The sequence below is a fragment of the Camelus ferus genome, chromosome 24, assembly GCF_009834535.1.
Source record: "Camelus ferus isolate YT-003-E chromosome 24, BCGSAC_Cfer_1.0, whole genome shotgun sequence".
In the NCBI taxonomy this organism is placed as follows: domain Eukaryota; kingdom Metazoa; phylum Chordata; class Mammalia; order Artiodactyla; family Camelidae; genus Camelus; species Camelus ferus.
Window position 1 is genome coordinate 23,624,223 of NC_045719.1, and position 128,309 is coordinate 23,752,531.

Genomic DNA, 128,309 nt, shown 5'->3' on the forward strand with positions numbered 1-128,309 from the left:
CACACAGGTGTTCATCTGGGATCCTTCTGGCTACACAAGGACTGTGTCAGGTAGATGGGCAGGAAGAATGATGAGAACATTGCTTCAAGGCTTATTGCCAGGCCGCTAAGTCCTGAGTCAGCTAAGCAGAAGAGGAGAAATGAGGCTTCAACTCTTGGAGGTGTGTGGACAACTTGGGGGAGGCTGACTTGGGTCCTTGGACAGAAGGGAGCAGTTTCAGGTGGGGTTGGGAGCTAGGAAGGTGGGGAGTGAGTTGGGCCCCTTCAGACAGGGGAGAGCAGGGCTATGAGGGCAGGTGAGGAAGGTGCTAGGAGTCAACTCTAGGAGCAGAGGTCTGAGGACTGCCAGCCTGAACCCCAGCTCGCAGCCTGGCCTCAGGCCTCCGCTGTCTGTTCCCACGCCGTCTCCTAGACCCCTTGCATTCAAGAGCCCTCTGTGCTGCAGGGTGGAGCCCTCTTCCTCAAGGGCCGGGTCATGCACTCCAGTCCAGCTCAGTGGTCCTGCACCCTGGGAAGCTCCCTCTACCTCCACAGCAAGTTGTTCCTACCTTCGCTAAACACCAGGGGTAATGTTTCTTTACTGTGAGAAAGCTGTTACTCCTCTGCACTGTAGTCACCTGGCAAAATGCCCAACTTCCTGTTATGGGCTGAATTGTGTCCCCCCAAATTCATATTCTGAAGTCCTAACCCCCAGTACTTCAGAATGTGACTTTATTTGGAGTAGATAAACTGAGTTAAAATGAGGTCGCTTGGGTGGGCCCTAATCCATTATGACTGGTGTCCTTATAAAAGGGGGAAATTTGGACACAGAAATGCACAGAGGGAAAATGATGTGAGGACACAGGGAGAAGATGACCTATAAGCCAAGCAGAGAGGCCTCATGGGGAATCATCCCTGCCTGCACCCTAATCTCAGACTTCTGTGCTCCATCTGGAACTATGAGATGGTAAATTCCTGTTGTTTAAGCCACATTGCCTGTGGTATTTGTTGTAGCGGCTGGAGCTGACTGATACACTTCCTCTGAAAACGTGTGCACTCCCATGGCAGGGGTGGAGTCTGCAAATGAACACATCCTTCTCCCCAGCTGGACTCCTTCAGTGTCCTCACTCCTGTCTTCCTCCTGGGACAGTCTCTCTGCCAGGTCCTGCTTCTTTGTCCAGGGAGCCAGACAACAGACCTCAAGGGAAGGGGTGAGTGCTGAAGGTCAGGAGGGGCAGCAGGGCCCAAAGACAGGAGCAGGATGAGTCTTTCATTTGTTTTTATTTGACTTTTCAGGCTTGGTTTGGGAGTGGCAGCTGTTGGACTGGAAAGCCAAGAAGGAACCTCTGAAAGCTGATGGGGCTGGGGGAGGGGAGGGGTGGAAAATTCCAGCAAGGAGACTGGGGTCTGAGACAGAGGGAAGGAGCAGAGGGGCTTGGCAGGTCACCACAGGGCCTGACGTGGGGCCTGGAGCAGAAACAGCAGCAGGGGCCAAGGCTGTGGGGGCACAAAGCCTGTGCCAGGCCCCGGCGAGCCAGCAGCTTGCAGAGGCTGGTGTGGAAACTGGGTCTGAGGAGGCGCAGACATGGCATCAGGGAGCGGTGTGAGCCTCTGGATCTCATCCATCCAGTCAATGAAGTAGGAGACATTGGTGAAGATGCTGCGGTAGATGGGATGTCGGCAGTCCAAGCCCCAGCTGGCCAGCCCCACCAGAACCCAGGCATCGGTGAGGTCGCAGACAAGGGGTCCCCCGGAATCACCCTAGGAAAGAGAGGGGAGTCAGTGTGGGTGGCTGGGCCAGCGCTGAGAAGACCAGGGAGCAAGGCTGGGCTCATGAGTGTCTAGCATCCAGACTCACTCAGGTGGACCTCTTTGAAAGTCGAAACACCAGTGTCCCCCTGCAGCTACAGTCATGCAGGCAGGCGCTGGCATCACACTTCAGGAAGCTCTGACTGACCCCCAGGATGGCTGTGGATTGAAATCTACAACACATGGACACTTGTGCCCAGGGAGGCCCCGGTGGTCCAGGACAAGGCACTGTCCAGGCCAAGAAGGGACAGCTGCCCCAACAGGGCCCAGGAGGACTGGTCTGTGAGTGGAGCCTGGTCAGGCCAAGCTGCTTCAGACCTCAGTTCTTGCAAAACCCTGAGCTGCAGCAGCACATCCCCACCTGGGTCCTCCCCCTTTTTCATTCATTTAGGCCTTTGGTTTTCTCTCAACCCCTTGGTTGAGCATCCTCAGAAAATGTTCATACCCAGGCCTGGCAGAGGAAGCCTGCATTGCTCAGGGAGCGGGAGGGGGTCCCCAGAAAGCTGCTGGGAATCACTGGAGTCCTGAAATACTGTCAGGGCAGGACCATCTGGTTGAAAATCCTCTCACTTCGTCAGCCAAAGGGAGGGTCTCATCCTTGGGCATGGGGGGAGTGGAGCGGGGCCACAGCCATGACTGCCACTCTTCTGCTCACCTGTCCACACGCACATCAAGCATCCAGGGCAGCCTCCGCCCTCGGGCACAGGGGTGAAATGACACTGCTCCTCCCCCATGGTGCTTTGTCAATAAGCCAGCTAGCCTGCCATGGTCAGATGTGATGTGTGGAAACAAGCCATGAAAAGAATAGGACAGGAAGGGTGGAGGCACAAAGACTTCCTGAGCTGAGACTCTAAACAGGAAACAACCTAACCTTCTGATGCAGGAGCAGAGGGAGCAGTAAGTGCAGGCGAGGGGAAGAGGGATGAGCCAGATGCAAGGCGCGGGGAGCGGGCTGTGGGGCTGGGAGGGTGAATGAGCTCTAGTCTGACTGCTCATTTTGATGTTCTAGGTGAAATAAGCAGCAAGACCTCTAGCTGAGAGGGAGGGTGGGGGAAGCGGTGGCTTGAAGGAGAGAGAGGGGTACATGGTGTGGCCAGCCAAAAATAACCCTCAGAGATGCCCATCCTCATCCCTGGAACCTGTGGTTATGTCACCTTATGTGGCAAAAGGGACTCTGCAGATGTGGTGGAGTTGGGGATCTTGAAGTAGGAAGCTCATCTTGGATTACCTGGGTGGGCCTAAGGTAGTCACAAGGGTCCTCATGGGTAAGGAGGGAGGTGGGAGGCCAGAGTCACATGAGGAGATGTGATGATTGAAGTAGAGTTTGGAGCGATGTGCTTTGAGGATGGAGGAAGGGGCCATGAGCCAAGGAATGCAGGCAGCCCCTAAAAAGCCAGAAGAAGAAAGGACACATTCTCCCCTAGAGCCTCCAGAAGGAACGTGCCTGGCCAGCACCTATGTTTTAGACCTTTGACCATCAGAAACCTAAGAATAAATTTCTGTAATTTTAGCCACCCAGTTTGAGGTGGTTTGTCTCAGCAGCCCTAAGAGGCTCATACATGGGGCTCCTTGGAGATAGGGAATGTGCCATCATCCTCTCAGCTCCTCCCCTCTGTGGTCCCTGCCTGGAGATCCCTCAGCCCTCCCCACAGTGTTCCCACTCCTAGTTGCTCAAGGCCAGGGGAAGGACTGGTCCTTGTCCACTCCAGGCCTCAAGGGATTCACGCAGATGAGCCATGTGGTTGCCAATATCATGATGGATTCTGGACCAATCTAGAGGAGATGAGAAGGGCTCCATTGGCCCCTGGCCCCTGGGGAGCTCTCAGAAGGCAGAGGGAACCCCAACACTAATATTTCCTATGCGAAGTGAGCTGTGGTTTGCACTGCTGTAGATACACAGCCAACTGTGTGTGTGTGTGTTTGTGGTTGCATGGACACACTTGCACGTGTGTGTTGAGTGGGGCCAGGAAGTGAAATCCACCTTGAGTGAGAGGAAGGTCTAAGAAAGGCCCAGAACATGTACAATTAAGATAGAGGGGGGCAGACCAGGCCAGGAGAACGAAAGCCAGCACTTGTCAAGCACCTACTGAGTGCCAGGCACAGTACTCAAATTGTTATAGGAACCTTATTAAGTGGAGGCTGTTAGTGACCCCATTTCATGGGTGACGAAACTGAGGTGAGGCCACAATTCCAGTAAACAACAGATTAATGCCTGGAACCAGGTCTGTCCTGACCCACAGTCTGAGTGCTGAGTGCCCCTGTGGCCCTTCTCTCCTCAGACCTGTTTCTGGGGGCCCTGTGCAGGGGGAGGGACACTTTGGGGGAAAGAAGAGAGCCCCGGGTTGGAGGGTGGGGGCCAGAGCAGGTGACGTGGCAGATGAATCTAGAAGGAATCTCTCAGATGGGCTTGGGTGATTGAAAGGCTGAGGGAGGCAGGAGGGGGTCATCTGCTGGGACTCCTAGGTGTCCAGCTCAGTGGTGTCCTCAAGCTAGGGGGCGGGGGGACTAGAGGTCAAGGGCCACTGCGTATGTCCAGAGGCAAGCAAAGGGCTCCAGCCCTGCAATCCATGGGCATGACCTCTGCAGGGGAAGGCAGGTGGAGGACAAGGCTGGAAGTGGGGTCCAGGGTGACAGCCAGATGGGGACTTGGGAGGATGTGGGCTGAGCCCTTTGTTTCACCTCTGGGTGCGGCTGACTCTGTGAGAAGGATGGGCCAGGCCAGACAGTCAGAAAGTCCACACCATTGGTTAGGGCCTGGGACCCAGGAAACCTGGATCCACCTCCTACCAAGGGGGCAGGTGGCCAAGCTTCTCCCTCAGGCTCAGCAGCTCACTGGGCCGTCATGGAACCTGCCATCAGTGAGGCCCTCCCACAGGCCAGGCACACCTCATCCCTCCCATGCGGGTCTCCTGGGGCACCACAGCATATCACCCCAAACTGAGTGACTCTGCAAACAACAGAAACATGTCCTCTCATGGTTCTGGAAGCCAGAAGTCTGACACTGAGCGTCTCTGTGTCTCTCTCTCTCTTCCTATAAGAACACAAGTCATTGGGTTCAGGTCCCACTGCAAATTCAGAGTGGTGTCATCTCAAGATTCTTATCTAGTCACATCTGCAAAGCCTCTATTTCCAATTAAGGTCATATTCTGAGATTCCAAGTGGATGCAAATTTAGGGGACACTATCCACCCACTGCACCAGCCTTTCCACAACCCCGTGAAGGAGGTCTCAGAGTCCCACACTGCGAATGAGGACACAGGCTCTGAAGGTGAAAAGACCACCGGAGGTCACAGGGCAGGGACACGTGGCAGGGCAGCATCTCTAACTCCAGAGCCCAACACTCTCCCCTCCAACCCACGGTGCCATCTGTGCGAAAGATGTGATGTCAGCGTGGGAGGCTGGGCCCTGAGGGGAGGCAGTGGGCTTGCAGTCAGGTTGTACTGCCTTATTTTAGGGCACCACTTTCCCTCTCTGGGCCTGTCTGCCCGCTTACAACACGGGGCACAACAAAGAGCAGAAAGATATCTTCACACTCCAACAGCGGACTCATGTCTGGAATATAGAAAAATACACCAAGAGCCCCTCAAGGAAAAGACAGACAACCCAAGAGGAAGATGAGAGGGGAGAGAACTGGAAGGGCAGATTTACAGAAGAAGAGATCCAATGACAATAAACATACGAAAATATATTTAATGAAAATGAAGATTAAAACCATGATAAGATATCAAAATGAGAAAAGATGGAAAGTGCCAAGTGTCGGTGAGGACACAGAGCCTGACCCGCTGCTGGAACGGGGGCGTGTGGCGGGCACTTTGGAGGCGTCTGGTAGCATCTGCCAGAGCTGAACACACACATACCTTTCAATCCAACAGTTCTCCTCATGGGCTTGTATGAAATGGAATATGAAACATTTGGAAGCAAAATGAAATGGACAGCTTGAAAACTGCTAGAATACCCATCAGAAGCAGAACTGACCACAGAATTCAGTGCCTCCAGCAGAGTCCTGGAAGGCGACAAGAATGAACAAACTAAATACAGGCAGCAGCAGGGATGCAGCTCACACACAGAATGTGAAGCCACGAAAGACTGACAACTGGAAATAAATTCTACTTACAGAAAACCCATAATCTAATCTGAGGTGTTGCAAGTGAAGGTGGCGGTTTCCCCTGAGTGCTGGTGGTGGGAAAGGGACACGAGTGGGGCCCTGGGGTGTTGGTCACATGTTGTGTCACTATGTGAAGATTCGTCCACCCCACACCTATGACAACACTATGAATATACTTTTTTGTATGTATGTTACACCTCAATTAAAACTGGAACATATGCCTCAAAAACAGACGCTGTCTGAGGTCCTGCCAGTAATGCTCTCAGGGACAATGTGCTTAGGAAGGGGCAGCCAGGGGGGGAAGCTGTCAAGGGCTGGAGCCCGGGAAGACACGGAGAGGGAGGAACCAGGACGTCCCGGGGGGTCTCCACAAGGAGAGCAGAGGCAACACCACTCCCCCCTCAGGGAAACTGAGGCCCTGAGAACACACAAGGGAGGAACAGAAATGGCCTCACTCACGCGGCAGATGGCTTTTTCTGTCGAGAAGTCCCCAGCACACAGCATCTCCTCGTGCTCAGAGTAGTTCCTGCTTTGGCCAACTCTTTGTTCATATAACATATTGCAGAACTTGTTCTCAGCGAGGCCCCCCTTTCCCTCCTGGAGACGGAAGGGCTCGAGCAGAGGCCCTGTGAGGACAAGGAGGAGTTGAGTGAAGTGCGCTGCAGCTCAGCTCCGGGCCGCTCCACGCTCCCCGCTCCTCCGCCCTGCTCGCCACTGCGCCCCGAGCCCGGGGTTGTCTCGGCACAGCTGGGCCTGCGGCACTGTTCCAGTCCTACCTTTGCCTAGAAGCCCCCTCCTGTTTCCTGAACTCTTCCAAACTCATCCTATTCCCTCTACCTCTCTCATGGCAACAGACCACACCTCTTCTATTTCGCAAATCCCACTGGCACATACCCTACACGGGTGCCCAGCAACCATCCACCAGCCTGCCTGCCCTTTCACAAACCATCCCATCCATTCTCCGTTTGTCTATCACTAACCTTTCCTTCCACCCACCAATCCTCCCTCCATCTACCTAGCTCTCCTTTTGTCCCATTCACCCACTCACCCTTCCATCCATTTGCCCATCCACCCATCTTTTGACCCATCTCTCCATTCTCCCTCCACCTACTGATGTGTCCACTCACTCCATCTGTCTGCCCACCATCCTCTCACCTACGCACCCCCATCTTCCCTTCCTCTCACTCATCCTCCTCCCTCCCCCTCCCCAATCCATCCTCCCATCTACTCACTCACTTATTCATTTGTCCTTGTGTTTAGTGTCTTTTAGACACTAGTGATACAGGGGAACATACTCAGTTGGGGGATACAGGGAAGTGAAGTGAATAGTAGAATGATTTTAGATCTAGTAAGTGGTGTAAAGGCAACAGGGAGCTGTGGTGTTAGAGGTTGTCTATTTTAGCTCATGTGATCCACTAAAACTCCTCAGAGGAGGAGCCGAGTTGTTCATGTAAAGGAATGAGTCCCGCCAAGATGGGCAAGTCGTGCCCAGGAGAGCAGGGAGAGCAAGCGGGGCCGGGAGCCCAGCCACAGTGACGCCCCGATGGGGACGTGGCTGCGGCACATTCACAGCAGGAAGGAGGCCTGCGGCTGGGCAGGCACGAGCGCACGGGACGCAGCAGGAGATAAGCACAGAGGGATGGAGGCCGTTATGCAGAGCCGAGGTAGGGCGTCTGGACTTTTTCGAAGCATAAGTGAGAAGGCACTGAGGGTAGTGAGCAGGGGACTGACACGACCCCTGCTCTGAAGCATTCAGCTGGTGGGGACTAAAGCAGAGTGCACAGGGTGGAGCTGGAGACCGGTCTGGAGGTGCAGGCAAGAATGACGGTCTCTAGGACCTGGGGGCAGCAGCAGAGCACCTGCCAGGGCCAGGCCCTGGGCACAGGTTGGGACATTAAACCAGCAAGACAGGGTCCCTGCCCTCAAGGGGAAGCAGTCTCTGTGTGTGTATTTGTGGGTGTGAGCGTGGTGTGTTGTGTTGGTGTATTTCTCTGTGTGTGTGCACGCGCATGTGTATGGTGTGGGAATACTGGGGATCTGGTTATCCTATGACAGGGAGAGTTACTGACACACTAGCAGCTGCATCCTACCCAGTGAAGATAGGGTCCATCCAAAATGCCTGCAGCACCTCTGCTGAGAAACACCGTACCAAATAATTACAAATATATGTGCTTTTTCCACTTAATTTTGCACTGTAAGCATTTCCCAAACCATGAACATTCCTTTCTTTAATAAAGACTCTTGCTTATAAGTCTTTGCCTACACTTCTCCTTTTTCAATCCTAAAAAACACAACCTTTTTCCTGCATTATTCAGTTCACTGAATAAGCCTACAATGTAGATAGTTGACCTGTGTTGGAAGAACAGCACAGCGAGCTTCAGAGAGGTCAAACACTCTCAGGTCATAATTATTCTAACTTTATCCTGCAGGCTCAGAGGTCAGAGGTCCGAGTTCATAAATGTGTTTTCTCTCCAGTTTCCCCAAGTGCCTCCTATGGCAATGGGAAATAGGAGTGTTTGTCAGTGGCTTGGAATGGTCCAGGCCCCAACCATGACTTCTGAGTTGAATCAAGTCATCTGACATCCATGGTTGATTAAAATCTTGGAGTCAAGCCTTAGAAAGACTCCAAGAACCCAATTCTTGAGTCCAAAAGTCAGATTCCCAGACTTGCGGAGATCTGGACTCAGGGAGCACTAAAGCTTTAGGATCACACAATTTCAGAACTAGAACTAGACTAGTCCGGTCCTCTGGAAACGAGGCACAGCAAGCCAAGTTCCAGCGGCCACTTTGCCTGGGGACCCTTCTGTCCTCCTCCCCTCCCTGCCCCTCCTCCCCACCCTCATCTGCCCCCTGGCCTCTCCCATGCCCCCTTACGTTCCTCACTGAGCATGCCCCAGCCCATTATCCAGCAGGACAAGTTACTGGGCAGCTGCATGCCAGGAGCTGGGAGGCAGGCGGGGATGATGTAGGAGGTGAAGTTCACAGGAAAGAGCAGCTGCAACATAGCTATGTCATTCCCAAAAGGGTGAAATTTATCAAAGTCTGGGTACACGATAATCTGGCTCACGGGTATCTTCTGGGTGTGCCTGGTGTGCTGGTACAGCTGGGTGTTTCCTAACAAAACCCGGTAGTTCTCCAGGACGTGAGATTTTCTGGAGGAGGAAGGGCGCATGGTCACCATCATGTCTGAATGTGAGCCAGCTCTCTTTCCCTGCATCCTCATCTAACTGCCCACCCCTCTACCCACCAGTATGCCACGTGGCTTTTGTCTCCCCATTTCTAATGGTCAGGAGCCCTTCTTTCTTGAGGCTAATTGATACTCTACTTACAACGTCAGCATATGGCTTCTCCATCACACCCAGGAATTGGAGGCGCATTGAATCCTAGTGCTGGGTGGCGGGGTGGGGGGGGCCATCAAATGAAGGCCTTGTGATTGTGCACAGGAGGAGTCCTGGCTCAGTCCCAGCTCTAACTTCACCCTTCCCAAGGCTCCCTACAGCCCACCTTCTGGCCCCACACTTTTCCCAACCCTCTTTTCTTTAAACATCTTCCTGCCCAAGGGCTGCTTGTCCACTTAGTTATAAGCGCTCACAAAACATTGTTAAATGAGCAAATGAGCACAGGGAATGGAAACTTGCCTTGTTCCCTGAGTACAGGTGTTAAAACTTCCCTGACCTTGCATGCATGGCTCATCCACCCGGACACCCTCCCCCTGCCCCTCTCCTGCAAGCCCCTCCCTCTCCACACCCAATGGAGCACAGAGCTTCTCCTGACCTGCCCCCCCACCATGTGATCTGCTTTTCTCACCCATCTTGGTCTTTCTCTTCTGACAAGACAGAGACACAGTGAGGTGGGGTCTTACCACCCCAATGCCACAGAAGGTCCTGCATACAGTGTGGCACAGAGTAGGTGCCGACAGGACTCTGGGTTCTCAAAGATCCAGCTCCTGGCCCTGGGCTGTGATGCCCCTGCTCCCTGCAGACCCCTCCTCATGCGTTCAGAAGCTAGGCACTGGGCCAGGCCCAGGAGGTGCAGTGAGTTAGACTCCTCCACAGTCATGTCATTCTCCTAGGGAGCCCCATCTCCCACCTAAGCAGCCTGGCAGCAGGGGTCCACCTACTCACACCAGTGACCACAGCTCCTCCTGGGAACTCAGTTTTGCACAAGTAAGCAGAATGGCCCAGAACAGTTCCAGTTTCTGCCTAGAGTCTGACACCCAGGAATGTGGGGACACTGAGAAGAAGCTGTGGTCTGAGGTTGGTCTACACCACATGGCAGCCAGGACCAACACTTCCACTCTCCTGGGGCACATCTGTGTTAGGGGACAGGCACAAGGGCTGAGGACAGAGCATGAGGAGGGTCAGACAGGTGAGCGAGGAAGACAGTCCAGGTGGAGGGTACGCAGGTCAAAGGCAAGGATGATGTGGGTTTGAAGGCCACAGGCCACCCCAGAGAAAAGCCCAGAGGACTGTTTTGGGATGCCCATCACCCCTTTTCTCCTCTTCCCCTGCACCCCTCTCCCCAGCACCCAAGGAAGGAGGACTCACTTGAGAAAGCAGTGGGCAGCAGAAACCAGCCAGTGGGAGTTGATGAGGGTGGCTCCACAGACATGTGAGCCCTGGTACAGCAGGCTGGCTTGCCACGGCCACTGGCCCGCCGCCGTGTTCTGGCTGCCGTAGACCTTCCCTATCACCTTGGGTTTCCCACACACAGTGGAGACGTCCCTGCCTTCTATGACAGAGACACTGGTAATGCCCCAGGTGTCACTACCAGGGAAGCCCCGTCCACTTCAGAGATGGAAAAACCAAGGCCAAGTGTCCAGAGGCCTACCAAAATGACAGGGTGCCAAGAACTGGACAGCAGAGCACAACCGAGCAAGCCCCGTGGGGATGAGAGCTCAGTGGTCTGGTGGGTGGGAGGGGGACCAAGGGCAGCCACAGCAGGTGACAGCAGCATCTCCAGGGTGACAGGACATCCCTGAGTGAGCCTGCCAAGGGCTGGGCCATCACAGCCATTACCTCCCTCACTTAGCACTCCTCAGTGCCTGCTCTGCAGACCCAAGAACTGCAGGCCTCAGAAGCTGCCAATATTACTTGCCCAAGATCATGGTTGCTAAGGGCTTGTGTCCCCTCCACATCATCCCAGTATCTCAGGGAAATAGGTTCACAGGCAGAGCTCTGTAGTGCTGTGTGACCTGAGGAAAGTCACTCCCCCTCTCTGACTCAGGATCCTCCATTTCTAAAGAGGGAGTGGGCTAATGAAGACAGCCCTGGCTCTAGGACCCACACTTGGGAGGGCAGGGGTGTGCCCTGGCCCCCTGAGAGTGGGCCTCCCGGCCTAGGGCCTGTGCTCCCAGGGCCTCAGGGAGGGAAATGAGACTCCTGGGCCCCAGACTAAGGGCCACTTATTCAGCAGTTCCGGTGCTTCCCTCCAGCCAGCCTCCCAGCCTCAGGGCCAGACCCTGCTACCTGCCCAGTCCACAGCCCCACAAAGGTCCTGGGGTGGTTCCCACCCAGAGGCCCCACAGTGGGGGCCTGTGACCCACCTGTGTTGAGGTGGTCTCTGGGCTGCCTGGCTGGAGGGAAGGGCGAGAAAAGATGAGGCCCCCAGGCCCTGGTCACAGCCGCGCCCCCCTGAGGCCCTCCTGTGTAAACAGCCCCAGACCCACACTGAGGCCCCAACGCACCTGCGGCTCCTGGAGCCAGCTGCTGCACATCAGGGGTCAGAGGGCCGCCCTCCACTGGACCCCCAGCGCCTGGGGCCCGGCCAGGTGCCACCGAGGCCCTGGCAGAGGACCCCCGCAGCTCCGGGGTGGCCGCTGGTGGCAGCAGCAGCAGCCAGAGGAAGGCCACAGGCTGGCCTCAACCTTCAGGGAGCCATGCCCCCGTGCCCATTGTCAAGGTTGCTGACCCCCACCAGGCCCCCGCCTGACCCTGGCCTGACCCTGGCCTGACCCATCCCTGAGCCTTGGCCCTGACCCTGCCCGGGCCCATCCCCGATCCCACTCTGCCCTTACTAACTTTAAACAGCTCTACTGAGGTAAGATTTATATACCATGAAGTTCACTTATTACAAAGGACAATTCACTGATTTTTCAGTACATTTTTATTTCTTTATTTTTATTTAAATACACTTTTTATTTTAGAATAGTTTTAGATACATGAAAAAGTTGCAAAGAGTTCCCACATCCCTCTCACCCAGTTTCCCCTAATATTAAGATCTTATATTACTACGGCCCATTGGTGAGCCAATAGTGACACATTAATATTAACCGAAGTCCATTCTTTCTTTTTCATTTTTTAAGGTTTGCAGTGTACATTGATGGAGCAATCAACAGCTTCACAGATAAACAAAACTAAAATATTTCAGCACCACCAAACCAGCTTTACAACAAATGTTAAAGGACCTTCTGTAGTCATCAAGCCATAAAAAAAGAGAACAAAAAGAAGAAAGAGTGAAAAACAAGACCTACAAAAGATAGCTTTGGCTGTTTGGGATCTTTTGTGGCTCCTTATGTATTTTGGAATTGTTTGTTCTAGTTCTGTGAGGAATGTCGTCAGTATTTTGATGGGGGTTGCGTTGGATCTGTGGGTTGCTTTGGGTAGTGTGGCCATTATGATAGTGCTGATTCTTCCAATCCAAGAGCACAAGAAATCTTTCCATTTCTTTGGGTCATTTTGGTTTTCAGAGTATAGGTAACCTCCTTGGTTATGTTTATTTCTAGGTATTTTGTTGTTTTCGATGTAATGGAAATGTTTATGCCAGTTTTAAAATTCTGGTTTTTGAAGTGAAAAAAAAAAAAGTGAAAGAAGGGCTGCAAATGGCAAAATATCCTTCTTTCTTACAGGTGAGTTGTATTCCATTACATATATGTATGATGCATCTTCATTATCTGTTCAACTATTGATATGCACTTAGGATGTGTCCATATCTTGGCAATTATAAATAATGTTGCTATTAATAACAGGGCGTATGTATCTTTTTGAATTAATTCTTATTTTGTGGTTGGCTTTATTCCTTTGATAACTATGTAAGCTTAAAAAGTGAAAGCTCTAAACTTTCTTAGAAACAATGTACAGTACATATATGTAAATTTAAAAATATATGTGCAGTAAAAAAAAAAAAGAAATGAGCTATCAAGCCATGAAAGACATGGAGGAAACTTTAAAGATGTATTACTGAATGAAAGAAGCCAGTCTGAAAAGGCTACAAACTGTACAATTCTGACCAAATGATGTTCTGGAAAAGCCACAGCTACAGAAACAATAAAAAGATCGTGGTTTCCAGGGGTTTGAGGAGGAAGGAATGAATAGATGGAACACAAGGGATTTTTAGGACAATGAAATTATTCTGTATGACACTATAGTGGTGGCTAAATGTCATTATGCATTTGTCAAAGCCCATAGAATGTACAACATCAAGAGTGAACCCTAGTGTAAACTATGGCCTTTGGTTGATAATAATGTGCCTATGTTGGTTCATCAATTTTACCAAATATGCCACACTGATGAGAGATGCTGAGGGTAGGGGAGTATATATATATATACATGTGGGAGGGGAGGTCTATGTGCGAACTCTGTATTTTCCGCTCAATTCTCCTGTGAACCTAAAACTGCTCTAAAATAATTAATATATTAATAAAAATTTTAAAAAGCTTAAGGGGTACAGCATAATGGGTTGACTTACATACATCATGAAATGATCATCACGATAAATTTAATGAACATCCATCAACATCCATCAATTAGATACAAAATTAAAGAATTTTTTCCTTGTGATGATAACTCGTAGGATTCACTCTGACAACTTTCATATGTAACATACAGTAGTATTAATGATATTTATCACATTGTACGTTACATCTATTAATACTTACTTATCTTATAACTGGGAGTGTGTACCTTTGACTGCCATCATCCAGTTCCCTGTCCCCCCAGCCCCCGCCTCTGGTAACCACAAATCTAATCCCTTTTTCTATGTATTTTTTTTGAAGTATAATTGACCTAACAATGCTACGTTAGTTCCTGTTACACAGCAGAGTGATCTGGTATTTCTGTACATTTCAAAATGGTAACTGCAATTATCATGTGTCACCACACAAATATATCACATAGTGATTGACTATACTCTGCACACTGTACATTTCATACTCGTTTGTTTTGCAACTGGAAGTTTGTACCTCTTAATTCTTCCTCACCTGTTCCTTTCCTCCTCCCAAAACTCTCGCTTCTGGCAACCATGTGTTTGTTCTCTGTATCTTTAACTCTGTTTCTGTTTTGTTATGTTTGTTCATTTGTTTTATTTTTTAGATTCCGCAAATATGTGTAATCACACAGTATGTCTTTTCTGTCTTATTTCACTTAGCATAATATCCTCTAGGTCTAGTCATGGTGTCGCAAACTACAAGATTTTATTCTTTACCAGATACGTGATTTGCAGTATTTTCTCCAAGTCTGTGGCTTGCCTTTTCATTCTTTTAACAGGGGATTTTGAAGAGCAAGAGTTTTTAATTTTGATCTAAGTCTAATTTACCATTTTTTTCTTGTATACATCATACTTTTGATGTTATAGTAAGAGGTTATGAAGATTTTCTCCTATGTTTCCTTTGAGAAATGTTAAAAGTTGTTTTTTACATTTGGATCTATGATCAAGTTTTAGTTCATTTTTGTCTCTGATGTAAGTTTCTATTTCTTTGGGGTGTTGTGTGTGTGTGTGTGTGTGTGTGTGTCTGTGTGTGTGTTGTTGTTGCTTTTCTTGTGGGTGTCCATTTACTCCAGTACCTTTTCTTGATTAAAAAAACAAAACAAAAACAAGGTTAGTCTTCTTCCCATTGAGCTGTCTTGGGACCGTCGTGAAAAACAAATTCATAATAAAAAGTAAGGTTCTATTTCTGGATTTTTAATTCTTTGCCATTGAACTGTGTTCCTATCCTTTTCCAAGAAGCCCAACGTCTAGGTTAATACATGTTACAGTAAAATTTGAAATCAGGTAGTGAAAGTTCTCCAGCTTTATTCTTTTGCCAAACTGTTTAGACTATTATGCATCCTTTGCATTTCCATATGAATTTTAGGATCGGTGGTCAGTTTCTACCCAAAAGAAGTCAGCTAGTTTTATAGGGACTGCACTGAACTTTTAGATCAGTTTGAGGGAAGTTGCCTTCTTGATAATATGAAATCTCCTCATCCATGAAAATCTATTTCTCCATTTATTTAGATCTCTAATTTCTCTTAGCAATATTTTGTAGTTTTTGGTATATAGATCTTGCACATCTTTATTCAGTTTATTTCTAAGTATTTTATTCTTTTCTAAGCTATTGTGAATGAAATTATTTTGTTAATTTCCCTTTCATTTTTTATACCTAGTATATAGAAATGCAATTGATTTTCATAAGAAATACTGCTTCTTATTACCTTCCTAAACTTGTTTATTAGTTCTAGTCTGTTTTGCTATCTGCCTCACACAGGCTTTTATTCATATTTGTATACCCATGTCCAGTTTTCTATCAATATGTACTGAATAAAGGAGACACTTTGCAAGAGTTAAGGTCTGAGCAAATTCTGGATTTTGCTGAATTTCAAACAGAAGGGATTGCCTTTGCAGACTTTTAACCAATAGAGTAAAAATTCTTTCAGAGCTGGAAAAATGTCCCCCAACCCACTAGAAATACAACTTCTGAGGCTACAAGGAGCCGCCTACGGATATATTAAAACGAAAATACGTAGATGATGTTCATCATGGTCTTCACACGTAATCACAAGAAAACTAGCAACAGATTAAGAGGCCAACATCGAAAGTATGACTTTAAAACTATCGTACACCCAAAAATGAACTCATCGACCTTTAACAACCATTAATGTATAAGAATGTTTATGATATAGTGTTAACTGGAAAAGAAATTCAACAGTTCAAAAATATAGATAAAACTTTGGAAAGATAGTCCTAAAAGTATTGAAAGTGATTGTTGGTGTGTATTTCCTAATTCTTTTCTGTTTGTATTTTTTATTGTTCTAAAATGAACTTGGGTATTATCATATTGAGACTTAATGTTAAAGTTATTTCAACAAAAAACTTGTGTGGAAGGATAATCAGTACTATCTAGGTTAGTTGCTGACATATAGACACTCAGCAAATACTTAAGAATATTCATTCAGCATTGACATTGTTAAGTAGAAAGAATATAACACTTATGTAATATTCAGAATATTTCTTCACTTTGTAATGATAGGTAAATAAATTGGGTTCTGGTTTGGAAACCCTAAAAATATATTGAATATATAAATGGATGAATCTTAAGTCTGATAACAGTTTAGGGAAAACAGTAAGTAGCAAGAAAAACAATAAAATAAAATTGCCTCCAAAATGGCAACTCTCTTTTTTAACATACATATTAATACTGTGAATGAGTCTGTCTTATGAGTGTGTGAAAGCTGCATGAGAATCTTGTAGGGAAAATTATAGAGGAAAGACACTTAGAGGAAAGGAGGAGGAGGAAACAGAATGTCTGAATCCACTAATCCAACAGCAGGGACAGAGAAACAGATTTTGAGCAAGATCTAGAGGAGAGACAAGCTACAGAAAAGACAGGCTGCCTGGAAACTGAGCTGTGGGGACATTAGCTGGGTTAGGCAGGGAGCAGTGCTTAAACGATGGCCAAATGACAAAGGCCTGTTCTTCAAATACTAACAGGCTAAAATGAGCAGCTAGTTCTGCAATTGACGGCATAATGTAGGGTTAATGTACTGGTAAGGGAGTAAGTTGGAGACTCAGGCAAGCCTCGTGCAGGCTCAAGAACTTATTAGTCGTGTGAATGCAGGCAAGTTATCTAACTTCTTTGAAATCGGTTTTCTCATCTTTCTGTTATAATCTCAATTTTATATTTGTGTAATGTTCTTATAATGATGTCATAAGAATTAAATGAGATAGTGCATGTAGGGTGTTTAATACAGTGCCTGACATATAGTGAGCTCTGCATTCATGTGTTAGGTATTCTAATCTGGAAGAACATGAACCTAAGGGTCAGAGCCTCATTGGAGAAAGGGCAAACTAATGGCTTTTTAATAAGGAGGAGGACAAGGGGAGCAGAGTCAAGAACACACTAGAAGGAATTACCACTTTAACCATGTTCCCAGATACACAATACTACAATGTAAAACCGTGTTAGTGTTATCGCTCAAATATGCCAATACATACCGTTTATACCTAAAATTCCCTCTGTTGGATTTGGCGTGCTAGAACAGGACATGCTATGCTGAATAGAGTGGAGAAAAGAGATGCTGCCAGAGGACAAAATATGCCAAAGAGACAGGACTCTCTCAACATTTGGGCCTTGAATGGGGGAAAGGGTTGGGAAGGGATAAATTGGGAGTTCGAGATTTGCATTTGCAGATACTAATATATATAAATTAGATAAACAACAAGTTTATACTGTATAGGCACAGGAAAGTATATTCACTATCTTGCAGTCACTTATGGTGACAAAGAATATGAAAACACATATATGTATGTTCATTATGACTGAAACATTGTGCTGTACACCAGAAATTGACAAAACATTGTAAACTGACTACGCTTCAGTTTAAAAAAATTTATATATATCCACAAAAAATGAAAAGACATTTCACTGAAGAAGTTATACAGAAGGCAAATTAGCACATCAAAAGATGTTCAAAAGCATTAGCCCTTAGAGAAATACAGGTCAAAACTATGAGGAGATATCACTTCATACCTAGCAGAATGGCCAAAATAACAAATAATGACAACACCAAATGCTGGTGAAGATACAGAGAAAACAAATCACCCATACATTGCTGGTGGAAATGTGGTACAGAGGAGTTTGTAGATCAAAAGCCCTGAGAATGGCTGCATTAGGAATGAACTATTTTCCTTGAAAAACAAAAGCATGTGCATAGTAGTTGTATTTCTCTGAAACTATTGCTCCAAAGTATATGGCTGCAATCATTTGTATTAATAGCAACTTTTAACCAAAATAGCTTTTATTTCACAAAAAAACTAGAGGGTAATTGTGAATTTTATGATATACACTGACATTTTAGCAGATAGGCAAAGCTTATGAATATATGTAATACAACTTTCTATAGCTGTCCACATCCTTTATAAGGCTTCTCAAAATTGCAAAAATAAGCACATTCATTAACACACCAAAGAAATAGCCTCTTTTTAGCATTTAAAATATAAAACAAAAGCATATAAACTGAAAAGTATGCTTAATAACCAATGTTTCATTGTCAGTATCTTAGGAATGATTCAGGCATCTGATGAATACCTGAGAATTAATTTAAGTCTAAGGTTTTAAGTTACCTAAATATAGTCTTCAAGCTAACAAGCTATAAAATGTAACTACTCTTGGAATTCAGAATAATAATTCAATTTGGTTGAACACAAATTTACACTTTTTATAATCGTAAACATTAAATGGAGTTAATACTAGCTTATTTGATCAATAAGCCAGAATACACTTAGGAAGAACATTCCCAACTAGAGTGAGATACAGGCTTGCATTATTCTTAACACTGGGAAGTCAGGGCCACTAATTCCAAGAACAGTTACCTAGGTCTACCTTTTGAACAGGAGCCAGGATGGGAGTGGTGGATGCAAAACATAGACTGGCATCTCCAGCACATGTCTACGGTCTATTTACACAACAGAAAATAGAACTTTTTTATAGTAAAATCTATAAATGTTTCCATTCAAGCACCACAATCCTTTTACTTTTCAATCACACTTTAAATTTCATCAAAGGTGCCAATTCTAAGCTCAGTGGCACTGGAAATACATTCAGCTAAACTGTATTTGAAGTATGTTTTTCTGAGAGCTGGAGGTTAATTTCACCCATTTGAAAATTAGATTCTTACTTTTTAAGGTATGCAGTTATTTTTCTATAATAACTCATCATGAAAGAAGATAGGAACTTAGTATCTTATTAATTTAAAAAAAATTCTTTTCAGTTTTTGGCTTCTCTCCGAATAGACATTCGGTGCCAAGTGTTGAACTTAACTCTGTCTAGATTAAATGCCCCAGAGGGCATGTAATGGGGGATAACCTGTGACTCTGTTACCAGTCAGGAGACCTACTGAGTTGGATTTTTAAAATAGCACAACTTTTGTGTGTGTCCTAGGAAGATGGGCCACCTCAGGTCTAGCTAGTGGAAGGAAGTTGAGATTTTCTAAGTCTCATATTCAGACATAAAAAAGAAGGACAGAAATCAAAGGAGGCTTCCAATTACTTACTATTTTGTAAGAAAATCACGAATTAAAACACAGAGACCTGGAAATAAGAACTTTGTAAGACTTTGTAATCTTTGCAGGTCACTCCTGCTTGTCATTTTTGTTGCTCCTTAAAATCTTTTTTTAATTATTATTTTCGCAGGGTGGGGGTAGGTAATTAGGTTTATTTATTCTTTTTTTGTCTGCCTAGTCTTGTTTTTTTTACTTTTTAAAATTGATTTATAGTCATTTTACAATGTGTCACATTCCAGTGTAGAGCACAATTTTTCAGTTATACATGAACATACATATGTTCATTGTTGCATTTTTTTTACTGTGAGCTACCACAAGATCTTGTATATATTTCCCTGTGCTATACAGTATAATCTTGTTTATCTATTCTACATATGCCTGCCAGTATCTACAAATATCAAACTCCCAGTCTGTCCCTTCCCACCCCACTGCCCCGTGGCAATCACAAGTTTGTATTCTATGTCTATGAGTCTGTTTCTACACATGTCAGTCCTGCAAACCTGGGGCAGCACAGGCTGCCCCCAAGCCAGGCCACTGGGGAGATGGGACTACACACAAGGGCTTGCACAGGACAGCCCCACTCCTGCCACTGCTGCCCCTGCCCCCTGACCACACCACGCCAGCTTCCTGGGAGCAGACTGACCTAAAGACGTGGGTGCGGTGAACCTGGGGCGGCAGAGGCCACCCCCAGGTCAGGCCATGGGGGAGATGGGAGTAAATGACTGGCTCCCAAGGGGCAGCCCCCCTCCTCCCACCACTGCTACTTCTACCTTCCTTCCCAAGCCTCCTGACCACACTGAGCCCACGGTCTTCCCAAAGTGGGTAGAGATGGAACATATCTCAACATAATACAAGCTATTTATGACAAACCTACAGCCAGCATGATACTCTTCAGTGAAAAGCTGAAAGCCTTTCCACTAAAATCTGGAACAAGACAAGAATGGCCTCTCTCACCACTTCTACTCAACATAGTAAGCAGTGGAAGTCCTAGCCATAGCATTAGACAACAGAAGGAAAGAAAAGTGATCTAAATTGGAAGTGAAGAGGTAAAATTGTCATTATATGCAGATGACATGAAACCATATATAGAAAACCCTAAAGTCCTCCGCATAAAAACAACTAGAGCTAATCAGACAATTCAGCCAGGTAGCAGAAGACAGTATCAACATAGGAATCAGTGGCATTTCTTTACATGAAAGTAATAATCCCTTTTAAAACCACATCCAAAAAATAAAAGACTAGGAATAAATCTGCCCCAGGAAGTGAAAGACTTCTATGTGGAGACCTACAAAACCATGACTAAGGAAATGAAATAGGACTTAAAGAAATGGAAAGACATCCCATGTTCTTGCACTGGAAGAATTAATAATGTCAAAATGGCCACGCTGCCCAAAGCCATCTACAGATTTAATGCGATCCCTATCATAGTATCTAGGACATTTTTTCACAGAACTACAACAAACCATCCTAAAACTTACATGGAATCACAGAAGACCCGAAATTACCAAAGAATTATGGAAGAAAAAAAACAAAGCTGGAGGAATAACCCTCCCAGGCTTCAGACAATCCTACAGAGTTACAGTCAAAACAGCATGGTATTGGTACAAAAACAGACCTACGGGATCAATGGAACAGGATAGAAAGTCCAGCAATAAACCCACACACATATGGTCAATTAACCCATGATGAAGGAGGCAAGAACACACAGTGGAGGAAAGACAGTCTCTTCAATAAGTGCTGCTGGGAAAGCTGGACAGCTACCTGTAACAGACTGAAATGAGAACATTCTCCAATAGCATGTACAAAAATAAACTCAAAATGGATTAAAGTCCTCAATGTAAGACCAGATACTGTGAAACTCCTAGGGGAAAACACAGGCCCAACACTCACAGACATACATTAATGCAATGTATTTTTGAACCAGCTCCTGGACTATTGGAAATAAAAGCAAAAATAAACAAGTGGGATCGAGTTAAACTCAAAGGCTTTTGCACAACTAAGGATACCATCCACGAAATGAACAGACAACCTACAGAATGGGAGAAAACCTTTGCAAATGATGTGACTGACAGGAGACTAATTTCCAAAACACACAAACAGCACATACAGCTTAATAGCAAAGACACAAGCAACCCAATCCAAAAATGGGCAGAAGACCTAAACAAACCACTCTCCACAGAAGATATTCAAATGGCCCATAGGGCACATGAAAAAAATGCTGAGCATCACTCATTGTCAGAGAAATGCAGATCAAACCTACAATGCAGTATCACCTTACACCAGCCAGAATGGCTATCTTCGAAAAGTCTACAAATGATAGATGCTGGAGGGGGTGTGGAGAAAAGGAAACCCTTCAACAGTGTGGGTGGGAGTGTAGACTGGTGCAGCCACTATGGAGGACAGTATGGAGGCTCCTTAAAACAATGAAATTAGACCTACCATGTGATCCAGAAATCCCACTCTTGGGAACGTATCCGGAGAAAAATAAAATTCAAAGACACATGCACCCCAGTGTTCACAGCAGCACTCTTTACGACAGCCAAGACATGGAAACAACCCAGATGTCCATCAACAGATGCCTAGATAAAGAAGATGTGGTACATCTATACAATGGAACAGTACTCAGCCATAAAAGAAGAATAAAATCATGCCACTTGCAGCAATATGGATGGACCTGAAGATTGTCATTCTAAGTGAAGTGGGCCAGAAAGAGAAAGAAAAATGCCATATGATATCATTTATATGAGGAATCAAAACTAATAACAACAATAATAATAAGGCCACAAGTGGACTAACTTTCATTTTGACTTCTTCAATATGTGTAAGCACATCTGACTGTCCTTTATGATCGTTAATACCGCATTCTGTTGATTCTTCTTTTGTAGTTGGCTTTAGCCCTTTGATAACTACGTAAGTTGAAAAACCTAATCTCTTCTTAGAAATGGTAAGTAGTACATATTATGTAAACTAAAAAAAATGAGCACTATACTGCATATCTACATGCAATATAACGTGTATGTGTGGTCAAACTGTAATAATTCTACCTAATAAAACTGGAAACGTTGGCGTGGTGGTGAGGGAACAGATATACAGATCAAGGGAACAGAATAGAGTCCAGAGGAAAACCCACAAACTTCTGGTCAGTTAATCTTCGACAAAGGAGGCAGGAACAACATACAGTGGAGGAAAGACAGTCTCTTCAGCAAATGATGCAGGGGAAACTGGACAGCTGCATGGAAATCAATGAAGTCACGATACTCCCTCACACCATGCACAAAAATAAATTCAAAATCGCTTAAGGACTTAAACATAAGACAAGACACTACACGCCTCTTAGAAGAACACACAGGCAAAACATCTGATACACACGTCAGCAACGCTCTCCTTGGGCAGTGTACCCCAGCAAACAGACATGAAGGCTCAATACACAAACTAATGGGACCAAACTGAATTTATCAGCTCTCTGCACAGCAAAGGAAACCATAAGCAACACAAAAGGACAACCTACAAGATGGGAGAAAATATTTGCAAAAGATGAGACTGACAATGGGTTAATTTCCTGAATATATAAACAGCTCATACAACTGAATAACCAAAAATCAACCCAATCCAAAAATGGTCAGAACTAAACATGCCATTGTCCAGTGAGGACATACAAATGATCAAAAGACATATGAAAAAAATCCTCAGTATCACTAATTATCAGAGAAATGCAAATCCAAATTACAATGAAGTATATCACCTCACACCAGTCAGAAAGGCCTTCATTGAAAAGTCCACAAAGGAGAAATGCTGGAGAGGTTGCGGAGAAAAGGGAACTCTCCTACCCTGCTGGTGGGAATGCAGTTTGGTGCAGCCATTGTGGGAAACAGTAGGGACAGTCCTCAAAAGACTAAAAATAGACTTGCCAAAAGCTTTTGATCTCTGTGGCAGGGCTACCAGCTCCCAAAGGCCCAGGCCCACCCTTTATTGTGCCCAAGGTCAACTGTGAATCAGAAGGTCCGGGGTGGCCTCCACTGGCCAGGCTGGTCCACCTACACAGGAAGGCCACGACCTGAGGGCCAGTGGGAGGTGGTCCCTGGCTGTCCAGCTGCCTCCCACCTCCGGTAGTTGCACCCGCTTTCCCAAACCCGGGAATAAGCGGCAGCAAAGACTACTAATGAGGGGGCTGGGGCACCACAAACCAGGGTGGGGGACTGGACCCACCTCAGGGTCCTAACAGGATGTGCGGCCTGGGCCTCACCCACACACCCCTCCCTGTGCGCCTCCCCAGCTGCACAGCCCAGGCCTCACCCGCCGGCTCCCTGACCTGCGCGCCCCCACCAGCGCCTCCTTACCTGACTAGTGAAGGCAGCAGAGGTGACAGAAAGTGGCAGCCCAGACCCCAGGCCGCGTTCCTCCTTGGGTAGCTGGTCCAGGAGAACCAGGCTCTCACCCAGCTTCCACTGCTCTGGGCGGGCTCAGAAGTCCAGGTTTCCATACCTGCCCCTGCCTCTGCTAGACCACAGAGGGGAAGCTCAGGCCTGGGGTTCCTGCAGTGTGGGAAAAGGAGAGTGGGGCTGGGTGAGGCCGGGCGGGGATGGGTGGTGGGGAGGGCCTACCCTGCGGCCCGCCCCTCCATGTCCCCAGCCCCAAAGCCCCCACCCTGCCACCGACTGGGTCCTGATACTCAACCAGTACCACCACGGGCCCTGGACCAGGCCACATTCCCCAGCTGCACCCCCTGCAGTGCAGTCCCCCACCCAGTCACTACCTCCCCACCTCTGGCCAGGCCTGCTACCCGACCTGGACCCCCAAGACAAAGCTCCTTCTCCTTATACTGAGGTCCCCGCCCTCACACTCCCCACAAACCAAGCTGACCCCTCATGCTCCACCTGGGGTCCCCCCCACCATCTCAAGATGGTCCCCCTCACCCTTCACTCTGGGATTACTGCCCACCCCTCAGCAGGGTCCCCCCACTCCCAGCAGCCCTTCATCCCTCAGCCTTTCCCCCCTCACCCCGAGTGCACCCCTAACCCGAGCTGACCCCCTCACCCTTCACCCCTCGTGGGCGGGGCAGTCCAGGCTCCAATCACCATGGTGACAGCCACCAGACAAGGATCCTGAGCATGTGCAGGCACACAGTCAGCTGTCCCAGGCTCAGGGCGCAGGCAGGCAGGGCTGGAGGCAGCTGCAATTCCTCAGCTTGCAAAGCACCTTTCCCTGTCAGCCTGCTCCTGGGAGGCAGGCAGGGGTCTATCTAGGGGACTCGGCAGTGGCAACAGCAGGATTGGGGCTGCCACATGCTAGAGCAGGTATTTGCTCCCATTTCTTGCTGTCACTGCTGCAGTCCCCAAACACTGAATGCACAGTGTCCGCCTCTCAGGAGCAGCATGACCTGAGGACAAGCCTCCAGGGAACCTGGGGCAGCAGAGGCCACCACCGGGCCAGGCCCCTGGGAAGATGGGAGCAAACCCACAGGGAGGCACAGGGCAGCCCCCTTCTCCCACCACTGAAGCTGCCACCTCTGCAGTCTTCCTTGCTCCCTGACCAAACTTCACAGGCCTCCAGAGAACAGGCTGACCTACACATGTGAGTCCTGCAAACCTGGGGCAGCAGAGGCCAGGCCACAGGGGAGATGACACTAAATCCAAGGGCTTGCAGGGGGAAGCCACCCTCCTGCTGCCCCTGTCCCCTGACCACACCATACCAGCCTCCTAGGAGGCAACTGACCTAAAGACGAGGGTCCAGCGAACCTGGGGCAGCAGAGGCCGCTCCCAGCCCCAGCCACAGGGGAGATGGGAGCAAATGAATGGCTCCTGAGGGGCAGCCCCTCTCCTCCCTCTGCCGCCGTTACATCTGTTACCGTTATCCCAGCCCCCTGAACGCACTGAGCCATGGTCTTACTAAAGTGGGTACACAGGAAACATATCTCAACATAATAAAAGCTATTTATAATAAACCCACAGCCAGCATACTACTCTACCAAGAAAAGCTGAAAACCTTTCTACTAAAATCTGGAACAAGACAAAGATGCCCACTCTCACCACTTCTATTCAATATAGTATTGGAAGTCCTAGCCAGAGCAATTAGACAACAGAAAGAAATAAAAGGGATCTAAATTGGAAGAGAAGAGGTAAAACTGTCATATATGTGGATGACATGATACTATCTATAGAAAACCCTAAATGCTCCAAACGAAAATGACTAGAGCTAATAAAACAATTCAGCAAGGTAGCAGGACTCAACCTCAACATATAGAAACCAGTGACATTCCTTACACAAAAGGAATAATTCCTTTTAAAACTACATCCAAAAAAATAAAATACTTAGGAATAAACCTGACCCAGGAAGTGAAAGACATATGCAGAGACCTACAAAACACTAAGGAAATTAAAGAAGACCTAAAGAAATGGAAAGATATCCCATGTTCTTGCATTGGAAGAATTAATACGGTTAAAATGGCCATACTACCCAAAGCAATCTACAGATTTAATGCGATCCCTATCAAATTACCCAGGACATTTTTCACAAAATTAGAACAAATCATCCTAAAATTTATATGGAATCACAAAAGACCCAGAATTACCAAAGCATTACTGAAGAAAAAGAATGAAGCTGGAGGAATAACCCTCCCAGACTTCAGACAACACTACAGAGCTACAATCAAAACAGCATGGTATTGGTACAAAAACAGACATACAGGATCAGTGGAACAGAATAGAGAGCCCAGAAGTAAACCCACAAGCTTTTGGTCAATTAATATTTGATGAAGGAGGCAAGAATATACAATGGAGTAAAGACAGTCTCTTCAGCAAATGGAATAGGGAAAACTGGACAGCAGCATGTAAATCAATGAAGTTAGAATACCCCCTCACACCATACACAAAAATAAATTCAAAATGGCTTAAAGACTTAAACATGTAGACAAGATACTATAAACCTCTTAGAAGAAAACAAAGGCAAAACATTATCAGACAGACATCTCAGCAAGGTTCTCCTAGGGCAGTCTACCCAAGCAATAGAAATAAAAGCACAAATAAAGAAACAAATGGGACCTAACTGAGCTTATTTACAAGCTTTTGCAAAAACAAAGGAAACCATAAGCAAAATAAAATGACAAATTACAGAACGGGAGAAAATATTTGTAAATGATTCAACTGACAGAGGCTTAATTTCCAGATTATATAATCAACTCATAAAGCTTAATAACAAAAAACAAAGAACCCAATCCAAAAACAGGCAGAAGACCTAAACAAGCATTTCTCCAATGAAGGCATACAAATGACCAATAGACACATGAAAAAATGCTCAATATCACTAATTATCAGAGAAACGCAAATCAAAACTACAATGAGGTATCTCCTCACACCAGTCAGAATGGCCATCACTCAAAAGTTCATGAAGATAAATGCTGGAGAGGGTGTGGAGAAAAGGGAACCCTCTTATACTGCTGATGGGAATGTAGTTTGGAGTAGCCATTACAGGAAACAGTATGGAAATTCCTCAAAAAACTAAAAATTGACTTACCCTATGATTCAGCAATTCCATTTCTGCTATATATCCGGAGGGAACTCAAATACAAAAAGATACCTGCACCACTATATACAATAGCCAAGACATGGAAGCGACCTTACTGAATTTTCAGCAACAGATGACTGGATAAAGATGTGGTATATTTATACAATGGAATACTACTCTGCCATAAAAAAGGATAAAATAATGCCATTTGCAGCAACATGGCTTGACCTAGAGATCATCATTCTAAGTGAAGTGAGCCAGAAACAGAAAGAAAAATACCATATGATATCAGTTGTATGTGCAATCTAAAAAAAAGACACTATGAACTCACCTACAAAATAGGAGCAGACTTGTAGACTTAGTAAACATTCTTATGGTTACCAGGGAAAGGGGCTGGGAAAGGATAAATGTGGAAGTTTGAGATTTACAAATGTTAGTCACAGAAACCTACGTTCAGTATCTGGTAATAACCTCTAATGGAAAAGCCGCTACAGCCACTAACAGAGGAAGCAAGAGAAGAGAGGAGAGTGAGCTATCCTGAGCTATAGCCCAGTCCTCCTAAAGTCCTGGCCAGCTGCTGACGCTGCACCCTGACCACACGGCACCCTCCTCCCAGGAGCAGACTGACATGAAGACATGCGTCCTGCCAACCTGGGGCAGCACAGGCCGCCCCCAGGACAGGCCCCAGGGGAGATGGGAGCAAGTCCACCTGCCCCCCCCGGGGGCAGTCCCCCTCCCTGGCCGCCCCCTAACCGCACCGCGCCTGCTTCCTGGGAGCCCACTGTCCTGGAAACCAGTGTCCTGCGAACCTGGGGCAGCGACGAGGAGAGGGGCACTACCCCTGGTGAGCTGGGCGATTTGCCCCCATCTCCCCTGCAGCATGGCCTGGGGGCGGCCTCTGCTGCCCCAGGCACATCCCCAGGTCAGCCTGCTCCCTGGAGGGGGGCGCGGTGTGGTCGGAGGCAGCGGCAGCGGTGGCGGGTTAGGGGTCTGCCCCTGCCAGTTTGTGGATTTGCTTCAAACTCCCCAGCCACCAGCCCTGGGCTCAGCCTCTGCGGCCCCAGGTCCGCAGGGACTCAGGTTATAGATCAGCCTGCTCCTGGAAGGCAGGCGCCATGCTGTCAGAGGGCTACTGAAGCGATGGCGGGATTGGGGCACTTCTACAGCAGGGCAGTTATTGAGATTTAATTTTTGCTTTGTTTCCATTGTTTTGCTTTGTTTCCTTCCTCGTGGGGATGGATCGGGGAAGGAACTTCTCTGGGATACAGGCAGTAGGGCCTCCCAGTGCCCAGGAAAGAGCAGGACCTGAGAAATAAATGAGCGCAGGGGGCAAATACAGATCGTGCAAGATGGAAATCTTATCACTACCTTCAAGGGCATACATGGACCTGGACAACAGACACACCAGATACATGAGGGGGAAGTGCAGACTGACAGCCAGAGGGACATGTTCTACTCTGTGTATAACCACTGGGTGTTTCACATCATCCATAGAGGTGGTTAGAGGAGTAATAATGAGGATCAACTAGGAAGATTCAATTTCCCTCCAACCTGGCTGCTGAAGGGGCTCTTTAGAAAGAAACAAGTAACTGAAAGGCAACAATAAGGAAACATTCATACCCATCAGAATAGCCAAAACGTTAAGCTCGTTAATAACCTAGAATGTGAAACCAAGAAGGCGCTCGTACACTGCTGGGACTAAAAGTTGTAAAAGGACTTGGTAACAACTAAAATAAAATGAAGACAGGCATACTTGAGGCTCCATCTTTTTCATTTACAGAAATAGACCCCAAAAAATGGTTGTATCTCTGCACAAGGAAACACATGAAAGTACTCATTGCACCATGGTTTGCAATAAGAAAAATTACAAGGAATTTTCATCAAAAGGCAAGAAACAAATTATACTAATATAATGGAATATTATATAACAATGAAAATGAATTCACTGAATCAACCTGTACCAGCAAAAGCAAAAAAGATAGAAAAGAAGGAAGGAAGGAAAGAGGGAAGGGAGGGAAGAGGGTGGCCAGGAATTCATCAGTGGCTGCAGGCAGAGATGCACCTCCTCACCACCTCTCCATGAGGAAGGGAGGAAAGGATTCAATCCCTGGTGTGCACACGGGCAGAGCAGAACCACCTAGCAGAAGAGCAACACCTGCCAGTAACACACCTGCCCTCCCAGAGCCAGGCTGCCTCTGCTCTGAGAAATGAGGTCACAGAAAAGCACCAATTGGGAGTCAGGAGAGGTTCTAGGTGCAATTTTCAAATGGGTCTAAGAAACCATCCCTTTGTAACAACTATCTGAGCTTCTATTCAGAAACAAGAGTTGACAAGGGATAACAGATCAATTCTGAAATAAAATAAAAAACTTGATGGCATTCTCCCATATTATCTACTAAATAAGCAACTTCCATTTTCTGTGGATGCCAGTGATAAACAGAAAGATGAGATGCAGTAAAGGGTTCAAAGAATAATCTGTAAATCTATTTCAAAAGCCTAAGGATATTAAGAAGCAGGGTAACATTAAGCCTGGCCTCTGTACTCACTCTTCCTCACAGATGCTCTCGTATTAAGTCCATAATTCAGTATGAATACACTTTAATATTATTTTCACCTAATTTGGAAAACTAAAATTCAGGATTATATGAAAAAGTTCATAAAAACTTAGATTTAGGTGATTTTTATGTTATTCGAGGCACATGGGAAATTTAGGTATCTTTCTAAAATGTAATGATTTAGGGTAAATACAGTGCCAGTGGTACTCGGCAAGCACAAAGATGTTTTTCCCTTTGTTTTTATTGAGATATAATTCATATGCCATACAATTAATGTTTTTAAAGTATGCAATTCAGTGATTTTTAGTAGATTCACAAAGTTGTACAACCACCAACCCGATTTAATGTCAAAATATTTTTATCACCCCCCCAAAATCTCTGTACACATAAGCAGACACTCCCTTTTCTCCCTGCCCTGTCTCCAGCCCCTGACACCCACCAACCTATCTTCTTTTGTCTATGGACCTGCCTACTCTGAACCCTTCAAATAAATGGAATCAGACAGTATGTGGCCTTTGGGGTACGGCTTCTTTCATTTGGCATAATGGCTTCAAGTTTCATGTAGGTTGGAGCATGTATCAGTACTTCATTCCTTTTTACGGTCCAGTAATATTCCACTATAGAGCTGTACCACATGTGTTTAGCCATTCGTCCATTGATGGATAGTTGGGTTGGCTTTTGGCCATTATGGAATAACACTGGGTCATAAGGTAATTCTACGTTTAACCTTTTGAAGAACTTCAGCAAATGCATCATTTTCCATTCCTATCAGCACTGCATGAGAGTTCCAACTTCACCACATCCTCACCAACATTTGCTGTCTGTTGAGTGATAGCCATCTTAGTGGGCATGAAGTGGTATCTCACTGTGGTCTTGACTGCATCTCCCTAAGTAATGATATTGAGCATCTCTTCAGCACGAAGGCTTTTAGAATAATAGTTTTTCCATGTGGCTGATATTGATCTAACAAGTGCTGTAACAATAATGAATTAGTTTAACTCTTGCATCCTATTTTTCTTGCATAATTCAACCTAACAGACTTACATACAGTAATGAATATTTATATTTTATGAATAAGGAAACTGTTAGGAGATAATTAAAAAGTAAATCCTTAAGAAGTACACACACTAATACAAGATTTATGAAATTTTATATTTATATGCTTATAATACACATATATTTTGTCCTTCTTTAGCGGAAATGGTTGGTCAAAGGAACATTAGAATAGGAATAAAGTTGGGGAAAAGCAGTTCAATATCTTCCAGCAAAGCATAGATGGTGGTAAGTAGCTAGCCCAGCTGTTCAAATGGCATTTATTATTTCTCTAGAAAAATATGATTCTAAGTAGTCACTAAACGTTTCATTACTTGTTACAGACTTTACATTGCTTTAAACTTACTTCTGTGACCTCTCCATGTGCCAAACCAAAATAAAACATTACCTTCAACTATATTCAGAAACATTCAGTATTACTTTAAGTACTAGAAGGTATACTTTCTCATATGACAAAATACATTTACTGCCCACACTTAGGGCATGAAAGACCCCCGTACAATAAAAGTTAGGATGCAGACTCATGTTTAAAACATGGAAAATTTGATCCAAATGTTCCGATTTTTTTAAAACCTAAAATGAAAAGTCAAAAGCTTCTTTTGGCAACAGTTAACTCATTCAAGCTATGATCCATCTTTAACTCATTCAGGATATGCTCACTGAGTCACTTAAGTCCATAATTCAGTATGAATATACTTTAATATTATTTTCACCTATGATACTGTAATTTTTTCCACTGAAAGTACCAAACCCATTCAGTGAGTTCAGTTAACATGCTGTGTGTATGTTTTAGGTGTTCTGGTCTAACCACTAACTCCCTCCAATATACTCTGTACTTCCAGCCTCAGGACATTTGCTCCTGTGAGACTCCATGCCTGGAATTTTCTTTTCTCTAGTCTTCTTTTTTCTACACCACTGACATTGAACTGCTTCCAATACAAGTTCCGAAATTTCTATAAAGCTGCCCCTGACTACTTCCTCTACTGAATGGTTACACCAAATATCAGTGGGGACAATTAAATTCATAGGTAGGTAAAAGGAGCTGGATTTTGAAGAATCAAGGATGACTCCCAGTTTGACTACGTCGGTCACATCTCCTTCCCCATAGACATTTATGAAGGTAGGAGTGAAGTTAAAGAGAACCACCTCCAAATGAGAAAGCACCAAGGTGGCTGCAATCCTTTCTAGAATTGTCAAGTCAGTCTGTTTTTATTTATTCATTCATTTATTCAATATTTATTCCACCTCCTCCTGAGTGGACCCTGACATAGGTGCTAAGGATAAAAACAGGAAAGTGATCCATAAACGTAATAAATACCTAACATTAATCAAGCACTTACTATATAACAGTTGCCCCACATCTGCACTGTTACAGGCATCCTTCAGAGACATTGAGGGTTCAGTTCCAGACTACCACAATAATGTGAGTCACATGAATTTTTTTGGTTTCCTGGTGCATGTTAAAGTTATGTTCACACTGTGCTGTATATACCCTATTAAGTGTGCAATAGCATTATGTCTAAAAAAAGTATATACCTTAATTTATAAATATTTTACTGCTAAAAAAAGTTAGCCACCACTGGAGCCTTCAGCAAGTCATAATCTTTTTGCTGGTGGAGGGTCTTGCCTCGATGTTGGTAACTGCTAACTGAGCAGAACAGTGGTAGCTGAAGGCTGGGTGGCTGTGGCAATTTCTTAAAACAAGACAACAATGAAGTCTGCTGCCATCGATTGACTTTTTTGCACAGATGATTTCTCTGCAGCATGCAATACTGTTTGTCAGCATTTTATCCACAGTAGAACTTCTTTCAAAATTGGAGTCAATCCAACATAATATTGTATGTCTGCTATATTTCAATTAAAAAATGGAATCAATCCTTTCAAACCCTACCACTGCTTCATCAACTAAGCTGATGTAATATTCTAAGTCCTTTGTTTCATTTCAACAATCTTCAGAGCATCTTTATTAGGAGTGGATTCCATCTCAAGCAACCACCTCCTTTTCTTGCCCTTAGGAAGCTACTTCTCATCCATTCACGAGACTGCAGCAATTCTGTCACACATTCAGGCTCCACTTCTAATTCTAGTTCTCTTACTGTTTCCACCACATCTGCAGTTGCTTCCTCCACTGAAGGCTTGAACCCCTCAAAGTCATCCATGAGGGTTGGAATCAACTTCTTCCAAACCCCTGTTAATGTCAATACTTTGAACTCTTCCCATGAATCACAGACATTCTTAATTGCATCTAGAATGTGAATCCCTTCCAGAACATTTTCAATCGATTTTACCCAGATCCATCAAAGGAATCATTATCTACAGCAGCTATAGCTTTACGAAATGTATTTCTTAAAAAATAAGACTTGAAAGTTGAAATTGGTCCTTGATCCACAGGCTGCAGAACAGATGTGTTAGCAGACATGAAAACTTTAATCTCGTCATTCATCTCACCTCCATCAGAGCTCCTGGGTGACCAGATGCATTGTCAGTGAGCAATCATACTGTGAAAGGCATCTTTTTCTCTAAGAAATAGGTCTCAAATGTTCAATGAACCACGTTGTAAACAGCTGTGCTGTCATTCAGGCTTTGTAGTTCCATTTGTGGAGCACAGGCAGAGTAGACTTAGCATAACTCTTAAGGGCTCTAGGATTTTCCTAGTGGTAAATGAGCACTGGCTTCAACTTAAAGTCACCAGTTGCATTAGCCCCTAACAAGAGTCACCATGTACTCTGAGGTTTTGAAGCCAGGCACTGACTTCTCCTCTCTAGCTATGGAAGTCCTAGAAGGTTACCATCTTCCAACAGAAGGCTGTTAGGCCTATACTGAAAATCTGTGGTTTAGCACAGCCACCTTCATGAATTATCTTATCTCAACCTTCTGGACAACTTGCTGCACTTTCTTTATCAGTACTTGCTCTTTAACTTTGCACTTCTGTGTTATGGCGTCTTTCCTTAAGCTTCATGAACCAACCTCTGCTAGCTTCGAACTTTTCTTCTGCAGCTCCGTCACCTCTCTCAGCCTTCACAGAGTTGAAGAGAGCTAGGGTTTTGCTTTGGATTAGGCTTTGGCTTAATGGAATATTGTGGCTAGTTTGATTTTCTGTCCTGACCACTAAAACTTTCTCTGTATCAGCAATAAGGTTGTTTGGCTTTCTTATCATTTGTGTGTTCACTGGAGGAGCACTTTTCATTTCCTTCAAGAACTTTTCCTTTGCATTCCCAGCTTGGCTCACTGACACAAGAGTCCTAGCTTTTAGCCTGTCTCAGCTTTCAATATGCCTTCCTCACTAAGCTTAATTATTTCTAGCTTTTGATTTAAAGTGAAAGACATAAGTCTTCCTTTCATCGAACACTCAGAAGCCATTTTAGTGTTATTAATTGGCCTATTTTTTTTTATTGAAGTATAGTTGATTTACAATGGTGTGTTAATTTCTGGTGTATAGCATAGTGATTCAGTGATACAAATACATACTCTTTTTCATATTCTTTTTCATTATAGGCCATTACAAGGTATTGAATACAGTTCCCTGTGCTATATAGTAGGGCCTTGTTGTTTATCTATTTTATATATAGTAGTTTGTATCTATGAATCCCAAGCTCCTAATTTATCCCTCCTCACCTCCTCCTCCCACCCCCGATAAGTTTATTTTCTATGTCTGTAAGTGTGTCTCTGTTTTGTAAATAAGTTCATTGTGTGGCTATTTTTTTTCAGATTCCACATATAAGGGGTATCATATGGTATTTTTCTTTCTCTTTCTGGGCTTACTTCACTTAGTATGACGATCTCTAGGTCCACCCAAGTTGCTACAAATGGCATTATTTTATTCTTTTTCATTGCCAAGTAGTATTCCATTGTGTGTGTGTGTGTGCACACACCACAACTTCTTTATCCAGTCATCTGTTGATGGACATTTAGGTTGTTTCCATATCTTGGCTACCATAAGTATTGCTGCTATGAACACTGGAGTGCATTATCTTTTCAAATTAGAGTTTCCTTTAGATATATGCCCAGGAGTGGGACTGCTAGATCATATGGTAAGTCTATTTTCAGTTTTTTAAGGAATCTCCTTAATGTTTTCCATAATAGCTGCACCAAACTACATTCCCACCAGCAGTGTAGGAGGGTTTCCTTTTCTCCACCCCTTCTTTGGCATTTATCATTTATGGACTTTTGAATGATGGCCATTCTGACTGGTGTGAGGTGAAACCTCATTGCAGTTTTGATTTGCATTTCTCTGATAATTAGTGATGTTGTGCCTATTGGCTATCTGTATGTCTGCACTGGAGAAATGTTTAAGTCTTCTCCCTATTTTTTGCCTGGGTTGTCTGCTTTTTTGTTATTGAGTTGTATGAGCTGTTTGTATATTTTGGAAATTAAGTAACTGGCCTAATTTCAATATTGTTGTGTTTCAGGGAATAGGGAGGCCTGAGGAGAGGGAGAGAGATGAGAAGACGGCCAGTTGGTGGAGCAGTCAGAGCACACACATACCATTCATTGATTAAGCTTGCTATCTTATATGGGCATGGTTTGTGATGCCCCAATTTAAAGAGTAACATCAAAGATCACTAATCACAGATTACCATAATGAACATAATAATGAAAAAGTCTGAAACACTATGAGAATTACTGAAATGTGACACAGAGACATGAAGTGAGCAAATGTTGTTGGAAAAAATGGTGCTTACAGACTTGCTCAATGAAAAGTTACCACCAACCTTCAATTTGTAAAAAATGCAGTATCTGTGAAGTGCAATAAAATGAGGTCTGCCTCTACTTTTAATCTTCACAAAAGGCCCTACTATTTTAACCACTGCATAGAGAAAACAGCCTCAGAAGTGAAATGGCTTGTTCAAACTCACAAAACCTACCAGGACTCGACCCAAGATCAAAAGACAAATCTGTCCAACTCCAAGTCTCCCAATCTCAGGCAGCTCAATCAGTGAGCAGGGTATTAAGGGACCAAATACATATTACACAGATGTAATCATTATGTATTTTTATAGCACATAAAATTAATGCCTATAAGTTCCATGACATTATACATTCAATAGGCTAGTCTGGGTATTTTATTCTAAATTATAATGTAATTTCTTTTTCAAAATATGCTATGAATGGCAGTAATCAATTTAGCAGAGTTTTTAAAACACAATCTATTTTATAGGTTACTAACTTCTTAATGCCAACCAAGAGATCTGTTTTGAAGAAAAGATTGAAGTAAATCACTCTAAGTAATATTAAAAGAAGGCTATAGATAGGATCTTATAAATAAAGTAGGACCGCACATAAAGCAGTGAAACAGTATTACCCCCTCTCCCAACAAAAAAGACCTGTCCCCACCCATATTCTAAAAAATGAAAATGGTTAAGGTCTCAATGTCTTCACAGACGGTATCTTCAAAACCAGTTTGTAACCACAAGATAAAGATAATTTACCCAAAGTGTAAATAAGGCCTATAATAAATAAACTCTCAGAATCAGCTCAAAATTAACCTGTGACAAGGGTTAAAATATTCACAACTTGATTATTTTACTTTTGTTTTGTTTTTTCCTTTCTCCTTCTTTTTCCTTTTTTTCCCCCTTGGGGGAAGAAGTAATTAGGTTTATTTATTTACCTAATTTTTAAGTGGAGGTACTAGGAATTGAACCCAGGACCTTGTGCATGCCAGGCAGGCACTCTACCACTGAGCTATCTCCTCCCTTTGATTATTTTAATACAGGATAACATGTAGGGTAGAATGAACCATCATCATGCTGCATGTTTCATTAAACTGCATAAAAAGTGGCTATAATAATATGAACTAAAGCTGCAATATTGAATGATTGTCTAGCATTTTCCTTTCTGAGCTGAGAAAAACCAAGCCTTAGTCAATAAGGATGGCGATAAATCCACTGCAGGAAGAGGTTTTTTACCTTCAAGTAAATCAAGACAATGCAGTTATAACTTTCCTAGGCTCCAGTTTACAGTAGCCAAGAAATGTAGTCGATCCTGGTTTCTTTTAGAAAGACTTCACACTTGGGCCTCTGGTTAACAATTATGGGTTTTCTCTATTTTGAATGGGTCTGAAATTAAACACGATGGCTTTGCCACAATTTTACAAAGTTTTATGAAATGTTAAACAGCAGCTGTGTGACTCTGGATTCGTCACACCAAAATGTAAACCAACATCACCAGTGCAAAGGGGCTAAGTTTACAACTTTAACACCATAATCCAAGGACACAGTTTGACTTCACAAGGTCTATAAATAAGCACCTTTTAAAGTTGAATGACAGCAATAAGGAACTACCACTTAGTAAAAATGACAGGGGTTTTTGTTGTCTTTTAAAAACCAAGACTCCCTGGCAATTTGGGGGGAAGGAAAAGCAATAAATTTTATGTAGACTACACTTGGCATCTACTGTTCCACATATTCAAAGCAGAATTCAAATGATCATATATGATAAATAATGCATGTTTCCTGTTAACCCAAATATTAAGAATATAAAACCAACATTTTCTACATGTACTAATAGAAGCTAAAAATTTTCACATCAATAGGTGAATATCTGGTAGTAATTTACTTACTCATATATATATATATATGTTTTATACACAGTGTAGTATACACCTTTATATGTATTTAAAAGCACACTTTGCCCATAAGAAAGCATAATGCGAATTGTATTACTAATTTATTTTTTCTGAATATTATTGACAAAGGAATAAAGACATACCACATGACCCCATTGATTAAATTTTTTTTTAATTCTAATGGCACACATGAAACTTACTAATATTCTGCACATCAACACCAGGCATGGTTTCTGAACTTATTCCTCAAGCCTGAAATTCAGTACGCATGTTAAACAAACAAGAAACTGTATTTGCTGAATGTAATTTCCCCCAACTGCATACAACAGGTTTTTCTTATTCTATTTGGTAAAAACGACAGACTTTCCGTGTTTTCATCAATTCTGTAGCCAAAATGTTCTATTATCTGTTCTTCATAGATGCAATGTAAGTGGAGAACTGTGAATTCATTTAATAAAACATTTCACTGCGTTGTACTGTTTCTTTTCAAAATCAGTTCTAAAAAAGTACTGGGAGCTGGGCGTATCGGTAAGCACTCTGCAATTATAGGTCCCATAGTAACTGCAAAGGAAGACTCAACAGTGACAAAGGTCATCAGGGCAAAGTCTGAACAACTCTATTCCTGGAAGAATCCTCTCCCAGGATGCCATTTTCCTGAAGGCAGAAGGGATATCCTAGATCTTCCCATGCCCATTTTATCAAAGTGGAGGAACATGCCTCTGGGTGTCCATAGGCCCTTCAGAGGTTAGCAGGCATCTAAGCACAAACAGGACTTGGATTCAGGGAGCTGCATCGTAACCATGGAGACCCACCTATAGGACAGCAACACGGAGCCTGCCAAAGACAGGATGTGAGAGAGAAGCTACCATTGAAATGAAAGAACAAATCCCCAGGAAAACAGACTTATCACATCACCATTATATAACAGGAAGAAACCCTATGCATCATGTGGCTTGTGCTAAAATGCTTAGTGATCTCATTCTTACCATAACAAATTATCTGCCAGAAAAGCCCTTCAAGGTCAAACCCTGGCAACAATTAAAAAATAATGAAAAGCATTCATCCCTAAGGCAGAGTTAGAATGTTTTAGTTTGAAGCAACATGCTGTATATTTTATTAGCTATAACTTGTTTAATTATTCATTGCAACTCTTCTATTCCCTGCAGAAACCTCAGGTTGCTCAGATTTCTATCTGAAACTCTTTTTTTATTTTCCTTATTCAAGGGCAAATGCCTTAAGAGACCAAAATGTCTATCCACTATTTTCAACTGGACAGAGAGATATATTTGTTTAGAATAAAATACTAAATTAAAGCCAGCAAGAGACAGATGGAAAAAGAGGGGGGAGGGAAGGGTGAGGAAAAAAGAGAGACAGACAAGACACATGATTTCATCATCGCAAATCATGCAAACCTCTGGACTAGAATTTCTACCAGGATGCTCCTTCTGTACCTGGGCCACGCATGGCCCTCGAGTTCTGCCTGCCTTCTCCATGCACCTGTGCTGCTCTCTGTGTCCAGGACCCTGTGCAGTCTTAAAGGCTGGCTGGAGCATCACCAGCCACCTTCCAAAAGCCTCCACATGGTTTCCCATCAGTGATGCCACCAGTCTCTCCTTGAGTTGCTTCCTGGCACGTTTTGCCCCTAAATACAGGGCTGTTGTCACTGGGTTAATAACCGTGCTCTCTGCTGGAGGAGCAGACAGGTATGGAGGAAGTGGGGGCATCCTGCACTGGGATGCCAATGTGATTGGTGTCTGCATGCCTCAAACCAGCCTGAGGAATGTCTGCAGAGAAGGTCCCCTCACTCATGTGAAATTGAGGACCCCCCTCCCTCTTTCTCCTTGGCTCTGAACATGACACTTTAACATCGAAATTCACGGGGCCACTTCCTTTGTGTGGGCACAGATCTGAGCCACAGGTGAGTCTCAAAGGGGTCGGATTCCAGAACAATGAACGGCATACCTTAGCTCTCCTTTCTATACACGTGAAAGCCTTCATGAGTAACCTGACGGTAATTTCCCATAACCGTGACCACCGACATTCCATACACGTGGTCAGCCTCACGTGTGGTGATGCCAACAAGAGCGAGATTCGGAGTCCAACTGGGGAAATTGGAGGCAACAGACTCAGATCATCAAAACATCTTTTCCCCTGGAGGGATCACAGTGATTCATTCCACAACCTCATTTTAGAATCCAAGGGAGAAAACCCTTATGGCCAGAAGAATGAAGTAGCTTGCTGAGCATTACAGAGTCAGATCAAGGGCTGGACCCCAGGCCCCCCTAACACCGGGTCTGTAGCACCTCTGTTACACTACAAATTGCTGGAATTTGAGAACTCCCTGTGATCAACTGCAAAAGAAGGACTACAGAATCTTAACTTCTTTCTACTCTGCTATTCTTTAGAGCTTGTCTTGTTCCTAAATCAATGACAAAAAATGTCTTTCTCTCACATGTGCCATTTTCCTGGGCTTCGTCTTGGCCTCTCTGCACACAGGTGTGGGGGGTCCATCTACCCACCTGGTCTAGTCTATCTTCATTTTTCCTGAGTGACACAACCCCTGTTATGTGCAGGGCAGCACTCCCCAGCTGAGAAACTACATACCCCAACCCCTGGTTCAGTTGCAGATGACAGAGACCTAACTCTGGCCCAGGAGATATAAGCAGAAGTTGCCAGTGGGAGCTCCCAGGAAAGCTCTTTAAAAGTGAGCAGACTTAACTGGCTGGTGCCTTTATCTCCTTGCCTATTACCTTCTCTGTTCCTAGGAAGATCCTGGAGATGTAGCAGCCACTTTGTCATCATGAGGCAACAAGCATGAAGACGAAAGCTGGACAACCAAAGGGAAGGCTAAACAGAAAATCATAAAGATCCTCAGAGCCGATGACATTGTCAGGCTACCTGCCTGCCTTGGGGTTACCTTTCTAGAGACAAAAAAAAACAGATCTTGGTTTTTTGTTTGTTTGTTTGTTTTCAAATTGAAGTATAGTTGATTTGCAATGTTGTGTCAGTTTTAGGTGTAGATCAAAGTCATTCAGTTGTACATATACATATATATCCACAAATCATTTTTCAAATTCTTTTCCATTATAGGTTATTACAAGATATTGAATATAGTTCCCTGTGCTATACAGTAGAACCTTGTCATTTATTTTATATATAGTAGTGTGTATCTGCTTAACCCAAACTTCACATTTACCCCTCTCTACCTTTCCCCTTTGGTAACCATAGTTTATTTTCTGTCTGTGAGTCTATTTCTGGCTTGTAAAAAAAAGTTCATTTGTATCATTTTTTTTAAGATTCCACATATAAATGATATCATATGATATTTGTCTTTCTCTGTCTGACTTACTTCACTTACTATGATAATCTCTAGGTCCATCCATGTTGCTCCAAATAGCATTATTTCATTCTTTTATGGCTGAGTAATATTCCATTGTGTATATATACACATCTTTATCCACTCATCTGTTTGATTAAGCCACTGTGGCTCGAGTTTTCTGTTACATACAGCTAAAATTATAGCTTATTTATATATCAGGTGTCAACAGATGTCATCATGAACAAGGAAAAAAAATTACAATTCTATATTTTCAATTGTACATTTCAAAAAAAATTTTTTATGGTAGCATGTTTAGACCAACCACTGACTGAATGCTAACTTACTGGAATTAACATACAGCAACACTGCTCTGAGGGGGAGAACCAGTTGGGACAACTCTTGGAAGAGATACCAGTGTGTCCCACTGTGAAAAATACAACCATCTATATACTTTAAGTGCTAAAACTGGTTGTATCTTGAGAAAACTTGAGGTAGAGTGGGCCCATAACTTGTGGTAATCTCTTAAGAATTTAACAGTGACAGCAACATCCCCTATAGGAACTGGGGACACTATTTTCTCAAAAGGATATATTTTTATTCTATATAGCTGATTTCTCAATGTCTAAATTCTGAAATTTAAAGCAAGCAGGATTTTACAGGTGGTGCAAAGAACATTCAGGCATCTAGTTACCCACATCCCATCAAACACTTTGTAGCCAGAAATACAGTCAGAATCTGAATGCACCACTAAAAATCCTTCCACCTACACTGCGTTTCTGATAAGTCCTTTTCTCTGTCCAGATTCCTTCCTGAGACTACCCAAGAGTTCCCAGCTCCTAGTATCTCTGCCTCAGCCAGACACATTCATTTTTATTCTGGTCTCATTTGCAAATTCTAGTAAGCTGAAATGAGAAAACGGCTTCAGAAAATAACTTATCTGCTACAGTAGTTTTCTTTACTTTTTCTCAGAGTATTAGGCAAGTAACTAAAAGTCCAATATGTTAGGATGAAACAGTAAACTACTGTAAAACTGCATCAGCCTTAGACAGTCACTCTTCTAAATTTCAAATTACACAAATTTTACTCTTCAAAATGTCTATTTGTAGCACATCACAACATCTCATAAAAACATATCAACCATCAGCACCAATCTCAACATATAAAGCAAGACAGAAAATGACAAAATGCCTAGCTATCAAGAGGAGAACATTAAACAATCATTTATTTGGAACTAAACAAGTGTATTTCTTAAAAATGCATGTCATTTAGTCTCTATTCTGCCCAAACACTTACTGTAGTCAATGGAAGAACTAGCAGGGATGGCTGACAACTGAGAGGCACTCTTCAGTCATGGGGCTGGTAGGACACTCAGCTGAGAAAGTGGAGTTTCTCTGGTTCTCTTGAAGCTAGGACATCCTCAGGCAGGGGACTTGGGTGGCATAGATCCAGCAGGTTGGAAAGGGACATGTGAACTCATACGCACTGTCTCGGCAGGTACCCTACAGCACGCTGGCTTACACGAGAAAGCCTTGCTTGGCTAAGATTGTAACTAAGCTATGCTACATGTCAATACTTTAAAGACATGTTACACCTCAACTGATTCAATGTTCAGTTTCAAGGTCTATCTTTCACTGAAGATTTCCATTTTCACCTACCAAAGCAGCACACGTGGTTCTTCCTAAGACTCAAGGAGAGCCTCCCCCAGCCATACCCCCTGGACTTGGAGGCAATCCAACTTGCAATTAACAGCAGCAAGGGGCCAGGCTGGGTCCTGCAGAAAGAGCGAAACCCCACGTGACAAAGAGCTCACTGCAGAGCCCGGTCCAGCTGTATATGAAAAGAAAGATGGCAGGTGCTTTGCCAGGAGTCTACGGTGCACAGCTACAGTGGTTCAGCTGCGGGATTCAAAAGATGGGCGTTCCCACTGGAAATGCACTAGTTTAAGGATATTAATTTGGTAAATTTACCTGTCTCTTCTCTTTACAGTATATTTTCAAAATATACTGTTTTGTAGTTTCAGAAGTCTTTTTGTCCTTTGCTTTTCTCTTTCCTCATTTATCTCTTAGTTTTATTTTGGTGAAATATGGGGCTTTCCTCTCTTCACAATTACAGGAAAAATCTCTCATTTAGAGAGGTTGCCAGTTTAAATTTTGATAAGATAATCTTTGTTGATAAGAATTTACAAACTAAACCGTACCAAAAAGCACATTCTTTGGATCAAAAGAGATGTATTTGGCATCATCTATGCACTGTATAGTGCTTACATGGAGATAATCAAGTCTTACAAGTATATTATTTTCTTTAAATATTCAGAACACATGGTATTGTTCACCAACTATAACAGAGCTTTAAGAACAGAAATACTTAAAGGATAAAGAATGTTGCTGAGGCTAAAAGTCTACATTTACAGACTATTTTTCATATTAAAATGAACTAAGAAATTTAAATGCTAAATATTATTGAAAAAAATTGCATCTGTGCATGCTACGTCATCAGGGAAATGCAAATTAAAAGAATGCAATGCACTACACACCTATTAGAAAGGCCAAAATCCAGAACACTGACAACACCAAATCCTCGCAAGGATGTGAAGCAACAGGAACTCTCATTATTGGTGGGAATGCCAAATGATACAGCCACTCTAGAAGACAGTGTGGCATTTTCTTAAAAAACTAAATTACTCTTAGCATATGATCCAGTAATCATGTTCTTTTGTATTTACACAAATGAACTTACTTAAAGCCACAGAAAAACCTATATAAGAATGTTTACAGCAACTTTATTCGTAATTGCCAAAACTCGGAGGCAACCAAGATGCCCTTCAGCAGGTGAAAGGATAAACTGTGGTCCATCCAGATAACAGAATACCATCCAGAGCTAAAAAGAAATGAGCTACCAAGCCATGAAAAGACATGGAGGAACCTTAAATGCACATTACTAAGTGAAAGAAGCCAATATGAAAAGGCAACATACCGTATGACTCCAACTACATGACATTCTGGGAAAGGCAAAACCATGGAGACAGTGAGAAGTTGCCAAGGGCTGGTAGGGGAGGGAGAAGGATGAATAGGTGGAACAAAGAGGATTTTTAGGGCAGTGAAAATACCCTGTATGACACTGTGATGAGTGGTAGGTGCCTGGCATTATACATGTGTCCAAATTCAGAGAACACACAACAGTAAGAGTGGACTCTAATGTAAACTATGGATTTTGGGTGATAATGTGTCAATGTAAGCTCACCCTTGGTAACAAATCTACCACTCCGGTGAACGATGCTGCTAATGGGGGAGGCTATGTATGTACAGAGAAGGGGGCATACAGGAATCTCTGCACATTCCTCTTAATTTTGCTGTGAACCTCAAAGTGCTCTTCACAAAAGCCTTTTAAAATGTTCATCTATAACACTATGCCTCGATTATTTTTAGTCATTACCTTTCACTTATGCAAAATCACCAACATGTGATGCAATAATAGTTCATATTGTTTGTGACTATATAGGAATGTGGTTAAAGATAAAATGTGTGGTAGGAAGGGACACACCAGTAGAGTGGTGACATCTGGGAAAGGAGGAAGGAAATGTGATTACGAATCCTATAATTATACATTCCTTTTTTAAAAAAAAGGAATTTGTAGTAAATATGCAAAACGTTGACAATTAAACTGGAGAGACAATTTTGTTAGCTTGCTTGATTATTTTCTAGTCTCTTTGGTACAGGAAGAAAAAGTCTTGGGGTAAAATGAAACATGACCAAATGAGATGTGAGGTTAGGTAAGAAGTGTCAGACTAAAGTAAGAATTTACATATTCAGGAAGAGAGGCAAGGAGGGGATTTGGAAGGGTCAAAGAGCAGGGCCAGACTCACCCGAAAAGAGGACAAGGTAGGATAGTCTAGGTAGACAGTACACTACAGGGACTGTGTCCTTGGAAAACACAACAAGGTCCCATTCAAGTAGACGCTGTTTACTGGGTGACTTGTGGACCCAGAATTGAGTACTGTATATATCAGCTTACTATGAACCAAATAGGAAGATGCTTGATTTGCTGCATAAAATGAACCTTAAATACAGAGGAAACCACTGAAATAATGGTAGGAACGACAATACTGAACTGAGATTCTGACAGCACAAAAAAATTGTTATAAAATACAGCTTACCTATAAAAGTAAAAAACCATGCCTGCTTGTAATATGACTTTTAAGAGTGAAGTCAGGAATTTATTTTATCTGGTACACACAGTAATTTGGTATAAAGCTTTATGAAACAGCTAAAATAATGCTACCGCCAGAATCCAATTGTTGCTAAAACGCATTCAGTTAAAATGGAAAATACAGGGAAATAAAACACTGTAATTGTCTCTCAACCCACATTGTATATTATGTAGCTAAATTATATACTATTATATTTTCTACATTTTAATAAGCTTTCCCAGAGAGGAATTGATAACATAAGGAAATGATTCTCAGCTTTTATTTCTGAAGACCTAAATAATATCCCACACGTATTTATAAACCAAACAGGGCCTTGGCCTCTCATTAGATCCCAAACCTTATAAACTCTGCTTCACAAAACCACAACATGTAATAATACATGAAAGAGCTAACACAAATGGTTTTCGGTTCTACTTCTTACTTGGATTCACAGTTGGGGACTTACCTATTCAAAGTGAGCTATTATGATACATAAGAAAAAAAATCAAGGTTTTCTTAATTTTTGAAAATCTTTTAATAGTGTGCTGTATAATTCGTACAAATATTGTCTTTGGCCTTGATAATATTTTATTTAAACTTGTCCATCCACTAGTTAGTGCAAGTGGAGACCTCCCCAAAAAGAGGAATTTCATGGCCCTGACCCAAATGCAGCAGGATGTTGACAAACTATGTAAGTAATATGTCCAGTACTTAAATAAAAGGTCAAATGTCTCCTTTAACCTATGTAAGAATTTTCAAAATAATAAATCACCATAATTAATAAAGTGGTAGAAAACCTTTGGGGAAGTTTAAGAAATTTACATATCTCCAGACAGTGAATAATTTTCTAAATACAAAGTTAATAATAAAATACCAGATGCTCGGTTTAAACAGAGAAATTTGCAGCAGTTTTCCAAGGCCTGAAAAGAATCTGATTAGCCAAATATACTGAATGCACACAGCTTCAAAGATCTTGATGGGACAAATAAGATGCATTTACTAAATATTAACAGTAAAACTTCAATCAAAAGAGAGATTTTGGTAGAAATTTTAAAGAAACTGCTTTATAACTCTTTTCAGGTCATAGTCAGATTTTCCAAGAATACCGAAAAGTATGAAATAGGAAAGAAAATAACATACTTACCCCCTTCTAACGTTCAGACGTCACTGAATTCATTCCAGAAACTAACGTGTTTCTGAAATGTTTGCTATCAGCAAGATCTGTGTTTTCCCAGTTGACTTCGAGAGAAGCTAGCAGGACCTCTCTCTCAGGGGGTTTATGATGCACTGTAACTTCCTTCTTCCCCTGTGCTCACTGAGGGCAGGCCTGTCTGGCCAGTGTCCCCAGGATGCAGCCCAGCACCTGCTTATGGCTCTGTGGGTGTGTGCCACACAGACGCAGAAGACCGGGCTATTATTCAGCCATAATAATTCATATTATTCAGCCATAATAATTCAGCCACTTTCCCAAACCCGCACATGAGCTGCAGCAGAGGAAGACGCAGGATTCAGTGATTACTAATCTGGGGGAAGGTGGCACCCCAACCAGGGCAGCGGCCCGGGACCCGCCTCAGGGTCCGAACGGGATGTGTGGCCCGGACCTCACCCACGCACCCCTCCCTGTGCGCCTCCCCAACGGCACAGCCCAGGCCTCACCCGCCGGCTCCTTGACCCGCGCGCGCCCACCAGCGCCCCCTTACCTGCTCGGCGATGGCAGCAGAAGCGACAGCAAGCGGTCGCCGAGGCCCCAGGCCGCGTTCCTCCTCCGGGAGCCGGTCCAGGAGCACCCGGCTCCCGCCCAGCGTCCGCACGCTCCGGGCGCGCTCCCGCGTCCTACGACGAAGGAGGCAAGAATATACAATGAAGAAGAGACAGTCTCTTCAGCAAATGGTGCTGGGAAAACTGGACAGCTGCCTGTAAATCAATGAAGTTAGAATACTCCCTCACACCCTACACAGAAATAAACTGAAAATGGCTTAAAGACAAACATGCAGACAAGACACTATACACGGCTTAGAAGAAAACAGGCAAAACATTACCCAACATACATCTCAGCAATGTTCTCCTAGGGCAGTCTACCGCAGCAATAGAAATAAAAGCACAAATAAACAAATGGGACCTAACTGAACTTACAAGCTTTTGCACAGTAAAGGAAACCATAAGCAAAACAAAACGCAACCTGCGGAACGGGAAAAAATATCTGTAAATGTTTGACTGACAAAGGCTTAATTTCCCAAATATATAAACAGCTCTTAAAATTTAATAACAAAAAACAAACAACCCAATCCAAAAATGTCAGAAGACATAAACAAGAATTTCTCCAATGAAGACTACAAATGGCCAATAGGCACTTGAAAAAAATGCTCAGTATCACTAATTATCAAAAGAAATGGAAATCAAAACTACAAAACACCAGTCAGAATGGCCATCACTCAAAAGTTCATGAATGATAAAAGCTGGAGAGGATGTGGAGAAAAGGGAACCCTCTTACCCCACTGGTGGGAATGTAGTTTGGTGTAGCCATTATGGAAAACAGTATGGAAATTCCTGAAAAAACTGAAAATAGACTTACCCTATGATCCAGCAATCCCACTTTTGGACATATATCCAGAAGAAACTCTAATTCAAAGAGGTACATGCACCCCAATGTTCATAGCAGCACTATTTACAATAGCCAGGACATGGAAGCAACCAGCCATTGACATATCAATGGGTAAAGAAAACGTGGTATATATACACAATGGAATATTACTCAGGCATGAAAAGGAATGAAATAATGCCATTTATAGCAACATAGATGGACCTACAGATTATCATACAAAGTGAATTAAATCAAAGACAAATATCATATGACATCACTTATATGTGGAATCTAAAAGAATAATACAAATGAACTCATTTACAATACAGAAAGAGACTCACAGATGTAGAAAACAAACACAGTTATCAGGGGGAAGACAGAGGGAGGGATAAACTGGCAGTTACACATAGGTGGTGTTACTAGACACAAGACAGTAATCTTAGGCACAGTGTTCTATCAGAGAAATATTCTTATACTCAGAGGGTCATGGATGTGGTAAATATTCAATAGACTTGTAAAACGCTGTTTTCTTAGGCTTCTTTAAGCTTGTCTATAACCTCTGTTCTAAGACAAAATGGAGAATCCCTTTCACTATGCATGTAAAGTCTTGCTTCCATGTCAGAGATACATAAATACACATGGCTGTTGCTACCTGTTATGTGAAAGAAACTTTAAACTTTAGTCAGAGTGTTCTTGAACTCTGGAAAGGAAGCTATACTCAGTAAGTGAGGCATGCAGTCAACTGATGAAAAGACCTGTAGAAGTAGTGTTTGCTGTGGAACTTAGACATTTGGCTGCACCTTGTATTCTAACAGTCCGTAGATGAGAAAGCCTGCCCAGATGCATGTAAACCCTTGTTCCCATGTGGATGGATAGATAGATAGATAGATAGATAGATAGATAGATAGATAGATAGACAGATAGATAGATAATCACACTTCTTAAAAGATCTATAAAAGTAATTTTAGACACAGTTTTTTTTCAGTGACAGAAAGTTACACACAGTAAGTGAGGCTAGGATTAAGTAGTGTAACAGACCTGTAGAGTTAGGTTTTCTCAGCCTACTTGGAAGCTGAGTCATATCAAAACTTTTTAACAGTGAATGGATATAAAGGCCTTTCATAGTATATATAAAAATTCCTGTTGAAATGTTGATTATATATAGATGTTGTCTTGAGCCCCAAGATAGAAATGGCAGACAGTGTTTTTTCACAGCTATATTGTACAGAAATAGTCATGCACCTGTGAATTAAGAAATCTCTGGACACTCCTTTCCAAGGCTTCTGTAAGCTTTGCTATACATAGTGTTCTAAGAAGCAGAGAATGAGAGTGTCCTTCTCTCTGCATGAAAAGTCTGGTTTCCACACTAGGTATATATAAAGAGAGATACAGATGTATAGCTTTTGTAACTAACCATATGAAAGAACATTTAGGCACAAGGTTCTTTCAGGGAGAAGCTGTACCCAGTAAGTGATGCATGTAGTTTTAACAGTGACTGGAGAGGAAAGTCTTCCTGTGTGAATGTAAAACAACAAGATAGACAGAAAACTTAGACACAACGTTCTTTTGGAGAAACACTGTTACACACAGTGAGTCATCCCCACGGTGAATCATTTAACATATTTATAGAATCTGATTTTACAGACGTCTCCAAGCTTTGCTATATACAGTGTTCTTACAGACAATAGATGTGAGCCCCATCACTCTGCATGTGAAGTCTGTCTTTCATGCTACATATACATGCATACCTGCTGTAACAAACTATATGAAAGAAATTTTAGGCGCAGTGTTCTTTTAGTGAATGAATCAAATAACCAGTGAGTGATACACACAGTCAAGTGAGTGAAGGACTGGTGGCCGTAGGTCTTCTCTTGCTACATAGAGGCTTTGCTACACCCAGGTTGTTAAGCAGCCTTGGATGACAAAGCCCTTCATCTGCATGTAAAAAATTGTACCTGGATTAGATACATAGCCTTAGTGGGACTTTATGAAGGAAGTTTAGACGTGGTGTTCTTTCAGCAGAACAAGTTACAGTGAGTGATGCTGGTAGTGATGTGTTTAACAGACTTGTCAAACTACTGCTTCCTGGGTTTCTTGGAAGCTGAGCCAGAGCCAGGTTTTAACCGTGAAGATATGTAAGAGCCTCTCAGGAAAGTCTTGCTTGAATGTACCTTATACACACATGCTGTCACTAGCTACACAGTAAAAATACAGGCACAGTGTCCTTTCAGAGAGATGCTGTTGTATCCAGAGTGTCTCGCATGCAGTGAGTATTTAAACAGATTTATAGAAGCTGTTTTCCTGGGTTTCTTCACACTGCTATTCTGTGTTCTAACAAAAAATAGGTGAGAGCACCTTCCAAACTGCATCTAAAATCTTACTCCCATATTAGATATAAATAGCTGTCTTTAATGTCTACATGAAACAGATCTTAGGCAGAGTTTTCTTTCAGTGGAAGGAAGTCTGCCCAGTGAGTAAGGCACTTAGTCAGGTGAATAAAGGGCCTGTAGCAGTATTTCTTTCCTTGCTACAAATGAGCTTCCCTCTGCCCAGGGCTCTAACAACCCTGACATGAGAAAGCCTTTCCATCTGCATGTAAAGCCTTGCTATCATATTCAGTATAAGTATAGAGTTGCTAATAGTCCAGGAAAGTAGGTTTAGACAGTCTTCTTTCGGTGAAAAAAAGGACAAAAATGTGCAGGCTGACAGCGAGTGGTTTAACAGGCCTGTGGGATCACTGATGCCCACGCTACCTGGGTGCTGGCTCGTGCCTAGAACTCAGCCACTGGGTGGACAGCAGGGACATTCTGAGTCCGTGTAAACTCCCATTCCCATGTTCCTTATCCTTAGAGGTCCTTACCTGCTGGCTTGCAGAAGTCCTAGGCACAGTGTCCTTCCAGAGAACTACTGTTAAATCCAGAGTCATGAGGTAGCGAATCTTTTAACAGATTTAAATGCTGTTTTCTCAGGTTTCTTTAAGCTTCCCCATAGCCAGTGTCCTAAAAGGAAGTAGAGGAGGGAACCTTTCAGCCTGTATGCTGATGCGTGTAGTTTTTCATATTTATACACTGATGTGTGCAAACTAACAAGCTTGTGTATATCTAATATGGGAATGAGCTTTTACACATACATGAGGAAGTTTTTCACTTGGGGGCTGGCTGAGCACAGTGAAGACATTTCTCTGTAGCAGGAAGAGCTCTGCTGCTCGAGGTCCTCTGTTCAGTTGAGCGTGTACATCACTCACTGGGTATAAGCTCCATTCACTGGAAGAGCACAGAGCCTACCATTTCCTTCATAGCACTGCTAACAACAGCCGTCTGTCTCTAACACGGAATCAGGACCTTACGTGCAGAGCAAAAGCATTCATCTCTTGCCTGTAATAAAATGGTTTATACCACAGTGGAAGAAGTATCAGCAATAAGCTTCTATGAATCTGTTAAATGATTTACTACATGAATGACTCTCTGTGTATAAAAATGTTTCTCAGAAAGAAAAGTGTGCCAATGATTTCTATTCTATGCCTAGTAACAGCATCTCTCTATATGTAATACGAGGATAAAACATTTATGCACTTGGAAAGCTTTCACATACCTTCTCTCTTAAAACCAAGATGTGAATCATCTTTAAGGTAGCCCGGGAAACACTCGTTCTGTGGGTCTGATGCAGCGTTCACTGCCAGCTTCACTCACTGTGGGTACTTCCTGCCCCTGAAAACTCACAAAGTCAATACTCTCTTGCAAAGAGCAGTAACAAGAGCTATACGTAACTAATAATGCAACAAGCTGTTACATGCCGGTGAAAGGGATTTCTTGTCCATGAGCTGTTAGAACACTGGGTGCAGGGAAGCGTCTAAGTAGCAAGAAAAGCACTACTTGCAGGTTCTTTATTCAATTGACTATGCGCATCACCCTCTGGGAATAACTTGTGCTCACTGGAAGAAATCTCTCCTAAAATGTCTTTCACACAGCTAGTAAAAACAACTATATACATGTACTATGGAAGCAAGATTCCCATACAGGCTGAAAGGCTGCCTCCTCTACTTGCTCTTAGGACACTGGCTATAGGTAAGTAAAGAAACCTGAGAAAACAGCATTTAAATCTGTTAAAAGATTTGCTACCTCATGACTCTGGATTTAACAGCAGTTCTCTGGAAGGACACTGTGCCTAAGATTTCTGCAAGCCAGCAGGTAAGAGCCTCCATTTAGACACTGAGTCATACTGAGAGTCCTAACGGTGCATGGATGCTGAAGTCTTTCTGACTGCATGTCATACGGTTTCCATATTCTTTATGTATGCAAGTTCTTATTAGCTACGTGGAGGGCATCTTAAACTCAGGGTTCTTTCACAGAAATGTTATGCCCAGAGAGTCATACATATAGTGAATCTTTTAACAGGTTTATAGAAACTGTTTTCTCAAGTTTCTTCAAGCTTCACTATACCCAGGAAACATGTGAGATCCTTTCACTCTATGTAAATTTTGCTTCCACATTAGAGTTTCTGAGCTCTTGCTCCTAGCTATATGAAAGGAACTTCAGACGCGCGTTCTTTCAGTGAACTGACATTATGCCCGATGAGAGGTGCATGATGCTAACTGCCTAAGGATCTGGATCAGCATTGCCTCTCCTGCTCCTCAAAAGCTTCCCTGTACCCCATGTCTGAGAGCCCACAGGTGAGAAAGTCTTCCCCTAGTGGAAATTCTTGCTCCCATATTAGGTACATACGGACTTGGTTAAAACTAAACTAAAGACATTTTAGACATAGTGCTCTTTCAGGAGAAAAAAGTCACCTACGGTGTGAGGCTCGTGGTGAACTGTTGAACAGACCTGCCAAAGTGCTGTTCCTCAGGCCACTTGGATGCTGAGTCACGCCGAGATGTTTAACACTGAATGGATGAGAAAGACTTTCCAAGTCCTCTCCCCATGTCCCCAACATACAGATGTTCTTACTGACTACGCGGTAGGAATCTGAAGCTCAGAGTTCTTTCACAGAAAAGTTGATAGATTCAGAGTCATGCATGTAGTAAAAACTTTAACTATTTTCTTAGGTTTCTTCAAGCTTTGTTATACCCAGTGTTCTGACAGGAAATACAAAGGACATTTTTTCACTTTGCATGCAAAGTCCTCCGTGTTAGAAGCTGTTGTCACTACCTATAGGAGAGAAATTGTAGACATAATGTTCTTACAATGAAAAAAGTCATGCTCAGTGAGGGATGTATGTAGTCCAATGAATACGGGACCTGTAATCTTTCTCTAACAGAAGCCTAGTTACAGCCTGTGTTCTAAAGGCCATGGGTGAGAAAGCCTTTTTTCTGCATGTAAAAATTTGTTCCTATATCACACACATATAGACTTATTAGTACACTATGGAAGAAAGTTTAGACAATTCAGTCAGTCACAAAAAGTTAGGCTGTGAATGAAGCTAGCAGTGCATAGATTAACAGCCCTGGACGGTTCACTTTCTCTGGCTGCTTGGGTGCTAGTCATACCTGATGTTTTTTCAGTGAATGGGTGGGAAAGCCTTTTCCAGGGCATGTAAAATCCTGTTCTAGATTTTCAATATTTCGATGTTCTTGCTGGCTACATAATAGAAATCTTAAGCTCAGTTTTTTTCACAGAAATATTGTTATTTCCAGAGTTTAAAGCATGTAATACATAATTTAACAGATGGAAAGAAGCTGTTTTCTCAGAATTCTGAAAGGCTCACCATGCCCAGTGCCCTGACGGGGAACAGATGAGACCAACTTCCGCACTGCATCGAAGCCTTGCTTTCATGGTGGGCAGAGCGCTGTTGTCACTAGCTGGGATGCAGGACATCTTAGGCACAGTGCCTTTCAGGGGAAGAGCTGTACCCAGTGAGTGATGCACACGGCTAACTGAACGGAAGACCTGGGGCAGCAGGGCTCTTGCTCATGAGAAGTTTTGTTATAACGAGTGATTTCACAGCCAATAAATGACAAAGCCAATCCCTCCTCATTTAAAAGAATGTCCCCACATTAGATATATGGAGACTTGAATAGCACTAGGAAAGAATGTTTAGACACTGTTCTTTCCTTGAAAAAAATTACATGCAGTGAGTGAAGCTAGTGGTGACTAGTGCAAGAGACATCTAGAACTGCTGATTCTCAGGCTACTTGGATGCTGGATCACAGCCAGTGTTTTAAGAGTGAATGTTTAGCAAAGGCTTTCCTAGTGCTGTAATAGAGAACAAATCTGACTCTATATTGGATCTGTTCCTTTAATTTTAACCACTGTGCCTGCCCTGCTTTCCAGGCTTAGTCTTGCCAGCTCTCTACCTTTTGTGAAACAATGTTGCCTTTAGCCTGACATCTACAGGAGAGCCTATTCTAGGGGCTCTGACCTTTAAGGATGGTAGCTCTTCTGCATTTACATAGAGATAGCAAGTTGCAAACCAGAGAATAACCTTTGTTTTGTTGGAGGTTTACAAGGATAGCATGACCTAACCCACATGGGTGGCTGAAAGAACAAAGAATGGCTGCAGCAAGAAGTTTGCAACAACCAACCACACCCCCTCCCCTGTTTTGTTCTGTTTTGTTCTGTTTTGTTCTGTTTTGTTTTTTGTATAAAATGAGCCTGCATTCTGACTGGAGCAGGATGGCTATCCAAGACAGTAGTCTGCCATCCTCTGGGTCTGCCGGTCTTTGCAAATAAAGTTGCTATTCCTTGCCCCAACACCTTGGCTGTCGTGTGGCAAGCAGAACAAGTTCCGATTGGGTAACGGTCCCCTGTTTGTTGCAGCATCAACAAAGCTGATGACAGTGGAGTCCCTTCTACCCTGATAGGGGCAGCAGTTAATTCTGATGGGAATAGACACATTTTACAGATATAAGTTTGCCCACAGGACCTCAGCCAGCATCTCTAAACAATGTTGAAACCACCAATACAGGGTCGCACATGGTATCACCTCAGACCAAGGGACCCACTTTATGTCAAAAAGAGCAGGAGTGGGCAACATGGCCAGGGGACCCACCGGGTCCGATCACATGATCTGGCACCAAGCAGCTGTCAGGCCCACACCTCCATGAATGATCCAGTGTTGGCCCAGGACAAGCTGCCCTCCCCCAGGAAGCTGTGTGTATTCACGTCAGTCACATGTACGTAGCGCTCCATCACCGACAGAACTCAGGGCAGAGGAGCAGAAAGGTGAAAGGAGGCCCTACCCTGACCGAGCGACCCACGTGAGGCCCTGGTGCTTCCTGTCCCTGCAGCCTTGGCTTCCCACCCTGGTTCACAAAGGTGAGAACACTTTTACCAGGGCACATGGTGCTCCAGCTGCTGCCTGAGCCCTCTGGGAACTGCAGGTCAGCACCTGGACAGGGATGACTCACCACGAGGGCCGGGAGGAGGGAGACTCGGTGTCAACAGGGAGGGCAGGGAAGGGTGCGGTCTCAGGTTCTGCTTGGCCTTCTCTTGCTGCTCTCTGGCCCTGTGTTGGCTGCGTGGAAATGTACAGCAGGCAAGACCCAAGAAGGGGATGCTGACCTCTCTGGGATGAAGGTCAGGGTTATACATCCAGGCAAGACACTGAGACCAGCGGAGGTGCCAAATGAGGTTTAGGGGACCCTACAAAGGACAGAACAGGAGGGGATGATGAGTCCATATATGGATAAACCCTTCTAAGTTTATCCTAAGACATGAGGACCCCCCCGGGGCACTGGAGTTGTTGCTCCCAGTGCACACCTGGGAAGCAGATCTGAACGGTGCCTCCCAGACCACCCTCCAGGATCCCGGAGCACATCCCTCAGCTACAGGCAGCACAGGTACCAGGCAGCAGCTCTCAGAGGCCAGTCAGAAGGATCACCTCCTCTGAGGATGGCGGCTCCGCCCAGGGTCCTGCTCCCTTCTGGAGCAGCCCCACCCCCAGTGACGGATGGATGTAGGGGGTTGAGGCTCGGCCTTCCTGCCCCAACTTAGGACAATTCCAGAGGGCCCTTCCAGCCTGAGAGCTTCATCCCTTCCCACACTGCTGCAGATCAGATGTTGATCCTGGGACCCACTGCAATACACGGGAGGCAAGATGGCCCGAGGTTCCCAATAGCCGCTCCCAGCTCAGTTCCACCAGAGATGACTAGTTTCTACAGCCCTGTCACCTAATTATATTCAGAAAAGGAGAGGGGGGATCTAAACTTGACATAGCTTGGCTTTTTCACTCCTCATTTCATGGCAGGAGGTTATAGAGCCAAAGGTTTGTAAGAACCATCCTCCCAGTGTCCCAGCTCCTTCCAGAGTGTATTAGAGACCAGAGCCTGAGGTCAGATGAACGTGACAACATTGATGGGGAACACACAGCTGCTGCCTTGAAGCCCCCTTTTGTGAGAGAAGAAACGACAGTGTGAATTCGCTCTAGCTCTGAGAATGAGATGTCAAAACTGGTCCTGCTGTGGAAAATTCATTCAGAAACTAGTCAGCTTTCTTGTTTCTGGGTTGGGGGGAGGTAATTAGGTTTGTTCATTTATTTTTAATGGTGGGACTGGGGATTGAACCCAGCACACCATGCATGCTAAGCACATGCTCTGCCACTGAGCTATACCCGCCCCCCCTTGGAAACTAGTCAGAAATACAAAGGGCCAAGAAAAGCCAAGACAATGTTTGCAGAAGAAAAATAAGAAACAGAGCTTTTTCTACTAGATAGCAACATCTGTTTAAAGGTGCAGTAGTAATTAAGGCAGCGCGGTTCCGATGTAAGAAGAAAGAAACAGACCAACGAATGGAAGAACTGTAAAGTGGACTCATACATACGTGGAGACGATTTACAGCAGGGGTGGTGCTTCGGAGAAGTGGGGAAAGGATGATCCTGTGAATAAAGGATGCCAGGACCACTGAATACAGATCACTTAAAAAAGAAATGGAAACAAATGTGACGCTACCTCATACAAAAAATCAACTGCTGAGAGGGGGCCAAGGAAGCAGCTGTGTTTATGAAGAAGACAACATCGAGGATCTGACTGTGACGGTGGACACACAGACCTATGTAGGTGAGAAAATTGTGTAGACCCTAATTCACACACACACACACACACACACACACACACACACACACAAATGAGTGCAAATGAAACTAGGGAAGAAAGCCCATAGCAATGTCCTGGTTGTGATGGTTTACTACAGTTCCTCAAAATGTCACCATTATGTGAAACTGGGAGAAGTGAACAAAGAATCCTAGATTTTTATTATTATATTTTTTATTTATTACTTTATTTGGGGGGAGGCAATTACATTTTTATTTATTGATTTTTAATGGTGGTACTGAGGATTGAACCCAGGACCTCGTGCTTGCTAGGCACACATTCTTCCACGGAGTTATCCCCTCCCCCTCTGGACTATTTCTTAAAACTGCATGGGAAGCTGCAATTAACTCAATAGAATCTTCTATTAAATTCCAGGTACAGGCAGACCTTGGAAATACTGCAAGTTCAGTTCCAGACCATGCAATAAAGCAAATATTGCAATAAAGCAAGTCACACAAAGTTTTGGCTTCCCAGTGCATGTAAAAGTGACCCCTATACTTCACTGTAGTCTATAGATGTGCAAGAGAGTTGTCTAAAAAAACAACATTCACACCTTAATTTAACAGTATTTTCTGGTGGAAGGAGGGTAGAGCTCAGTGGTAGAGCTCGTACTTAGCATGCACGGATCCTGGGTTCCATCCCATGTCCCTCCACAAATAAACAAACAAACAAACAAACCTAATTCCCACCCCCAAAAAACTGCCAAAATAAATAAATAAAAATATTTTCTTGCTAAAAAATGCTGACCATCACCTGACAAGGCAGGATTACCACAAACCTGTAATTTGTAAACTAACACAGTATCTTTGAAGTGCAATAAAGGAAAGCACAATAAAACACCGTATGCCTGTAAATTATATATTAAATGCAAAGGGCAAAACTACATGCGTGTGCCCCAGGAGACTGTTATAGACTGAGCTGTATCCTTCCCCAAAGTTCCTTTGTAGAAGCCCCACCCCCAGTGGGGCTGTACCTGGAGAGGGGGCCAAATTAAGGTTAAGTGAAGTCCTCAGGGTGGAGCCCTAATCTGATAGGACTGGTGTCCTTCTAGGATGAAACACCAGAAACTCTCCCTCCCCAACCCCTCCACCCCTCCTCCTCAGCTCATTAAGGCCATTTGGACCCAGGGAGAAGGCAGCCATCTGCAGACCAAGGACAGAGGTCACTCCAGAAACCACCCACAGTGGTATCCTGGAACTTGAACTTCTAATCTCCAGAATCCTGAGAAAATAAATGTGGTATTCTGTTATTGTATCCTGAGCTGACAAATACAGAAACCTACACAAGACTGTTCAGTGTCATATTCATTACACTAGCCTAAACCTGGAGAAAACCCAAAAGCCCATCAATATCAGGAAGGATAAATGATTTGTGATATAAATGTATATATACGAACATAAATACAGTGAAAGACTACACAACAAGGAACACAAGACTGTAAACCAACTATACTTCAATTAAAAATAAAAAATAAAGGAAAAACGCCTACACAACAAGGAGACGAATGAAACACAACTACAGGCAACAAAATGGATCAATCTCATAAACCGTGCTGAATAAATAGTGCTGGACACAACATCATCCAATATGTATTTTTCTACTTTTTCAGAAATAAAGTAAAACTTACATATAACGTGCAGGAGCAAATGCTTAGATGATAAAACTACAAACAAAGACAAGGAAGTGATTACTATAAAAGATATTAGCATTTCTCTAACTGGTTTTAATGAAACTGTTACAATGTATTCGGTATTCACTACAATGATAAAGGGGCACATGGCATGGGACCCTGGACTCCAATCTCAGCTGCCTGTGTGACCGTGAGCAAGTTGCTTCGTTTTTCCATGTTTGAATTTCAAGGCCATAATCAGAGGATCTATTTCATGGGGCCGTTTTGAATATTGATAATATCACATATCTAAAGCTGAACAGGACCTGGTACTTAAGCTCTCAGATGATAGCAAATATTTTTTTAAATGTTCTAGCCACTTTTAGCATTTAAGAGAATCTATCAGATTTGTGATTTAGTTAAATTTTACAAGTTTAATTCAATATATACATTCATTTAAAAATTGGAGCAAATTACACTTGTAAAAGTGTTAAGCTTGGGATTATTAGGTATGAGAGTAGTATACAAGCATTTAATGTTTCTTCCTTAGAGAAATGTTGATTAATAGTCATAGATTAAGCAATCAGAGGTCAAGAAAAGTGTAAATAAGAGTATTCTTTGCAGTTTGGTACAGCCATTACGGAAAACAGTATGGCAATACCTAAAAAAGCTAAAAATATACTTACCATATGATAAAGCAATTCCACTCCTGGGCATTTTACCCAGAGGGAACCATAATTTGAAAAGACACATGAACCCCAATGTTCATAGTAGCACTATTTACAATAGCCAAATGTAAGCAATCTAAATGTCCATCAACAGATGACTGGATAAAGAAGTTGTGGTATATATATAATGGAATACTACTCAGCCATAAAAAATAAAATGCCATTTGCAGCAACATGGATGGACCTGGAGATCATCATTCTAAGTGAAGTCAGAAAGAGAAAGAAAAATGCCATATGATATCACTTATGTATTTAGTCTTAAAAAAAAAAAGACAAATGAAGTTATTTACAAAACAGAAACAGACTCACAGACATGGAAAACAAGCTTATGGTTACTGAGGGGAAAGGGGGTAGGAAGGGATAAATTGGGAGTTTGAGATTTACAGATACTGCTACTATATATAAAGTACATAAGCAAAGGTCCTACTATATAGCACAGGGAACTATATTTAATGTCTTGTAGTAAACTATAATAAAAAGAATATGAAAAAGAATATATGTTATGTATATGTATGACTGAAACATTATGCCGTACATCAGAAATTGACACAACATTGTAAACTGATTATACTTCAATTAAAAAAAAGAGAGAGTGAGTATTTTTTCTCTTCAGACAGAAGGAATCTCTCCAAAAGGCTCCCAGAGCCCCGCCCTGTGGGCCTCCTGTTACATATGTTCCACCTTCCAGAAGCTGGCCCCTCCTCCAGGGCCCTGGGTTTGCCTCCCTCTTGCTCTCACAGGGCTTGAGGGCCACTATCATCCCCATCTGCCTCTAGGTTGTGAGCCTCTCCCTCCCCCAGCATCACACCCAGACACCATCCCATCCTATTCTACAGGGGGAAATAAACTGGTCGTTGACTCAGTGCCCTCTCCATCACCAGCTATTTCTCTGTTCTCCACCTCTACAAAGATTACCCAGGTGTAACTATCCAGGAGCATCAACTTCACTTGCCAAACACAACCACTAGACATATTCCACACACGTTTCCATTTAAATTCTTCAATTCCCTCCAAACTGGCTTTGAAGAGCTCACAGCTGCAGCTGAATTGTTCCTGAAAAGCTAGCAGAGAGCGGGGGTACACCAACCAAGGAATAGTTGTTTCCCTTCACCTGCCTGGACTGCTGGGCTGCACTCCCCAAAACAGGCATCTCCCTCCCTGATGCTCCCCCTTCTTCCTGGTGGGGACCCAGGCAGGAAAGGCCAGCTGGATTCCAGAGCCAGGGTACTGGGGACTCCTCAGATTCCATCACCCCCTCCCAACACTGTGAGGAGATGAAACCAGTTTTTGAAATTGTTTTTTTTTTTTCCTTTCTCCATCATAACCTGGAAAGAACACTGACCAAGATGAAACCAATGAGTTGTTCTCTCTCTTGCCTTGAGACCACTGGCATTCTCTATGGAGTGTGTGTCTCTCTAAGTAAGCTTGCTTTCACTTAAACAAAACAAAAAAGACAAAATCAATAAAGATCATTTACTATAAAACCACTGAAACTTTCCTTAAAAGCTCAAGCTTGCAATAAATTGAAGGTAACAGAATTAAGGATGGTGGTCCCCACACCCATCGTCATCGCGTCTTTCATGGCGCCTTAGCCTCCTGGACTCCATCTAGCAGAAATGCCGTCCCTGTGGTGAGGTCCGCCACCAGCAGACATCTGGATAAGGGACTCAGCACCGGCCCCAGCCTTAAACCGAACGCCCGAGGCCCGCAAAGAATTTAGCACCCGTCTGCTCCGGGCTCTGGCTAAAATAAAAAGAAAGCAGCAAGTTGGGTGCAGGCCTTGAGGAGATGACCCTAGAGTGATGGTTTTCAAACTCTGGTGTGTATCAGAATTACCTGGAGGGCGTGTTAAAACACAGATTACTCGGTGCCACCCCTAGTTTCCGATTCCATGGGTCAGGATGGGAGCCAGAGTTTGCAGTTCTAACAAGCTCCCGGGTGATGCGGATTCCGCTGGTCTAGGTACTAAGCTTGGAAACCCGCTGTCCTGGTTATCTAAGTGGTAGGGCAGGTCCGCAAGAGACTCTGCGGAAGACATCCCCTAAAGACGCTGCTCCGAGGACCCTCGCCCCAGAGTGCACAGATGTGTTAGATTTTCACCTTTGGGTCTAGCCACAGACTCCTTCCCAAACTTATCATTCTCCCTGCTGGGGAGCCTGGACCCACACCCAGGGGTTTTTAAGAATTGGTGGCTGTTTTCGAAACTGTCCCAGGCCCCCAGACTAAAGAACTGGAATGAGCCTCAAAGATGCGGGGAACGAAATTCTCCTTCCCGGGCTCCTGGGTGGAGGAATCATTCTCTGCTGGGGCCCCTGAAACCCCTACCTCGGTTGTCGCGGATCCGAAGCTGGAAAGACATCGCCACGATGAGGAGCATTGTAAAACACTGGTAGAAGGGCGGTCCAATAATGAAGATCAGGACTCCGCATCCTGGGACCGCGCTCACCACGAGGAAGACCCTGAACCACTGGTGGAGCGCCGTCATCAGTTCACCTTCCAGGCCTGCGGAGGGGAGGGGAGGGGTGCTGAACCTCGAGGCCCAGGGTCAGGAAGGGAAGGGGCCTTTGGGGCCGGAGTCCGCCCAGACTGGCCCACGGAGGGTCCAGGATTCTGGGAAACTTCAGGGGCACGACAGAGCCCCACCCGTGAGGAGTGATGTGGGCGGAACCAGACCGGATGCGACCTGCGGGCATCCAAGGGCGCGGGCTCCCGGCTCACTCACCGAACAGCACGGGCAGCATCCACAGCTCCACGTAGAGGATCTCTGGGTTGTGACTTGCCTGTCGTCTCGAATCTATCTCAGACTTAGGGCGCGAGGAAGCCCCAGGCACCGGAGCAGTGCCGGGAGCAGCATCTGCCAGTCGCGGGGTGGAGGGAGGGATGGAGCTGGGGAAGGCGGCCTCCTACTGCCTGGCCCCACCCCTTCCACGTGCCCAGACCTGCATCCCCGGGGCCGCCGCGTCCCAGCGCCTCTCCGAACCAGCGATCCCCGAGCAGGAACGCTGTCAGTCACCAACTCTGTGGGCTAAGGGGCCTGGAACACCCCCCAGGCCTGCTAGGCTGGAGTTTGCCAGGGTCTCTGGCTGGCTGCACAGATGGGGCTCCTTGGGTGCCAAGCGGAGGGAATCCGGGAATGGGAGCAGGGGATGAAGTGGGGCGGCGGAAGAACAGAACCCACGCGGGCTTGGAAGACTCCACCGTCCTCCATGTCTTCTAGAAGGCCCCTCTCTCCAGGCTGAGGTCTCCCCCAGCCCTAGGAACCACACCTGCCCACCTCGGGGGACCATGCAGCCGCTCACGGAGCGGGAGGTGGGACCCTCAGCCCCAGCTGAGTGCCTGCCCCCACCATTCAAGACCTCTTTCCAGAAAACGCACGCTCCAACACCTGAAACAACTTGTTTGGAGAGAGGAAAACTTGCATGATGTGATGAAAATGGTCCTTGACCTCTGATATTCCTCCCAAAAACCTATAATCCCACTCTAATCTTGGCGAAAACCTTACACGATTTCCACAAGGGGCATCCTGTGCGCCTCAAATCTGTTAAGGTCATCAAAACCTATAGAAGCCTGGGAAAATGTCACAACCAAGAGGAGCCTAAGGAGGTGGCAATGATGACAGGCAATGTGAGGGTCCTGGAACAGAAAAGGGATAGATGGTAACAATTAAGGAAATGGGAATAAGTAGGGGACTGCTTCATAGTAATGTGTCACTGTTGGTTGTTGACTTTACAGATTATCAACAGTGTATGTAATACACTCTATAAAGGACGCAATGACAGCGGAAACTGCTAAGATACAATATGGAACTCTCCTATCTGCTCAATTTTTCTATTAATCTAACACTACTGTAAAAAGTTAAGATCTAGTAGTAAAATTAAATACAGTCGACCCTTTAACAACACGGGTTTGAACTGCACAGGCCCCCTTGGGCGTGGATTTTTTCAGTAGTAAGTACACTTGGGAGTTGGCTGACTCCACCTGCCTGGTGGCAGGCAGGGAGGAACCCGGTATACGGGGGGGGGAGCTGTGAGTTATCAGTGGATTTTCCACTGTTCGGCGTGTCGGTTCTAATCCTGGTGGTGTTCAAGGGTCAACGGTGATTAGGAAATATTTACAAATGAAATGATACATCTAGACTTTGCCTCTGAACAATGTAAATGTAGGAAATAAAATACAAACTAGATTACTGGTTATTTTGAAGCTGAACAATAGATAGATTGGGTTCCTTACACTGTTTCTCTACCTCCTTTTGATCTGTTTTTTGTAACAGAAAGTTTAATAGAAAGGAATGAGTTAAATCTATATGCCCAGATATGGGAAAGGAAAAAAAAGAAGTCTGAGAGTATGTTATGAAAATTAGTTAGAAAAGGGAGTATCATTTGTCATCTTATCCTTCCATACTGTTTATATTTGTATGTGTGTGTTTAAAATACAACATTAACTAGATAACTTGGCACACTTCCTACAAAGGAAGAAAGTCTATTCGAACTACAATGACATTTTTAGTTAATCCTCCAATCTCAAGATATCTTTTTTAATTCCTTAAACAGAGTAATAGGCTTCTGTGTAATAGGCAGACCATAAATCCCGTGAGTTTCCCGCCTTCTGTTTTAGCAGTGTGGTTGGCTTACCTAGTACGTGCGGGGAACAGTGTGGAATGCACATTGACCGCATTAAAAAAAAAAATCACCTCTTGTTTCAGGAAAAGCTTTGTTTTAAATAAAATACATCCTTTTTAGATGCAATGGGAAAGTAAATCTCCTCCCTGCCAGTCTCCTAAACTGTGATCCATGAAGGTGATAATGAAATCTGGGGAAATACTTATTTTTATTTAAAAAATTTTTTAAAACAGGTACTGGAGATTGAACCCAGAACCTCATGCAAGCTAAGCACGTGCTCTACCACAGAGCTGTACCCTCTCCCCTCTGGGGAGATATTTTAATAAATGAAAAAGTCCAACAACGAGGGACATTTACAGAGAATAAAGCTGCCCAGGATGATGAACGTGCCAGGGAGTTCAGGGTGTTTTTTGTTGTTGGTCATTGATGTCATTCTTTTTGCTTTGATTTTGTCACAAATCATAAAAGAATACCGTGGTGACTGCTGCCTTCTGTGGAGCCAGGGGTTTAAGTAGCTTTTGTACCAGGAAGCCCTTGAACTAGCTGGAGCCCACGGGTTGAGACCCACTGGCCATTCCCCAGGTGACAATTCCTTCCCATATGTGAGAAAAAGAGTTTGATAAATAACAATCTGAAGAGCAGGACATCAAGTCTGGAGCCATGCACTCCCTTCCAAAACAGGATTTACTCAACTTGCATCCCACAGGGCAGAGGAGGGGGGATGAGGAAATGAAGTGTCCTTCAAAATCCTTCACTTGCTCTGGGGGGAGGGTACAGCTCAGCGGTAGAGCACGTGCTTAGCATGTATGAGGCCCTGGGTTCCATCCCCAGTACTTCCATTAAAAAAAAAAATAAGTACACTTAATTACCTTCCCCTAAAGAATTTTTAAAAAGATTTAATTTGCTCTATTCATGATCCTGTTGACCACTTTGTAATGTTTTGTTTTGTTTTGTTTTACTTTTTTTTTTTTTTTTTGGTGGGGGGAGATAATTAGGTTTATTTATTCATTCATTCATTTATTATTTTTTTCAATGGCGTTACTGGGGATTGAAGCCAGGACCTCATGCATGCTAAGCATGTGCTCTACCACTTGAGTTATACCCTCCCCAGCTCCACTTTGTCATGTTTTTATTAACACATTAAAAAAAAGCACCATTATCAATGCCCTGAAGTAGAGATAAACTTTTCTTATAAATGTAACCCCTGTCTCAGGAATGAGAAAGAGAAGCAGTTTCCTTACCCCCCCACCCCCGACCTGCAGGATCTGTAACCAGGCTATGTCTGTGGGCTTGGCCATCAACCAGCCTCTCTTCTCAATCTACTGCTACAAAGAAGAGACAGGGCTGGACAATGGTCTCTCAGACAATTCAAGTCAATAAAGGGGCAGGGTATAGCTCAGTGGTAGAGTGCCTGCTTAGCATGCACGAGGTCCTGGGCTCAGTCCCCAGCACTGCCATTAAAAATAAATAAATAATCCCACTCCTGGGCATATATCCAGAGACAACTATAATTTGAAAAGACACATGCACCCCAGTGTTTGCAGCAGCACTGTTTACAACAGCCAAGACATGCAAACAACTTAAATATCTATTGACAGATGAATGGATAAAGATGTGGTATACATACATAATGGAATACTACTCAGCCATAAAAAAGTAAATAAAATAATGCCCTTTACAGCAACATGGTGGACCTGGAGATCATCATTCTAAGTGAAGTAAATCAGAAAGAAAAAGAAAAATCCCATATGATATCACTTTATATGTGGAATCAAAAAAAAAAGACACAAATGAACTTATTTAGAAAACAGAAAGACTCACAGACATAGGGAACAAACTTATGGTTACCAGGGGGGAAAGGGGACGGCAGTCACCATCAGTGCCGGCATGAAGGTTTCTGCAGAGTCAGCAGGTGGGGCAGGCGGAGGGCAGGCTTGCGGAGTCTACATCTTGTGTCTTCTGCAACCTGTGATCTGTCTTCTGATTCTCTGCTTTGTTACCAATTCATAATCATTCAAACAGGTCTGACATGTTTTAAAATATAAACATCAGAGTTGGTCATTCTAGAAAACGAGCCAGTGTAGACAAATCCTGTTTCCAATATCCTGAGAAAACTAGTGTTGATGCACACTTCTTCCCAGTGTGCTTAATTTTAAAGTAAGAATTTAAATTATGGGGGAGGAGGCTATAGCTTAGTGGTAGAGCGCATGCTAAGCATAAACGAGGCCCTGGAATCAGATCCCCAGTACTTCTGTTAAATAAATAAATAACCAACCTAATTACCTACCCCTGGACCCCCCACCCCCAATTTAAATTATGAAAAATTTCACACATTCAAAACAGTTGTATAACAAAGACTCATGTACCACCCCCTCCCACTTAAAAATGTTAGCATTTTCCATAGTTGCCTCACTTCTCTCTTCTTTAAAATAGATACCACTAAAGCATCTTTCCTTTCCCTCCCCACAGGGAGTCATTGTCCTGAAGTTGGTGTGTGTCTCCCATATATGTTCTGCTACTTTCTCCAGTGAATTTCCAGAAATATTCTTTGACAATTGTTTTAGAATAAATGGCATCTGATTTGCAGTTTTGTTCGTATAATTAGTTATGATGTGTTTGCTTTTTTTTTTTTTAGACCCTGTAAATGGAGAGTGTCAGTCATTTACATAAAGGGGATAATATTAATGCGCTGAATTCCCTCATTACATCATCTAGGCTCCAACAGTTATCTGAGAGGAGATAGTTTAACTAACTTTACTGGAGATTTTTATTTCTTCAATTTAATGTTAAAAATCAACATAATAATGCATACAAGTTGTAAAAAAAGTCTTGGGGTTATAAAGTAAGTCTCAGTCTCTTAACTAATTTTTTTTTCAACTGTTATGTATTGTGAATATCTTTTAGTTTAAATTGCTTTTCACCTTCTTTAAGGTGTCTTGTTTGTTTTGGGGGAGGGAGATAGTTAGATTTATTTATTTATCTTTTTTTGATTTAGAGAGATACATACTGCACAGAAAGCAGGCTGTTTCAGAAGGCGAGAGAAAAGCCATGAGATGTGGGGGTTGGGTGCTCAGGTTAAGGTAAGAGTAAATGTGCACTCCATAGACAGAGTGCAGAGTGCATGTGGTCTGGGAAGACGAGGGAGCGAGGGAGGGAGCGAGGCATGGTGTTGCCAGTTTTTATGGGTTCGGTAGCTTCACATGCCAACAAGTGGGGTATTTATCTTTTAATGGAGGCACTGGGGATTGAAGCCAGGACCTTGTGCATGCTGAGCACGCACTGTGCCACTGAGCTACACCCTCCCCCAAGGTGTCTTTTGATGAATAAAGTTCTTAATCTTAATATAGTCAGGTTCATCAGCCTTCATGGTAAGTGCACTCCTTGTCCTGCTTAAGAAATCCTTCCCCGCCCTGAGGGCTAGAGACATTCACTCTCCTTTCCACTAAGAATGCTGGCATTTCTATCTTAATGTTTAAATCCTTGAATCATCTGGGGTTAATTTTTTTAAATTAGGCATAATGTAGGGATATAATTTCATCTTTTTATAAATTGATAGTTTTGTGCTTGAGCCATTCTCTTAAAGCTACATCTCCAAATTGAGGCCTCTTCAAATCATCTCCCTGACATTTCTGAGACTCCTACATGGAGCATGAGTTAGCCACAAGGCTGGTTTGCGGCTGCTCAATCCCGCATGCTCAGTGCCCCGCCCACCCCACCCTGTTCTCCTTCTCAGGAGGACAAGCTCCCACCTTCCCATCCCCTCCTCTCCCCTCCTCCGAGCGCTGGTGGGCCCAGCCTGCTCCAAGTTTACAGGGGTTTCCACTGCTTTGACTCATTTTCTCTGGCACCAGAACCCCTTGGCCTTGGGAATACTTGGGGAGAGGATGCTGTCGACTCTTCCCCTAGAAACAAGTGTAATCTGTCAATGCAAGGGGAAAATGTGATAGTTTTTACAGTATTTGATAAAATGTCATTAAAAGAAAACTTTGTGTTCCTACACTCAGTGACTTGACTGAAATTAATCCTATGGTTGATGGAGATACTTTCAAGGCCACTGTGCAGCACCGCAGGGGTTTGCATTCTACTCTGTTAATATTTTCCTGTAACAAAGGATAATAATGCTTGGGTTAGAAATTTATTTACAGTAACTTAACCCAACCTCATTAGTGTCATGGGACTATGAGAGCCTGATTGATTTAACATCTGATTCCCAGGTGAAGCAAAATTTCACTGAACTTTCATGAAATGATTTTTGGAGCAGCCTGAATCAGGAGTAGACAAGCATTGCAAGGCATGCAGGTTGTGTACTGCTTCGTTTACTACCATGCACCTGTGTGAAGCAGGATTTTCCTATTATGCTGAAAAAAAAAACTAGATGTGGATCTGACTTAGCAATACCACACCTAACATTAAGCAGGTATGTGATAAAAAGACACAGAAGCACTGTTCTCATTAAAATAGGAGGGTTCTGCGTGCCTCTTGATAACCAAATATAAGATGCAAATTTAAAATGACTTACTTCAAAAAAAGGAAGCTAATGCATTTATTTTTCATGAGTGAAAGCATATGATGTGGTATATTACTTTGCAGGTTTTGGTATCTGAGGCTGACTCACCAACGCAGTGGGTAATTCAGTAAAGCAGGAACATGGGGAAGCAATCATTTATTTCAAAGAACATTAAGGTAGAAACATCACATGACTGGGCTTCAAGATGCTTACCTTCACTTGTCACACCAGGAATCCTTCATGTGTCCACTTCCATCATTAGCCAAGATCCAGGAGGTTCATGATGCACCCCAGTGTGTGTGTCACCTCTCAGCCATTTAACTTGCCTAATCGTCATGTTTTCTATTCAAAAAATAAATAAATTTCAGTACATAAAAATGAAGAGGAGCATTAACAAATGATAATATATCCAACCTGACCAAAGAAACAAAAAGTACAAATGGAACAAACACAGTGTGTACCTCTTCCCAACTGCCAGCTTGTGTCACCTGGTGGCCCCACATGGAGCATCTCCTACAAGGCACTCTACTGGGAGGGTGTGTGTGTGTGTACGCACGTGTGTCAGCGTGGGGTGGCACGTTGACAAGAGAGGTCCAGCATTCAGAAAGCACACAGCTTACCCAGGCAGGGGCCAAGCTTCAGACCTTCCCGGCTGAGCCTCTGCCCAGGTTGCTCCGCAGCTCACACTGGCTAGGGGAGGCTGGGTCACACGTGTCCCTCCATCCCCAGCCCAGCTGGAAGCCAGAAAGAGGCCCAGGTCAGCCCATGGACCATTTTCAGCCCTGCCCCACCCTGGCCTGTCCAAATGCCACAGGGCCACGTCACGCATCTGGCTGGCAAGCGTTCCTTGAGCCAGAGCAACTGTCCCCTCTTCTCCGCGTTTGCCCCCTGCCTGGCGCCCCTCTATAGCTGCCCTCCTGCTCCCCCGTCCTCTCAGCGCCATCTCGCCTCCTCCTCCCCGTAGTGTCCCAGCGTTTTCCTGCCTTTGGTGAGATGGGGCCATTTCTCTCAAGGGTCGTTTTAAATGTTCAGGTTTTTAAATTTTTATTTTATTGAAGTATAGTCAGTTTACAATGTGTCAATTTCTGGTGTACAGCACAATGCTTCAGTCATACATGAACATATGTGTATTCATTTTCATGTCCTTTCTCACCATGAGCTACTACAAGATACTATGGTTCCCTGTGCTGTGTAGTATAAACTTGTTGCTCTATATTTACCAGTCACTATCTGCAAATCTCGAACTCCCAGTGCATCCCTTCCCACCCCGTTCCCCTCTGGTAACCATAAGTTTGTTTTCTATTTTTAATTTCTTTTAGATTCCACATGAGTGTTGTCATATGTTTTTCTTTCTTTCTGGCTTACTTAGAATGACGTTTTTCAGGGCCATCCATGTTGCTGCAAATGGCATATTATTTTTTATGGCTGAGTAGTATTCCATTGTATACATATGACATGGCTTCTGTATCCAGTCATCTGTTGGTGGACATTTAAGCTGTTTCCATGTCTTGGCTATTGTAAATAGTGCTATGAACATTGGGGTGCAGGTGTCTTTCTGTACTAAGGTTCCCTTTGGATATATGCCCAGGAGTGGGATTATTGTATCATATAGTAAGTATATTTTTAGTTTTTTGAGGAATCTCCATACCATTTTCCATAATTGCTGTACCAAACTACATTCCCACCAACAGTGTACAAGGGTTCACTGTTTTCCACACCCTCTCCAGCATTTACCATTTGAATATTCATGTTTTAATTTTTTTATTGCAGCAGCGACACGTAAGATAATGAAGTGGCATCCTGGTGGCTGGGGGATGAGCCTGTGGGTGTGTCCCCGTGCATGTGTGTATGTTCCTGTATGTGTGTACATGTCCCTGTGTGTGCATGTGTGCCCTCCATGTGCCTGCATGGGGGTGGGGAGTGGGGCTGGAGCCTGTGTGTGTGACTGAGTGACATCTCAGGCACGTGGGCCTGGAGGGGTGTGCGAGGCTGTGATGCTGGGCTGAGAGGCTGTGACCTGACCAAGGCCACACAGCCCGTGGGGGCTCAGGGCCCCACCCTTGCTTCCAGGCCTGTCACCAATCAGCTGGGGTGTTCCCTGCCGTGACACAGGGCTTGGAGTCCTGACCCTAAGGGCCCCACAACTTCCCTCAGGAGAAGGGGATCTCTGGGGCAGGGGGAGAGGCTGGGCTTGGCATGGGGAGGGGGGAGCAGGGAATCCAAGGGGGTGAGCATGGCTCTGGAGTTTGGGGGTGACCAGCAGCAGCGAGGTGAGGGGAGTAGGAAGGGCCTCCTCACCAGGACTGGGTCTGTCACCCCTGGCCAGGGAAGCTGCTCTTCTGCACAAGGGCCAATTTAGAAAAACGTGGAAAACCAAGTCTTAGGCTCTATGGTAGGTAAGTCCCATTCCAGACGGAAATAGCAAGATGTGACCCCGTAACAAGTGGTGAGCGCACATGAGCCATCGCCCTGCCCAGAAAGGAATTCCCCCGAGAGCCAGAGATCACCCCACAACCACCCAGGGGCCTGGGAGGCCTGGAGCGATGGCCCTGCTGGGGTCCCACTTCCCAGGAAGATGGGGAGAAGGGCCCCTGGTCATACAGTCGAGGCCCAAGGAGGGGAAGAGACCTGCCCAGGTCACCCAGCCCCAGAGGGCACTCGGGTGGGACCCAAGCCTTCGGGCTTGTCACAGGCCCCCTTCTTAGGACAGGGGCACTTGCCTGCCTGGGAAAGAAGCATCGGGAAAGTGAATAACCCTGCAGACAGGGCCAAGTCGGCTGGCTGGCTGAGCCTCTGTTTCCCTTCTGTGGAACGGGAATGGGAAGGTGCCTGCTCACAGGGTCTCTGTGAAGCTAGAGATGGTGCCACTGTGGTGCTGGGGAGAGCCCTCCTGGTCCTCCTTACCTGGGAAATGGCCGGAGGGCCCTAGGCGTGGCTCTCAGCCCCGTCCTGAGAACCAGTGGTGCCTGTCTAGCTGAGCGGGCTGCTGGTCCCTGCGGCCCTAACAGTGGCAGATGCAGGGCTTGGTGAAGGATGGGCCAACTCCCCTTCCCAGTCACCCTGGCCCATCGTCCCCCACCACGCACCCTGGGCTGGCTCCCTCTTTCCTTCCTGCCTCCTCTTCTCTCTGCTTCCCCCTACTTGGTGTCCCTCTCTTGTCACCTCCTGTCCCTCTTTAGGACTTGACCCCCACTTTTCTCTCTCTCACTCACACACAGTCTCTCCCTGCGTGTGTCTTTCTCTGACTCTCCCCTAGGCCGTCAGGCCCTGAGCTCAGGTCTAGCCCTGTCCAGGGCCACAGGGCCACATCTCTCCCAGCCCTCCCACCCTCACAGTGATGTTCCAGCCCCAGCCCTGCTCACAGTGGAGGATCCCGGTTACAGAGCTGCTCCTGCTGGCATTTACTGCTGCATCGCTGTTCCCCCCACTTCCCGGGCAGCACAGCAGTCTCACCTTGACCTGTTTGTGGCCCAGCCTGGACCCCAGAGCTGCTGCAGGGCTGGCTGCCTCCCCCACCTGGAAGGAGGGAGGGCCCCGTGGGCTCCAGGGACAGCTAGCGCAGAGTGGAGTGGACTCTTTTTATACCCAACACCTCCCTGGCAGTGGTGGCGCCCCACCCACTGACCCTGCCCCACCCACCTCAGAGTCAGGAGGCTGTGGGAGGATGAAGGGCGCTCATGGGGCCCACTGAGAGCACTGCCGCCCTCAGCCCCCCTCAGGGTCTGCCTGGAGCTGGGGCTGCCGGGCAGCTGACACGGGGCGGGGGCATGGGCCTGGTCAGTGCAGGGCCTCTCGCTGGACGCCCATGGCCCCCTCCTGCACCTCATCCGTTCCTCACCATGAGACACGGCCACTTCATTCTGGTCATCTAGCTCACGACCGGACACCCCTGTGACTGACAGGCCCCACATGCCCAGTGAGTGTTTACAGACTGAAGCAGCACAGCCATCACTAGATCTAGACACAGGCTGTACCCACCACCCAGGAGGAGCCCCGGGGCCCCTGCGGTCACTGCTGCCCTGAAGGGGTAACCTTGCGTCTGCCCTGTCATCTTAGTTCCTGCTGGTTTGTGAGTTGTGTGCCTGTGAATCACTGCGTGCCCTCAAGAGAGTGTGACCACTGGTCCTCCAGGAAGCAGACACTGACACAGAGAGAACTGTGACAATTTCATTAGGGGTGACAATAGGAGAGAACAGCGGAGGGGGCAGGATGGAGCAGGGAAACATTCGGGCCGTAATGCACCTCCGACATCTCTACGCACATCATTGTCACAGCTCAGGGGCCCCTTCAGTTGCCAAACTGACTGTGCTGTAAGGCAAAAAGAGTTATTTATTTTAGTAGGATCTTATTTTTTCTTGATTTTGTCTTCTCTAATGTATGTATGGCCTCTGACGGACACTGTAATCTGTGTGTGCATCTCTGTGTCTATACAGAATGAAAATAATTGTTTTCACATCTCAGACACAGATCTCAAAATGTGCACATTCTCATTGTTGTATTTCCTTCTTTAACTAGTAGGACCTAAGATTTAATAGAAGAAAGGGGCCTTTCGCCTTATCTTTAAAGCAGAGAATGGTAAGCTCTGGGCCTGAGCTCTTATATCTTCAGTTTAATTTAATGGACTTCCTGAGGTCTCTTTTGATGATTCTGTGTGCAGACACTTTCTTTTAAACCTATGAGAATGCTGAGTGAGAAGTATGTCCCAGTCATTTTGCAAAACAATGTGTGTGCTTGACCCAACCCTCCTCACAATGATGTCAGGGACCAGCATTACCCCCCGGCTCACAGACAACAATGCTGAGACCCTGTGGGGGCCCCACTGAGTCTTGGTGTTAGGGGATGAACTGCAAGAACTCAAAGAATCAGAAGTTGGATCTTGTGACATAAATGTGGAGATGCCAAGCTGACAGTGGGCATGGTGACAGGAGGGAGCAGGGGTGTGGGGACAGGGGTCCTACAGGGGGTCTCCTGATCACCCCTGACTTCCCCCAAAGAACCTGCCTCATGCTGAAGGGCAAGGCACCTGCTCAGCTGATCTAAATCCTGCCTGCACTTTTCAAATCACTGGGGCAAAAGAAAACTTCAGCCACACAAAATACCCTGAAAAAAACAAGCTAAATTTCAGTTTCTCTGATACCCAGAGATTTCATCCAGACCCAGAACTTTCAGAAACTCAAGAGAACAATCATCTTTACATGAGGTTGTGAACTGAGGGCTTTCTAGAGGGACTGGGTTCTGAAGGGGATACGTGCATGGCTGCACTGAGTCCCCTGCACACACACGTGGCTCTGAGTGGACCTCACGCTGCATTCACACGGCCCGCCTGAACTGCCCACTGCCCGCCCTGCCGGGAGTGACCTTCCAGATCCATCTGAGTGAACCCAACAAACGCCCACTGGGCAGTCCCTCAATTTCTTTCTTCCCCTCCACACCCTCCTATTCACTCCTGTGTGGCTCACGTGTCCCTCTTCTGCACTCTGAGGCCCTGCACGGGCACATCTGCTATGGTGACAAGCTGTCTGTTGTGAATGTCTCTCTCCCTCACTCGCTCCCTCACCCCTCGAGGCAACCCCGTGAGCCCCTGAAGTTAGGGCTGTGCTTCACCCCTCACAGAGCACATCACATGGTCCATGCAAGAGGCACATCTGCCAAACTGGGACTTCAAATTCACTTGATATTCTGTCAAAAGTCTCTTCTGTTCTACACAAGAGACACCTGCTTCCCAGGTCAGGACGGGGAAATGACACAGTCCATCAGATGTGTGTGCTGGGAAGCTAGACATATGTCACAATGTCCCAAGTCAGATTTCCTCAGGCATCGCAAGGCCCTGGAGTGCCATCTCCCCTTCTGCAAAGACTCGACAAGGGAGCAGAAGCACATGCTCTCATCTTACCGACTGCTGTAACTGGTGGTGGTGGGGGTGGTGGTGGCTGAGACCAAATTGGCCACAACAGAGGTGGGGGTGGCGGTGACGAGTACCCTCTGAGTAATGATGCTGGGTGTCCCATCGGGCAAGACACACCAAATGATCCTGCCCAAGAACCGGGACATCGGGACTCCACAGTGACCTGCAGAACAGGAGAGGGAGCTGTGTTGGATGATAGACAAAAGGAACAACACCTACAGAACCTGAAACTCAATGCAGCAGCTGTCAGCACCGGGCACCCTCCCGTCCATCGGGTGCCCAGACAGCAGCACAGGGCCACACACTCGACCTTGGGGATAAAACACTGTTGCCACACGACACCGCCGGTGTCTGTAAGTGGAGGAAGGCGAGAGTCCTGCCTGAGATGATGCACAGAGGTTCCAACAAATTGATAAAGTAGGACCTCCCAAACAGGAAGCCTCTCTGTGCAGGACAACCCACCCTGACACCTTCCCCAGCTCCACAGAAGCATGGTCTGCATGAACCAGAAACAGAGAAAGAAAGGAAATGAAGGCCTGGTTTCCCACACATAGAATCAGAGCCGCACCTGGGTACTTGCTCTGTCTGCAGGACCCTGCCAGACCCTCTCTACTCCCTGCTCACAAAGGGCCCTCCTCTGCCATGCAGGAGCTGCCCCTGGGCGCAATGAGCTCTGAGGAGCTGGGCATCCCGCAGTCCTGTGGGGGAGCTGGCAAAGTGCTTCTGAGGGGACAAGGCTGTCCTCAGAAGGGAGTCAGTCTCCGCTACAATCATCCTTATTCTCAGGGATGTCTGGATTTTAAGTTCGCTAGGAAAAGCACACTACGTTTGCCCTATGGGAAAGGGAAGGGGGAAGTCTCAATCCTGCAAATAACACCAACGGGATTTTAGCTCATGTGGAAAATCCCACGGTGTGTGATGAGACAGAGAAGCAGCTCTGACAGCTTCCAGGGCAGAACCGACCCAGCGCGGGATGGAGAACATGATGCCAGGACTGTGGTGCAAATTGGTCCTGCGGGGAAGTAGGCATTTTCACTGTGGGCTCTTTCCCTTCCAGCCTCTATTCCCTACTACAAATGCACCATCTCAGAGAATCAGGCTTTTCTGCCCAAGAATACAACTGGAGGCAGCGGGGAAGGCACCTTTACCTCCCCAGAAGAGACAATGATGGGCTGTGATATTTACCACACTCAGGAAGACTCAAAGTTGCACAAACCACACGGTGTAAGGCTGGAGGGGTGGCTTTACTCAGTTTTCAGTTACAAGTAATTCAATGGGCATTCTACAGAGGAGAATCCCCCAGCCTGAATCAGGAAACCATTCAAGAATGACAACATGAACCGGTCTCAGTGACCCAGGAGCAATCACAAGAGAAGGAGGTAAAAAGGAGTTAGCCGAGCCAGGAGAAGTCAGTATGGAGCAAGGGCTCACCATTCTTATGCTATTTTAAGAAACACACAGTCAAAGCCTGAGGTACTCAGCCCTCATGCACTCCCTCGCTGATGCCTTTTGCAAGCAACACTCAAGGTGACTGGCTGAGAGGAAAAGCCAATGGACCCTGGGCAAGAGATTGAATTTGAAAACAAAAAGACATGCCAGACCCGTAACAGAACACACAGTATGCAGACGAGGCCAGAAGAGGCTGCTGCAAAAACAAAAAGAATACATATCCCAGAAAGAATTCCACCGAGCACGATCTCCCAAATTATCAGGGCCTGTGTGGTCGCCTAGACGGGCGGGAGCTACCAGGGAACACCGCAGCTGCACGAGGTTCTGCATCGGAAAAAAAACCACACAAAATATGGAGGATTAGGCTTTTCAGAGTTAACAATACTCCAGCAAAAAAACTTTGAGCCTTCTTTCCACGTATGACAATTGCTCTCATTACACCGAGTGGGAGACAGGTCTCAGGACCCTTGACTGGAGAGACCACAGGCCACGGGATCGGGTGTTTCTTCCATAACCGATCATCGGCTGTGGAAGGTCAGGGCTCCCCTCGCTGCAGACAGCGACAGGGGCGGGCTTCTCCTCCAGGGAGCCCGGAACGTGGTCTCTGTTGGAGGCCCGTGTGCAGAACCGACACGTCTGCCCTCCGTCAGAGGACCCTCTTTCCCTCTACAAGAGACACCTCCCTCCCCAGGGCAGGACGGGGAAGACGCGGCCCATCAAGTGCGTCTGCTAAGGGACCAGAGGGACACGGCCGTGAGCCCAGTCAGGGCCGCCCGTGCACCGGGAAGCCCCGGAGAGCGACCTGCCCCTCTTCTGCAGTGACTCAAGGAAGAAACAGAGGACTATGCTTTCCTCTTACCGGGCGGGACAGCTGGCGGGGGACTGGTCAGGCTGCACAGGGCACGAAGGGGGACCAGGTGCAGGTGCCCAGCTGGGCGACGACGGGCCGCACCCGGGGCAGGCCACGCGGGCTGGTCCTCGGAAAGGTTGGGGCCCTCCGGCCCACGGGGTGACCTGCGGGACAGAAGGGAGGGCTGGGTTGGATGACAGACAAAAGCGCCAACACCGGCAAGAGCCGAAAACCAACGCAGCAGCGGTCGGCACCGGGCGCCCTCCCCTCCACCGGGTGCCCAGAGAGCAGCACGGCGCCACACGCTCCGCCCAGCCCTCTGGGGCCTGCCTGCAGCCTGGGCCGCACACGAGGACACGGGGACACGACGCTGACGCCGCACGTCGCCGCCGCTGTCTCCAAGTGGAGGAAGCCAAGGGTCCTCCTGCCCGAGAGGCTGCACACAGAGCTTCCAGCACACGGGCAAACTAGCGCCTTCCCAACAGCCAGCCGCTCTGCTCTGGGCGGGCGGGACGGCCCTCCCCGCCACCTTCCCCAGCTCCACGCAAGCTTGCCCGGCGCGGACCAGGAACACGGAGACGGGACGGACGTGAAGAGCTCATTCTCCACACGAGCAAGCAGAGCCGCACCTGGGTCGCCGCTCTGCCTGCAGGGCTCTGCCTGCAGGGCTCCGCCTGCAGGACCCTGCCGGGCCCTCGCTGCCCCCTCCTCACAAAGGGCCCTCCTCCGCCCCGCAGGGGCTGCCCCTGGGCGCAAAGAGCCCTGGGGAGCTGGGCATCCCGGAGTCCTGCGGCGGAGCTGGCCAAGGGCTCCTGAGGGGACAAGGCTGTCCTCAGAAGGGAGTCAGGCTCCGCTACAATCATCCCTATCCTCAGGGACGTCTGGATTTCACGTTCGCTACGGAACGCACCCTACCTGCGTGCTACGGGAGGAGAGTGACGTGGGGAGTCTCAACCCCACATCTGACACCAAAGGGACTGTACCAGCTCGTGCGCAAGACCCCACGGTGTGCCATGAGACCGACGAGCAGCTCTGACAGCTTCCAGGGCAGGCCCGACCCGGCGCAGGGTGGGGGACAAACACAACGTACGCACTCTGGTGCGCATCGGAATTCCCCCGCAGGGAAGGAGGCATTTCCACGGCGGGCTCTTTCCCTTCCAGCCTCTATTCCCTACTACAAGCGCACCATCTCCGAGAGCCAGGCTTCTCTGCCCAGAGTACAACTGGAGGCAGCGGCCAAGACACACTTACCTCCCGAGAAAAGACAGTGACGGGCTGTGACGTTTACCACACCCAGGAAGACTCAAAGTTGCACAAAGCACACCGTACAAAGCTGGAGGGAGGGCTTTGCCCCTTTTCCAGTTACCAGGATCTGAATGGACATTCTAAACAGGAGAATCACCTGGCCTGAGCCGGGAAACCAGTCAAAAGAACGACGACACAGAAATCCGTCTCAGTGACCCAGGAGCAACCCCAGGTGCAGGAGGTCAGGAAGGAGTCAGCCGAGCCAGGAGAAGTCAGTGTGGAGCGAGGGCTCACCCTCCTCACGCTGTTTCGAGAAACCCACAGTCAAAGTCTGCGGGCCCCGGCTCCTAAGCACTCCCTCATGGCTCCTGCAGGCACCAGCCAAGGCGACGGGCTCCCGGGAGAAGCAGCCCACTGGCTCCTGGGCAAGAGTTTTGAGTCTGAAAAAGGCAGCGACACGCCACGCCAGACCCGTCACAGGACACACAAACTGCAGACGAGGCCAGGAACGGCTGCCGGGAAAACGGGAAGATCACCTTTCCCAGGACGAGGTCCAACAGAGCATGACCACGCCACTTACCTGGGCCTCCGGGGCCGCCGCAGGTGGGCGGGCGCTGCCGGGCCACACCGGAGCCGGGCCAGGTCCCACGTCGGCTAAAAACCACAGAAAAGGATGGAGGATTAGGCTTTCCTGCGAAGACACTGCTGAAGCGAAACAAAACCTTTGCGCCTGCCTTCCTTCCTTCCTTCCTTCCTTCCTTCCTTCCTTCCTTCCTTCCTTCCTTCCCCGTATCACACTCGTTTCTTGGAGGAACTGGATACTGACCCCAGGAACTCCTGCATGCTAAGCCCGTATTCTCTCTACTGCTGAGCTACATACACCCTTCCCCCCAGAGCACACTAGTTTCCAGGCACAGAGGACAAGAAATGCCATCCACGTTCACTAACTTACCCAGTGTATAATAAGCTCCGTGTGCTCCACCATCTGAGGTCAGTGTGTTATGATCTGTCAGCTCCTGCGGAGCCATTCCTACAGCCCCACTAGCGTATTCCGGTTTTCTGATTTCGGGCTCAGCCGCCCCTTCCTAGGAACACAAAACAAGATAAAACAAGAACCGAACTTCAGAAACCATCATGTGCATACGCTTGGTCAGTCAGTCAGTCAGTCAGGTAGACAAGAGTTATTTACCGAAGCTATCAGAACATAAGCCCTATCCTGGGAGAAGCTGGCGGTACAAATAAAAGGCAGATTCTCCTCTCTGTTCTGCCAGAGGCACAGGATCCATGAAAACAAGTCAGCACAGAAAAGTTTCAACAGCTCTGCAACTGAGGTGAACGGGTACAGTAACGCCACAAAGGACAGGAGAGTCCGCTGCACGTGGACAGCTCAGGGAACGCTGGGAAGACCGCACTGTTTCGTAAAAGAGAGAGCCAGCGCAGAGAGGGGATGTGGAGGGGCTTTGGGGAAGGGCAGCCTGAGTAAAAGGAGCAGGTGGGAAACAGCGTAAGGCATTAAGGAAACTAGACCACTGTTACTGGCGGTGGAATGGGAAGACAAAACATGCTGCCTTGAAAATGAAACGTCACTTAATTAATTTCAAGTGAGGACGGCTAAAACAAGAACCAACTCCAAGATACACCTAACTTTCCCAGGGATGAATTTCTTTTCAATATCCTCTAATGAACTGTAAGGGAAAGACCCTGAAAAAAAGAATGCCCATACAGACACTGGTTTCACTAGGTGAGTCTGGAAAATGAACACAAGTGCATTATCCAGTCCTACGGCATTAAGCACAGAATCACATCCTAAATTGTAAGTTCAAAACATAAGTCAGAAATTCTCATCAGCAGGTGCAAACGTGAAAATGCACACTCACACCAACCCCCGGCTTATGTCTCAGAATCCCCTGGTACTTATATAGCCACGCAAGGACATGAACAACAAGAGACAGTACCTCATCCCAGCAAGATTCTCTTCCTCTCTCTTCTGGAAAGTGCTGCACTGACACACCATCTGTAAAATGTAGTTACAGGTACATTAATGAGAATATTCACGAATGTAATTAAAACCACCATGTGCGTCTATCTCCGTTCGTGGATGTGTCAAAACAAAAGTGGCAGAAGAGACTTTCAAAGAGTTAGAGCATTTTCTGAAAAAAAGGCTTAAGTCACGGTTGGGATATATTTCAAACCAAGCAGTAAGAGGAAAACACGTAAAAAGAATGGATATGGAAGTTGGGATTGCGCACTGTGTATCTCTAACATTCGAAGTCTGTTCTTGTTTTTGTTTTTTCTTTTCTTCTTTTTTTAAACGGAGGTAACAGGGAATGAGCACACGGAATCCTGCATGCTAAGCAAGCATTCTATTTACCACTAACCTATGTCCTTCCCCGAGTCAACTAGCTCCTCGGCATAGATAAAATAAAACACAAAACACTCTTTCACCGCAACTACCTTACAAAACATGTTAATTCGCTGAAGCGCAAAAGATCTTGGAGGCCTTCTTCCCCGTATCACACTAAGTCTCACATCAGACCGAGTGGGAGACAGGTCTCAGGACCCTTGACTGAAGAGACCACAGGCCCCGGGTTCGGGTGTTTCTTCCATAACCGATCATCGGCTGTGGAAGGTCAGGGCTACCCTCGCTGCAGACAGCGACAGGGGCGGGCTTGTCCTCCAGGGAGCCCGGGACGTGGTGTCTGTTGAAGGCCCGTGTGCAGAACCGACACGTCTGCCCTCCGTCAGAGGACCCTCTTTCCCTCTACAACAGACACCTCCCTCCCCAGGGCAGGACGGGGAAGACGCGGTCCATCAAGTGCGTCTGCTAAGGGACCAGAGGGACACGGCCGTGAGCCCAGTCAGGGCCGCCCGTGCACGGGGAAGCCCCGGAGAGCGATCTGCCCTTCTTCTGCAGTGACTCAAGGAAGAAACAGAGGACTATGCTTTCCTCTTACCGAGCGGAGCAGCTGGCGGTGGGGGGCGAGGCTGCACAGGGCACCAAGGGGGACCAGGTGCAGGTGCCCAGCTGGGCGACGACGGGCCGCACCCGGGACAGGCCACGCAGGCTGGTCCTTGGAAAGGTTGGGGCCCTCCGGCCCACGGGGTGACCTGCGGGACAGAAGGGAGGGCTGGGTTGGATGACAGACAAAAGCGCCAACACCGACAGGAGCCGAAACCCAACGCAGCAGTCTTCGGCACCGTGCACCCTCCCCTGCACTGGGTGCCCAATTGGCAGCTACGCTGCATGCACTCCTTCAGCCCTGGGCCTGCCTGCAGCCTGGGCTGCTCAGGAGGCTTTGGGGATAAAATACTGTCACCAAACTTCACTGTGATGCCTGGGCATACTTATCCCCTAATTCCCAATCCACAGGCAAAGCCAGGAATGGTTTGTTCAAAAGGAAAATGCTAGTTCCAGAGATTATTCAATACAAAATGACCACTGGAACACAACTGAGTAAAATTACTTACTTTGGTTTCCTCTGCCTCCTGAGCCGGAAAGGCGGTGCCATTCCTAACAGGGGTGCCACCCGGCCCTGAAGCTGTAAAGGGAGAGCAGCGCTGAAGGCGGATTCTATCTGACAGATGCCGTGCGGGGGAAGCACGAGCCGAGCCCTCCGTGCCCTCCTCCAGGAGCTCTCACTCCCGCCCACGCCCCGGGCTCTTCACAGAGGCCGCAGGTCTCCCTCACACCTCAGTTGACCACGAGGACGAGGGGAGACTGGACCCCTGTCCCATGACGAGGACACCACAGGGCCTTGATTCAGGTGTTTTCATAGCTAATCACCCTGGATGGGGTCTCAGGGCTCAGATCCCTGTCAACCAACACTTACACAGTGGACTCACAGCACACTTCAGGGCAAATCAGTCTGTATACAGATTATACATTAAAGTAAGAAGGGTCTTTCGTAGGAAGAGTATCAACAACCCCTGACTGTGAGCTCCACCTCTTCCTCCTCAGCCTGTTGGTAAACTGTTAAAAGCCTTCTCTCTGACAGCGCATGTCTTGTATAAGTGACCAGATGTCACGTAAACATTTATGAAAGAAGTGGCCTCAATGACTCATGTTGTAATAATCGGCAAAAGAATGGTGAGTTACATGGAGTAGCTGGTGGGAGACTTTAGAGTTACACGTTAACTCTGGGAGAGGGAGGCTACGTAGTCATGTCACTTACTAACTGGCTACTCTAGGTCACTGTGCAAGCTTTTTTATAAGAACGAAGGGACCTGCAAAATTAGTGAAGAAATGCCTGCTGCCTTAAAGCAGATCTTGAATAGAATATTTATCCACCAAGGCAAATGAAGAAAAATGTTTTTCTCGTTATGACATACTGCCTTCATTCTAAAACGTCATCCATGTTATTTTCCTGAAATGAGAAGAAAATTCAGCCTTCAAAACCGTGTCCAGGCGGGAAGAGAGGGCTGACGCTCATGTCTTCTAGTGCACAGAAACCAGCCATGCCAGCCACGCCAGGCATCCAAGAGACTTGGGGGTGGCCCGCAGTCCCTGGAGGGGCGTGAGCTCCACCGCTCACAGGGGACAGAGCCCTGCTGGCTGGTGGCATGTAAAGAAAACAGCATCTTGTCACCCAGCTGTGAACCTGTTCCCCACAGTGAGTGTGTGGTGTGGTGTCCAGGAAACCCGACAACTACCCATGGGGACAAGCAGCCCACTGGGCAGGCTCCTGCTGCAGAAATGGAGCTGCCGCACTTCACAGTGCGCTCCTTACCTCTCAGGGGAGGGTGCAGCCTGTACGGTCCTCCTGGGGTGGGCTCCTGCCTCATGTATTCCTCTGCCTGCCTCCATCTGCAGATTGCATCCAATCTTAAAGATAAAGAATGGCTTCAATACAAATTACACCACCAATTCCTCTACTAGGCACAAAACAACCAGTCCTTAAAAATCTCAAAACACCCGTAAAAATGTGTCAAAATTCTGTACCTCTGTTTCAGGTGGGCAACTTCCCTTCTCAGCTCAGAGGAGTTTTCCCTTCTCAGGTCAGAGTTTTCCCTTCTCAATTCAGAGATTTCCCTCTCCAGCTCCTGAGCCCTGAGCTGTGGGAGAAAAACATCCACGTTCAGTTGTGGCCGACTGTGCACAAAGGTAAGGAAGGAAACAAATTCTTACCGAGCTGTCTTGGGCCTTCTTCTCGGCAAGAGTGACCTGAAAAAGTCAACACATCAAGAAACACCCCATGGCAAGGGGTTCTCAGGGCCACAATAACTGTCTGCATCAGGTGCTGAGGACTCGGTGTGTCAGGAGGAAGGCAGGTTACCTGGTGTCTCCAAGTGATCTCTGCTTCCCGCATTTGCCCGTGACATTCTTCAAGTCTTATCCTATGAGTTACAAATTGTTGCATCAGAGAAGACACAATGCTGGGTATGCTGTTAAATAACCTGCCCCAGTCCAGGTTATCTGCACTGCACACTCACACACATCATCTCACCGCTCAAGACACACTGCACACGGCTGCAGAAGCACGGCAGGTGCAAAGCTGTCGCTGCAGCCACTCCTCCGTCACTGTTACTGAACGCCTGCCCGGTTCTGCGCCGACACAACTCCCCCTCCCGTTCTCAGCATTTCCCTCACGTGTCCTGTGCTGAGCGTCTTTCATCACAGAGCTTGATTCTTCCTTTCCTTACATCCTGACCCTACTTCTTACCCCTGGGTCTCCCCAGCAGCACGGGAATGTGTGTTGGTCCGACTGACGCTACACTAAACTGCTATCCTCAGGGTGACAACGGTTTATAGCACCTTCAGAAACATCTCTGTGAACCGTCTCTCCTCTCAGTCTGGCCAGCACTGGGGACCAGGAAATTCTTAGTAACTTAATACTTTTTAAAGTTAAACGTTTAACTTAACATGTGTAAAACTTAACACTTTTCCTCCTGTGTGAAGCCATGTATACAAATGTCTTTTGTGTGGGTCGGTTTATGATACTGTGTCTAAACATTTTAGAAAAGTTTTCAAAAAATCCAACAGGTGTTTTCAAAGCCGCATGTGCGGAGGAGCTGAACTCACTTGTACCATCTTCTCTCCTCTTCAGCCAATTCTGCCTTCTCCTTTGCTGCCAACAGCTGCTGCTTTCCCACCAGCTCACATCCGTTCATGTCCACCTTCCTGAGAGGGGAAAGAAACTCTGAAATTCTGCCAGTTTCCCTCCCAGAAACTGGAAGGGAAGAATTCCATGTTCCTTTCGCCCTTCCCCATAAATGCTCAGGCTGATAAACACACAGGAAAGAATTAAAGTACCCCCACTAATAAATATGAAAAAAGTACACTCAGGCCTCTGGCAAGTGTTTGGTATCTGGGCTTCCCTTCAGCGTCCCCACCCCTACTCATTTGTGCATAAAGTAAACACACAGGAAAAGCCCACGTGAGGTGTGCTCTGCGCCCCCCCCCCACCAGGCTCAGGCTCCTGTGCCTGGGACAGCGCGAGCTCACTGTGTTTCAACGTGGGAATCAGGGTCTGACCAAGTCACCACAACCAAACACATTAGGGTAAAGCAAGCGTTCATGACTTGTTTGATTTCTCCCACAGAGAGCCCAGATTTCAGTCAAAACCTGGAGCAAAACCTGATCCTTTAGGAAATATAAGGAAATGTTTGTTTTTGAAAGCGGGTTAATGGGTGTGATGTCCATGACCTCTCCCTGAGAATGACAGGAAACTCTGGACAAATTATGAAATCCATGATCAAATGTACCAAATTGCTAACAATCCAGAAAGGGACATGAGGCCAAGATGGAGAAGAAGAAAGCCCAGGACTGGGCCCACCTTCCCCGGGGGTCACCCGGTAACTGCAGAGGAAACCACTGAGATGCAGAGCAGCCCGGCAGCCGGTGCCCCCTACGCACGGGCACCGCAGTCAGGCAGCTGGAGCTCATGGTCCGTCAGCGAAGGTGATCCCTAGAAAGACCCGCAGGACTTAGCTGGGATCCGTGAGAGCTACATGCCAGAAACAAAGGTGGACAGGAGACACACGGGCCTCACGAGGGCTGGCTGCACTGACTGATCTCAGCTGCTAACCGGGTTAACAGGATGTAGCGCTGCTGGCGCCCTGACCACCTGCCAGCTGTAATGCCCACCTTCTCTGCAGCAAGTTAACCTCACACGAGGCCTCAAGTTTTCTCTATTTTCTACCCAATGTCTAGAGTTTATTAAAAATGATAGACACATGGCAGGTCATGACACTTTGATGTGGTTGAAACCTAAGGACAATAGAAATGGACCTAGAGGGATCCAGATAATGAAGTGACTAAATCTGGTCCAAGAACCCGCTAAAATCTCAAACTAAATACAAACAAGACTCTGGTAACCAGTTAGAATGAACAGAAGCAGCAGATTACAGAAATCAAGGTTGAAAAATAAATGCACATCTGTACTGATCGAATATGGTAACGAAAATATGGTGGTAAGTATTCTGAAACATATTACAATATCCACATAACTCCACACATTCATTCACACATTGTCATAATTAACACGGGAACGTCTTACCCTTCAGTGTCCATAGTTCTCTGTCCACTGATTTCATCAAGGACGCGTACTTTCTTCACCTGCCTTTGGAAACCGTCTTCCTCACGTTCTTTCAGAGATCCCGATGCAGCATGGTGGTCTTGCATTTTCTTTTTACCCTCTATAAACATAAAACAACTGGCTTTGTGTGTGCACGTGTGCACTCAAGAGCTTGGCTGTGCTGGGGAGTGGAGAAAGGAGAGAATTCTGAAGGCAGGAATCCCCTTTTTACCTTCCCAGTGCAAATTCATTGCTATTACAGGCATGTTTCATTTTATTGCCCTCCCTGGTAATGCATATTTTTAAACAATTGAAGATTTGTAACAACCCTGAGTACAGCAATTCCATTGGTGACATTTTTTTCTGGCAGCATTTGCTCATTTCTTATCTCTGTGTCACATTTTGGTAGTTCCTGAAATATTTCGTTCTTTATCATTTTAATTAAAACAGGCATGACATTCCTTTAAGGCAAAGCCTAATCCAGCGGAAGTCCCTAATTCTCAGCAATTCTATAAACCCTGAGAGAGGTGAAGAGGCTTCAGAAGAAAAGTGTGAAGCCAGCAGGGGTTGGCCCATGAAGTTTAAGGCAAGATTCCATCTCCACTGCATACCTGTGCAAGGTAAGGCGGGAAGAGCTGACCCAGAGGCTGCTGCAAGTGCTCCAGGAGATGAAGCTAAGACAGCTAATGAAGGTGGCTGCACTAAACAACAGGTTTTCAATGCAGAGAACTGCAAGGGGAGGCCACCCAGCACCATCACAGCTGGAGAGAAGTCAGCGCCTGGCATCAAGGCTTCAATGGACAGGCTGACTTTCCCGTTAGCGGCTAACGAAGCCAATATTCATTTAACATTATGAAAATCCTATGTCCCATGAGAATCAAGTGAAATCTACTCTGTGCTCTATAAATAGAACAAAGCCTGAATGACAGCACATCTATTTACAACATGAATATTTTAGCCCATTGTTGAGACCTACTGCTCAGAAAACAAAACAAAACACACAAAAAAATTTCTTTCAAAATATTACTGCTCATGGACAATGCACAAGTCATCCAGGAGCTCTGATGGAGATGCATGAGATGAATGCTGTTTCCATGCTTAACACGACATCTATTCTGCAGCCCATGGATCAGGAGTAATTATGACTTTCAAGTCTTATTATTTAAGAAATACATTTTGGAAGGCTTTAGCTGCCATAGACAGTGACACCACTGATGGGTCTGGGCAAATGAATGGAAAATTTTCTGGAAAGGATTCACCATTTTACATGCCATTAAGAACATTCGTGATTCATGGGAAGAAGTCAAAATATCAACATGAACTGGGGTTTGGAAGGAATTGATTCCAATCCTGATGTGTGACTTTGAGGGGCTCAAGACTTCAGTGCAGGATGGAGCTGCAGATGTGCTGAAAATAGCAGAACTAGAGTTACAAGTGGAGCCTGAAGATATGACTGATTGGCTGCAACCTCATGATAAAATGTGCATGAATGAGGAGCTGCTTCTTATGGACAAGCAAAGAAATTGGTTTCTTGAGATGGAATCTACTGGTGAAGATGCTGTGAAGAAGGTTGAAATAACAAAGGACTTAGAAGAGCGTATGAACTTAGCTGATAAATTACCGCAGGGATTGAGAGGACTGACTCCAATTTGGAAAGAAGTTCTACTGTGTGTAAAATGTGTCAAATTGCCTGCGACAGAGGACTTGTTCCTGAAAGGAAGAGAGAATCCTGTCACAAACTTCACTGTGGTCTTATGTTAAGAAATTGCAAAAGCCACACCGATCTTCAGCAACTGCCACAATGACCAGTCAGCAGCCACCAACATTAATTCAAAACCATCCACCAAAATGACTGTAACTCAATAAAAAAAAAGTTAAAAAAAAAAAGACCATCCACCAACAAAAAGATTACACCTCACTAAAGGCTCCAATGATGGCTAGCAGTTTTTAGTAATAAAGAGTATTTTCATTAAGTTATGAACATTGGGGTTTTTAGACACAGTGGTATTGCTCACTTAATAGACTACAGTATAGTGTAAACTTAACTGTTATTTGCACTGGAAAACCAAAAAAAAAAAAACCAATAAATTATTTGACTCTCTTAATTATATTTATTTTATTCTAGGGGTCTAGAACTGAAGCCACAACATCTCCCAGGAAGCCTGTATGTAAGGTTTTCTTCCCAACAAGCAACATACCTTCCAGGCTGCAGTCTCCAGTTGTCACAGCTCGCTGCATCGAACCCTCAGATCTGGTCTTCGAAACACCTGGCTGTAAGATAGATATGAGAAGACATTCAAGAAGTACTGATCCACAGCAATGTGAACATACTTAACACGAGAGGAATCGTACGCTTGGAATCAGCTAAGACGGGCCATCTGCTTTCCGTGCGTTACAGCACAATTAAACTCTGACACACTGATGCTCGGTTCTCTGAGCTAAGCATCTCTGGGGTGAGTAACATTCCTTACTCTCTTCTTGCTGCTGAGCTGAACGTCCTCCTGCACATGCATTTCTTCAGATTTCACTGTGGCTTCACAGACGTGAGATTTATTAAGGGCAATTTCAACCTAAAACATTCTCATTGATGACTAAATTCCCAAGAAAAATAATTTGAGTAGATATCAACATTTAATCTTCTAAAACATGAGATTGTTGTTCCTTGTGAAAGCTAATGTGTACAGTGGAAATCCTGCTGCAACTGGAGGCATTTACCTCAAATTCCTGAAGTGTTCATTGAAACAGCACCTTTCAAGTTCTCTGGAGATGTTCCTTTTTCCAGTATCTTCACACAGGACACAAATAAAGTATGTACTAAGATTTCAATGAAAACTCAGGGTGATATGCTTAAAAAGTGTAACTTTTTTTTCCCCAAAACAAAGTATTTTGTTAACTGCAAAACAAACAATGGAAAATAAATATATTAGCCCTGGTGCATGTCCAAAGACTTTGGTGAGCATTCTCTCCAGAAGATATTAAGGCAGTGAAATGATTCTGAACATACACATTTTACAAAGAAAGGAAAGCAAGTGTTATACGTTCCCTTACACATGCTTGAAAGCATCTGGGACTTTCCCTGAATTTTGGTTTGGGGCTGAAGACAGTGCTCCATTTTAGAGTTTACAGCAGACAGTGCCTCTTCCTTCAAGTTCTAGCACTGGGCGTCCTAGCAGCTCGTTCTGACCCCCTGCGTCTTGCATTTCCTTCTTCAGCTGGTCCTCTTCCACTGCCAGCCTGCCAATCTCTTCCAGAAAGTCTTGGATTGTTCTGATGGGCAGTTGCTTCTCTTCAACCCTTTTGGAATCCTGTCCCTTCTCAGCCAGTATCCACAACTACCCCTAAGTTTCCTGTGATGGCAGCTGATCCAGGTTGAGCCCAGGACAAATGTCAAGCCCATAAAGAAATGCAGAAAAAAGAGACCTCCAGGCGCAGATATTTCCTCGCCTCCACAGGATTCCTCCTCACTGGACAATGGAGGGCACGACTGGACGACAGGGGGAAGCAAGGGTGGGAAACTGCTCATGTCAAAGAGCTCACAAATGAGTGTCCCTGGTAAAATATAAACAAAGTTTACCCAAATTCACATGGAAAGTTCTCTGTTTAACATCAACAGGGCAAGGAGCTGTGCACCTAGTCTAGTAACTTCCTTCACCTCTCAGGTATTTCCTGGCATCTTCTGTGTATCTTGGAGGGCAGTGTGAGTGGTGAGAAAACTCTCTAGGTTGTGAAAATAAGACATATTTCCTAGTCTCTGAAATAGGAAAAGTCACGAAGGTTTTAGTCCATAAAATTCTGGGTCATTGTTCACAGAGAGGTTCCGCTCCTGGGCTCTCACACTCTGCTGTGGCCAAAAGCAGGAGAAGCGGGAGCGTGCAGCTCGCCCAGGGCACAAAAAGCCTCAGAAGCCCGGCTATGGTCAATGTGGCAGCTCTTACCAAGTGTGGACTCTTGGCGTTCTGGTCCCTCACTGCCTGCAGCTTAGCTCGAGCAATCTGAACGTCATTCAAATGTTCATTCACCCTCTCAATGGTTTTCAAGTTCTCCTTCAAGGAAACATTGAATTAGTAACAATTACTCATTACTTTCATTTCTGTTTTCAGAATGTAATCTAACAAGAGAAGAGGTTCGTACCTTAAACTTCAGTGCTTTCTCAGAGGGCATCTTCTTTTGCCTGATGGTCTCCTCTAAGCATTTCATTGCATTGTTGGTCTATGCAAAAATGTAATGAAGGAAACAGAATTACAAATACTAATTACACTGCTAGCTGAACCTATCTTGTGTGTGACCCCTTCCACTAATACAGAAAGTGGTGCTTTACATCTACGACACTTGCTTTTTTTTTTACTGAAATATAATCAGTTACAATGTGTCAATTTTCTGGTGTACAGCATGTTTCAGTCACACATATATATATACACCTATGTTTGTCTTCACATTCTTTTTCATTATAGATTACAAGACATCAAGTAGAGTTCCCTGTGCTCTACAGAAGAAATTTGTTTTTTGGTTTTTTTTTTTTTTTTTGGTTTTACTTTTTTATCTAGGACACTTGCTTTGAACCTAGACCTCTTATGGAACATATGGAACAGGACAGTAGGATGAAGGAAAAGAGAGCCAAATAACTGAACTACCAGAGGGGGGAGGAACTGAAGGTGAAATCACAAAAAAAAAAAAAAAAGCAAAAGGACCAGGATACCTTCTGCACACAAGCAGATATATTTTCTGCAAGTTCTCTCTTTTCGTTCTCCAAATTCTTGATCTGCTCAGTCATCTGCTTTAAAGTAACTAAAAGGAGATAAAGCAATTTCTCATATTGGCAAGAAAACCCAGTAGAATAGAATTATCATGATTTATTAGCAGTAGAGACATATCTGGCTGGCACTATGAGTATAATTAACTTTTTAGCTTTACTACTGTGCCTAAAGGAAGCAAATCTTAGTGGCATTCTAAATGTGAGATCATTGAGATTCCTAGTTTAATTTTTTTCAAAGATGCAGAAACACAATAAAAAGTCTTCCCCTAAATTCCCTCCCAGCTATAAGCACCATTCTTAGAAAATTCATTCAAATACTTCTGACATCACCAGAGATGAAAAAGAAAAACCAAGCATCCTGTCCCCTTAACATTCTCTCCTCCAATTACTAAGGTAAGTAAACATGCCCCTGCTTTAAAAAAAAAAAATAGAACCCTTATCCCACGCAGGTTCACCCCACAGCCAGGCCCTATCTGCAGCACCACAGAAGGCAAGTTCAAAACGTCGCCTTGACTGGGCCTGCACAGGCCTCCAGTGTCTTCCTGCTGCCTGGCAGATCGTCTTTCATGAAAACCATGCTGGGGGCCCTGAAGGACAAGGTCACTGGAATTAAACGCTTTGGTACCATGTGGGCTTCCCCACCTAGTCACTGGAGGACCTGGATAACACACAGGCCCTAAATGACAAGCTTTTCCATCGCCAGGATGAGAATGTTACCATCACTGCTTCAGGAAAGCAGCACATGTAAAACAGCCAGTCACAGGCGACTCCACGTGTGAAGCTCTAGAACGCAGCCCTCAGAACCAGACTCCTCTCTCGGGCATCTAAGTCCCTCATCTGACCACACAGCGCACACGCGTCTTCTCTCTGCCCAGTGGGGACGCTCTGATGCTGAGATCCCTCTTCTCAGCACCAGCCCTTCTGCATCAACTGTCACCAACAGCAGCCCTTGAGGGCCTACTGAGCACCAGGCAGCCACCCTGCCCACCACGCACAGCCCCACTCGGTCAGCAGAGTCTGTGAAGCCTGCACAGAAAGCATCATCCTCAGGCTGAATCACCTCCATTAAGTCCCCACTGCCATGAATGGCTCCCTTCACGTCTAAGTCACAGCCCATGGTTTCCCCTCTGCTGTGACACACACTGCCTGGCTACATCTGCATCCCTCCCTCAGCCTGGAGGGTCCTGACAGGCTCAAGTAGTGTTTCAGCATCTTTACTTTTCACCAAGAGCCAGCTCATGTTAGGGACTCACTCCGAACATTAGACTTCTCATCACCTGCTTCCTAAAGGTTGCTATGCAAAATTAAACTCATCCTAGTCTCCCTACTCCTGTGACCCTCCTGGCCTCTTAGCTCAATAGATGCCAACTTCCTCTACGATGTCATTTAGACACCATCGCAGGAGTAAAATTTTCAAGAGTTGAGAAGTCAGTTAGACATCAGAAGTCATTGTGTTTACTCTTAGTTGAATTAAAATCCACATCGAATCCTTGTATTGAGAAAATATTACAAAGGAAACTAAACCCTAATATCTTACCTTGAGATGCAGGAGGCTTTACCTAGGAGAGGAAGAAACAATAAATCTGAAGTCAAAACATATAATTAGTAAATCTATAATTTCTAATAAACTATCAAAACAGTAATCATTGAAATCACAATTATCATTTTGGTTCAGCGTAACAGTATGATTAAAAATCAGGAAAAATCAGAATTTCCTACTTAAGGCATGATCTTTCACTCACCATTTCTGATAGCACAATGGTAAATAACTTATTTTAGAACAAAAGATCTGTTTACATTCTATTAAATAAACACCACTCTATTCAATTTTCATAATGCATATTCATATTTAACAACACTGAACTATATTATTTTCATGATATGTTGTTGTAATGCATCATTTATCTAATTTTTTTTGTCAAACCAAACATCCACACTTAAGTCCAGAACCTGGATAGTTATGTAACCTTCAAAAGAGAGAGAGAGACAGAGAGGAGAAAACTAAAAGAAAAATAAAGGCAAAATCTTTATACTAAGATTAAGATGCACCCCTTTCATTCAATGAAAGGTTTTCTGAAATCTTATACAGAGTTGACTGTTGAATTGATAAGCAATTGTAACATATGAGGTCGTAAGATTTGTCAAGACCACTAAAAACAAATGGACATCAGATGAGACATCAGACGAGAATGAAAGTGAGCAATGGCTGTAGTAAAAGCACACGCAGCAGCAGGATGGACAGCGACCATTTTCAAGAAGCGAACATGCTTCCTGACTCAGACATAAGTCATCATCTGAGGAGTAATAGCTCAGTAAAACCCAGGCAGGACTCCACTGTAATACCATGTAGACACATTTCCCTGACCCTTAACACATATTTCCTCATTCAAAACTTTAAGTGATGATCAGAGACTGAGGCCAGCCCCTAACCTTGCCAAGATATTGGAGCATCATCACAGTGTCGAAGCTCCAGTGGCAATAATGTGGCAATAGAAGAATGCATCCATGGAGGGCAAACAGAAAACCACAGATGTTCCCTTAACTTCACACATCCATCCTGAGCATTTCCTCATTATAAACATCACAGCAGGTTGCAGCCACTGATTTTCACATCAGCTTAGCTCTCAGGGCTCCCCCATCAACCTAGCTGGACACAGAGTCCTTGGGGGCAGCCTCCAAGATGAAAAGGAAAGGGATAACTAAGAATTTTCTAGAAGTCCAATAAAAATAAAAGCAAAAATAAACAAATGGGACCTAATTAAACTTGGAAGCTTTTGCATAGCAATGGAAACCATAAGCAAAACAAAAAGACAACCTACAGAATGGGAGAAAATTTTTGCAAAACATGAAACTGACAAGGGCTTAATTGCCAGAATATATAAACAAATCATACAACTAAATAAGAAAAAAAAAACTCAATCCAAAAATGGGCAGAAGACCTAAACAAGCAATTGTCCAGTGAAGACATACAAATGGCTAACAGGCACATGAAAAAGTGCTCATTATCACTGATTATCAGAGAATTGCAAATCAAAACTACAATGAGGTATCACCTCACACAAGTCAGAATGGCCATCATTCAAAAGTCCACAAATGACAAATGTTGGAGAGGCTGTGGAGAAAAGGGAACTCTCCTACACCGCTGGTGGGAATGCAGGTTGGTGCAGCCACTGTGCAAAAGTTTGTAGATTCCTCAAAAGACTAGGAATAGACTTACCATATGACCTAATAATCCCACTCCTGGGCATATGTCCAGAAGGAACCCTACTTCAAAAAGACACCTGCACCCCAATGTTCATAGCAGCACTATTTACAATAGCCAAGACATGGAAACAGCCTAAATGTCCATCAACAGATGACTGGATAAAGAAGAGGTGGTATATTTATACAATGAAATACTATTTGGCCATAAAAAACCAATATGCCATTTGCAGCAACATGGATGTCCCTAGAGAATGTCATTCTAAGTGAAGTAAGCCAAAAAGAGAAAGAAAAATACCATATGAGTTTGCTCACATGTGGAATCCAAAAAAAAAAAAATAAAAAAGAGCATAAATACAAAACAGAAACAGACTCACAGACATAGAATACAAACTTGCGGTTGCCAAGGGGCTGAGGGGTGGGAAGGGACAGATTGGGAGTTTGAAATTTGTAGATACTGACAGGCATATGCAGAATAGATAATCAAGATTATACTGTATATCACAGGGAAATATATACAAGATCTTATGCTAGTTCACAGAGAAAAAAAATTCTGACAATGAAAATATGTATGTTCATATATAACTGAAAAACTGTGCTCTACACTAGAATTTGACACACTATTGTAAAATGACTATAACTCAATAAAAAATGTAAAAAAAAAAAAGCAGCTGTGGTATATTTTATACAATGGACTACTACTCAGCCATAAAAATGATAAAATGATGCCATTTGCAGCAACAGGGAATGGATGGACCTGGAGAATGTCATTCTAAGTGAAGTAGTCAGAAAGCAAAAGAAAAATACCATATGATATCACTTATATGTGGAATCAAAACAAACAAAAAAAAGACAAACTTATTTACAAAACAGAAACAGACTTACAGCATAGAAAACAAACTTATGGTTACCAGAGGAGAAGGGAGTGGGAAGAGAAAAATTGGAAGTTTGAGATTCATGGATACTAATCTATATAAAGTAGACAACAACTAGTTTACACTGTACAGCACAGGGAACTCTATTTAATATCTTGTATTAATTTATGGTAAAAAAAATATGGAAATGAATATATGTATTTTCCCATATGACTGAAGCATTCTGTTGTACACGAGAAATGGACAACATGGTAAACTGACTATACTTCAATAAAAATATTTTAAAATTTATAGGGCTATTGAGTATTTTTGTTACATTAAAATTTCTGAAAAGAATACACTTCAAAGAAAACAAAGTTGCTGTAAGTTAACAAACCAGAAAGCACAGAGCACAGATGACATTTCCCTGTTTAACAGACCAGCACCAACCCAGTGCTGAGACCCCACTGCTCCCAGGACTGCCAGACGTCACCACCAGGAAGGGTGCATACACAGGAGAGCACACCGCACAGGGACGGAACCGGAACACACACAACTTGAAGCAGGATCCTGACAAGCTTTCCGGGAGCCAGTCTCACTATGACTTCTAGTAAATAGGAGTTTCTCGCTTTTTAAAAAACTGCTTTACTGAGATATAATTCACCCACTCCCCCATTTTAGGCATACAACTCAATGGCTTTTAGGATGTTCACACTTCCTTCTTTGATGCAATAAAGTAACTAATTCAGGTTTCATCCTGTCAACCTGCTGTTTGGTCCAAGAGGTCCTGATAGGACTCAGATCTTGAGGACGCCGGTGGCCAGGGCCGCTCTAGGCTGGTCAAGAAACCTGTCCTGAGAGCCTCGGGCTTCACCAACGATGCGTTCCCATCAAGGACCCCATGAGAAAGCAGCTATTTAACCACAGTGTGAAAGAGCCCAGGAAAAAGGAGGACACCTGATGCCCGATGTTTACTCACATTTGCTTTTTTATATCCAATACATCGCAGCACTTGGGACCATAACATCCTCATCGCCTCCATGTCCTGGTCCTCTCAGGGCCCTGAGGTCCCCAGGCAGGAGGGGGGAAGGGGAGGGGAGGGGAGGGTTGGGAAGGGAGGGGAGGGGAGGGGGTAGGGGATGGAGTGGGGAGGGAGTGTGACAGGTAGAGGGGTTGGGCACTTGAGAGGAGAAGAAGGGGGGTCACAGAAAGGATGAGGGCCAATCAAGCTCTTGAGGGGAGGAAAGAGGGTTCAGTCAGGTCAGGAGGTCAGCAGGTCAGGAAAACAAACAGCAGGCAAGCAGACTCTCAGGAGCAGCTGGAGGGGACCAGACGCCTCCCTCCAAGCCTTCCTGTCTGAACGCTGCCTTAGCAATGCCAGTGCTTTATGACCTCTCTTGACCAATCACCTGCCTTTGCCCCTGGCACCTCACAGTGGACATTTTGGGTGACCTCACTTTTACAATGCGCCCCGCCTAACTGATCCCCCACCACCAACTGCCAGCCAACCCTGGGTCCTCTCTGAAAACTTTTCTGACCGTATGCTTTCTGGTCCTGCACAACCGATGTCCCCTGCCCTCTACTTCTGGGGTGCTCCCTCCTCCTTTTCCAAATTCCCAGGATTTCCCTTGGGCAGTGGCTGAAAAACATATTAGGTAGACAATGACAGAACCAAGAGGAATCAAATATTCAGGCAGGGTGGGAGGTCCTCACTCCCCTTCGCTCAGCGCTGCACACAAAGTGCAGAGAGAACGTCCACAAGACGGAGAAGATCTTAACAGCACACCATCTTAATCACATCGCCACACCCATGTGGCCGTCCTTATCTGTAGTACACCTGTAGGTGACACATTAATTTTAAGTACATATGTTACATGCATAAAAGTAAGCCCTATGATTTTTGCCAAAAATATATAAAACTAAAAAAAAATAATTATATATTGTCACACACCCTACACTGCATTTGGGTGATTCATGTACACCCAGGTTCAAGGAGGCAAAAACTACCCGTGTGGGACAGAAGCAAAGTTGTGCTTTGGGGCAGTGCTGGCTGTGAGGGGGCCTGAGAAACCCTTTTGGGGCGGTGGGAAGACTTGGTGTCTAGATATGGGGGGTGGTTGTGTTCACTCAATCAAGAAATACTGAGCATATGGGGCCTGCCAGTCTCAAGAGTCAGAGAGACCCTCGTGTCTGTCCCCATGAAGTGGCCAACTGCTGACAGTGAGGAAGGGATGAGGTGCCTGGAGTGGCCACCAGAGTCCAGTGAGAGGGCCCCGCACTCATCCAGGCTTTGGGCCCCAGCCCTGCCAGCTTCCCCCAGGAGCCCCAATTCCAGGCAAACTCTGAGGGGGGCCGAGGGCAGCAGCTCGCTCCTAAGTCTTAGGAGCTCCCACAGTCTGCCCAGGGCTCTAAGTGAGAAACGGGCAGGGGGCAGTCAGTGGTTTGGGATGCTCTGCCATTGACAAAGAGGAGTTGGGTGAAAATACCTGGCTCCTTACACGTTCCTCAATCCAATCCCCCAGGAGCCCCTTAGCCCCACAGGGCCCTCCCTCCTTCCAGCTGGGGCAGGTGGCCAGCCCTGCAGCAGCTCTGGGGCCCAGGCTGGGCCAACTGGTCAAGGGCCACCAACAGGTCAAGGTATGACTGTGCTGCCCAGGAAGAGGGGGGACAGCAGTGAAGCAGTAAGTACCAGCAGGAGCAGCCTCTGTAACCGGGCTCCTCCACTGTGAGCAGGGCCGGGGCCAAAACGTGGCAGTGAGGGTGGGAGGGCTGGGAGAGATGCGGCCCTATGGCCCTGGACAGGGCTGGACCAGTGCCCAGGGCCTGAGGGCCTGGGGGGAGAGACAGAGAGAGACGGGCAGGGAGAGAGACAGTGCATGACAGAGAGAGGTGGGAGTCAAGTCCTAGAGAGTGACAGACAGTGACAGGGGGAACAGGGTAGGGAGAGCAGATAAAAGACAAGGCAAGAAGGAAAGAGGGAGCCAGCCCACAGTGCATGGTGGGGGACGAAGGGCCAGGGTGGCCTGACTCTGGGAAGGGGCCCAGAGTGGAGGGGGCAGAAAAGGCAGGAATCCTGGCATCACAGTCCCTCCCGCGCTAAGGCTCTCACCTCCCTGGAGCTGAGCTCCCCAGGGGTCACTGTACTTGCAAAGACTGGTACGTCCCATTTTTCTTGGGACTGCTGGTACCAGCCTCTGTGTCTGTCCGTGTTGGCACTGACGTCCAGGAGAATGGGCTGCCCCTGGGGAGGAAACTCCAGAGCCTGCCCTGTGGGGAGTTGACCCCGACTCCTCACAGACCCAGTGGGGCTGCGTTTCCAACCACACTGCTGGGCCTTCCTGGTCCCACAGCCAGGATTCAGGTGCTATGCTGGCTATAGGATCCCCTGGCCTGGAGGGACTGAGTCCCATCCAGGGTGAGCAGGCTTCAGGGATCCTGGGTCTCCTCCTACTGTCAACCAGAATTCCTTCTAACCCTCAGGAGTCGGGACCCCCTGTAAATCACCAATTAGCATCAGGTCAAAGGTATTGAGATCTCACACTAAGCAATAAAATGTGCCAACTGACCAAACTCAAAGTGCAGTGTTTCAATTACACAACATTCTCAATAACCCATTTTATGGATGAGAAGACAGAAGGGATGTGAATCACCTAAGGGTCTGGGGGCGGCAAGTGCTGTAACTTTACCCTGAACCAAGATCTACCTTGGAAAGTGATTCCACCTGGAGCCCATCCTGTGACCTGCTCCCTAAGGTTCTGAGGAAGACCGTTGGCTTTTCCTTTGGAAATTCCTCTTGCAATGACATCAAGTCATGCATCAGTCAGGACAAACAGTGAGGATGTGTTCATGAGGGATCCTGACTCTTAACGGCAAGTCAACTTTGTCTCAGGAAATGGGTCTTCTATTATTAATTCGGGCACCAAGGTAAATAAGAGTAAAAACATAAAATCCATCATACATATGAGTACTTTCAATTTAAAATATAAATAACTTTATGAACTATAAATGGATGCATTGCATTGGTCCATGACAAACAGGACATTACGTACATTCATTACAAAGAAGTGTTGTCATGGGTGGGGATGTGGTGACAAGAGCAGGGTCATTTTCAGCAGGGAAGGAGGTCCTACAGCTCTCAGTACAGGGTGGGTAAGTTCACAGTGCTTCTCCCCACGACCAAACTCTCACCACACACACACACACACACACACACACACACACACACACACACACACACACACACACAGGCAAATGCACATAGATCCTAAAATGACCATCTACCTTCTGATCAGAAAAAAGATAAAGATATGTGCTCACACCACCTAACACACTGACCACACACACAGTTCCCATAATAACTTCTTAATACTTCAGTTCTATGAGCCTCTGAAGTTCCCCTCACTTGCGCTCACCATCATCTAACAGAAAGAAATCATAAACAATACTTCAAGTTTGATTCATTACAGTTCCTCTAAGAACTTATATTATTGCAAGTGTGAGAAGAATATAAAATTCAATTTCAGATGGAGTTTTTGGCTCAGTAGTTTTCATGGTTAAAAGCTTCCCCTGACTACACAAAATTATTGGCTCTACTTTTCTCGTTCTGTGCTTTCTGTCCCAACTAAAATTTCCCTATACATCTCGTTATTTTGGATTTCAGTCAGTGGCCTGATAATGCATTTTGTAGAAAGTTTGATTGTTCCTACAGATCGCTATCTATTGATGAGCATTTTATTCTTTTAGTATTAAGTAGAACAACTGACTTCCAATCTACAGCTTTTCCTGTAACTGGAGAAACAATAAAGCTTACACTGACGTCACTCACCAATACACTACCAGACTCACAGCTTGTCCTGACCGCACTCTGACCTCCTCTAGTCAGTGTCCAGAAAAATCAAGCCCACACACATGTGGATGTGACTCTATAGGGCCAGCACGCCCACCTTCTCCATTTACTTACTCTCAGTTGTCACTACTTTCCTATATTTGACCTAGAAGTTGCCCTCCTCCTACCCCTACCCTGAGCATTTCAGAAGAGTAACCTAAAAACTAAACTCTTCATGGCACAAACTGTAATCGCATTACTAGTAGCCATAAGGTTAGCCTATGAATGAATTTAAAAGGATTAGAATGAACGTATGATAATTACTTTAAACAAAAACATTTTGACTCATAAAACTGTAATTAACTTCATAATTATCAAATGGCATTAGTCTATATTACTATCCTCTTTGCATTTACAGTATCCTATATGGATACTAATATATAAATCACACTTAATATCCCAATTACTATGCTCAGATGGCACAATATCATCATTTTTCATTACAGCCGCTGTCACCACGCTCAGCACCCATTCTACGTGAGCTGGCATAACACCTGCCATCAGTGCTCCCCGCCTGTGCGGCTGCACCGGGACCGTCACTAACAGCTGTGGGATCCAGCGCCTGTGGTACTGATTATGTACAAAATCTTAACCTTCTCCAAGGCTAAAACTCATTATTCCAAACATTATAGTAATACAATTAACATGATTACCAAAATTATATCCTCTGAATTAACACTAAACCTTATGTCCTATTAACCAGCCTTATCAGCTCACTCTTCCTGAATCAACTGACACTAGCCTTCACTTTTCACTAGCCTTCCTCTCTGTTAGTGCCTCCACTTGCATCAATGTCTCTTCTCCCACCAGCACACACAGCCAGCCGATTTCATCCATCCCAGCAATCATTAATCCCCAAAACTGTATCATCACAAATAACTTCTTACAAACATCCTTAGACTTTCACACTTCACAACTGACCACATTCTATAGTTTAATCAAAACAACATTAGTCAAAACCCTAATTATTTACTACCCACTGAGAAAATCAGACAAGATGATTAAATTCAGGACTCTGTTTCTTACAGTATGTACTCCTTGGATCACTTCCACTTGTCACTGCACTAATTTTTACCCAGAATCTTGTAGGTTCCTTACATTTTATAATAATTCAACACTAAACTCAGGCAGCATCCATTTCTTAATCTGGTGTTTCCCCATGACTGACACGTGTAAGAGAATTTATGGTAAATATGCCCCTTTAGGATCTGCTCCTTTGGTTCCCAAGAGCATAACTGGAGTTTGCATTCCTGGACCCAGAGCACCTGCAGTCATGCTGCTCACACTAGGCAGCTGGGGCACATCACACATTATAATTCAAGCCCTTGGAAAACCAGACGGCATAGTCCTGTCCTTATGACTATCTTTATGAAGGAATGAATCATAACAAGCCCCATCTGTCTGTGCCAGACAGACGTACAGCCACTCCCCGCAAGGCTCCCCACCAGCCACACACAGTAGGAGCTGTGGGCATCCGTGCTCAGACAGCGTGAGGTCACTAGCAGGTGCTCCAGCCCTGACAACCACCCGCGCCTTACGTCATGGTCTGAAACACGTGTCAGGCACCCAGGCACGGGGTTCAGCACTGGGAGGAGGAGCCCCCTCAGCTGGGGTGAAAACCAGCAGGCTTGCTGGAGCACTGTGAGAAGCTGAGTCCCTGCTCTTGAAGAGCCTGTGCAGAGACCCACTGACTCCCCATCACGGCAGGGACACAGCAGGCTGAACACTGCCTGGGGCTCTGGCCAGGTTGCAGGGGTGGCTCAGGCGGGCCCCCTGGACTCCCCCAGGCTCCTGGCCCCACCCTCCTTGTTCGGTGCTGCTCCCCACTCAGGTGGAGGCTTCCACTGCCAAACCGCTCAAGCCGCCCAAGCCGCCCAAGCCGCTCGAGCCGCCGCCGCCACACCGCTCAAGCCGCTCGAGCCGCCCAAGCCGCCGCCGCTTCCCCCGCCGCCTCCCAAGCAGCCACTGCTCCGAGATTGCGGCGCCAAAATCAGCGGAAAAACGGAGCTCGAATGTAGCACAGACAAGGTAGCTGTTGGTTTACATACATACATAACCTGATTTAATTACTCAACTGAGGAAGAATGTATTTTCTTGTGGGTCTGTGTATTCTCAAATTCTTAGGGCAATTTAAAAAAAATGACAGACTACTTCTCTAGTCTTTATCTAGTTCCGATAGTAGACTTCGATGGCCTTTTATTTACTTACTCATTCATTTAACAAGTGTAATTTAGTGGGGATCTATTTCCAAGTATGCATTTTACAAGATACTTATGACTTGGGAAATGGAAGTGCTTCCTTATTCTGGTCTGGTTCCCTAAGTAAATGTTTTAAGATAAACCAAAAAGGGAATATAAGAAGGAGTATAAGAGTATAAAGGAATATATTATTATTTTTCTTTGATTTCATATCAGATTTATAAGAAGTTGCTCTAGATCTGAGGAAGTATAATGAATTAAACTTCTTCAGTTGGTTTAGAAGGCCTAATTATGTATTTTTCTTGACTTTGTTTCATAAATTTTTAATTATCAAAAGAATTACGTATTTTCCTCCTTTTCTTACTTGTAAATTCCTATGGTTTTGAATGAATCTGAAACCTCAAAATTAAAACACACATACTACCGGTTAATATTTTGCCTGACCCTTTTCCAAATAAATTGAAGAATCTACCAAGAAAGATATTTTTTCCCACAGGTACTTTTGATTTGCTCTCTCTTCTTATTTTATTTCAATTGGCATTATCAGATTCTAGACCTCAGAAGAAGTTTTACTTATTCCACTCAGACTTGGAATTTCTTTCAAATTTAACAAGATAATTCTTGGTGAAATCATTTAAATGTTCTAGGTAAAGTCTATAATATACAGTAGATTCACATTAAACTAAATTTATTTCTTTTTACTTCATTCAACTGTTAAAATCATTAAAGAAGAAAATTTAAATGATATAAACAAATTTTATTTAACACTTCATGAAGTGGACTGTCATATTGCAGAGAACTGCAAAATGGGCAGAAGGCAAGAAATTTTTATAGGATCAAGAATAAAGAGCAAGGAAGAGGAAAATAGAAAATATCTGATTGGCTGAGGCTACACAACTTTTAGGGTGAGAAGACCCAGAGGTCTACCCATATAAGGAAGTACTAAGCATATAAGGAAGACAAAGGATAATTTGGACTTAAAAAAACACCAAATTTATTTTTATAAAATGACACAATAGAGATAATTGTAAAATACAGAATAGAAAAAATGTCTACAAATGTTTGACAAATATATCTAGAATATACAGATACATTCAGCAATAATATCCAGACCTCAGAATCATAGTGTTGAGTTAAGAGAGTAGGAAATAGAATAAGGCATCATTTAGTTAACTTAAAGTACGTATAATTACAAAAGATATTTAAAAGAAAATTGTAAGGGTTTCAAACATCTCAGTAAAAGTGAGTGGGATGAGAATGGAGATCAAGAAAGGAAAGAAAGTCAAATGAAACAAGGGATTGGATTTCCACAAACAGTAAAACAATGAGCTGCTGAGCTGCAAACCCAAGATGTGCTTAGTCCTGCCCTGAAAATTGAAGGAGGTCAAATGAAACAATCAATCAAGAAAATAAGACACCTTGGTGGGAGTTAATTAGAAAATAAATACATTGATTTTTTTTCAGAATTTTACTATGACGTCAACTCTTTATGCTTCAATTCTTTTTGCTGCCTGTTCCTCTTCCACAGTTTTAATACACCCTGAAGGCTGAGAGGGTTAACTACATAACTAGAAATAATTTAGAGAGAAAGAGTCATTGAAATATAAAAAGGAAACATCCTGCATCACTCTGAGCATTTTTTATGGCAGTGTAAATTCTCTTCATTCAAAAAGCATCTTTTAATATTTTAATTAGGATACTGTGTTCTATGAAAGAAACATCGGATTTTAGGAATGCAAATGAGGGTGCGTTATGAAACAAAGATGCAGAATTTAAAAGGTAATATGCCCTTCAGCAAGCAGCAGTAAAGAGAAAGGATGTTGGGAAGGATCAAGGAAATATTGTGATTTTTGAAATGAAAATTGTACTAGCATTTTTCAAATTTAGCAGTTTGACAAGGCTAATGACAGTTGTAGTACACTTCTAGTTTAAAATGCAAGAATTATCTTTGGCTAATAAACAAGAAATCAATCCAACAGGATGTGCTTATTAGCATTAACTAGGACCCTGTATAGTTTCATGATAGCACCTCCCTCTGGCGAAGTAGGTGTGCAGGATTCCATTCAGTTGCTGTCTGGGCTCCCTTCTTCTCCCCTTTCCCTTTTTTTTTTTTTTGCTCTTTGCTAGGAAACAAAGAAGACATTAATTGCAGATTCAGCTATAAAATATAGCTGAATTTTAGTTTTCCCATTTTAAACACGAAGGAATTGAGCCTCTGAAAGGTTAAGCAGTTGGCCAAGTGACAGAGCTGGGACTAAAATCCAGGACTGCAGTGAAAGCTCACATTCTCAAGAATGAGACTGCATTGCTGTAGAACTGGAACATAGGACTTCCTCATTCCTAAAGGAGAATTTTGGACACATCTTCTTTAAAATTAAATTTGTGTTGTTTCTTTGTTTCTAACAGGAAAGGAAACCTGCCTAGAAGAAAAACTTCAAAAGAGCCGTGATTTTCTGTCTCAATCAGGATGGGATGCATTGCTGGGAAAGTATTGTGTGAACTATTTTCTTAAGTTTAAAAAAAGGAAAAATAAGGTCAATGCTTGTCCATAGTCCAGGCTACTTGCCAAGGCTGAGACTTTGGAATTAAGCAAGCTACCCATGCCTAGACTCCACACTCAGGCTCTCCTTCCTACTGAGAAGCTGTGGGTGTTGTAGACTTGATTGGGGATCGAGTTTGGCTAGCCCTGTGTCTTCCATATGCCTGAAAACCAGCCACAAACTCAACCAGTATTATCAGGTATCCCCTTAAGCTATCAGGAATTATGTGTTAAGATACTGTAGTGCACGTTTAAGCTACATTGAGCCATGATGCTGATGAAAGAACAAAGACTTAGGTCTTTACTGTGTCAGTTTCATCTTATTCACTAAAATAAACCAGCATGTTAACCAACATTCACGTCAGGACTAGGAGAGTCAGTGGTTAAACATTTACCCGCAGGCGACAGGACAATCAATTATGTTTACCACAAATTTCATGTCCCACAATGTAGAAGACATATAGTCAAAATGAGAGATGTCCAGAAAGGAATATATATATAAAACAATAAAAGGACATCTTATAAAAAAAATCAGTTAAATGTACTTATGATGTCTTGTCCTGCAGATGATAAGATTCACAATGTATATTACAGTGCTTATCAAATAACTGAGGTCTTAAGACTTCCATGGTCCCAGTGGGTAGTCTCACACATGACTTTAGGCTAAAAAGGCACACACTTTTCACCTCAATCTTAGGAAGAATTTTCTAGCAGCCAGAACCACCTCAAGGTGATTATTTATGTTATGGTTTACACTGGGAGTTAATGCACTTCCTACTCCTGGGCAAACTGAGACATAAGCTTAATAAACATGTGATATGAAGCATCTAACTGAGAAAGCTTTCTAAAGCAGGTGAGTCTTTTTAGATCTTTCACAGTATTAAGGCCATGTGAGTCCAAGAATGAAGATATTTCTGAATATATTTATTTGATGTCACATCAATTTTATCTATTCATTCATTTAATATGTTGTAGATTTGTTTGTTTCATTTCAAACACAGTTCTAGGTCCTGATGAGAGAGTCAATAATAAGATGGGTAAAACCCCTGGCCTGCTTAAGCTGGGAAAGACAAATGATAAACATGAACAAATATATAAAATAATTTTAAATAATGATAAGTACTAAAAAGAAAAGAAATTAACAGTATGGGGGATAGAGAGCATTAAGGTGGAGGGAAGAAAGTTTGCTTTGGTTAAGATTATATGGAATGGGTGATCTTACACCCTCTCTGTGGAGATGATATTTAAACAAAGAACTGAATGGTCAAAAACAGTGAGCAGTGATAAAGGTGCCGGGTAAGAACAGGAAGCGAGAATATCCATTGTAAAGGTCCTGAAACAGCAGTGAGCAGTGCACACTTAAAACAAGGCTGTTATGGCAAGAAAGAGAAGAGTCCTCGTCAAGGTCAGGGAGGCAGTAAGGAAACATACGCGGCACAGGCTTGTGGGCAATGTGACGGAGCGTGGGCTTTATTCTAATTTCAGTGGAATATTGTTTTAAACAGGAGGTTGATGTGATTTAAATTATATTTTTAAAGATAAAGTGGCTTATGTTCTGAAATAATTCAGAAACAGATTTGAGAGTCAGGTGTAGGGAAAGATTGAGAAGTGAAGCTAGATTTGTTTATATTTATTTATACATGCAGCCAAATCAGTAAAATTCTCCTCTGCTGGACCTCTAGATCCTGGATACACATGCCCAGAGAATCTGCCAAGTTCAGCTTGGTGGGTATCTAAACTTTAGTCCTATAGCAGGGCTGCTGAAGCCCATCTGTTCTATGAGACCTTATGAAAATAAAATAAGATAATAGATGTAAAACCCCTGGTATGATCAATGCTCAATAAACATTAGCTAGTGTTATGGGTAGTAAACTACACATATTTTCCATTTCCTCCTCTGGAGTAAGTATCTCAACAAATTCATTCCTTTTCTTCGTAAAGCTGAATCAAACATAATAGGCATGTTTTAGGCAAATACCATGCATACCAGAAAAGAATATTTCAATGGCTATCTCATTCCTTCTCCATATAGAATATTGTTAAATAAGAATACTTAAGAAACTTATTTTATTTTTATTCAATTAATCAAATCCACTTAATATTATACTATCTTCTTTTAAAAATAGTTTAAAGAAACAGAATTCACACACACACAGACAACCACACACAAAGTGACAATATTGTCCACAATCCTGTCTTTCACAGATACTCGTTGTTAACATGTGGTTCTATATTGACTTTTGAGGCAGCCAATTATCCAAATGCTTCATCTAGGGAAAACTGCTTTATAATGGCTGCATACTTAATTGAATGAGTAAATTAAAGAATTTTCTAAAATATAATTGGAAATACTCTGACAAGAGGAAGATAAATGCTAAGTATTGCCTGTCACAAATAGAAACATTTTTAAAGGATGGCATCTAAAATATCGTGCAGAAACGTAGGTGCCGGTCATCTCAGTTGCTGTAAAGTAGGACAGGATAAAACAGCCAACCCAGTGCATACACAGCATTTCAGATACCGTTGTACCACCACAGCCCTGCACAGTCCGCTGTCCAACTTAGCGGCATAGCCACGCCTCACAGAGTCAGAGTCAGGTTAGGTCTCAGTTTAGTTGGCCTAAAAGAGACATCATAACATGTCTCTCTCTCAATACGGACAAAGCTTTAACCCGAAGTGAATAATACACCAGTTAGTTGTAAATATGCTATTTTGACAGGAAGATAAGGCCTACTTGTTCATATATTATTCAACCCTCCTACATATTAACATACATGATCTCAATACATTTTATTCTAATAATTAGGATGTTTTCATTTCTTTAGATAAAAACATCTGAGCTTCAGAACAGTTGAATGGTTTACTGAAAGTAACAGAATAAGCTGCAGGCCTTGAAATCATCTTTTCCTTTATTCATGTAACACAACACGCTCTAATGTCTTATATGAGAAACAATGGGCACAGAGCGCACGTTCTCCTTTAGACTGAAGAATGTGTTCGACTTGCAACCACACTGCTAGAAAAGCACTTAGCCATGTCCGTCCCCACCCAGCCTTCTCCCACAGAAAATGTGTTCAGTGCTTCTGTGAGCCAAAAGCTGCCCTTCCTACCACAGCTTCAACATACTAGGTCAGAGTTCAGAAAACACTCGAAATTTTCAGTTATTGCCATTTTTATATTGTCTAGTGTTCTTTATACATATTCTCTACTTAAGTGCAAGTTATATTGGGTGCAAGAACCATCTTGTTTATTCTTTCTTTCTGAAAATGTCTCTGCTTTTCTCCTATCTTCTCACCCTATCTAAGTTCCTCCCTGTGCAGTGTTTGTGTTGCCTTTACCTGGTGGTCAGTCCAGTAGGGCTGGAGCAGAATGTAGGAGGAAGGAAAGATTAAGTGTTCGAAGCCTTTCCAAAGGAAAGCACTAAGGTCAAGGAGAAGGATGTGTGCACAAATCATCATCAGAGATGGGTTATACAGAATCAGTGTCTAATCTTAAAGTAATTGTTTGGAGCTGTGATTTGTGATAAACCAGAAATCAGTGAGGATGGAAGTGGAGTTCTCTTGATCAATTTTAGACATTAGTCTAATAAATCTCAGAGGATTTAAACATAACTTCAATATGTGCTTCCTTGGGTTTGTGGCATCATTTAAGGGGCCTAGTGATAACAAGTTGGCACAGAATATATGTTTAAAAAGCACGTGATGGGAAACCAAGTGCGATCTATCCTTCACAGCCACGTATTTCATCACCGGACGTGCAAAGGCTTACTGGCGTTTGCCCACCTTTCAGATAATGGAGCTTCTCCCACTTTTTAAATGATGGAAACTTTGCCTTCTCCAGCATTCTTCTAACATCATGTTCCTCTGCTCTTTTGGTGTCTGATGTCTCTCCTCAATCACCTATTATGCCTTCTATTTAAGCCATTAAATCCTTATTGTGTAATGGTCCTGGATACTTCTTTTGAGCTCCCATCCACCCATGATCCTTCTTGCCCTTGGTCTTTCCCCAACTCCTTCTCTCCTACTGACATCCAGTCCTTTTAACCTACCTGGTTCCTTGGCACAAAGAATGAAAATTAACCCAATGTACATTGGGCAACTAGAGGTCACCATCACATTTCAGTCTGACCATATGTTCCCAATCATTTAAGCCTCATGGACATCGGGGTATGATCACTTTCACAAATTTTTAATAATTTTCTTTCAGGAAAAACATTACAACGAATAACTTTTTCACGTCTGGGTTTTGTTTGCAGGTAGTTTTCTGTCACTTTTGAGCATTAATCAGAAGATAAAATAGAGATGATTTTGCTCTACTTAGAATCAAGGAATAGTTTTAAAACCATCTGATATTGCATTCAAAGAGCCACATCTCCCAGTAAATTATTCCCCTTCCTTTAAAGGTTCATTTGTCATAAGTCAAGCAGCAGCAGCAAAACTGACTGCAACCAAAACTGTGACAACAAAACAGTCTTTTAACTGGTCCTTCCGCTTCCTTCCTCAAACCTCCTCTCACAAACTCCCCCGCCCTATCCCTGCCAAGGCTGCCATTATGCGGAGCTTCTGTTTACAAGACATTAGCATTTCCAGGCTTCTCATGCAGTAGGTGCAGGCACCTTAGGGTGGCCCCGCAGTTTGCCATTATGAGATCTAAGGCCCTTCACATACTTCATCCTGGTCATGTTAGGTAACTGTTTGTACCAACTATTATGTTGGGCTTCTGTGCTTTCAATCACTCCTCTATATCTGAGCAGGGCTCTGCCCCAAACACCTGTCCTCTTCTCTGCCCACCCAGATCCTCCCCATCTTTCACAGTTCAGTGGAGGCTTCATCACCTCTACAAAGTCCTTATGTTTGCCTAGAGGTGTTGTCCATTGTTTCCTTTGTGTTCTCAGTCTAATGTCCATAGCATATTTCTCCTGTAGCACACATTATACTGTAACTTTTAGCTTCCATGACAGTTCTCCTTAGACTGTAAGCTTCCTGAGAGCAGGTGGTGTGTCAGAAGTAACTTTGACCACAGCATTGACTACTGTACTTAAAACATTTAATAAACTCGATAGAAGTTTGTAGAATGAAGGTAGGACAGATAAAAAATAAATTTTGACAGAAAAAAGTATATGGAAATTAAGTGGACATTAAGAAAATGTGTCAAAAATCAACAGAGGAAGCTTTACCATGAAACTAGTACCCTTGCCCCCAGCACAGCCCCTGAGAGTGGGGAGAATTGCAGGAGTCACCAGGTATTCTAGGAGGGCAAGAATGACGCAGTGCAGCTGGCAAGTCCTTTGATGTATTTATGGTAGACTGCCAATGGGATCAGAAGCTCAAAAGCTGCACTAATTCTCTGTAACTTATTTTGCTTTAAACAGATTCTCATTTTCAACATGAATTTCACATTCAAAAATTGTTTGTCCTTTCTCTTAAGAAGAATCCCCCAATTTTATAAGCATCCAACTTCACAAAAAAACTCCATCTACTCCTGCTAATCAGACAGGAAAACATGAAAATGAGACTGAGATAAGCCAATAGGAAAGTTTCAGTCATCTGTCCACAAATTTCTCCTCTGTACAGAAATGGCATCCTGACCTCAACAAGATAACACTGTTGACCCCAATGTTCGTAGCAGCAAGATATACAATAGCCAGGACATGGAAGAACCTAACTGTCCAGCGACAGATGACTGGATAAAGAAGCTGTGGTATATTTATAAAATGGAATACTATTCAGCCATAAAAATGACAACATAATACCCTTCGCAGCAACATGGATGTCCCTGGAGAATGTCATTCTGAGTGAAGTTAGCCAGAAAGAGAAAGAAAAATACCATATGATATCACTCATATGTGGACTCTAAAAAAATACAAAAGAAAAGGAAGATGACACATGAATTTAAATGTAAAACAGAAACAGACTCACAGACATAGAATACAAATTTGTGGTGCCTGGAGGGAAGTGGAGGGAAGGGACAGACTAGGATTTCAAGATTTATAGATACTGACAGGTACATATAGAATAGATAAACAAGTTTATACTGTATAGCACAGGGAAACATATTCAAGATCTTGTAGTATTTCACAGTGAAAAAGAATATGAAAATGAATATATGTATATTCATGTATGACTGAAGAATTGTGTTGTACACCAGAAATTGACACAATATTGTAAACTGACTATAAGTCAATTAAAAAAAAGATAACATTGTTGACATAAAGCACACTGTGCAGGCTGAGACAGTGCAATTCAGACCTGGGTGTGTGTTATGCGTTAGCTTCATATGATGTCTTTGCTTGCTATACTCATTCTTACCTTGTTTAATTTAATTTTATCTTTAAATATCCATCTTCCTAATAACCTGGTGAACTATCCTAAGGGAAAGGCCATTTGCCATTCATGTTTATATTCAAGAGCAATTTCTTGGCAAAACTAAGTGAAAAATTGAGTTTTCTGGAATGGAGATCCCTGGAGAGGGATGGAAATGCACCGGAAGGGCAGCCTTGCTCATGTAAAATCTTTACCACATCAAACTTTCATTAGAGTCTGAAAGCACATAAAATGCTTTTCAGGAATAATTTCAATTTTAAACAATAATAATAAAAAGAACAGTATCTCACATCTGTGTGAAATATTCCCCAGGAGGATGGTAAACTGACCCATCAGAACTAATTCAGTGGAATTAGGAGATTAGAGATCAAGACATATAGAAAGGAAAAGAGAAGGAGGGGAAGGAGGAGGAGGAGCTGGAGGAGAAGTGGAGGAGGAATGCAGGAGAAGCTGCCAGTCTTCATCTCTAGAAACTCTATAGATGATCAGGGATTCAGGGATCTGTTTATAAGATAGGTTTTAAATCTACAAGGATTCAAAATCTCAGCAGACAGCTATGACAAATTTATAACAGAGTCAATTCACATTTGACGTAACAGTGTATGTTTGCAAAATCCAAAGATTTGGGACAATGGTTTAGAATACCGTGACTTTAAAGGAAACACATCTAGCTCACTTATCAGGATGGTGAAGACACAAGAATATCATGTTACACTGCCCTTGTGGCTTTATCTATGTGACTACATCAGGCTAGGGACTTCCTCAGTAAAGGGTATGATTCTGAAATAAAGTTTTATATTTTCATTTCCTCCGATATCATATTTGCTTTTTGAAATTTACTAACCTTGAATTGATAATATCCTAATTCTTAAAGGTTAATTCTTAAAGTAATGAAATTAGTCATATCTATCAGCTCAATTATCCATTACTTTAACAAAATACCCTGAGGATTAAGTGGTTAGAACAACTACCTTTTAATGCAGTTTATAATTTTGTAGGGAAGCAACTGATGCAGGGTGGGCAATTATTGGGCTCCGTGTGACATCAACAAGGGTCAGCTGGTTGTATCCAGTTGATGACTAGGGGAGTCTGATGGGTCCAATACAGCTTCACACCCACCTTCGGGATCTTAGCAAGGCTGAAAGGCTCAATTCCACTAAGCTTCTCTCTCTCTCTCTCTCTGTAGCCTCAAGGCTCCTCTCCCACGAAGTCTTTTTAAGATAGCTTGGACACACACTACAGCTTACAGCTCTTACAGTGAGGATTCTGAAAGATAAGACATGGAAACTACATCTCTTAAGGCCTTGGCCCAGAAATTGGTACGCTTCTGCCATATTTTACTGATAATAATTATTAGTTTTGTAATGATGATATTTTAATAAATTTTATTATTCCATTCTACAGTAATTGGTTGAAGGAGGCCTGTCTATGTATAAAAACAAATTAGTTCTTTATCTGCTTACTATTCCATCTAACTCAGTCAGCACACGATCTTTTGAAAACTGCTCTCTTGTTCTTTGAAAAAATAAAATACTGAAACACTTAAATGAAATGAAAGTTGACACCTCTGCAACTCTTTGTTTGGATTTGGAGTTGCATAGGGAAAAATAAGGTACATTTTCTTTTGTCAGGTAAAAGCTGAAGAATATGAATTATGTTGATTCAAAATAGACATGTCATTTCTAACCTTCCAGTCTTCGCAGTCTGAAAAAAAAATTCAGCTAGTCACAAACACCCTCTTAACTGTATGTGTGCTCCACCTTAGCCTTGTATCCCCTCAGGTAACTCTCCGTGCTGATTTGTGCTGGTCGGACGGATTTCCACATATCAATAAAGGAAAGGTCAACCATAGTAGACTTGAACATGTATTTAATAGCCATATGAATAAATATCAATCTCTGGTAACCAAGAAAGTGCACGCTGAGGACATGATGAGAAACCATTCCACAATCATTTGATTGGAGAAAGCTAAGAAGCCTGATATTACCCATGGTCAAGGGGCTGTTTTAAACATTGTTGGTCAAAATGCCAAATCAGTACAGCTGCTTCAGAAAACAATTCAGCACTGTGTTACACAGTTGAAGATTCACATAACCTATGACTTGCCAAGTCCAGAGCTATGTACACACTCAAGATGAATTGTAGCTCATGTACATAAACGCATTTCCAGAAAAGTTCATAGTATTTATAGTCATAATAATGAATCAATAAATGATTTTCAATGGAAAAACAGATTTTTTAAAGAATGTGACATATCCCCACAATGGAATCTTTTACGTCAGTGGAAATAGACAAACTGCAATAAAAAAAAAAAAAAAAAAAAGGAAAAACCTGTAGTAACAAAATTTGGACTAATAATAAAATTTTAAAAAACTAAAGAAAAAATGAATTTTATTGTTTTTCTAAAATTTTGCTCAGTTTAGATCTGTGTATATGCATGTGTGTATGATAAATGCATATTGCAATATATATATAAACATATGATATATGTTTGTATATCACACAAACTTCAATGCAGTGGTAATTTCTAGGGAAGATGAGATCTTGAGGATGTGAGATAGGGAAAGAGTACGTCATGTGATGGGAAATATTCTAGTTTTGGAATTGGATGGTAATTCCACTTTAATTTACTGTACTACTGAAAACAAATGAATGAGGGGCTGAATGAATGAAAGATGGTAAAATCTTTAAATTGCTTGCTTAACTGAGTATTAAAATTGGCTCTCTTAGCTCTCCCTTCATCACTTTTATGAGGATTAGTTGTACCATGCATTTCTAGCACCAAACCCACTACTTAGAGACTGATAACCAACGTGCTCTGGTCTGCTTCCTCTTCCATCACAAAGCTACTTATTGGCCCTTGACTAGCTATGTAAATTGGGGTAGTTATTTAAGACCTAAAAATCTCATTTTTCTCCCCTCTGTCTAACAGAATGAAAAACAGCTCCCTTGCCTATTTTATAAAGCAGTAGTGGATTCAAATGAAGCAATCTAGGGGAAAACTCTACAAACTTGTACACTGCTACTGTGATAGTTTATCAGAATAATACTCATGAAACATCTTAAAGCAGGTATTTATTAGACATTCCACTCGAATTGAACACTAAACATTGTCCTGTGATACATTTAAAGTTAAGCCCATTCATCAGTAAATACACATTTGTTAGCATCTTCTGGATACAAGAGACCACTGTGGGGATTGGGAGGCTGACAGTCATAGAAGACAGGTTCTGCTCAGTAAAGGTACCCTGGCCAGTTAGGCGGGTGTTGAGCACAGGTGCACGCCAACTCTAATCTCCCATGACTGATCCAAAAGTCATCCCCAGTATTGCCACTGCAGCTTCCAAAAGTTATTCTTCCTTTAGTGTCTTTGCTCAGGTAAATCCTATTTTAATAGCTCTCGTTTTGACATCTCTGCTTCCCATTCAGAGAGGTTTGGAGTACAGCATTTACCATTCATTAAAAAAAAAAAATGACTAAAGCCCTAACTTCAAGGTTATGTTCCCTTTTGTGTGGATCTATTACTTTATGCGTGGGATGCTGTTTGAATGAATGTTCATCAACTTAGATGTGACATTTTAAACTGAGGTTAGATCATTAGGGATTCTTCACTTATCCAGTGAGAATAAGCTAACTTCTCTCAATCTTTTTTTTTTTTCTCTTCCATAATATGAATTTGAAGCCTGACCTTGTTTTGGTTGAAGTAGGCTAAACTTCTTTGACAACAATGATGATACTTCCTGAAGTACGGTGACTGGGACTGTCTCCAAGCAAGATTTTAGCAGGAGGATTTATACTGCTAACAAAGCCTCAGAAAAACCCCGTTGTGTTTATTTCTCTTGTTGCCTTCCCATCGCAGTATCTGTACCATTTCTCAGAAAAAAATTTGTCAATTATATTTCAAGTGGCAATGAGAACTGGAATAAATTTAAATGTTCCTAAGAGATAGATAGATAGATGGATAGATAGATAGATGGATAGACAGATAGTCATCAGTATCATCCTGAGGTTTTTGCAATAGCTTGCAAGTGAGATCAGCAGATAATTATAATAACTTTTAAATTATTTTCTAAAGACTATCTTCATTCTTTTATTTACTGGTACTAACTCATACTCTACTTGGTTTAATATCTTAATCATACTTCAATTGAACAGACTTAAAAACAAAACAAAACAAAAAAGGAAATAATAAAATAAATGCACTCAAAAATAACATCTTATGAGAAAAATAAGAAGAAACTATTTTTCAAGTGGATTTTGTTCTCTTAAGTATTATTCTAAATTGGTTCCAAGAAGAAAGTGGTGTAACCTCTTAAGCAAACACTGTTTCCTTATTTTTAATGTGTCATTAAATTTGGAGGTTTAATTTTTCCATTGGCATAAAGTTACTGAATGTTAATAATTTTTTGACTAGGATATTGTACTTGTCAAAATCAACAATTTATTCGAGTGCAGGGAATCCTTCAAGGATGAATACTAAAAGGTCTTACTAAGGTTTTGGTGAAAAGAGGAGCTGAAACTATTAATACTCATTCTAATCCTTGTGTAATCCTCATGTAGGCAATTTAATCTTTTTTTTTACACAGCGTCCTTAACTCTGAGATTAACTGTGAAAGCATAAAGGCCAATATGATACCATCCCTTTAAATTAATACCTGGTATTTAGAGACTAGAAAAAAAAGTATTTCTCAGCATATTCATTACCCAGCTAAGAGTCCTTGGTCTCATCTGAAGTATGGCAGGTACTGAGAGCAACACTTTAAGGGTTCATGCCTCCCAGAAGCAAAGGAAACCAAAACCATCAGATAATGAGCTACTCAGTCAGTAATGGCATGATTAGGATTCCACCTGGTAGCTGGGTGTTAAACCACCTGTCACATGGTTCTACATCGAGACCTGTAGATATTCCTCCTGTCCTACGAGATCTCCTTCTAGAAACTGCATACTCTGAATTTGTCTGAAAAATAATACTTTTGCAAAATTAAGATGTTGTGGTGCTTCTAAATATCTCAGCTTGGAATTGTAGAACTTTAAATGCCTTTGGGAATTTCAGGTTCTAGAGACACAGTTGGATGAGAATGTGACTATTACCCACCACAGGTTATTGTTGATATAGAATGCAAATGGCATTTGGACATGGCAGTTGGACAGTCACATATCTTTCCCCAGTGGCTCCCAGACTTCCAAAAACACTGCTCAGTTTTTAGTAGAGTTTAATATACATTGGTCGGGATGACTTGACTAAATCTCCTGAAATGAAATAATCTTAGAAGTCAGGGAGACGTCATCCATTGCCTACACCCTTAGTAAACCTAACAATAATATTCTGTATTGACTACAGTATTGTCTTTGGTTCTGTGAACTTATAGGAGAACTTGCATATAAGCATCTCTGGGAATTGTTATTGAAACTCGACTAATTTAATATATGCCCTATAATATCTTGCCCTAATAATTATGCCCACCCTTTACAAATCAGCCAAAGATGGTGAGTGTTAGAGCCTAAAGGGCAGTTTTTAAAGAAAACTTAGAACAAAAACATTTAAAAGGACAACATGTAAAACACAACAAAAACATAAGGAAATTTAGAACTGAACAATAAATATTCCATTGTCTTCCATGTTGGGAAGTAAGCATTAAGAGGAACTTCACCCAGTCCTGCCCTGGGTCAAATAGCCTGGAGCTGTAAAAATGAAGTTCTCTAGGGGGACAGAACCTTGTCCCTTTTATTCTCTGCTTTCCTAAGATAAATATCTGGAGAACCATCCATAGCCAGGGGACTAAATCCATCATGTTTACTGTTTCTACTTCAGAGGGTTCCTATGCTTGCTAATCTAATATCATATGATGTCTTTATCCCTGGGTCAAAGAGGGGTAGAAAAGTTTTGAAGAAACATCTACACTATATCCTTTATTTTAATCTCTGCCTTCCTATAAATGAGCTGCTGCTGCTTTTTTTTTTTTTAAGCTTAAAAGCCAATATGTCTAATTTAATCAGCCTCAATCAGGTTGGTAAGGAAAGTAGAAACAGGAATGCTGAGCAGTATAAACTTTCCCTACGTGATAATAAAGGAGCAAAGAGATTTCCATTGCAGTTTATGTAGCTCTAGGCAGACCCAGTTTCCACCTCCTTACAGTTAGGCTGGCTAGGCAAAAAGTTTTGTAAATCTTAGGTCATACTTAAAGGAAATGGAGGATTTTCCCAAATTCTAGGTATTCAGCACAGCTTATCATATCTTCATAGCTTTGGCAAAGAGGAAGAAACAAATGTGAGTCTTTGATAGTAAGCAGACATCAGTCTTTCGCAAAGGCAGGCTCGATTGTGGCTTAGGGCATGTGCATGTGTTGAAGATGACACTTATTATACTAACATGGACCAAATGCTTAAGATCTCTGATCCTCGATTTTTCTGAAATAGGCTAATAATACCACCTCATTGGCTGCGCGTGAGGAAGAGCAGGTTATTATATATGGCACATAGGAAAACAGCAGCTTCTATAACGAATGTTTGTCACTTTGCCTTCTCCGTATCCTTTCTTCTCATTTAATATCAGAAAAGAACACGCGTTGGTGGGCCTGTACCTCCCCGGACTCCACCTGTTGGTGGCATTGATGGGTCCATAGTTTGGACACATGTTCCAAGCAAGTCGCTCATACCCCTTATCTGAAATTGATCCATAGCTACAAGAAGGGAAAATGAACTTCATTCTACTGCACCTGTTAAGTTGCCTTTGTGATCCCGAAAATGTTGGTAGTCATAGTCCCATCAAAAGGGTGAGACATACGCGAAGGGAAGCCAGACTGAAAGATGGGTGGGTGTGCTTGGGAAGAAAGGGAAAGGCTTTGTGATCATTCTGGTTATGGCTTCCAGCTGTGCCTGAAGCTATACCTGCCCTTGGAGTTACCAGTTTTAGCATCCAATAAATCTGCCCAACCTTTTTATTATTTAGCTTTAGCTAATTACATTGGGGTTCTGTCACTGACAGTTGGAAGTTCTGACTCTTATAGTCAATCAGTACTCACTATTTTTGAGCTTCCTTGGAACCTTACAGCAGTCTTCAACCACATTTTGGTGTAATTAGGATTTGTGAAAAAAATTTCCTTTTTCCTGATTCTGATGGTCATTTTTCTCTCTTCATTATAGGAAAGATGGTTAGTGGAATGACCTCCCTCCCCCACAAAAAAAGAAAAAGAAAACGTTAGTCTATGAAATACTTCGATTATGTTACTTATCTCAAGTGTGATCAAAATTGTTGCTTTTAGGTACAGAAGACCTAGTAAATGAAGAATACGGTGCTTCTTGTGATGTATTGTGATTTCTGGCAACTCACCGAGCTTGGTATAACTACCTATTCTGTCACTAACTAATTTGTAACTCTGGCAAAGCTAATTAACCTCTTGAAAGTTCAGTTTCCTTTTTGATAAAATATGGAATTTAAAAATACACAACATTTAAAGTTGTTATATGGAACAATCGAGAAAACGCATACGCGTAACTTAGCTAGTTTCTGGTGCAGAAAATACCCTCAATAAATGGAAACAATGACCATTGTTCTTGTCCTTCCAAAGGGTGTTCCCCATCTGGCTTTACCAACTCTCTCTCTCTCTCTAACAAGGAATTACTTCCCTGCTTTGGGAGATGACCTGTGTTTATGTATACAAATTACAAAAAAAAAAAAAAAAAACCCACATTCTGACTCTTTTTAACTTGTTCTCTTTATAACTAGGTACTCCATCTCCTCTGCAGCTTGTCTGTTGCTTTTAAGCTGGGTTTACTTGATCAAATACTTCTAACTTAATGTGAGTTTAAAAATGAAATTCAAGCCAGCTGTACTGATTTGGAGTCTTATAAGCATAATTATTTTAGGAGACTCTGTAGAGGTTAACATCATTATTTGATTATGAATCACATACAGAACACTTTATTTTTGCAAAGAGCTTTGGCATGGTTTTATAATTTAAAGTCAAAAGTGACTCAGTGGGGGATGTGTCACCCATTATAGATGGGGAAAGAAGAGCCAAGGGAGTTAAACAATTGCAGGAGCAAGTCCACCATTAACCAGAGTGTCTGGACATGGGTTTCCTAAGCACTTACGTCTGCACGAGACTGACTCCACCAGGGCAGTGAAAATTCACACAACTGGATATCATTAGTTTGGCTGTTTCTCTTTTTTACCCCTAAATAAACATTTTGGGGAGGGATTTATTTAACAAACAGTCCATTCTGATGGTGGTACAAAAGTAACTTACTTGACAACAGTCCATAGGTTTAAGAAATGAAAGAAACTAGGTCTTGTTGATCTAATAATAATATTTTAAATTATTTAAACTTACTTTGTTTCAGTGTAATGATCTTCATGCATTTGTCCATCATTGCTATCCTGAATTCACTTTAGTACTGCCCATAGCTACTGTCAATTGACTGGGATAAGATCAGTCCTGTATAAAAATTATGAACCTCAGATTATTATTTGTTTTATCATGCTCTATTTGCTTAAATCAGACTTTCAGAAGAGAGAGAGAGACACATAAAATTCAAATGCTGAATTTTTTAAAAACCCCATTCAATGGTTGTACGTATGCAAATGTGAGGTAAATTAGAAAACTCTCCAGATAGATCAAATATTTTCTCTAAGGAGTTAAAACAATGTTGCTCACAGGGACGCTTTCTCAAAAAGTGAGAATTAATTATCTCCTACTAATATAACTTGAGCAAAGGTGTGCATTTCATTCATGGAATGGTGTCACCTGATTTAAAGTCAGATGAGAGAAAATAAATTTCCTCACAAATATTTACTTCTCTGTTCACAAACAAGAGAAAACCAAATCTAAATTGCATTATGCAGAAGAGTAACAGTCTTAAAAAGCTTAGGGGCAGGCTTCAGAATCAGTTTGATCCAGGAGTTCAAGTGATACCAAGTTTTGGCTTCTCTCCATTTCCTTTTTCTGTTTTCATATGGTGACCCAAGCAGACTTAGGCTCACATTTTCTTGGTTCAAAAGAAAAAAAAAAAGGAAATAAAGAAATAAAAGAAACAAAACAAATAGGAAAGAGAGAAAGGAAAAAGAAAGAAAGAAAGAGAGAAAGAGAGAAAGAAAGAAGAGAAAGAGAGAAAGAAGAGAGAGAATTTATATTTTTCTAATCATTTGAACATAGAGCCTCAGGCCTGATTTTTGCTTATTTGTTAATTTTGGAACTGAATTGAATCACATAGCCACCCCTGATCTATTTTGTTCACTGATTTATTCATTTCAATAAACACTGAATTCTAGAAAAAGTCTGAGACGTCAGTCTCAGGCCTTATGATAAAATTTTTATTAAACCTTTCATTTATTTCTCAGTTTTTTTCTAGAACAAACAACCCATATAGTATGTCAGTTGAAAGAATCTATTCCAGAAGACAGCTGACTCCTCTACCTAAATGACTCTTTAAATGCTGTTTTCTCTTAGGATTTTTACTGTTCCTGCAGTGCTTCTCCGGATTGCACATCACGGGATATCTGAGAGACCAGTTCTAGTACACCAAAGCTTAATTCAAGGCAGCCAAATTAAATCATCCCAGTGATTCAGTAATTTCCCAAGAAGACCTTCAGACCCCAAATTATAAGGAGTCAACTGCAGCGCTTAATTGTTTTCACAGATTTTTTTTCCTCATTGATTTTAATTAAGGTCTTCCTTGTCTTGTGAGCTTGGAGGACTTTCATTGTCTATTGAGATAACTCTATTTGAAGTCAGATTGGCCAGAAAGTCACAAAAACCTAATAATTTTGCAAGAGCAAGTTACTCTGAAATATTGGGAAACCAGAATCCACCTTCCCTTGTCAGTGACAGTTACAAGTGAATATTGATTTCTGCTAAATGTCTCCTGATTACCTAAGGGGAGGTAGCAGTTCTAGGGAATCTGGAATGCAAGAGCCTAAAGCTGAGGGCACAACCTTGGAGAAGGGAATTAGCTTTGGGAGTCTGACCTCTTAAGTTTCTCTATAAGAACTGATTTCATAATTCTTCAAATAAAGCTAGCTCATTTTCCTTAGGCTGGAAGAGGGTCCACAGCATTCACACTTAGCTTTCCCACCTGCAACAGAGAGCCATTCTCAATCATCTCCTTTCTTCAGGGGCTGCCAGGGGCTTAAAATATGTTCAATATAGTCTTCTGTTTAAAAGTGGAGGATATGCAGTTAGAGAGAGTAGGTTTCACAACCCTGGCCAACCACTTACCAGTGTGTAGAATTGGATAGTTACATATCACATCCAAATATCAGTGTTCACATCTGTGAAATGGGGAAAACAGTATTATCTACCTTAAATTTGTTTATATAATATCCTTTTCCAATATTTTGAGGGTTAAATGGGTATAGACAATGCTCAGTGATATGTAAACATCATTGTGTAATATGTGTATTAATATAATTTTGTAGAAAATAAAAGGGAGAGGGTGAATGTTTTCACCTTGCATGGTGAGTGATCAGGGAAACAGGGCCAGTCCTGGGAGTGCCAAACCCACAATTCCTCCCACTCTTGTCTGGTTCCTTATGTACACTCCTAAGGGTGGCAGTGAGAGCACTCTCAAGCAGACAGAGAGTGCGTGCAGGAAACAAGCCAAGGTCTACTGGCAACGGAGACTGAGCTGTAGGGTTAACCAGAAAAACAAAAGAGAGGTTACTAACAGCTGACATGGTGCACTGTAAGATCAAGAAAAGACATGCAAGCTTAAGGAACTTGGAAATAACCCCATCAGAGTATAACAAACAAAAAAGAATAAAAAAGAACTAAGAAAGCCAATATGATCTATAAGATATCTTCAAAAGAACCAATATCAGATTCATTGGAATTCCAGAAGGAGAAGTGGAGAAAAAAGGGAGTAGAAAGCTTATTTAAAGAAATAATGGCCAAGAACTTCTGAAATCTGGGGAGACACTTGGACATTCAAGTTCATGAAGCTAATAGGTCATCCAATTATTTCAATTCAAAACCATTTTATCCAAGACACATTATAATGAAAGTGTCAAAAATCACAGATAAAGAGAGAATCTTAAAGGCAGCAAGAGAAAAAAGATTGGAACCTTCACTGGGCTATCAGTGGATTTCTCAGTAGACAACTTACAGGACAAGAGAGAGTGGCATGATGTATTCAAAGTACTGAAAGGAAAAAATGGCCACCAAGAATACGCTATCAGCATTGCTATTCTTCAGAAATGAAGGATAAAAACTTTCCCGAACAAAAGCAGGAGTTTGCACTAAACCTGCCTTACAAAAAAAATGTTGGAGGGAGTTATTCAGGCTGATATAAAAAGATGCTACTTAGAAACATGAAGACATACAAAAATACACAACACACTGGAAAGGCAAACATACATAATCAAGTTCAGAAAACTCTAATTCTGCAATATGATGATGTGTTAACTAAATAACTATATTATCATTTAAAGAAAAGACTAATAAAATAACTATAACTATTATAATTTCTTAATGAAGAGATAATATAAAAAGAGGTAAATTGTGACATTGAAGACATAAAAGGGGAGAAATAAAAGAGTAGAATTTCTTATGTGATTAAAGTTAAATTGCTGTCAGCATGAAATGGACTGTTACATTTATAAGATGTTTGATGTAAGCCTTATAGTAACCACAAAGCCAAACAAGTAGTAGATTCACAAAAAAATAAAAGAATCACAGTATATCACCTTAGATAAACACCAATTCAAAAAGTTAGGCAGCAAGAGAGAATAAAAGAAACAGTGGAACTAAAAAAACAGCCAGAAAACAGTAAGATGGTGTTATTAAATCCTTATATATTAATAATTCTAAATGGAATATATTTTGAATTCTCCAACTAAAAGGCACAGAGTGCCTGGACAGATTTAAAAAAAAAAAAAAAGACCCACTGTATGATACCTACAAGAAGTTCACTTAGCTTTGAGCATACATATGCTCAAAGTGAAGGGATAGGAAAAAGGAATCTATGCAAGTAGAACCCAGAAGAAAGAGGGAGTAGCTTACTAAAGCCAAAAACAGTAACAAGAGACAAAGAATATCATTATATAATGATAAAAGGATCATCTCATCAAGAAGGTATAAAATTTGTAAATATACACAGCCAACTGTGGAGCACCTAAATATATTAATCAAATACCTACAGATATGAAGAGAGAAATAGACAACAATACAATAATAGTAGAGGACTTTGATACACAACATTCAGCAATGGATAGATCATCTAAATAGAAAATCAGCAAGGAAATGTTGATTTAAACCATACTTTAGACCTAATAGACATATATAGAATATTCCACCTAACAGCAGAAGAATACACATTCTTCTCAAGTGTACATGAGACATTCTCAGGGACAGTCATAGACAAAACAAGTCTTAGCAAACTTAAGAAAACTGAAATCATACCAAGTATCTTTTCCAACCACAATGGAGTGAAACCAGAGATGAATAACAAGAGGAAAGCTGGAAATTTTACTAAACTACACACTCCTGAGCAACCAATAGATCAAAGAAGAACTCAAAAGGGAAATAAAAATATCTTACAAAAAATGAAAATGGAAACACAATGTATCAAAACCTATAGGATGCTGCAAATGAAGTTCTTAGAGGGAAGCTTATAGAGATAAATGCATATATTAAGAAAAAAGGAAGATCTTGAATAAACCATCTAACTGTACACATCATGGAATTAGAAAAAGAAAAACAAACTGAGCCCAAGTTTGTAGAAGAAAGAAAATAGCAAAGATCAGAGTAGAAATAAGTGAAATAAGGACCAAAAAACAATAGAAAAGACTAATTAAACTAAGAGCTAATTTTTTTAAAGATTTAAAAAAAGACAAACCTTTAGCTAGACTAAGTAAATAAAAGGGAGAGGGGACTCAAATAATAAAATCAGAAATGAAAGAGGAGACATTATGACTGATACCACAAAAATATATATAGGATCATAAGAGACAAATATGGCCATTTATAATGCCAACAAATTGGCTAACCTAAAAGAAATGGTTAAATTTCTAGAAATATACAACTTGTCAAGACTGAGTTATGAAGGAATTCAATATTTGAACAGATCAATAATGAGTAAAGGAGATTGACTCAGTAATCAAAATCCTCCCAAGACAGAAATGCCCAGAACCAGATGGTTTCACTGGTGAATTCTAGTAAACATTTAAAGAAGAATTAACACCAGTCTTTCTCAAACCTTTCCCAAAAATTGAAAGGGAGGAAATACCCTCAGACTCACTTTACAGGGCTAGATAAGGAAAATACAATAAAACTGTAGAGCAATATCCCTGTTGAATGTAGATGCAACATTTTTCAACAAGATATTAGCAAACCAAATTCAACAGCCCATTAAAGTGATCATTCACCATGAACAAGTGGGATTTATCTCTGAGATGCAAGGATGGTTCAACATACTCAAATCAAGAAATGTGATACATAACATTAACAGAATGAAAGTCATCTGATTATCTCATTATATGCCAAAAAAATCATTTGACAAAATACATCTTTTCATGATAAAATCTCTCAACAAATTGGATATAGAAGGAACACACCTTAACATAATAATGACCGTATATGACAAACACACATTAACATCATATTCAACAGTGAAAGATGTAAAGCTTTTCCTTTAAGATCAGGAAGAAGACAAAGTTGCCCATTATCACTACTCTTATTCAACATAGTACTGAAAGTCCTAGCTAAAGCAATCAGACAAAAATAAAGATATTAAATCAAAAAGGAAGTAAAATTATGTTTCTTTGCAGATAACCTGATCTTAGAAAATCCTTAAGACTCAACCAAAAATATTGTTAGAATTAATCAATGAATTCCTTACAGTGGCAGGATATAAAATTAACAGACAGAAACAATTTCATTTCTATACACAAACAATAATATATATGAAAAAGAAATGAAGAAAATAATTCTATTTCCAATGGCATCATAAACAACATAATACTAAGAAATAAATTTAACCAAGGTCGTGAAAGATCTGCACGATGAAAATTGTAAGACTTTGATTAAAGAAATTGAAGAGGATGCAAACAAATGGAAAGATAACCACGTTTGTTGATCAGAATAATTAATATTGTTTAAATGTCCACCCTACCCAACACTGTCTATAAAATCATTACAGTCACTATCCAAATTCCAATGATATTTCTTGCATAAATAGAAAAAAAAACCTGAAAGTTTGTATGGAGCCAAGATCCCAAATAGCCAAAGTAATCCTGAGAAAGAGGAACAAACTTAGAGGCATCATTTTTCCCAAATTCAAACTATACTGCAAAGCTAAAGTAATCTAAACAGCATGGTACTGGCATAAAATAGATACACAGACTAATGGAACAGAATAGAGAGCCTGTGAATAAGCTCCACATATATGGTCACCTAATATTTGAAAAGGGAGCTAAGAATATTCAATAGGGAAAGGGTATTCTCTTTAATAAATGGTGCTGGGAAAACTGGATAACCACATACAGAGAAATAAAACTGAACCCTTATAACACTTACAAAAATTAACTCAAAATAGATTAAAGACTTAAATATACAACCTGAAACTATAAATACTCACAGAGGAAAACAAAGGGAAAATGTTGCTCAATAATAGCCTTGGCAAGTATTGTTTGAATATGACACCAAAAGCATAAGCAACTAAAGGAAAAATCAAGAAGTAAGATGACATCAAACTAAAAAACTTCTCACAGCAAAAGAAACAATCAATGAAAGGAAAAGGTAACCTGTGAAATGAGGGGAAAATATCTGTAAATTATATCTGGTAAGAAGTTAATATCCAAAATATATAATAAGCTCATAAACCTCAATACCAAAAAAAAATCAAACAATCTGATTAAAAAATGGTCAGAGGAAACTGAATAGACTTTTTTCAAAGAAGATGTGCAGATGCCAAAGAGGTACATTAAAAGATGTTCAACCTTGCTAATCATGAGGGAAATGAAAATCAAAACCAAAGTGAGATACCATCTCACACCTGTTAGAAGGATTATCAGCAAAAAGACAAGTGAAAACAAATGCTGGCAGAGATGTGGAAGAAAGGAAACACTTCTGCACTGTTGGAGGGAATTTAAGTTGGTCCAACCACTATGAAAAACAGTATGGAGTTTCCTCAAATTATTATCTATAAAATAGTAGTACCATAAGATCCAGCAATCCCATTTTTGGATACATATCCAAAGGAAATGAAAATGCAATAGTAAAAATATGTCTGTACTCCCATTTTTACAGCATTATTCATACTGATATGGAAACAACTTGTCTGTCAAAGGATGAATGGATAAAGAATTCACATATATATGTACGTATACTTTTATCTATATGTGTGTGTGTGTATATGTACAAATAATGGCATTTATATATATATATATATATATATATATATATATATATATATGTAATGAAATATTATGTGACCACAGAAAAAAGGAAATCCTGCTATTTGCGACAACATGGATGACACTTGGGAGCATTATACTAAGTGAGAGAAGTCAGACAGAGAAAGACACATACTAGATGATCTCATATGTGGAATCTACAAAAGCTGAACTCATAGTAACAGAGTGGAATGATTACCAGGAGCTGCAGGGTGCGGGAAATGGGGAGATGTTTGTCACAATGTGCATACTTGCAGTTACAAGATGAATAAGTTCTAAAGCAGTTGCAAGATGAATATGTGCTCAGCATTATGATTATAGTTAAACATACTGTATAATATACTTAAAAGTTGTTGTTAACTCTTCTCACTGCAAAAGAGTGATAATTACATGACATGAAGGAGGTGTTAGCTAACACTGCAGTGGCGATCATATTGCAGTATATAAACGTATCAAATCAACACGGCACGCACCTCAGATTTACACAATGTTATATGCCAGTTGTATCTCAATGTAAAGGAAAACATAATATAAAGATGTCAGAAAGGAAAAGTTACAGTTCAATCCTGACTTTGTCTAGTGTCAAAGCTCACTTGCCTCACCTTCCCCCAAGTCCTGTAGAAAGGGGTTTTTACAGAGGAAGCAAATATTTGTCACCATATTTGAAGAAAGGACAAAGTGGGTTTTGGCAAGTAGACGAGTGGAGCAGGCTGTGCTAAGACGCACTGCACACAGTAAGAAAACTGTCATCATCAAAACAAAGAACTGTAAACTGGATGATGGAAATTAGAAAACTTGAAAAGACACTGGAGGGAGAGACACAGGCTAGATCATGCCGAGGGTCTTCTGCGTCATGCTGGGTATCGGAGTCTATTTGGCGAGATGTAATAGAGAGAAGTCATTGACTCCGTTCATTTCGGACGCTTTGACATGCCACTATTAAAGCCTCTTTGTACGGCCTTACTTCTGAAGACTTCAGTGTGTTTTTTATTGTTTTAAAGATCATATTTGCTTATTTAAAATATCATGAAGAAAATGGAGTAGTGGAACCGTGCTTGCATATCATTATCAATTGGTAAGTGCTAGTCATTGATATTATCATCATATCACTATATTATTTTCTCAGTTGATCTTTCTCCGATGCCTTTCATATTAAAGAGAAAACCATCAACTTACCTGAGTGACCCGGAGGGACCTAGTGGACTCTGGGACTCACTCTGGGTATTCCCCACTCTGGAAGCCTCGTCCTGCAGTTTATGCTTTCAACAGAATCTCCTTCAGACACATCACACACATCCAAAAGCCACCGATTACTAAAATACCAACTTTCAGACTCCCTGCTTTTTGTTCTCTTATATTCTGCCAATTGTCCTGAGCAGACCACTAACACCCACCTGTATAAAATGTCCGATCTGTAAAAATGTTTATGCTTCAATCTTGAGAGGTTTGCTTCATGTTTGAAAAAAAAAAGCTTTTATACTTAAGACTAAAAGATGCATGTACGATTAACATTACATTACAGTGGCAAATGCATAAAATATCTGTTTAAAGCAATGCTTGGGTTAAACGGGAGAAAGACTCTTTCTCCTTATGCCACTGTGGGAGGAAGGGAATTTTTAGGATATTCCGTTTATGAAAATGTTAAGACTCTCTTAATTGTCCAGCTGGCCCAGCAGCTTCAGTCTCCAGAGCAACTGAGATGCATAGACACATTATATAATGGAGATGTAAGTGTTGCTTTATTTTTACTCCTTTGTTCTGGGAGGTGTTATAAATTACATCCTTAACTGCAGGGACTTGCCAGGTGACCCAGCCAAGCTGTGCTTACCACCTCTCATGGAATATTGACCAAATTCAATAACATTTAACAGCTCATACTGAGATCCTTTTCAAAGGCATAAATATGTGCAGATAAAACCCCACGCACGGTGCAGCAGCTATGGGGCACACAGAAAACAGGTACTGCTGGAGATGTACAGAATGCGGCGCTCATAGCTAGGAGATCAATTTATTCAGTCAACTACAATGAAGAAGTCAGAGATTAAAACTAGCCAAATGAGAGAGGTAAAAGTCTGGGGTCATTATGCTTATCCTTAGTCCTTTTTTTTTTTTTCTTGAAGGTTTTGATCAATTTATCTCAAAGTGGCATCTCATTCAGTATTTGTAATTAACTGATTCTGTGCAGCTGTTTTTCCCTATTAGAATGCTGAAGTTTGGGACAGATTTCTTTTTCAGTTTTAAGTGGAATAAGAATAAGGGAAATGAAATAACTTCCCCATGTTTCCAAGGCAAGTCTCTGATACTGCAGTCAGAACTTCCAGGCTTCTCATAGTAATTTTGTACCTGTGAATTTCATGGGTAAGAGACATTTTACAGTGCAGCTGAAAAAGAGATAGAATTGAAAGAGAGACATGTGAGAAATATGTGCCCAAGAGCTTATTTCACTGTAGGAGGCAATGGTCTAATTAGTAAGTGCATCCGCTTTGGTGGGTTCAACAGTACTGAGGAATAGCTTGCCAAGGGTACCAGGGAGAGATGGACAAAACTACAGAAACCAGCTTGACTCCAACAGCTAAAGGTACCTATTACTAAATTTGCAATAGGAGGATTATAATAATCATAGTAAAAATAGTCTTAACTAGTGGGTAGTTTGTACTCATTTTCCGGACGCTGCTAAGTACACTTCATGGATTCTGCCATGGGATCCTCATGACAACCACAGGATGAAGAGAGTGTAGCTGTCACCAGTTATCAGATGAAGGAACAGAGTCTTGGTGAGATAACACAGCTTCAGCATGACTGCAAGCAGGTAAGGGAAAGATGCTCTTCGAACTCCAGTGGTTTGATATGAAAAATTCACAGACTTAGCCACAGCCGTCTAAAGACTTCCAAGGCCATTAAATATGGCCTGAATTATGAGCTCATAATCAACTTATCCCTGATAAAAAGTGGACCTTAGTACTTTGATGGCTAGCCCTCAAATTCTAAACTGATTTTTAACTCTATTTGTTAAACCATTGCAAAGTAGTAAATATTAAAAGTATTGTGGATATGGGGGTGCGACTGAGGGATTTACATTATGCCAGGATGTCCTGAATTCTAACACAGTATCCAGAATTCTGCTTGCAAAGAATTTATCCCACCCCAAATGGTCTTTGAAGTAGAGACATACACAACAAGGCAAAGGAAGGCCAAAAAAAAAAAAAAAATTAAATTGGACTTGAGCCTTAAACCCTTATAAAAAATTTTAGTTGGCTAGGTTTGATAGCAGAAGTATAAATACCTGAATCAACTTACATAAATCTCAGGGCTTAATTAATTTGACAGGTGTTTTTGGACTAGCCAGTTGTTCCAGATGCTAATTTCAGGATGATTACATAAGAATCACTAAAGGATTCTTAAAGACACAAATTAAAGCACTAAATCCTGGGGAAGTATAAGGCAGAGGATTTCTAAGACAGAGCCTAGGTAAGTCCACCCATTCATCTGTTTTTTAAGCTCCTTGGTAATGTTGATGTCTAACTAGTTTTGGCAATCATTGCATAGACCTTTTCATCAAGTTCAAGGACTCCGTTCCTAGCATAAATGGCCTAATCCACATAGCAGGGCTCCTAGTGGGTGACTGCCCAGTTCTTGTTCCCATCACATTTGTGTCCCTGCTATAGTCTGAGAGATGTGAGTGTATGTGGGTGTTTTGTGTTGGGGGATAGGTAATCTGTCAATCCACTGACTCCTCCCAGAGGATAACTCCTATTTTGAGCAATGCTTTATGCTAGGATCCATTAAGAACGACAACAATAATTAAAAT

At 43.3% G+C, this 128,309-nt stretch overlaps 2 protein-coding genes and 2 long non-coding RNA genes across 7 annotated transcripts; all 4 read right to left on the reverse strand.

Annotated features, from left to right (window-relative positions):
* Positions 1-1,154: 1,154 nt before the first annotated feature.
* On the reverse strand, positions 1,155-64,393 carry LOC116659613. Of its 4 annotated transcripts, none has more exons than XM_032467400.1 (6): positions 60,991-64,393; positions 60,715-60,770; positions 60,594-60,615; positions 46,026-46,158; positions 23,485-23,679; positions 1,155-1,739 (listed from the first exon to the last, which is right to left on the reverse strand). In XM_032467400.1, the coding sequence occupies exons 1-6, from the start codon at positions 61,007-61,009 to the stop codon at positions 1,271-1,273; spliced, it is 894 nt and encodes a 297-aa protein (XP_032323291.1). In that variant the 5' UTR covers positions 61,010-64,393; the 3' UTR covers positions 1,155-1,270. The 4 variants fall into 4 exon arrangements, 3 of the variants coding, with proteins under 3 accessions (XP_032323291.1, XP_032323290.1, XP_032323292.1); XR_004314982.1 differs by adding an exon at positions 6,351-6,517 and having other exon boundaries at positions 1,627-1,739; positions 60,594-60,770; XM_032467399.1 differs by having other exon boundaries at positions 1,256-1,739; positions 60,594-60,770.
* A 13,044-nt stretch (positions 64,394-77,437) lies between these two features.
* On the reverse strand, positions 77,438-78,858 carry LOC106731050. The gene is made up of 3 exons (XR_004314997.1): positions 78,799-78,858; positions 77,796-77,928; positions 77,438-77,497 (listed from the first exon to the last, which is right to left on the reverse strand). It is a non-coding gene; the product is annotated as an uncharacterized LOC106731050 (long non-coding RNA).
* A 426-nt stretch (positions 78,859-79,284) lies between these two features.
* LOC106730469 (melanoma inhibitory activity protein 2-like) lies at positions 79,285-90,687 on the reverse strand. Its single transcript, XM_032467160.1, has 14 exons — positions 90,648-90,687; positions 89,054-89,142; positions 88,489-88,566; positions 88,293-88,400; positions 86,556-86,628; positions 84,340-84,478; positions 82,863-82,961; positions 82,117-82,177; positions 81,969-82,004; positions 81,783-81,895; positions 81,571-81,665; positions 80,312-80,382; positions 79,901-79,951; positions 79,285-79,293 (listed from the first exon to the last, which is right to left on the reverse strand). The coding sequence occupies exons 2-14, from the start codon at positions 89,126-89,128 to the stop codon at positions 79,285-79,287; spliced, it is 1,008 nt and encodes a 335-aa protein (XP_032323051.1). The 5' UTR covers positions 89,129-89,142; positions 90,648-90,687.
* Positions 90,688-98,080: 7,393 nt separating this feature from the next.
* On the reverse strand, positions 98,081-105,760 carry LOC116659621. Its single transcript, XR_004315006.1, has 3 exons — positions 105,750-105,760; positions 100,831-100,835; positions 98,081-99,102 (listed from the first exon to the last, which is right to left on the reverse strand). It is a non-coding gene; the product is annotated as an uncharacterized LOC116659621 (long non-coding RNA).
* Between the last annotated feature and the right edge of the window lie 22,549 nt (positions 105,761-128,309).

What these genes read in the sequence shown, in the direction of transcription:
- LOC116659613 (XM_032467399.1), bottom strand. An exon ending in CTGCTGCCATCGCCGAGCAG is followed by an intron (nt 23,680 to 46,025) that starts GTAAGGGGGCGC and finishes CCCACACTGCAG; the next exon opens with GAACCCCAGGCCTGAGCTTC. An exon ending in CTGCTGCCTTCACTAGTCAG is followed by an intron (nt 1,740 to 23,484) that starts GTAAGGAGGCGC and finishes TCTCTTTCCTAG; the next exon opens with GGTGATTCCGGGGGACCCCT.
- LOC106730469 (XM_032467160.1), bottom strand. Translation starts at nt 89,128, where the DNA reads ATGACTGAGCAGATCAAGAATTTGGAGAACGAAAAGAGAGAACTTGCA. An exon ending in ACGCCAAGAGTCCACACTTG is followed by an intron (nt 86,629 to 88,292) that starts GTAAGAGCTGCC and finishes TCTATCTTACAG; the next exon opens with CCAGGTGTTTCGAAGACCAG. An exon ending in AGAACTATGGACACTGAAGG is followed by an intron (nt 82,962 to 84,339) that starts GTAAGACGTTCC and finishes TTCCCCTCTCAG; the next exon opens with GAAGGTGGACATGAACGGAT.